Source organism: Brachyhypopomus gauderio, chromosome 5, assembly GCF_052324685.1.
Source record: "Brachyhypopomus gauderio isolate BG-103 chromosome 5, BGAUD_0.2, whole genome shotgun sequence".
In the NCBI taxonomy this organism is placed as follows: Eukaryota; Metazoa; Chordata; class Actinopteri; order Gymnotiformes; family Hypopomidae; genus Brachyhypopomus; species Brachyhypopomus gauderio.
This window is the reverse complement of record NC_135215.1, coordinates 29935539-30079008: the sequence shown is the minus strand read 5'-3', so window position 1 is coordinate 30079008 and position 143470 is coordinate 29935539. Positions and strand designations below refer to the sequence as shown.

The 143470-nt window shown below is 40.3% G+C and overlaps 6 protein-coding genes across 24 annotated transcripts; 5 read left to right on the top strand and 1 right to left on the bottom strand.

Annotated features, from left to right (window-relative positions):
* The first annotated feature begins 16588 nt into the window (after positions 1-16588).
* LOC143515078 (von Willebrand factor A domain-containing protein 5A-like) lies at positions 16589-31386 on the top strand. Of its 5 annotated transcripts, none has more exons than XM_077007005.1 (21): positions 16589-16724; positions 17878-17939; positions 18276-18478; positions 18956-19178; positions 19540-19706; positions 20115-20229; positions 20311-20486; positions 20672-20760; positions 20956-21100; positions 21337-21416; positions 23908-24022; positions 24232-24390; positions 24519-24628; positions 24974-25191; positions 25296-25409; positions 25880-25948; positions 27159-27218; positions 27359-27394; positions 27563-27681; positions 30373-30496; positions 30728-31386. In XM_077007005.1, the coding sequence occupies exons 2-21, from the start codon at positions 17900-17902 to the stop codon at positions 30805-30807; spliced, it is 2442 nt and encodes an 813-aa protein (XP_076863120.1). In that variant the 5' UTR covers positions 16589-16724; positions 17878-17899; the 3' UTR covers positions 30808-31386. The 5 variants fall into 5 exon arrangements, with proteins under 5 accessions (XP_076863120.1, XP_076863119.1, XP_076863118.1 ...); XM_077007004.1 differs by lacking the exon at positions 16589-16724 and adding an exon at positions 16952-17079; XM_077007003.1 differs by lacking the exon at positions 16589-16724 and adding an exon at positions 17549-17697.
* A 25159-nt stretch (positions 31387-56545) lies between these two features.
* LOC143515071 (von Willebrand factor A domain-containing protein 5A-like) lies at positions 56546-67610 on the top strand. 6 transcript variants are annotated; one of them, XM_077006988.1, is made up of 21 exons: positions 56546-56684; positions 57060-57218; positions 57385-57575; positions 58393-58467; positions 58810-59012; positions 59508-59730; positions 60092-60258; positions 60643-60757; positions 60840-61015; positions 61201-61289; positions 61483-61627; positions 61864-61943; positions 62249-62363; positions 62552-62710; positions 62839-62948; positions 63305-63522; positions 63627-63698; positions 64147-64206; positions 64544-64671; positions 65929-66052; positions 66335-67610. In XM_077006988.1, exons 4-21 carry the CDS (start codon positions 58428-58430, stop codon positions 66412-66414), a joined length of 2304 nt encoding a protein of 767 aa, XP_076863103.1. In that variant the 5' UTR covers positions 56546-56684; positions 57060-57218; positions 57385-57575; positions 58393-58427; the 3' UTR covers positions 66415-67610. The 6 variants fall into 6 exon arrangements, with proteins under 6 accessions (XP_076863103.1, XP_076863102.1, XP_076863101.1 ...); XM_077006987.1 differs by having other exon boundaries at positions 56647-56800; XM_077006986.1 differs by lacking the exon at positions 56546-56684 and having other exon boundaries at positions 56949-57218.
* Positions 67611-69086: 1476 nt separating this feature from the next.
* Positions 69087-83198, top strand: LOC143515072 (polyamine deacetylase HDAC10-like). Of its 2 annotated transcripts, XM_077006991.1 has the most exons (20): positions 69087-69595; positions 69671-69805; positions 70213-70309; positions 70420-70517; positions 70759-70863; positions 70954-71022; positions 71161-71287; positions 71911-71976; positions 72081-72140; positions 74492-74581; positions 74663-74769; positions 75039-75106; positions 75551-75803; positions 76270-76360; positions 78667-78752; positions 78882-78935; positions 79143-79224; positions 79832-80023; positions 80210-80372; positions 80573-83198. In XM_077006991.1, the coding sequence occupies exons 1-20, from the start codon at positions 69534-69536 to the stop codon at positions 80599-80601; spliced, it is 2034 nt and encodes a 677-aa protein (XP_076863106.1). In that variant the 5' UTR covers positions 69087-69533; the 3' UTR covers positions 80602-83198. The 2 variants fall into 2 exon arrangements, with proteins under 2 accessions (XP_076863106.1, XP_076863107.1); XM_077006992.1 differs by lacking the exons at positions 69671-69805; positions 70213-70309; positions 70420-70517 and having other exon boundaries at positions 69089-69595.
* A 551-nt stretch (positions 83199-83749) lies between these two features.
* parvb (parvin, beta) lies at positions 83750-94316 on the top strand. Of its 3 annotated transcripts, none has more exons than XM_077006972.1 (13): positions 83750-84064; positions 89038-89127; positions 90102-90172; positions 90618-90720; positions 90950-91090; positions 91185-91300; positions 91390-91448; positions 91530-91549; positions 91713-91774; positions 91874-91942; positions 92087-92188; positions 92280-92352; positions 93980-94316. In XM_077006972.1, exons 1-13 carry the CDS (start codon positions 83953-83955, stop codon positions 94054-94056), a joined length of 1095 nt encoding a protein of 364 aa, XP_076863087.1. In that variant the 5' UTR covers positions 83750-83952; the 3' UTR covers positions 94057-94316. The 3 variants fall into 3 exon arrangements, with proteins under 3 accessions (XP_076863087.1, XP_076863090.1, XP_076863088.1); XM_077006975.1 differs by lacking the exon at positions 83750-84064 and adding an exon at positions 85966-86110; XM_077006973.1 differs by lacking the exon at positions 83750-84064 and adding an exon at positions 87313-87706.
* A 1048-nt stretch (positions 94317-95364) lies between these two features.
* parvg (parvin, gamma) lies at positions 95365-103516 on the top strand. 4 transcript variants are annotated; one of them, XM_077006977.1, is made up of 13 exons: positions 95365-95623; positions 97086-97166; positions 97281-97345; positions 97456-97558; positions 97690-97839; positions 97946-98061; positions 98189-98244; positions 98362-98396; positions 98511-98566; positions 98664-98732; positions 98873-98974; positions 102367-102439; positions 103063-103516. In XM_077006977.1, exons 2-13 carry the CDS (start codon positions 97121-97123, stop codon positions 103134-103136), a joined length of 945 nt encoding a protein of 314 aa, XP_076863092.1. In that variant the 5' UTR covers positions 95365-95623; positions 97086-97120; the 3' UTR covers positions 103137-103516. The 4 variants fall into 4 exon arrangements, with proteins under 4 accessions (XP_076863092.1, XP_076863094.1, XP_076863091.1 ...); XM_077006979.1 differs by having other exon boundaries at positions 95366-95623; positions 98362-98387; XM_077006976.1 differs by having other exon boundaries at positions 95366-95623; positions 98508-98566.
* Positions 103517-106080: 2564 nt separating this feature from the next.
* Positions 106081-140354, bottom strand: LOC143515070 (protein shisa-like-1a). Of its 4 annotated transcripts, XM_077006980.1 has the most exons (7): positions 140039-140354; positions 124045-124223; positions 121904-122117; positions 118164-118493; positions 112264-112407; positions 110752-110785; positions 106081-108617 (listed from the first exon to the last, which is right to left on the bottom strand). In XM_077006980.1, the coding sequence occupies exons 2-5, from the start codon at positions 124109-124111 to the stop codon at positions 112278-112280; spliced, it is 741 nt and encodes a 246-aa protein (XP_076863095.1). In that variant the 5' UTR covers positions 124112-124223; positions 140039-140354; the 3' UTR covers positions 106081-108617; positions 110752-110785; positions 112264-112277. The 4 variants fall into 4 exon arrangements, with proteins under 4 accessions (XP_076863095.1, XP_076863096.1, XP_076863098.1 ...); XM_077006981.1 differs by lacking the exon at positions 110752-110785; XM_077006983.1 differs by lacking the exons at positions 110752-110785; positions 112264-112407.
* Between the last annotated feature and the right edge of the window lie 3116 nt (positions 140355-143470).

Sequence of the window (143470 nt, the reverse complement as noted above, 5' to 3'; positions counted from 1 at the left end):
CTAAAACTGTTGGCATGTATTTCACTAAAACACACAGAATATCAGCTGACCCTGACATCCATGTTAATGGAGAACGATTAAAAATTGTCAACCAATATAAGTATTTGGGGTTAATAATAGATTCAGAGCTCTCCTTTAAAGCCCATATCGGAAAATTGTGTAAAACAATAAAGTTTAATCTTGCAAATTTTCGTGCGATTCGCAATAATATGTCAACTGAAGCTGCAAAAATTTATTTGCATTCAATGATTTTTAGCCACTTCAATTATTGCATAACCAGCTGGTCCCAGGCTTGTCAGAGCTCAAAAAAACCTTTGGAAATCTTGTATAAGCAAGCAATTAAAGTAATGGATAAAAAACCCAGGTACTATCATCACTGTGCAATTTTAAAAAAATACAATATCTTAGATTGGGACAGACTTCACACATTTGCAGATCTAAAACTGACATACAAAGTACTGCATAACTTGGCTGCAGATCCTCTGGCGGAGTTCATCAGCCAAAGAAATAGCCTTGAGCGCGTCACTCGAGGCTCTGTCAGAGGTGACTGCAATATTCCCTTGCGCAGAAGCGCTTTTAGTAAATCGGCCTGGTCAGTAAGGAGTGCAAGTGTGTGGAACTCAGTACCTGAGGAGGTTAAGCTCCTCACAACATACAAGAACTTCACAAAAAAATTGAAAATGTGGCTTATTAATACCTATAGTTGCCAACATTAAAAGATAAGCCTGCTGTTTTAGTGATATGATAAACTGTTGTCTTTCTTTTAAATTGCATACTAAGTGTTCTTTCTGTATTATACTGTATTGTAGTCTGTCCTCCCCTTCTTACTCTCTTCTTTTTCAGTCAGGATTTCGTCCAGAAGTTGACTGAAAGCATGCCACGGAGAATTGCAGAGGTCCTGAAGAAAAGTCAATATTTGCAGTGTTGACCCGCTGCATTAACTCATTCTAACTCCAGAGGGCAGCAGATCATGTGAAAATAATATTTGTCATTCTCAAAACTTTTGGCCATGACTGTAAACTCGCCAACAAGCGAGAAAGGAGACAGAAAAACTCAACCGTAAAACACACGGGAGACAAACCTACAAAAGAAAAAGTGGAGAAAGTGTAAAAAGAAAGGGAAAAACCCAAAAACCAAACAAAACAAAGGACACCAGGGGAAGTCACTGGCTGCAGGCAAATGCTGCCAAAACAAAAAAACCCTTCCCAAAATAAAACCAGAAACATGGAAAAAATAAGTGGGAGAAAAACTTGAGAATGGCTAGGGAGCGGTGCAGAAGGTAAGTTGTTACAATTGGGAACTGGAGGCTGGATGCAGACGTGGACCTTTGGAGTCTTTTAATAAAAACTACAATTTCTACAGGACACGATTTGTGGGGATTAAGACCAGGCAAACAATGATGAACTAAACAGACAAAAGGCAAATCCAAAATACACAGAACAGAAAAACATCTAAGGCCATTTGCACGGGGAGCATAGAAACCTAACATGGATTTATTGGGTTAACACACCAAGAACAACCAACAAGGGAACAGGGCAAACATGGGGCTTTTAAACACTAACTACAGGGGAATAGAAAAGACAAGGCTGGGAACGAATAACGAGAGGGGCGTGACAGGGAACAACAGTAGACACGGACAGTGTTACGAATAACAAACTTAGTTGTTGGTTGGGATGCACGATAATATCGGTTGCAGATAATCATCGGGCCGATAAGGGACAATTATGATGTCATACACATAATTCTGATCATTAAAATTTAACAGAGAGGACCGATAATATAACATTTAAAACTGCTCGATTCTGGCGCATTTTCACCCTGTGGTTTTCCTCCTAACAATCCTCATCTCCACCCTCGCCCCTACAGCAAGTTTCTCGAGCTTGTAGTGATGTGACATTACTGCACACATGCGCACCTTGTGTTAGAACCACCGAAACAACATGGCGTCGCCGTCCCCCGTGTAGGCTTACTTCAGCATTTCGGAGACAAATGATTCACTCGCTATTTGCAACACATGTTCAGCAGAAGTGCCACAAGGGGGAAAGGGAAGACAAGCTACAACACAACAAACCTTATAAGTCACTTAAGAATCCATCATCGCGGCAGTGTTTGGAAAGAATATGAAGCTGCTAGCTGTGCTAAGGCTAACTCTGTAAACAAACAGAAAGCGTCTGGACTGACACCTATTGACGAGGCGTTTGATAAATGTAAAAAGTTGAACAGGAATGACCCACGAGCTAAAGGGATTAGCAACAAAATCACAGAACTAATGGCATTTGCTGACCAGCCGTTTTCCTTCGTAGAGGACCCAAGTTTTCGGCAGCTAATGCACTATTTGGAGCCACGTTATGAAGTACCCAGTCGGCGCTACTTTTGAGACACCTGTTTACCAGGTCTGTACCAGGTTATTGAAACACACATCCACTCTGATTGATAAAAAGAATGCAAAGTACATTAGTCTCATGACGGATATATAGATGTCTGGTATTAGTCAAGTGAGCATGCTAAGCTTGATTGCTCAAGGGTTAGATGAAGATTTTACAATGAACAAGTGACAATTTATTAAAGGGCAAGATTTAACTTTCATTTGAATATTTATTAGTTGATGTACATTTCAAAATACACAATTAAGAAATTTTAGGGAAAATGTCAAGTCTGGCATGGGCTTAATTGGTACCATAGTACCATTTAAGCCCATGTGTGTTCCAAATAAGCCCATAACATAATTTATTGATTAAATAAACTTTTAAAATAAAATTTGATTTGTTTTTAAAGGAAACAGCAATATATTTAATCAATAACAGTGAAAATGTTTTTTTTATCCCTTTTGAACAAGATCATCTGAACAAATGACATTGAACATGACAAACAGTGTAGTACACAACATGGAACAATGAATCGTTTAATTTAGAAAATAAAAATTTATTTAACTTGTACTAGAGGAAATTCCCTATTGAAATACATGAGGTGGGCTTATGGAGTATACTGGGCTTAAATGATTCCGCAGAGAACAATGCTGAAAAAAGACAATGATTTCCTTTCAAAATGTAAGATATGCTAACAAACTCATGCATGAAGCTTAAATGTTTGCATCAAACATTACAGCAGCTACTACTGTGCCCACATTCAGAAATATTATCCACCTCTTAATAAGCAGATTTAGGGAACTAAATCTATGCTAAGACAACGCGAATACGGTTAGCGAGATTTCACATTAACGACTGACAGCCTATTAATTGTAAATTCCTCTCTTAATGCCATTTCACCTAAATGCGATGTTTTTGCAGGGTAGCTAAGTATTGGTTAAATATAACATTTGAGTGTGATTGTAGAGTGTGTTGGGTCGAGGAGGTGAAATGAGGATATCCATTTTGGAGTACCAGCTAACGTTAAGCTAACGCACAATAAGGAGGAGAGCCATTCTTGTGATACATCACTGCTGATATTGATTAGAATGCATATTTAAGACTTCTAAATAGTACACAACAGTGTAATTTATAGATCAAGTGTTTGTAGGTTTTGTTATTCTGTTGACTATTATCTGTATTATGCTTAGCAGACTTTGGATTGATGGCAAAGGGAGAGGGAAGGTAATCAAGAGAGATTGAAAACACAAGGTAAGTTGAAACTAGGGTGGCAGTTTTGGTCAATGAATCTTACAAGACTAAAGAGGAATACAACATACTAAAATGTTATAGTACAGTATGATATATGTAATAATATGTAACCATACTAGACTTGTATTCTATTATTGTATTATTTATGTTGTATTTAATTTATCTTGTTAGTGTATATTAGTTGCCTGCTGTGGGATAATTGGGTGCTGACCATGATGAGATTGAAAACACAACAAGGTAAGTTTCAAATAGCAATAAGGAATCAATGTTTATTACACTGCCGTATGTTGGCTGTAGGGGTGTAGGAGTAGTGATGTTGGCTGGGGGCTGGAGCACTTGTAGGAGCAATGATTAGTCCAAATGTTGCTGTTGAAGTGACTAATGGGCTTGATGTCACATTTGGAGCTGTTTGGAGGTTGCTGGATTTTGAAGCTTGGCTACTGGAGTTGTTTTTCACCTTTCTGGATTGGCTCTTGCTTCCAAGATGACCATCTTTTAACTGTTTCTTCTTTCTGTCATTTCGTATTGTACAGGGGGCTCTCTCTTTCTGAGTGTGGGGTGATGCACAAAAATGGTGGGAACAGCATCTGCTCTCAGCCTAGTCTTGCCCTGTTTGGTTTTGATGAACTGGTCTGCCTCAAAATGTGCCTGCAGAGTGATGTGAGTTTACTCTTCACACATGACAACTCAGTTTTGTCTACCCATATACATATCCAGTGTTGGGAACGTTACTTTAAAAAAGTAATTAGTTATAGTTACTCACTACTTGTTCAAAAAAGTAACTGAGTTAGTAACTGAATTACTCTATAATAAAAGTAACTCGTTACCAGGGAAAGTAACTATTTGCGTTACAGTTAAAAAAGGTTATATGCCAATTAATTAAGTTTTGTTTTTTTTTAAAGCAGTTTTCACAGTCAGTTGAAATGAGTAGATCAGAAAATTGTTTAACTTTTGATATTTATTGCACATCCACAGACCAGTGCAGGATAAAATCCCAAATCTTTGAAAAAAAAAAGCAAAAGTAAAGTTACACTATATAAAGTGCATTTACATTATGAAATTAAATTAAATTCTCTCAACCTGAGACAACTGGTTTGTTTACAACAGAAGTAAACTTAACAATAAAACCTCTATTCTTAATTAGGGCGTACTCACACTAGGCTCTGTGATCCGGGCCCGGGCACGGTTGCCTGCCGAAGCACGGTTCGTTTGGCTAGTGTGAGCGCTCCAACCGTGCCCGGGCCCGGATCAGTTAACCGTGCTCGGGCCCGCTTGAAGAGGTGGGCCAGGGCACGATTCATGTGGACTCGGGCACGGTTCGCTTCTAGTGTGAGCGCTATCCGTGCCTGGATCCGCTTGGTGCCTCGTCCGATTGGTTCATTTTGCTGGAACTCAAACATGACGTCAGTGATGCGATGCTCACGTTAAACAGTCATAGCGGCAAAGCGATTAGCAGACAATCGTTGTGTTAAATTATCGATAAATCTGTGCTTGCACCGTGTTTCTGCACTCCCAAAACGACTCCAAAAATACAATAAAAAGAGAATCCTGAACTCCATAGTGTTGTGCGAGCGCGCTTTTTTTCCAAATAAAGCGGCGTTGTGATGACGTAAGCGTGCTCGGGCCGGGTTGCTGAAGCCAGTGTGAGTGCAGGCCAGAGGAGGAGTGGGGAGGGGGGATAACCGGGCCCCAGCACGGAACGAGCAAACCGTGCCTAGTGTGAGTACGCCCTTAAATAAATCAAATACCCAGTCTGGTAGACATTCAGGAACTTCAAGTATTTTCTTAAATAATGTTTATATCGCCTTGAAAGTTCTAGTTTTCTTCTGCTTGCACCTGACGCCATTTTGGCCTCTTCTTCGTTTGTGTCGTGTCACTCACGTGCTTCTCTGCTTCGGCGCGCGTGTAAAAACACTGGCTCTGATTGGCTATCATAACGCTGCCTTAGCCAATCGCTTACTGACTTGTTAAGTTAAATAGGTGTTACACCGAGAACTGTGACCTATTGAGATCTGTTACTCCTCACTAGCCTGGGCAGCGGTCCGCTCGCATTACTGTTAGTATATCAATATATAGTAACGCACCGCTTTTAATGACCAGTAACGTCAACGGCGTTGTAACGACAGGAAAAGTAATTATTTATATTATCCCGTTACTGACAAAATGACGACGTTACCGTTATTTTTAACGGCGTTATTCGCAACACTGTACATATCCCATAGTGGGTGAATACACAGTATTAGAGAACACTTACTGGATACGTATACACTGATTACACGTATAAAAAACAACCAAGGATGTGCAACAAGTTCAAATTCATATCACATTAATACTCATCATAATCATTTTCACCTGTTTTTTTCTCCTCTCTCTTTAAGCCAAAGAACCATAGGGGATTCAATGGAGCCTGCAACTAGATAGCACACTCACCCTGCACCCGAGTCTGTCTGGAGTCTTTGATTTTTTTTTTGTTCACTATTCTGTATTTTAATAAATCAGGCATTAAACTTTCCAATAGTGCGTTTATTGTGAAAAGTGCAAATGCAGTGTTTGATGATTACCTCACATATTTTTTTGCTGTTGTAATCTTTATTGAGGGTAAGATTGCTCCTGCTGAGTTGAGACAACCATTTTTTTCTCCTCTCAGTATCAGTGGGGAAACCATACATTTTTGCTCCTTTCTTTGATCGATTGGAGCATCCCCATGCAGCACAGCAAACCATGGTGGACACTACACAAACAACACGGAGGAAAGGACACAGAAAAACTGCATGACAGTAAATAATATATAACAATTAAGAGATTAAAAGCAGTCCGAAACAGGAGTGTTTTCAGTTCAGATTTGAAAGTCTTGAGTGATGTGCAGGAATGCAGGGAAATGGGTAGCGAGTTCCAAAGCTTTGGGCCAACAACGCTGAAGGCTCGTTCACCGAACCCTTGTAGCCGGACTGGAGGAACAAGCAAGAGGTGAGCATCAGCGGAACGGAGAGAACGTGCAGGACAGTAGTGTGAAACTAGCGAGGACAGGTAAGGGGGGGCCTGGTTCTGTAGTAAACGGAAGACCAAGAGTAATGTCTTGTATGAATGCGGTAGTCCGGCCAGCAGAGCATTGCAGTAGTCCAGTCGACTCGTAACAAAAGCATGAACTTTTCAGCTGCAGTTTCAGTGAGTGAAGGGTGGAGTTTAGCGATGTTTCTTAGATGGCAATTTTAGTAATGTTATTGATATGGGATTCCAATGTGAGAGCTGAGTCCAAGATAACACCCAGATTACGTACAGTAGGTGATGTGGATGTAACGAATCCAGGAATTGAGATGGATGGTTGAACAAGTTTCCGAAGAGTGGGTGAGGAGGCAATGAGAATGGCCTCAGACTTGCTATTATTTAGATTGAGAAAGTTCTTTGCCATCCAGGAATTGACATCATGGAGACAGCTGAGCAAGGATCCAGGAGGTTGTAGATCAGAGGGCTTGGAACAGACATAGATTTGGGTGTCGTCAGCATAGCAGTGGAACTGGAGGCCATGCTGTCGAATGATATTGCCAAGGGGGAGAAGGTAGATTATAAAAAAAAGTGGGCCAAAGACCGAGCCTTGAGGTACACCAGACGTTACAGCAGAGCAGGTGGATCTAAAGCCGTTGAGGGAAACAAACTGCTGGCGGTCAGAGAGGTACGACTCAAACCATGATAGCACCGTATCAGATAGTCCAGTCCAGAGTTTCAGCCGGGTCAACAGTGTAGAGTGGCAAACTGTGTCGAATGCTGCGGTGAGGTCAAGTAGAACCAAGATGTTAACTAGTCCAGAATCAGCTGCTAATAGAAGATCGTTCATCACTCGGACTAAAGCAGTTTCAGTGCTGTGGTTACTCCTGAACCCAGACTGGAACTGCCCAAATAGATTATTAGATAATAAATAGTCCTTTAATTGAGTGGCAGCCACACGCTCAAGCAGCTTACTGAGAAAAGGGAGGTTGGATATGGGACGGTAATTACTGAGGTCCTCGGGAGCCAAACCAGGTTTCTTAAGGATAGGGGTGATGGCAGCCAATTTCAGTGAGGGGGGAACAATGCCAGAGGCGAGGGAAGCTTTAATAGTCCTGGTGAAGATAGGACAGAGTGAGGGCAGACAATCTTTAACCAGGCATGTAGGCAGAGGATCCAAAACACAGGAGGTTGGTTTTGCGGACTTGATGTACATCGCTATTGTGGTGGTATCCACTGGAGTGAAAGTTGAAAAGCAACAGCTGACTGAAGGACTTTGTTGAACAGGGTCAGAAGAGGAGTTTGTGAGGGCTATGCCAGCATGAATGTTCCTAATTTTCTCTTCAAAAAATGTCATGAATTTGCTACACAGCATTGATGATGGAGTGAGGGCAAAGTTAAAAGCTTGTTAACTGTGGAAAATAGCGCTTTTTAGGATTGCCATGACAGTCTCTGATGTTGGTGGAGTTATAAGCTGATTTAGCGTTATTGAGGGCAGCTTTGTAAACAAGGAGATAGTCGTTGTAAGCATCTAGATTTACATTTACATTTACATTTATGGCATTTAGCAGACGCTCTTATCCAGAGCGACTTACAAAAGTGCTATGTAGTTGCTTGGAATCTCCAAGGTAGAATAGATAGTCCTGAACACAAGGTACTCTAAGCTGGAAAAACCACTAGACGAAAGTCAAATGATACCTAACAATTATACCTGAATATACACATCCCCTGAGGAAAAAGACAGTAAACAATTCCTATAACCCAATTATGCACAATACCTGAGGAAAGAGACGATAAAGTACAATAGACAAAGCATAATTATGCAAAGTGCACTTGAAAGAGGTGGGTCTTCAGTCGGCGTCTGAAGACAGCAAGTGACTCCGATGTTCGGACACACAAGGGAAGTTCATTCCACCACCTTGGAGCCAGGACAGAGAAAAGTCTGGATGCTTGTCTCCCATGTGTCCTGGATGATGGAGGGTCAAGACGAGACATACTTGAGGCGCGGAGGGCTCTAGGTATGCATCTGGGTTTTACCATGGCCATCAAGTAAGGAGGAGCTGGACCATTCTTTGCTTTGTAGGCCAGCACCAGGGTTTTATATTTGATGCGGGCAGCTACCGGAAGCCAGTGGAGGGAGGACAGTAAGGGAGTGACATGGCTGAACTTGGGAAGGTTGAAGACCAACCGAGCTGCAGCGTTCTGGATCAGTTGCAGGGGTTTGATGGCATGCATAGGAAGACCAGCCAGTAGGGAGTTGCAGTAGTCCAGTCTTGAGATAACAAGGGACTGGACAAGGACCTGAGTGGCCTCCCTAGAGAGAAATGGCCGAATCCTCCGAATGTTGTGAAGGGCGAATCTGCATGATCGTGTTGTGTTAGCAACGTGGGCCGTGAAGGAGAGTTGATTGTCGACAACTACACCAAGGCTACGCGCTTCCATGGATGGAGTGATCACGGTGTTCTCGAATGGGATAGAAAGATCACGATGAGGACTGGCTCTTGCAGGGATGTACAGCATCTCTGTCTTGCTTGGGTTAAGCTTTAGGTGGTGAGCTGCCATCCAAGAGGCAATGTCTTTCAGACATGCAGAGATTCGAGCTGAAACCTGTGTGTCAGAGGGTGGGAAGGAAAAGAAGAGCTGGGTGTCATCCGCATAACAGTGATAAGAGAAGCCATGTGCAGAGATTGACTCACCCAGAGAGCGGGTATAAAGGGAAAAAGGAAGTGGACCCAGCAGACCCAGTTCTGTGAGAGAAAAGAGGATAGCTGGTTGTGTACAGCCCGTTCAAGGATCTTAGAAAGGAATGAGAGGAGAGATACCGGTCTGTAGTTGCTGATGTTGGTGGCGTCAAGGTTGGGTTTCTTTAGGATTGGCACCACCCTAGCCGCCTTGAATGATGATGGCACAAGTCCTGAAGATAAGGAGTTGTTGATGATGGTCGAGATGAAAGGGAGGAGTTCGTGGGAGATTGTCTGGAGGAGTGTGGATGGGATGGGGTCCAGAGGGCATGTGGTGGGACTGCTGGATGTCAGCAGCTGAAGCACCATCTCAGCTGAGAGAGGAGAGAAGGAGGTTAGAGAAAAGGGAGGAGTAGGAGGGGACACAGTGGGCACAGGGACTAGGGAAAAGGTGCTGCGAATCGTATTGACCTTCTCTTCAAAGAAGGTGACAAAATCATCTGCAGTAAGAGAAGTGGGAGTTGGAGGGGGGGAGGGTTTGAGGAGAGAAGAGAAGATTTTGAAGATGAACTGTTAGTCCAGACTTTTTGCTGAGGCGTTCAAGTTGTTGTCTTTTAGCTTTCATTAACCTCAGCTCAGGGGTGTACCAGGGGGCTGAGTGGCGAAAGGTGACTTGACGAGAACGCAGCGGTGCATGAAGATCCAGGGGGGACATAGCCGTATTGGTATAGTGGTTAGTAAGGACTTCAACAGAGGCTGGTGCTGGCGGGACAGGGACAGAGTCAATGGTATTCATGAGGTGAGAGGGACGGACATTCCTAATACTCCTGAAGGATATTTTGCGTGACAAATTACCTCTATTGAGTTGAGCGAAGCAGCTAGTTCAAAGGAGATTAAACTGTGGTCGGAGATCTGAGGGTCAGTAGTAAGCAGGTTAACTAGAGACACCTGAGGGGTGGAACAAACCTGGTCTAAAATGTGACCATGCTTATGAGTAGCAGTGACAACATGCTGAGTAAGGTCAAAGCACTTTAACAAGTTTAGAAGATCAGTTCAGTGGGGATCACCATTCACATCAATATGTACATTAAAATCACCTAAGACACAGATTGAAATGTAAAAAGGGTAGAGAGCGGCGAGCATCTCTGAAAATTCAGCCAAGAATGTGGATACCAAGTTTGATTTGGGGGGTCGATACACCAGGAGCACTAATAAAGGTGTGGACCCAGAAACTTTCAGGGCAAGGCATTCAAACGATGAGACCGGGTTAACAGGCACTGAAGTGACCTTAAACACAGACCCATAAAGAGCAGCAAGTCCCCCACCACGACCAACTGCCCGTGGCTTGTCAATGTACTGGTACCCAGTAGGTATTGCTTCATTAAGCTGGAGGTATTTACCAGGCTGCTGCCAGGTTTCAGTTAGGAACAAGAAGTCAAAATTACATCAGCTGATGACATCAGCTATATGAGGCACCTTGTTGTTGAGTGAATGCACATTTAGAAGTGCAAGTTTAGTGTTAGAACATGAGATGGGAGAGTGTAGCACATGCCGATCAGTGGACAGAAAAACTTTTAGAAGCACAGAGTGGTCAATGGAGCGTAGAGTAACAGATGGACGATGTTCTGAGGGCTGGGCTCCGGAATTTACATTTACATTTATGGCATTTAGCAGACACTCTTATCCAGAGCGACTTACAAAAGTGCTATGTATTTGCTTGGAATCTCCAAGGTAGAATAGAAGGTGAACCTGCATGATCGTGTTGTGTTAGCAACGTGGGCCGTGAAGGAGAGTTGATTGTCGACAACTACACCAAGGCTACGCGCTTCCATGGATGGAGTGATCACGGTGTTCTCGAATGAGATAGAAAGATCACGATGAGGACTGGCTCTTGCAGGGATGTACAGCATCTCTGTCTTGCTTGGGTTAAGCTTTAGGTGGTGAGCTGCCATCCAAGAGGCAATGTCTTTTAGATATGCAGAGATTCGAGCTGAAACCTGTGTGTCAGAAGGTGGGAAGGAAAAGAAGAGCTGGGTATCATCCGCATAACAGTGATAAGAGAAGCCATGTGCAGAGATTGACTCACCCAGTGAGCGGGTATAAAGGGAAAAAAGAAGTGGACCCAGCACTAAACCTTGTGGAACACCGGTGGAGAGTTTGCATGGCGTGGATGTTGATCCTCCCCATGTTACTTGATAGGAACGACCCTCCAGGTAGGATGCAAACCACGTCCATGCATTGCCAGAGATACCAAGGCCTGAGAGGATGGACAGGAGGATCTTGTGATTGACTGTGTCAAAGGCCGCCGAAAGGTCAAGCAGAATCAGAACTGATGATAGTCCAGTTGTTCTAGCCGCATGGAGTTTCTCAGTTACTGCAATGAGTGCAGTTTCCGTAGAATGTGCTGGCTTGAAGCCATATTGGTTGGGGTCCTGAAGCTGGTTCTGTGAGAGAAAAGAGGATTGCTGGTTGTGTACAGCCCGTTCAAGGATCTTGGAAAGGAATGAGAGGAGAGATACCGGTCTGTAGTTGCTGATGTTGTTGTTGGAATTGGACTGAGTTAACTGGGAATGACGAGATGAGAGCCGATTAGAAGTCCAGATAGTGGGAATGCATCCAGGTCTAGGTACAGATGAATAATGGGCCTTAGGTTTGGAAAAAGAGGTGCCACGGTGAGTGTAACGTGGACGGCGAGCTATACCCAGGGCAGCACATGTAGTAGCAATGGAGGTAGGGAGGCGGACAATCCTACGATTGAGCTGCAGAAGTTCGTAAGGAGTGTATAACAGCATCGTATCCGTCGAGTGAAGCGTGATCAGTGACAACAGGATGAAAACAAAGAGTTTTCATCTGGTTAAAGAGTTAAGCAGCGAAACCGAGCACAAACAATAGCGCTTAGCATTAGCATAGCAACGACTGTAAACAATGGCTGTTATCATTAGCACAGCAAAGCGTAACAACCTCTGAAAGAAGCGACCGGTAAGATATAAAAACCACGGAGTCACAAAGGTATAAAACGATAATATAAAGGTAAATAAAACTAAAAACACGAGACAAAACTAAAATAAAATCGAGGTTTTTTGTGAAAATAGATAAGTTCCCGCAGTTCGGATGGCGAACGTAATTTGTTGCCCGGAGGGGGGGGGGAGGGGGGGGGTGGCGATGAACGTATGTAATTTGTAGACGGGGGGGGTGGCGACGAACGTAATTTGTAGACGGGGGGGGGGTGGCGAACGTAATTTGTAGATGGGGGGGTTGGGTGGCGAACGTTTTAAACATCCGGGGCTTATGAAAACCAAACAAGCATTAAAACGACAGGCTTAAGCCTGGTTTATACTTGACGCACCGCGAGCGAAAATGACGTAATCGCTGTGGATTTGCCTTATTCCCTGTCGATTCGCGAGGTCGTGCACCTCTCGAATTTTGTAACTTCACGCGCGAATAATACACCTTTAGAAGGTGGAATTAAAGCACTTGTACGTCATTTTCAAGGTCCATTTCAATATTTCCCAGCACGTTAAACTTAAATAAGTTAAATATTTATACATATACTCGAAATGATTCGAAATAATTCGCTTTTTATCACATTATTTAATGGTTGTTTATTTTCAAAACGCCCAATCTTAACGTCTTCACGTTCTCATGTTTTGTCCTGGAATTACAAGAGGCTCCTATTTGTTAACGTAATACAAGAGAACTGTTCAGTCAGACAGATATTTGTTGTGAAACGAAGTAGTTACAATTTCAAGCATTTTCAAGTACTTTAGCCTAAATTTCAGCACTTTCAAACCTGAAACACAAAGCAACATTAAAATTCATCAGGTAAATGTTCCTTCCCCTGTTTTTGAGGGGTGTTTCTTTATACTACCACAAACACAAAGTTACATTAAAATTCATCAGGTAAATGTTCCTTCCCCTGTTTTTGAGGGGTGTTTCTATATACTACCACATATCGTTTCGCAGAACACTGCACGCGGAAAGTATAAACGCTTCCACTGTTCGCGCGAGGTGGGCGGAGTCATGCGCTACGGTCACTCGGGAAATAAACCAGGCTTTAGAAAGGTTCATTTCTTCCAATTGCTTGCGCCCCACCTGCAATACCCATGCAGGTGGGGCGCCCCACACTTTGAGAAACGCTGGTGTACGGCAACTTGTAATTCAATTATTATAAGTAGTTACTTTCTTTTTGTTATTGCAATAGGTAATTCCATTATTATCTTGTTAGTATGAGGTGTGGTTCCAATGTGATTATGTTAATGTTAAATGTTATGGTGGCAGTTCATGCCCCACCATTGCATTGCTACTGTTGGGTCCTTGAGCAAGGCCCTTAAACCCCAGTTGCTCATATTGTTCTCAGTCAAAATTGTAAGTCACTTCGGATTTTAAAAATGACAAAAATGATTAAATGTTTACGTCAGCTATAATAATAAATTTTATTTATAATCGCCTTTCACAACACTCAAGGACACTTTACAAGAAATAAATAAAACAAATTATGGAGATAACACAATACGGAACAAAGGACACAAAACATACAATAGACAATAAAGTAAATCACAGGGAATAGGCTATTTTGAACAGGTGAGTTTTGAGTCTAGATTTAAAAAGAGGAAGACAATCAATGTTATGGATGTCACGTGGGAGGGAGTTCCAGAGTTTGGGAGCAGCTGAAAGCTCTGGTCACCATGGTCCTCATACGAGCAAGAGGCACAGATGAGTGGAAGAGATTTGACAGATATGGGGGGACAAGATTATGGATGGCCTTGAATGTATAGAGAAGGATTATGAAATTGATTCTATATTTAAAAGGAAGCCAATGGAGTTGTTGAAGGACATGTGTAATGTGTTGGAATGAAGGAGTTTTAGAAATAATACAAGCAGGTGTATTCTGAACCAGCTAAAGCTTATGGAGGGATTAATAAGGAAGGCCAAAGAGGAGAGAATTGCAGTAGTCAGTACAGAAGGTAACACGGCTATGAACAAGAATAGATGCAGTATGCGGGGTGAGGGTTGATGTTACGGAGATGAAAATATGCAGACTGGGTTATATTACTGATGTGCAAGTGAAAAGATAAAATGCTATCTAGGATGACACCCAGACTCTTAACCTGAGGTGAGGGGGAGACTAAGGAACTGTCAATTGGGATGGATAAACTGTGAACTTTAGATGGTGTGGATTTTGAATTGCAGAGCAACATTTCAGTTTTATCGCTATTAAGTTTTTGGAAATTAGATGCAAACCAGGTTTTTATTTCAGATAGACAGTTTGAAAGGGATGAGGGTGGAAACACCAGATAAGTAGAGCTGGGTATTATCTGCATAGCAATGGAAATCAATATTATATGAGCGAAATATATTGCCAAGGGGCAAGAGGTAAATGATGAAAAGGTGGGGCCCAGGACAGAACCATGGGGCACACCAGAAGAAACAGGGGAAGACTGAGACCTGGAAGATTTGAGTTGGATGAACTGAGTATGGCCTGAGAGTTATGAATGAAACCAGTCAAGTCAAGTGTGATATGGTTAATGCCTATGAAAAATTGTCTATTAAGAAGCATAGTATGAGAAAATAGAGTCAAAGGCTGTGCTCCGATCAAGAACAATGACAATGGAAAGTAAACCGGAGTCAGCTGCCATAAGAAGGTCATTAGTGATCTTAATAAGGGCAGTTTCTGTGCTGTGGAGGGGGCAAAACCAGAATGGAATTGTTTGCATAGGGAGTTTAGGGATAAGTAGCTATTGAGTTGAGTGGCAATAACTTTTTTGAGTATTTTGGAAATAAAAGGGAGGTTAGAAATTGGGCGGAGCTTATTAAAATGATTGGCATCTGAGCCAGGTTTTTTCAAAATAGGAATAATGGCTGCTGTTTTAAAGAGTGTATAGGAACAATTCCAGTAGTAAGTGATGAATGAATAATGGCAATTATGAGGGGGAGCAGAGAGGGAAGATAGGATTTAACTAAAACTGTAGGGAAAGGATCAAACTGACATGAAGAAGGCTTCGATTTGCTAATAAAATCGGAAATGACAGATGAATCTTGGAGTTGAAAACAGGAGAGAGTAACTGTGAGAGAGGTACAAAAGAAGAAGACAGAGGCAATAGATTAGGACTGATGCTCTGGGGGATTTAACAAATTTTTTCATTGAAAAACATCATCAGAGAATTACAGGTGTTTGTTGAATAGGGGTGAGAGGGTAGGGAGGCTGTGAATTGAAGAAATTTGTTCACTAAAGAGAACAGTGTTTTAGTGTTCCCTTTGTTAGAACTGATTAGTCCAGAGAAGTATGATGATTTTGCCAGAGCAATTGCTTCCTTATAATGTAGTGTGTGAGTTTTGTGCATTTACTTGTGGATAATGAGACCAGATTTTCTATAGTCGCTCGAGTTGACGAGCTTTAGCTTTAATTAGCCGGTGATCAGGGGTATACCAGGGAGCAGAATGAGAGAGGAAAAGTCTTTGTTGAGAGGAAGATAACTGCGGTCCATGTGTATATTGAAATCCCCCAGCAATATTACATGAGGTGACAGAGTAGATAGATGAGTGAGTAGAGAGGCAAAATCGGTTAGAAAGTCCTTGTGTATGAGGACGAGAGACTGTAGCTATGAAGGTAGGAGAGGGACCCAGGCAGGTCACACGACACTCCAGTGAACTGTCAGCAGCAGGCAAAGATACCGAGAGGACTTTCCAATTCTCGCGGTGGAGTATCGCGAGTCCCCCTCCGCGACCTATACGCTACGTGGTTGACGGACGTAAACAAACCCAGGTGGAGTAGAATCGTTGAGTTGTGAAAAGTCATTGGGCTGTTGCCATGTTTTTGTTAAGCAGAGAATGTCAGACTTACGGTCAGTCAGGAGATCTTGAACGAGATGTCCTTTGCTCGTATGTGAGGGGATGTTGAGAAGACCGAAGTTGACAGGTGATCTAGCTAAGCGAGCTAGCGCGCTGTAATTAGCACGCCGGCCCGTATTCCTGGGTGGACAGCGGGTGGTAGACCAAAAGGAGTGAATTGCTGTAGAGTTGTCGACATGAAAATTCCGGCGAGATCTACGATGGATGCATCTTGGATGAGGCAGATAAACGATGTCCGAGTGCAAATACAGCTAGTATAGTATAGATAAATTTCTCTCTAAGATCTGGAGAACGTAGAGTGGCAGACCTTTTATACGCGATTGCACAAAGTGTCTTTTTTGTTTTGTTTTTTTTTTACATTAATTGCACATTTCCATACTACTTTGTTGTTAACTGAACACTATCTTGAAATTGCCCTAAAGGAGAAATTAATCGATTTCATTTGATATAGCATTTAATTATATGAATAGTCTTTTGGTGTGAAGACCTTGGTTGGTGTGTGTGGTGTAAAACTGAAAATGTCTGGACAGAAGGAAGCACCGACTCTAGCGAGTGAGGGCAAAAGAGAGTGAGAGAATTGCTCTGAGCAAATCAGGTAAAGCCATGAGTGACTTTAACAACTCAATCTGTCTGTTTATTTTATTTACTTAATTATTTCTTGCTTCCTTTCCATAACACTTCCTTTGAACTTTCCTTTGTGTAGGCTAATGAAATTCTCATTTTCTTGGTTCACTACTCATGCATGCAGTTTATACATGTAGGTTTGAAAGCGTTAATACAGCCAAACCCCACGCTTGACGCTTGCTGAGTGCTGATTGGTTGGTGAGCTGACGCTGGCGTCCTACCTGCAAACTCCATTCGCTGAAGAAAAGGACAAACAAGAAACTTTTCTTTGCTTTGTTTTAGTGTAATACACGTACTGTGCAAAATTAAAGGGTCCTGTCCAAGTGGTGAGAACCTGTTTTACGATTTTTGTTTTCATCTATATTTAACTTTCTTGCCTCCAGCACAAACCCGGAGTGGAATCTACCTCTATAAATTATCTGGCTGTGCCTGCTCCCCAGGAAATACAGTTATGACGCAGAACGAATAAAGGGGGATACGCCAACCATCGTAAATGTCGGTTTTCTTTTCCTAAACACTAGTGTTTGTCTTCAGGTTTTCACATGTTTAAACTGGTGTGCAAACTAAATAATCTAAAAAATAAAATTAACTGCACAAAAATATTTCACACCGAATATTTTCTTCGAGATCATCAACGCCAATTTGTCACGTGAGAGGTTGTAATAATTGTTTTAAATAATTACTTTTCAGACATTAAACGTGTAAATCTGAAACATGACTGTACTACTTACTTTGCAAACAATTTCCACTTGCCTTTGGTTTGAAAATACTATAACTAAATTGCACCACCGAATGGACACGCCCAACGAATGCGTTTCCGCCTGACCAGTCACACAGTTACAGCGTCAGCACTGATAATCACCAAAAATAAACACACAAACTAAAGTACAGACCTGCGCCGTTTAATTCGACCTTACACTTCTGCCGTGGTGTATCTCTATAAGGTAATGCCTCTGTTCCTCTTTCACTTTCACTTAGGACTTGTAAATGGTCTATTTCGGTCTATTTTGATGTACAATCGAGCTGTTTTCCTTTTACCATCTCTGCAAATAATTATTTCATTAAGTAATTCATGGTAATTTTACTCTGAAATCAGTTTTTATTATGTCTTATATCACACACAGAGCCTAGATTGCAGTCAGCAAAATGGTGAACTGTGGCTTGGTGACCCACAAGAATGAGCCAGGTATGAACTCGAAAATTCTGTTGTCTTTGATGCTAAAATATTTTTAGTATTTGTTTTAAAGCCTCGAGAAAAAAAGTGTTCAGGACTTTCATGGATGTCTGATGGCAAGAAGTCTGCTTAGGTTATAGTCAGTGACTTTAGTTGGAAACTATTCAAAGCCTGTTCAAAAGTCTCCAAAATTTAATTCTATTGCATCATATGCGTCAATTTGCAAATTTCAGTTTGCTCATGTCATGTTTGTTTTTGCAAAGCTGGGCCACTCAGAGAGACTTATAGAATGGTTCAGGTTGGGTTTAATTCAGCTAACTAAACTATACCTGTGTGTTTCCTGATCAGTCCCTCTGAAGAGCATAGAGGTGAATCTACAGACTGAGGGGCATGTAGCTACAGTGAGCTCCACCCTGCAGTATGTGAATGAGGAGCAGGGCCCAGTGGAGGCTCTGTTTGTGTTCCCCATGCCTGCCGAGGCTGCTGTCTGCCACTTCAGTGCCAAGATTGCAGACCAGGAGGTTGTGGCTGAGGTACAGGAGAAAGAGAAGGTGAGTCAGAGAGGATGAGGAGCAGTCTTCAGAGAAGCATCGTTGATATTCATCAACTAAACCTGGATGCATTACAGAAATTGTGCATTTTAAAAGGTCATCAGGCCAACAGTGGATGAAAATCACACATAAAATCTGGGCACCCTGGGTTTGTACTTGCTTCTTGTGTTTGTCCGGTTTTACTGGTTCCTTGCAAGAAGTGATTGTGCAAGTCCTGAAATGGTACAGATAGCAGAGATAGTTCATGGATTCTTACAATGAATAGGAAATCAACGAGTTTGCTCTTGGACACACTTACATTTGGGCAATGTTAGGAGTTACCTTAAATATATGGGCTTAGACTAGAAAGTTATAAACCAACATTGACAATAGCTTTCTCAAACAAGAATTGTTGTAACATTCCTTTCACACCAAAAAGGTATGCAAAGCAATAACATTGAACTCCTTTTTTACGTGTGTGTTTTGTTTCCATGGCAGGCGCGACAGCTCTATGACGACGCTCTGAGCTCAGGCGAGCAGGCTTTCTTATTGGAGGAGAGTGAGGAGAGCACTGATGTATTCCGCCTGAGTGTGGGGAGCCTGCCCCCGGGACAGAGTGCTGCAGTCACCTTTGTGTACGTCACCGAGCTCTCTGTGCAGGCAGACCACTCACTTCGCTTCTGTCTGCCGGCAGTTCTCAACCCCCGCTACTCCCCACCAGGTAACACAAAACAGTTTTGGTGCAGGTTTAGTCTCTGTGCATATTGTGTAGAACTCTGCTTTTAAATAATAGCAGCAAAAGTGTTGAGAATCCATGGCTACCTGCTTCTTTTAGAGCCAGTCCTGATCAATACCACAACACATCACATTGTATGCATTCCTGAATGACATATCTGGTACAAAATCAATCTTCTAATCTTTGCTATACCACTAAATTATCTCAGTTGTGGTCAATAACACCCTATAGTTCCTGTACATATTAACTTGCCTTGATTAAAGTAACCTATTGTTAATGTGTTATGTATCTGTCATACATCTCAAATTTGCCTCTTTTGCACTGGTTTCCCTGGTTTTACCCTCAGGTACGAGTGGTGGTATAGTGTCTGAGATAACTCCAGGATCTGCACAGATTCCTTACTCTCTCTCTCTTACTATGAATCTGAGCTCTCCAAACCCCATCACTGCAGTCAAGTCCCAGTGTCCTCTTGAACCCCTGGAGTTCCTCAATACAGATCACACACGAGCAAAGGTGAGTGTGTGTGATTCTGATTAGAGGATGTACATATGTTTACCCAAGCTGACAGTAATGAAGGGGTAGCCTGAATGCTTATCTGGCCTGTTTATTTAAATGCAGTTGTAAGACAAAAGTTCCTCTCTGCACTGCTACATGTGTCACACATTCACAAACTCATTGTGACGTGTAAAACAGTGACTAGTGTGAAGGTAGTTTTATTACCCACCACTCTGTTGTCAATGTTTTTGTAATAACATGGTGATGTTATTGGAGGGAAGTACTGATGTTTTAATTCTGTGTTCTCTTTGTGTATTTGTGTGTGTGTGTGTGTGTGTGTGTGTGTGTGTGTGTGTGCGCGTGTGTGTGTGTGTGTGCGCGTGTGTGTGTGTGTGTGTGTGTGTGTGTGTGTGTGTGCGTGTTCAGGTAAATCTGTGTGCAGGTCACAAGTTTGACAGAGATGTCGAGCTGTTTTTGTATTATCAGAATCCCCATCAGCCCACTGCAGTAGTTGAGGCTGGAGTACCCACAGCTCAGCCAGGTACACTGGTAAATGGTTATAATCAGATATATATCAGATATATATTTTTCCACAACTCTGTTTTATCTTTTCTTTCTGTAGGCTCTCTCATGGGTGACCCCGTGGTCATGCTAAGTTTGTATCCAGAATTCCCTAAGGCAGTGATGTCAGATGTGTCATCCTGTGGCGAGTTTGTGTTTGTAGTGGACAGGTCTGGTAGTATGAGCTGCCCGATGCGTAATGGGCCAAACACAGAAGAGCGTATCACGAGTGCCAGAGTAAGATTCACTACTGAAATGACCTGCAAAAATAAATATTTATAATGTCAGTGATCTTCATAATTAAGTAATTATAGCTTTCACCTTTTGCTCATACACCACAAATCTGCACAATTAGGGTGTCACATACATTTACCAGCATTAATAACAGCTGGATGGATGAATATATTATCTGATCCCTTTAGAACACTCTGCTCCTGCTGCTAAAGAGTCTCCCCATGGGCTGTTACTTCAACATCTACGGCTTCGGTTCGCGTTACGAATCCTTCTTCCCGTGAGTAATCACATGGTGAAAACATATGCTGCCATATGTTAAAATGTTCCCAGAGCTGGTGATGGTACAGATAGCTCCACTTCCCAGTTCACTAATTAGGAGATTTCAGATGAAGCTATAAGCACTGGACGAGGTGAGAAGATATATGACTCATTCAGAATACTGTGAAGGATGATGTGGTGCATTTGGCTTCAGGAAAAGTGTGGAGTACAGTCAGGAGACAATGGACCAGGCTGTGCAGAGGGTGAAACAAATGCAGGCTGACATGGGTGGCACGGAGATTCTGCAGCCTCTCAAACACATCTACAGTCAGCCTTGCATCCCTAACCACCCCAGACAGGTACCATCATGCTTGACCTCCACATACACTACATAGTTGTGTTTAAACACACATCATTCATGATAACACGTACCTGTTTGACAATGGTCCATTTAGGTTGTAATCTATAATGTGTGGATCATATGGCTTGTATCTTTCACCTCTCACATGGTGGAGTATGTACCAGTATTTATTATTACCAGTGACCACTATAACTACAATATGCATCAACAAGTTCTCCATTTTAATGTTTGCAGGTGTTCATTTTCACTGATGGAGAAGTGGGGAACACCAAGGAGGTTCTCCAGCTTGTGGGGAGCAATGCTGAATCCCACAGGCACGTGTGTTTTAACGTGAAAGTTAATTCCAGTGTTAAGATTTTCTGGCTGGATCGTGTAGCGGATACATATGTTAGTTTATGGATTATGAACGGGGCACCATCCTGATTGCTCAGGAACCAGTATTGTGATAACGAAGATAGGTGGAATATGGTTTGATCAGTCTCATTACTAAAGGGTTAAGTTCTGGTTCCACGCAGTGACCTAATACCATCGACCAAAATATGCATTTACCACCATGACCAGATGAATAAATGTCCACATTTATTAAATGGTTAATATTACAATTGATACAAAGCATATGAATGATTTGGCTCAAATTGAAACTAAACCTATATGTGAATCTACTAATTTAAACCAGGGATATAATAGTGAACAACAAAGTATATAAAATTAACCAACAACAGCGAATGATAAACAACTGCCAGTGATCATGAGATTTATTTATTTGACTATCCTAAGGCTTGCCTAACTAGCGTAGGACCCAGGGATGGACACGAAGTCTTTAGAGAGAGAATAGAAAGGAGAAAGAGGAAGTTTGGGCAGGTTAATGGCAACAGTATTTACTATTTTGGACTCCGGGAGAAATAGAAGCTGGCAACCCCAAAACAGCACATGAACTGAGCGTCTTACTTCGAAGAAGAGGCGTGGTGACGCGGACCAACTGGTGCGCGTTCACGATTCGTTTCTTGAGGCAGCTGAGGTCTGTGGAGCATGTCACGTGACACGGCTCGAGTCGCGGAGACTTAGCGGTGACGTCACAGTCGCAGCTGGACTGCGCAGACCGACTTGTGCAGGTAGTTTGACTGAGAAAGAAGATGAGCTTGACTTGAACGACTAGACGAAATAAAAGTACCTTTGACGACGAAACGTAGAATAAAGAAAATAAAATAGAATCTTCTGTGGGACTCGGTGAGAGCTTTAGTTGCGGTCTATTGGCATTGCTCTACTGGACACTGCGGTGTTCGGCTTGAGTCCAGCGAACAGTCGCGATGGTTTGGCGTGTTCGAGTCTTTGAGTCTCGGCGAGTCTGGTGAAGTTCTCCAAGTCTTCCTAAATTACCAGGCTGCCAAGCTCCTTGTTTCGCTTCGAGCTAGGGCTTTTAAAACACGTTTTAGGGACGTAATTGTAAGGCGCTTTCATGTTCATCAGGCCATTGACCATTGGCCTTTATTAATGAATATTCATGACCTTTGCCCAGACAGGGGAGAGAAAGAGAGAGAGAGAGAGAGAGAGAGGGGAAGCGAGGAGTGCCCGTCTTTCCAGGTCTAGTTAATGACTTAACCAAAGAAGACAGATTAACACAATTCGAAGACAAAGTGAACTATTCCTAAATAAATTGTCTTACATACTCTGCCTAAACAAGAACTAATTTGGTTCTATTAGTCTACACATTGAGCCATTCTCAATTTCCACTTTTGGACAACAAATGACACATAATGCACAGACAGGCATGAATGTGAGGTCACATACGCACACATGAGAATGATTACATTCGATGAGTAACATACAAACTAATACATAGATATGCATCAATGTGGTGTGTTTATACAGTAACACGTATTCTAATAAGATCACTTAATACTGAATACATGAAAGATCATAAGTTGTGTCTTTATATCAACCACATGGCACAGTGTTCACATTTAGGTACATGGTCCTGTGGTCCTTTGTCCTTAAAGGCTGGAAAGCTGAATACTGGTTTCAAGAATAATTAATCTTTCCTTGTATGGAAGGTAGTCAAGTTTGGTGTCTCTAGACTGCATTCGCCGAGCTGGTTCCTGTAGGCGGAATCCCAATTCCATGTACAGTTCAGATTTGGAGTTACAGAGATCTCTGAAATATTTGTATCTTCAGCTTTGGATTTTAACACAGGACTTATAACAGGTTTAAACTGTGGGCAATCAGATAAGGTTGGAATTTAGAGTTTTATTGCTCTTCCTGACTGTGGTCCCAATGTCCTCCAAAGAAGGTTGATGTTGACCAGAACTCTTAGATGGCCTCTCTCCCAAGCTCAGGAGATCATAAAGTCAGAGTTTTACGCTAGGGGACATAAGCACCATTGTGAATGTTGATCCTTGGGAACTTGTTGCTGTGTAAAGAATCAGTCTTTAAATTTACATGCAACCAAAGAGATGTGAGTCAGTTTCTCAGTTCAGTGGGAAAGGATTCCATTTTGGGTGTCACAGTGAAATGGCGTTTAGCTGTCTCCACTACAATCGTTTATGCATAATCACCCAAGTCTGTTCATGCACTTGCAGTGTTACTGCAATGTTGAGAATATTTCTGTCACGTTCTATGGTCTTAAACACCAGGGTGGTGTATCTTTGGCAAATTGTTCAGGCCAACACAGGCCGTTTGTTGCTGTACACTTGATAATGGAGGAAAATTGTTGTGATTAAACTACTGTAATACACTAATGCAGATAATATGCATGGCAAACCAAGTGCTTGGCTGATCTTGAACTGGTGGTGTGTCATGTTTCCACAGGTGCTTCTCATTTGGAATTGGTGAAGGAGCAAGCACTGCCCTCATCACAGGAATGGCTCAGGAGGGATCTGGCCACGCCCAGTTCATCACAGGCACTGACCGCATGCAGTCCAAAGTAAAAATGTGGTGGGGGGGGGGGGGGGGGGGGTTGTGCTGCATTCTCTATAGTAATGAATGTAATGTTAAGAGATCACTTAAATGTCAAAAGACAAACCACTGTTTCACTAGAACAAATTTCATACTCCATTCTCCACATCTTTCCTTCATCTGTTATTTCACACTTCACACTTATTTTGCACATTATTTTTTCAATGCCCTTCCTAGGTCATGCAGTCTCTCCGCTTTGCTTTACAACCAGCGGTGATGGATATTTCAGAGGTGTGGTCTGTCCCAGAGGGCATGTCTGTCAGTCTTCTGAGTCCACCTGTGAAAGTACTCTTCAGTGGTCAAAGGGCACTCATTTATGCCCAGCTGAAAGGAGAGGTGAGAGCTTGTATGAAGACTTAACCATTCTAAGTGACGGTCTGTGACATTGTGTTATAAAGAAATTAGTGAGTTATCTGAATTAGTTATGTTACGCTTACATAACTCTACCTCTTTCTAATCTTTAGGCCTGTAAGAGCTCAGACTGTAAGGGGACTATAACACTGCAGTATCGCCTAGCAGATCAACACGTTACAAACACACTCAGCTTCTCTATCAAGCCTGCAGAGAATACTGGGTAACACACACATGCAATTAGACTCCATAGTACAAGACACATAGTCCATATTTCCATAGGATGAGTTGCCCATCTGATATTATGACCTCTTAATAAAGATAATTCCAACAATAAAACAGGCTGATTTGAATTTAACAGCTTTGTGGAATCATTATTAACAGGTTTTAGCAACACATACAGAAGAGAATACCAAAAGAAATGTTATAAAGGCCAGTGTTGTTTTATGGGCACTACCTTTGTTTAGTGGATTTGATCATTAGTAGCACACTAGTATGTAATAAAAGTAGCTAACAAACCCTCAGCTGGCCTGATTACACTCATGTGGTGTACTGCATGTTTGTGCAGACTGACCATCCACAGACTGGCTGCACGGTCACGGATCCGCTCTCTGGAGAAGGAGCAGCAGGCAGAGGGAGGCGGCAAAGAGGAGCTGAGGGCCAGAGTGGTGGAGTTGAGTGTGCAGTCTGGAGTGAGCAGCTCCCACACAGCCTTCGTCGCCATTCACAAGGGCAGTGGGGAGGCTGTGAAAGAGCCCCTGCTGAAGAGGAACGTGCCTGTGCCTAGTCAGTGTTCCTCCCACTCAGTGTCTTCCACAGAGACATTACTCTTACGTATTTTGTCTTGGGTACATTCACACAGGTTATTCTCTTTCTTTCTTCCTCTCCAGTGATGTGTATGGCTATGGCTTGTGGTCCACCACGGCCAATGCTTCAATCTGGATGTATGCTTAAATCTAGATGTAAACCTGGGGCACGTATGCGTATCCAGCAACGTGGTGGTGGTAAGTTATTGAAAATGGTAGTTTCTAAACACTTGACCCATTATTGAAAATGAGGCTGATTTAATTTGTGGACACCAAATGTATTAGCAACTGAAGGAATATTGAGGTAGTAATTTACTTACTTACTTCCTGAAAATGCAAATTATATGTATGTCAAGCATTTTCATACACACAAGGAGTAAAACCTAAGAAAACCATATCAGTACATGTGCTAATATATTAATTAATCCTAAATTTATAAATAGATACTTAGATGTTTAGAAAGCTACTGTATTTCTATTTTTCATTGTATTATTGCCAATGTGGGTAGAATAAGTGAGTATGTATAGGTTCTGGTTAGTTTGTTAGTCATTACAGTAATGAATAGTGAACATCAGCAACAATGCCCAAAAGTTTTACTGTTATAGATAATCAGTACCAAAAGTCTTCATCAAACATATCTGTTTTCTTTTGCCATTATGAAAGTTTAGGTCAACCCCCAGCTCCACAGATGATGATGGCAATGAATCCCATGCGAATGGACTGCAGAGCAAATGCAGGCAGGTTTATCTGTGTAGTGCAGTTCATACAGAGAGGTCATTCAGAGTGCTTGACATAAGAGTAAGAGCAAAGAGTCAACAGGTTAAATTAACTAAAGTTAACCATAGTTTAGAGTTGGAATGTAGATTGACCAGTAAATTCAGAGCTTTGCCTTTTGGATCAGCTCTCTCTTCACCACTATGATTTCAGATATGGGAAAGTATAGAAGGTGTTAAAGAAGTGTGTTAGAGCAGTGATTCTCAACTGGTGGGTCGCGACCCAAAAGTGGGTCGCGGACATGTTCTGGGTGGGTCGCGGACAGTTTGTAAAAAAAATTAATATGCTACTCTTCAAATTTTGTACTCACCTTTTATCCTGAAAAAAGACAGAAAGGCACCCGTCAGACATGCCAGGGCTCCAGATTGCGACTAAAATCGTCGCAATCGCGACCATAAATTTAAATTTGCGAGTAATATAATTATTTCACTCCCCATCAACAAATGCGGGAATCTGATCACCAGCGTGACTCGCAAAGCAGCGAGGCGCTAATCGCTAATCGTTGAAAATGGCCAAGCGAAAAATATCGCATTTTTTCACAGTCTACATCTCTGTCGGACCAGAGACCGTATCTCTGTGTCGGACCCAAAGAGGACACACTTCTTTATAACTGTACATAGTTTTAAGGTAATTTTAATGGGATCTAAAGTCACTCGTATGCATACTAGTAAAGTTTGTTTCACGTTCACATATTCTTAATTCTTTCTTCAATAACTTTGACAGTATTAGCAAAAGTGCCAGAATATGAAAATTCTTATTTCTGGCAACTCAGACAAACATCTACAACTTTGTTTACGTCAGGAATAGACGTATTTTAAATAGCAGACAACATGTTATTTTAAATGTGCAACTTTCACCACTGCAACGTCTAAGGCACCGTCTACAAATTACCTTAACACGGACGCAAGGGGCTGTCGTGAAGGCCCCAGAGCACTACATACTCTGTTTTTTTAAATAATTTCAATAGCTTTTAAAAGGTCCTTCATAAGACCACCAAACAAGTTGTATTACATAAAGTGCATGGTGTATGGCAACCTACAACTTTTTTTCTTTAATGGGTCGCGACTTAATGACAATGAGAAAAAGTGGGTCCTGGGCTGAGACCAGTTGAGAACCCCTGTGTTAGAGCATAAATGCAGAGCTCCTCCACTATTTTTTGTTTCCATTTCTTAGTGGGTCTCGTAGCTGATGGCATTGAGTTTTCCAGTGGCGACTCTGCTTATGACATTGATGGTAATGTTCACCGGTGACTTGAAAAAAATCTCTCTCTCTCTCTCTCTCTCTCTCTCTCTCTCTCTCTCTCTCTCTCTCTCTCTCTCTCTCTCACACACACACACATAGACCAATATTTCTTGTTTTCTTGAATGTTGCAGCTGAGTTTTCTAGTGATGAAGCTGATGACATTGATGGTAATGTTCACTACTGACTCAACAGAGAATCTCCCTTCTCTCTCGTCTTCTCTCTCACGTGCAAATGATCAAACTGTATTTACGTCTGTTATAGGATTTTGTGTGTGTAAAATTGTTTTTCCTTCCACAATAATCCACACTCATGTATGTGTCTGTATGTGTCTTCAGACCCCTTGCTACAGCTCATCTCCCTCCAAGAGGCTTCAGGCTGCTGGGAAATGGAGTCCACACTGGCACAGGTGTTTGGAAAGTCAATGGATGAGGTGGCCAAGCAGATGCCTACAGAGGTTAGTATATGGCCTGAGTAACAGACCGTTATGTATTCTAATACTGATGCCTACATTTGGTATTAGAACTGGTTCTATTGTGAAACGTTAAGCCACAGCATGAGGCCACATATATGTAGACCAACATCTTAATTATTGAGTTCAGGGAGTTCAGCCCCACCCATTGGCAACAAGTGTATAAAATCAAGCATGAAATAAACTCCAGAAATAAACATTAGTAGACTGAACTGTATTGGTAGATTGTTGTACTGAAGAGCTAAGTGATTATAAACATGACACTGAATGCCACCTTTGACAAGTCTGGTGGTGAAATTTTGACATTACTCGATCTCCCCCAGCCTACTGTTATTGCTGTTCTTATGAAATGCAAGCATCTAGGAACAGCCCCAAAGCTGTAGACCACACAAACTCACACAGCAAAGCTACTCAGAGTGGTGTAAAGTGCACTTCGACTGGGCTATGGAGTAGTGGAAATGTGTGCTCTGGAGTAAAGGATCACACTCCACCATCTGGCAGTAGCAGGCATGAAAATCTGTCACCTTTCGGCGAAATTCGCCGTTTTGAAGTTGAAAAGGGTGACCTACGTGAATCGTGTAGATCCGATGAGTTTTTTGTTTTGGGGGGGGGTCGGGAGATTATATTTTAATTATCATATTGACTTAATTAGCAAACAGAGCACTTCCGAAATTGGCTATTTCAATGACAGTGGCCAGCAGTTTCCGCCCAGAACCTTCATAGAGGCCAAATAGCGTTTCAATCATACGAACGTTCTTCATTCATGTTATTCATTTACTGCTAAGCGGGACGAGAAGCAGGACCTAGTGCTACACCGCGGACAAGTCAGAAGATCGTACATTTACCACTACATTTACCAGATCGTACATTTACCACTACATTTACCAGATCGTACATTTACCACTACATTTACCAGATCGTACATTTTTAATTGGGTGGATTTAATTGGGTTATTAATGGTTTCAATCGTTTTCATATTTTGCGGTAAAACAAAGTTACTGCCGTTCGCTACAGCGTTGAACACTGTCAGATCTAACCACAAGCTCTTGTGATAATAGGCCCATCTATCTACCTATTTAAGTTCGCGTCAACCCCGTGTAGTTAACGGTGACATAAAATAAGAAACAAGATTTTTTTCTAGTGTGTCTGTAGTTGTAACTGGTGAATCCAGGGACGTGTGAGGATCACATTCGCACCAGGGCTGAAAAGGTTGAAGATGAAGTTGTAAACTCTTGTCGTTTGAGTCTACTCTTGAGCTCATGTTAGAAAATAAAAACACGTAAACCTGGTATTTTTACAATAATTTTCGCCGCTGATATATGTATTGGTTCATTAAGACGTAATGGTTTTGACTGAGCCATCCGGAATGGCGAAAGCGGCTTCTTGCGTTTACGGATTGCGTTTACATTGAATCCATTGACATGACAGTCAAACATTTTTTTAATGGATTTTACTATATTTTACGGAGCCCGTAAGGTGACATCATGTAAAAAATAAATAAATAACGCGTGGCCACGACTTATTAACGCGTGGGAACGAGATACTAACGTCGCCTTTCACACGCGGCAACAAAGTTTATTTTTTCACAGCAAAGCAAGCAGATCCCAGGGATGTTCGCGAACTGACTGCCCAAGGAAGGTAAACCTGGCCTTATATAAAGTAATACTTAATTATCTTGTTCGCACGCGTTAGTAAGTAATACTTAATTATCTTGTTCGCACGCGTTAGTAAGTCGTGGCCACGCGTTATTATATTTTTTACATGACGTCACCTTACAAGCTCCGTAATATTTGGCATCACCTGTCGCTGTATCCCCGTACACCAGCAGCCACCCCCAAACCCCCCCCCCCCCACCCCCGTCGCAGTATACCCATGACGTCACATGTCAACGCCCCGTCGCCGTATCCCCATGACGTCACATGCCCCGCCCCCCGGTCTTCTCACCTTTTTAACCCCTGACCCATTTTCATGCCTGAGACAGTAAACAGTAAGGTGTTTAGTGGAAAGGGGTCGATGGTCTGGAGTTGTTTTTTAGGTTTGGATAGACCCTTAATTCCAATGAAACAGAGTGTTAATGCAGTAGTATAGAAATACAATTTAGACAATTATACAGTTCCAACATTGTGGATTGAGTTTGGGGAGGGCCCTTTCCTGTTGTAGCATTACTGTGCCCAAAGCAAGGTCCATATAGATGGTGGTTTAACATGCTTTGTGTGGTGGAACTCTGGTGTCTCCAGAGTGGGAAATGTTACAGCTGCTAAAAACGGACCTGTAAGGGTTGGCTCCAGGGTTGGACCACAGTCAGAGGGACCAACTCCATAAATGTTCATGATTTTGGAATAGAATGTCAAACATGCTCATACGTGGGTGACTATCAGGTGTCTATATACTTTTGACCATGTAGTATACAAAAGGACTGTTATGTTAAGGCTACAAGATGGATGGATGGAAGGTAACAAAAGTGTCATAGGTAACAAAAGTGGAGCCTACAGTTTCACAGAAAATAATATTCTAGAAATTGTATTTCAAATAAATTAATAGATAAATAGTAGGTGCTGAAAAGATTACATGTGCAATATTGGTAGCCTGTTATACATAAGCCAGAATGTCCCACATATCCCAGAAAATATTGCCTAAACAGGTGTGACACTGTATATTGCATGCTTTTGGGTTCAGGTGGAACCAGGCATCTGGGCTACAGTTCTGGCTCTGATCTGGTTACATGGCTTTAAGATGGATGCTCATGATGAGTGGCAGTTTATAGCCATGAAAGCAGCATCATGGATTCGGAGTAGGAAAGGTAAATTCTCCATTTAATCCAACACTCACTAATTTAATCACTAATCAGTATTAAATGGAACCTACACTGTATTGTAGAACACTGCATTTGCATTACAAACCATATTTTGTCAGTAAAGAATATCCCAATGTTAAGAAATATAGAACATTTACCTTCATTACTTCTAATGAGCCACAACATTGTCCCACTCTTATGAAAATGTTTGGAAACGTGTGTGTGTGTGTTTTGCAGTTGTCGACCTGTCTAAGTGTGTACTTGCTGCCAATACTGTGCTGCAGTGTCAAATTAAAGAAGAGGCTCTTGGTTTCTGAAGAATTTACCCTCTATACTTCTGTTTGATCTCAAAAAGTTTCTCTTCACTCAAATGCTTGCAGATTTAATATATCAATGTATGCAGATTTATTTAGATATTTGCCTTATAATCCAGGAGTGGGGGACTGTTGTGCAGGGTGGTATTAATGGTGGGTGGTGGGTACTGTTTGTGGAGGAGCTTGAAAGTCTAGAGGCTGAACCAAAAATGTCACTGTCAATAACCAATAACGTTCTGGAACATTGTAATGTGCAGAGGTGACAGAATAGCGAAGTTAAAGTGTCAATAAAATGCTGTCTAAAAACAATCATTTTATTTGTGATTTAAATTGACCCAGCAAACATTTCACTTGCTAAAAGTGAAAGGTAGACTGGAAACCATATTTAACAAAAAACAACCACTTTGATAGGTCATACAACTGATGGAGTTATTACTGTTTAGATTTTGGCCATGTTGCTGCAACTTAAATCGAAGTAAATGCATCAAATGTGCTTATTAATGATGGAGTAAAGTGTGAGTAGCCTATATAAAATTACATTATTCTAAAATGGTCAAATAAATCTATGTTAATACACCGTAAGATCGGGTGACATGTTTTTGTCCTATGTCCTATACCTCAAATTCGAAGTTTGAGGAAAGAAACCTACACTCCTGACGTCACTTTGCAAACTTGTAGACTACATTAATACCCCGAAATTCGGTGGGGTGACGTTCCTAGGCTCCCCCGAATTTTGGATGGACAACTAAGAGGCATAAGACCTATTTTCATATATTATACCCTAAATATGTCCCTCATAATTAACACTTATAAGTTAATTAAAAATTGATGTTATTAATTTACATTACCTTTAAAATTGTACAGGTAAATGTATACATTCTGTTCTATAAAGTACATACAACATTATATACATGTCCGCTTTCTTATGCTCGTCTTGCCACTTTCGTGAGTGCATTTTCTATGATGCATAATATTATGCTGTTATTTCCATTGCGTACGATAAGGTTAAAGTCCTCAGACACTGACTACCATTTTCTTTGCTTAGTATAAGGTATGTGGTAAAATACACGAATTCGTGAAGCCGTGGATTAACTTTCTGGGCATTACTGTAAGGGTTTTTACCTTGAGACTTTTTCAGTTTGATTATTGCAGTTGATAAGCGTGTATATGAACAGTGCTGCCACTAGGTTGAGACAATTCACCATCTTATTTGATTTACAAAGGTCGATCTCATAACCTTATTTGTTCCTCCTTGTTTCCTTTCCTCCAATCATCGAGTCTGATCTTTAGTTTATAAAGCAGCTCTTTCATTTTGTTATGATCAACAGGTTTACTGGGGAAAATTCAAGTGAAAGGGCTGTTTTGCCTTTGTTGAGATGACCAGTGAAGCCTTATTCATGGAGTGGATTTGTGAGAATTTTTGCTTTATGCAATTATGTTTACATTTTTATCTACGATACCAACCCCATTTACAGTAATCGTTTATCACATAATCGATATTCACATAATCTTAGTCAGTGTTTGAGGTGATTATCCCAAATGTCTTTCAAAAAGTCAAAGTAGGCTATACAACAAAATAATCATGTATTGAGTGAGTCAACAAAATATTATAATTAAACCACAAATGTGAGAACAGTGATCTTAAAAGATTTAAAAAGCAAAAGTTTGGTACAACGCTGTGAGCCCTTTCTCATTCATGCAATTGTCACGGTGAGGCGGGCCCCTACCGGTCGCCTCCGTCCACAGCGGCTGTTGTTGTTTTGTGACGTTGTGTGCGTCCCTCAGGTAGGCGGAGCCCGTGATCCGTCTCACCTGAGGGTCGTTTGTTTGCCTATATATGTCTTGTCTTTGTACCAGTTGACCGCTGGTCATTATATCCTTAATTTGGAGATATTGCATGGGTTTTTGGTTTGCACACTTTCTATTAAACCATCCTTTTTCCCTGAGACTTGGCGTGATCGCTTCCTTTTTAGTTGCTCACCCCGCCCATCACAGAATGACCAGCCACCTTTCGGAAGCCGCCAGTCTCTTTTTCTTTCTCCTTTGTTCGTGGTCATATCTCGTGGTAAGTGTTTGTCTGCGTGGTGTTTTGTGAAGAGTTCCGCCGTGCTTTTGTGTTGTGTTTGTGGCACGGCGAGGACCAGGGGGGTGTTCCAAGAAGTGGGTTAAGAGAGAAAACCGGGTAAGTTAACTCAGAGTTCACGGAAACTCGAGGTTTTCCGTTCCAGAAACCGAGCTTAGAGAGAACCTGAGTCAGTTACTATAGCAACTTATGCTCTGAAGCTAACCTGCTCACTGGCAGGTTAACTTGGACCTGACCCAGAGTTACAAACACGTCATCATGACGTGTCCTTTCCTCGAAGATCATGTGGATATTGAAGCTCAGTTTATTCGCTGAGCTCTTCGTCGGAAAGCTCAGTTTATTCGCCGAGCTCTTCGTCGGGAACGCCTTATAAAATCCCGAATAGACATGGGCCTACTATCATTTTCAGATTCTTTTTTAATGAACGTTATCGTTTTTCAGCTCAATCCATTACTTACATCAATAACATTATTAAGCGTCACATTTCAAATATTACACATCGCGGATCAGCCCTCAATTCTCTCCAGATTTTTATACATCGCTCTTCGTTTTTTTGCTAGTGGAAGTTTTTTTATAGTGTAGGAGATGCGGGACCTGTCAGCAAAGCTACTGTATGTCGGTCTGTCCGAAAAGTATGTCTGGCATTAAAATGACTAGTGCCCAGTTTTGTGGTGTTTCCTGGGCATAAGCCAGTTATGGACATCAAAGAGGAATTCCACAGCATCGTTGGTTTGTCTTTAATTCACACGGACAATAAAGAAATTAAGCAATGGGTTTTTGGTTTGCACACTTTCTATTAAACCATCCTTTTTCCCTGAGACTTGGCGTGATCGCTTCCTTTTTAGTTGCTCACCCCGCCCATCACAGAATGACCAGCCACCTTTCGGAAGCCGCCAGTCTCTTTTTCTTTCTCCTTTGTTCGTGGTCATATCTCGTGGTAAGTGTTTGTCTGCGTGGTGTTTTGTGAAGAGTTCCGCCGTGCTTTTGTGTTGTGTTTGTGGCACGGCGAGGACCAGGGGGGTGTTCCAAGAAGCGGGTTAAGAGAGAAAACCGGGTAAGTTAACTCAGAGTTCACGGAAACTCGAGGTTTTCCGTTCCAGAAACCGAGCTTAGAGAGAACCTGAGTCAGTTACTATAGCAACTTATGCTCTGAAGCTAACCTGCTCACTGGCAGGTTAACTTGGACCTGACCCAGAGTTACAAACACGTCATCATGACGTGTCCTTTCCTCGAAGATCATGTGGATATTGAAGCTCAGTTTATTCGCTGAGCTCTTCGTCGGAAAGCTCAGTTTATTCGCCGAGCTCTTCGTCGGGAACGCCTTATAAAATCCCGAATAGACATGGGCCTACTATCATTTTCAGATTCTTTTTTAATGAACGTTATCGTTTTTCAGCTCAATCCATTACTTACATCAATAACATTATTAAGCGTCACATTTCAAATATTACACATCGCGGATCAGCCCTCAATTCTCTCCAGATTTTTATACATCGCTCTTCGTTTTTTTGCTAGTGGAAGTTTTTTTATAGTGTAGGAGATGCGGGACCTGTCAGCAAAGCTACTGTATGTCGGTCTGTCCGAAAAGTATGTCTGGCATTAAAATGACTAGTGCCCAGTTTTGTGGTGTTTCCTGGGCATAAGCCAGTTATGGACATCAAAGAGGAATTCCACAGCATCGTTGGTTTGTCTTTAATTCACACGGACAATAAAGAAATTAAGCAAAGGAGAAGCAATATATAACAAACTTAATTCCATTTACATTTTAAGGATTTCCTAGAGTGATTGGCTGCATTGATGGAACCTACATACATGGGTGTGGTAGTGGGGGGAAAAGTGGACCTGGCTACCATCAAAAGAGCGACAGCCTACCATCTCTGACATGCCCACAGATGAGGAACCTTAAATGCATGTGGTTGACAACAGAGATGGTGGAGTTGTCAGAGACTCCATCATGCACCACCATCACCCACCCCACCATCCATCCTGTAACCTTTATACATTACAGTCAAATTCACTGTTATGTTTCATTATTTCATTTTTCCTGTAAATAAATATATTTTAGAATATATTTTAAGAATAAGATATAGTTATGTACAGCCATACCACTTTGTACTATATTCTTATACTTCATTTTTATCTGATGCCATGTGTGTTTCACACCACTCAGATTAGATCTGGAATTAGTAAGTGTTCGATAAAAAAAAATATTTAAAAACTCAATACAGTATTATAAATGTGGAGAATATAATAATATAATCGCACCCTTGTGCTAAATATAAAAATATCATTTTCACTCACGCATTAACTCTGTTGGCAATTTTTTGACATGCTGACTGCCTTTCTCTAGCAGCTACCGCAGTATTACATTTACGTTTAATAACATCTAAATATTCTGTATACGCAGTCATTAATACTTCAAGATACAGTGGTGTGAAATACGATCCTCGGCTGATTTTCGCGTTTAAGTCCATGATAAATCCTATTTATCTGCGTTCCATTAAGAATGCCTTTCATAGTTATGCGTGAACGCGCTTCTGTCTGGGTCAATCTACTCAGAGTTGAGCGACCCTGATTACTTTAACTCCGATTCGCCGTTTTGGAACCGAAAACTCTGAGTATGTCAGATCGGGGTAAGACAACTCAGAGTTCAGGGTTAAGTTTAGAGTTTGTTAACCCCACTTTGTGGAATACCCCCCAGGGCTGTCTGCCCTGGGAAAACTCTTCGTGTTTGTTTGTTGTATGTAGTTGAAGAGCTCCGCCGTGCTTAGATGTGTGTGTGTGTGTGTAGCACGGCGGTGACCAGGGTAGTCTCTTCGTGTTGTGTGGTTGTCGTGTTGGGTGTGTGTGAATGGACGTGTGGACCAGTGCGCTAGCTCGTTTGTTGTTGTTAAATGTTGTGTGTGCGTGATGCGGTCGCCGCTCGTTACGGTCGCCTCGCTCCCTGTGTGTCTTGTGTTTTATGTGGGGAGCGACTGCGAACCTGAGCGGCGTGTCACCATTGTCTGTGTCGAGTGTGCATGTGTGGGTCCCGTCCGTTTGCTGTTTGCACCGTTTGTTTGTCTAGTCTTTGCGTGTTCGTTTTGTCCTAGCGTGCTCTTGAAATTTTGTTGTTATATGTAATCCCACGCTTGCTCCTCCCCTTAAATGTGTGTTTGGGGGGGACCGGTTGTGGCGTCGGTGTGGCGCGTTTGTGTTGTATGTTGGTGTGTGGTTGGGTGTGTGTGTGTTCTGTTTCTGTGCAGGTGCTTCCCCCTGGCCATGTCGTGGTGTTCCTGGACCTTGTGAGGGTCTCCACCTTGGCAGGAGCCCCCTTGTGTTGTGGGGTGCCCGGAGCCCGGTCATGAAGAGCCCCTTCCTAGAGGGCTGGGGCCCCCGGATGTTTGGGGACCATGGGGCTCCGGTCTGAGAAGCTCCTGCTGAGGAAGGAGATCCTCCCTCCCGCCCGGGGTGACCTTGGGGCTGCTCCCTAGCCCGCATCGGGGGTGCTCTGGGCCTCGGTCCCTGGCGCTCCTGGGTTGGGTGAAGGAGTCCACCTTGCGATGAGAGGCCCCGGGAGGGGTTGGCTCCCCAGGAGGCTGGGGTGACCCCTAGCCAAGGGCCGGGGTCAGCTCTGGGAGAAGGTAGGTACAGGAGGTGAAGTAGCCACACCTCGGGGAGGTAACCTGCACACCCACACACTAAGGACAATAAAGGAGCCATAGCTCCTCGTCCGCACACCCTTGGGGCTCACGGGCTGAACGCCGGTTAGGGCGTGAGGGCCCTGTGACCGACCGGGGTGTGGTTTTGTGTTGTGAATGGCCCGGTCGGTCCAGGGTCCCGCCCGGGGAGGCGAGCTGAGTAATGTTATGTGTTTTATGTTCCAGCTCCCGGACTGCAGGAGGCTTGGTGGGGGGGTCTGTCACAGTGAGGCGGCCCCCTGCCGGTCGCCTCCGTCCACAGCGGCTGTTGTTGTTTTGTGACGTTGTGTGCGTCCCTCAGGTAGGCGGAGCCCGTGATCCGTCTCACCTGAGGGTCGTTTGTTTGCCTATATATGTCTTGTCTTTGTACCAGTTGACCGCTGGTCATTATTTCCTTAATTTGGAGATATTGCACGGGTTTTTGGTTTGCACACTTTCTATTAAACCATCCGTTTCCCCAGAGACTTGGCGTTATCGCTTCCTTTTTAGCTGCTCACCCCGCAAAGAATCAGCAAAGAATACATTGACGCAGTCAAACAAACGCCTCACTTGTGTAAAGCAGTGAACTTTAAAAAGAAATTCCACCGCGAGTTTCGCGATGAACAAAAAACCCAGGTGCCGATTAGGCAGGTAAAATACAATCATGGCCAAAAATTTTGAGAATGATACAAATATTAATTTTTACTTCAGTTTTTATAATGGCAATTTGCATATACTCCAGAATGTTAGTGTTCAGCTTAACAGCAATTAATTGAAAAATCAATATTTGCCTAGAAAATGAACTTTATCCCCCAAACACATTTCAACTTCATTGCAGCCCTGCCTTAAAAGGACCAGCTAACATCGTTTCAGTGATTGCTGGAGCAAGGCCTGGTCTCAAGGAGGGCAGCAAAGAAGCCACTTCTCTCCAGAAAAAACATCAGGGACAGACTGATATTCTGCAAAAGGTACAAGGAGTGGACTGCTGAGGACTGGGGTAATGTCACGGACGTAATTTTTTCAAAAGCCGGTTTTGGTCCCCTGCAGTTTTAACGGTTAAAGACAAATATTTAAATAGAGACTAATCAAGCACTGGGACCACGCAGAAAACAACCGCTCCGATTTCTCACGCTGAAAAAAAATCTAGTTTATTAGTAGTTCGCTCTGGCGCCAACCACTGGTTATCGATTGCTTTAGGTGCAGCATAGAGGAAACATATAATTCCCCCCCTCCCCCTCCCCCCGTAATCGTTTGACGCACACTGAATATTCTCAGAGAGCAACTTCTCCCAACCATCCAAGAGCAGGTTGGTCAACAACAATGCCTTTCCCATCATGATGGAGCAACTTGCCATGAAGCAAAGGTGATAACTAAATGGCTCAGGGAACAAAACATAGAGATTTTGGGTCCATGGCCTGGAAACTCCCCAGATCTTAATCCCATTGAGAACTTGTGGTCAATCATCAAGAGATGGGTGGACAAACAAAAACCCACACATTCTGACAAAATGCAAGAATTGATTGTGCAAGAATGGACTGCTATCAGTCAGGATTTCGTCCAGAAGTTGACTGAGAGCATGCCACGGAGAATTGCAGAGGTCCTGAAGAAAAGTCAATATTTGCAGTGTTGACCCGCTGCGTTAACTCATTCTAACTGTCAATAAAAGCTTTTGATGATTTCCTTTCAAAATTTCCTTTCAAAAAATATATGTTCACAAACTCATGCATGAAGCTTAAATGTTTGCATCAAACATTACAGCAGCTACTACTGTGCCCACATTCAGAAATATAAAGTTTTTATCATTGAATATTAACATTTAGCTCTTATTTTACATAATATTAATGTATTTACCAAAGATGTGGCTGAAAATAGCTGAAAATGTATTATTCCTGACAGGTCTCAAAACACCAAAGTTTTTAAGTGTCTTCTTGTCAGGGGTCCCTAGACTGTATACACTTGGGCCAGAGCCATATAGAGAGAGAGTGTCACGCGAGTCACGCGACTCCGTTCACTCCAATGGACCAGTTTGTTTACAGCAATGGCGGATCGTGGAGCCTGTCAATAGTTCCTGGAAGTTAGCAGCAAATAATAGCAGCGCAATCAAGCTGGAGCAGTAGACCATCTGTGATACACTTTTACAGGTTAGTACGCTTAAAAAATCTGATTGTGTAATATAAGGACATCAGAATCAAATTAACATGTGCATTAAAATGTGCATTAAAGCATTTTAATGAATTATCCACCTCTTAATAAGCAGATTTAGGGAACTAAATCTATGCTAAGACAACGCGAATACGGTTAGCGAGATTTCACATTAACGACTGACAGCCTATTGTAAATTCCTCTCTTAAAGGTGTCTCGCCACCTTATTCTTTCTCTCTCCCTCTCTCTTGTTCTCTCCTCTTCTCTCTCTTGTTCTTTTACTTATTCGAGTATTTATCTCCTGCGCCACTCTCTGGCCTATCTCAAGTTTTCCCCAAGCTTTTTACTTCCTATCAGTTTATCTTTTATTTTTGGGAAGTGTTTTGTTTTGTTGTGGCGTTTGCCTGCTGTCAGTCTTTCCCTGACGTCCTTAGTTTCGTTTACGCGTTGAGTCTTCCGCGTTGTATTGTTTCCCTTTTCTAGTAAGTAAGTAAGTTTATTTTTATAGAGCGTTTTTCACAGACACAGTCCCAAAGCGCTGTACATCACAGACAATATAGTATAAAAAAACAATAAAATATAATAATAAAACAAGTTCATAAGCAGGGCAGGCGAAGATAAGACCAGCTAATAACATTCAATGTTAAAAAACACTAAAAAAAACATATAAATTAGCCAAAGGCCTGTTTAAAAAGAAAAGTTTTGAGCTGTCATTTGAACACATCAACAGTGTCTGCCAACCGAAGGTGCAGTGGGAGGCTGTTCCAGAGCCTAGGAGCCGCAGATTGAAAGGCTCTGTCCCCCTTGGTCTTAAGTCGAGTCCGGGGAACAGCTAGTAAATTTTGATCTTGTGAGCGGAGACATAGGGATGGTGCATGTTTAGTGAGGAGTTGTGTTATATAACCAGGGGTCAGACCAGCTAATGCTCTATATGTAAATACAAGAATTTTGAATTGAATTCTGAAATTTACAGGAAGCCAATGCAAGGAAAAAAGGATCGGGGTTATATGAGCTCATTTGCTGGTGCGCGTTAGTAATCTGGCTGCTGCATTTTGTATTGTTTGGAGGCGGGAGATGGAAGATTAATCCAAGCCATATAGCAGAGCATTGCAATAGTCCAGGCGTGATGATATGAGGGCATGTATAATTTTTTCCAGGTCAACTCTGGAAACCATGTGGTGTATTTTGGAAATGTTCTTTAGGTGGAAAAAGCAGGAACGTGACATATATTTAATGTGTGTGTCAAAGCTCAGTGATGAATCAAATATTACGCCCAGATTTCGAATGTTAGGTTTGTTGACTGGACAGTAAGTGGCAAGCATCTGACTGATTTTTGGACGTAAATCAGGAGGTGCAATAATCATAGACTCAGTCTTGTCCACGTTTAGAACAAGACAGTTGCTAGATAGCCACTCACTGATCCGGGATAAGCACTGGAGGAGGGTGGACAACCTGCCCAGCTGATGGGGCTTAAAAGACATATACAACTGGATATCATCCGCATATAAGTGGTAGGAAACTATTTTAAAAGATTGGATAATGCCAGCTAGTGGAAACATGTAAAACGCAAATAAAAGAGGCCCCAGCACTGATCCCTGAGGTACCCCACACCTTAATGAAGCAGTGTTAGAGCGGAACCTACTAGAACAAATTGAGAAGGTTCTATCATTTAAATACGAGGTAAACCAGTCTAGCGCTGTGCCAGAGATACCAGCCACAACCTTAAGCCTATCCAGCAAGATGCGATGATCAATGGTATCAAAGGCTGCACTAAGATCAAGCAAAATGATGACTGTGCAGTTTCCTGCATCAGAAGCCATTAGGATATCATTATAAACTTTCAGGAGTGCGGATTCGGTGGAGTGGTGTTTACGGAAACCCGACTGAAATGGATCCAAGATGTGTAAGTCAGATAAAATGGATCTTAGTTGGGTTTCTACTATTTTTTCCATCAGTTTACTAATGAATGGCAATTTAGAGATCGGTCTGTAGTTATTAATGCAGGTGGCATCAAGGTTTGGTTTCTTCAGGAGGGGGGTTACAACAGCATGTTTTAAACACAATGGAACGTGTCCTTGATTCAGTGAGCTATTTATTATTGATAATAGCGAAGGTCCTATAGTTGAGAGGGTACCAGTCAGGACAGAGTGTGGTAAAAGTTCCTGAGGGTAAGAGGAGGGTTTCATCTTCCCAATTACATTAACTAACTCATTCAGTGTAACGGGGGGGAAAGAGTTAAAAGATTTAGAACATGGGGGACCCTGTGCTAGAGGAGGCACCGCCTCTCAGTATATTCACGCGGTGGTTACGTCACCATACCCGCCGCGTTACAAAAAGCAGTCCGAAACAGGAGTGTTTTCAGTTCAGATTTGAAAGTCTTGAGTGATGTGCAGGAACGCATGGAAATGGGGAGCGAGTTCCATAGCTTTGGGCCAACAACGCTGAAGGCTCATTCACCAAACCCGGACTGGAGGAACAACCAAGAGGTGAGCATCAGCGGAACGGAGAGAACGTGCAGGACAGTAGTGTGAAACTAGCGAGGACAGGTAAGGGAGTGCCAGGTTCTGTAGTGAACGGAAGACCAAAAGTAATGTCTTGTACTGAATGCGGTATTGGATGGGAAGCCAATGAAGAGATATCAGTTTTGGGGTGATGTGCTCAGATTCTTTAGACCGTGTCAGGACCCTGGCAGCAGAATTCTGCACATGCTGGAGCTTCTTGATTTTACTGGCCGGCAGTCCGGCCAGCAGAGCATTGCAGTAGTCCAGTCGACTCGTAACAAAAGCATGAACTTTTCAGCTGCAGTTTCAGTGAGTGAAGGGTGGAGTTTGGCGATGTTTCTTAGATGGCAATTTTAGTAATGTTATTGATATGGGCTTCCAATGTGAGAGCTGAGTCCAAGATAACACCCAGATTACGTACAGTAGGTGATGTGGATGTAACTAATCCAGGAATTGAGATGGATGGTTGAACAAGTTTCCGAAGAGTGGGTGAGGAGGCAATGAGAATGGCCTCAGACTTGCTATTATTTAGATTGAGAAAGTTCTTTGCCATCCAGGAATTGACATCATGGAGACAGCTGAGCAAGGATCCAGAGGGCTTGGAACAGACATAGATTTGGGTGTCGTCAGCATAGCAGTGGAACTGGAGGCCATGCTGTCGATTGATATTGCCAAGGGGGAGGAGGTAGATAATAAAAAGAAGTGGGCCAAAGACCGAGCCTTGAGGTACACCAGACGTTACAGCAGAGCAGGTGGATCTAAAGCCGCTGAGGGAAACAAACTGCTGGCGGTCAGAGAGGTATGACTCAAACCATGATAGCACCGTATCAGATAGTCCAGTCCAGAGTTTCAGCCGGGTCAACAGTGTAGAGTGGCAAACTTTGTCGAATGCTGCGGTGAGGTCAAGTAGAACCAAGATGTTAACTAGTCCAGAATCAGCTGCTAATAGAAGATCGTTCATCACTCTGACTAAAGCAGTTTCAGTGCTGTGGTTACTCCTGAACCCAGACTGGAACTGCCCAAATAGATTATTAGATAATAAATAGTCCTTTAATTGAGTGGCAACCACACGTTCAAGCAGCTTACAGAGAAAAGGGAGGTTGGATATGGGACGGTAATTACCGAGGTCCTCGGGAGCCAAACCAGGTTTCTTAAGGATAGGGGTGATGGCAGCTAATTTCAGTGAGGGGGGAACAATGCCAGAGGCGAGGGAAGCTTTAATAGTCCTGGTGAAGATAGGACAGAGTGAGGGCAGACAATCTTTAACCAGGCATGTAGGCAGAGGATCCAAAACACAGGAGGTTGGATTTGCGGACTTGATGTACATCGCTATTGTGGTGGTATCCACTGGAGTGAAAGTTGAAAAGCAACAGCTGACTGGAGGACTTTGTTGAACAGGGTCAGAAGAGGAGTTTGTGAGGGCTATGCCAGCATGAATGTCCCTAATTTTCTCTTCAAAAAATGTCATGAATTTGCTACACAGCATTGATGATGGAGTGAGGGCAAAGTTAAAAGCTTGTTAACTGTGGAAAATAGCGCTTTTTAGGATTGCCATGACAGTCTCTGATGTTGGTGGAGTTATAAGCTGATTTAGCGTTATTGAGGGCAGCTTTGTAAACAAGGAGATAGTCGTTGTAAGCATCTAGATGAACTGTTAGTCCAGACTTTTTGCTGAAGCGTTCAAGTTGTTGTCTTTTAGCTTTCATTAACCTCAGCTCAGGGGTGTACCAGGGGGCTGAGTGGCGAAAGGTGACTTGACGAGAACGCAGCGGTGCATGAAGATCCAGGGGGGACATAGCCGTATTGGTATAGTGGTTAGTAAGGACTTCAACAGAAGCTGGGGCTGGCGGGACAGGGACAGAGTCAATGGTATTCATGAGGTGAGAGGGACGGACATTCCTAATACTCCTGAAGGATATTTTGCGTGACAAATGACCTCTATTGAGTTAAGCCGAATCAGCTAGTTCAAAGGAGATTAAACTGTGGTCGGAGATCTGAGGGTCAGTAGTAAGCAGGTTAACTAGAGACACCTAAGGGGTGGAACAAACCTGGTCTACAATGTGACCATGCTTATGAGTAGCAGTGACAACATGCTGAGTAAGGTCAAAGCACTTTAACAAGTTTAGAAGATCAGTTGAGTGGGGATCACCATTCACATCAATATGTACATTAAAATTACCTAAGACACAGATTGAAATGTAAAAAGGGTAGAGAGTGGCGAGCATCTCTGAAAATTCAGGCAAGAATGTGGATACCAAGTTTGATTTGGGGGGTCGATACACCAGGAGCACTAATAAAGGTGTGGACCCAGAAACTTTCAGGGCAATGCATTCAAACGATGAGACCAGGTTAACAGGCACTGAAGTGACCTTAAACACAGACCCATAAAGAGCAGCAAGTCCCCAACCACGACCAACTGCCCATGGCTTGTCAATGTACTGGTACCCAGTAGGTATTGCTTCATTAAGCTGGAGGTATTCACCAGGCTGCTGCCAGGTTTCAGTTAGGAACAAGAAGTCAAAATTACATCAGCTGATGAAATCAGCTATATGAGGCACCTTGTTGTTGAGTGAATGCACATTTAGAAGTGCAAGTTTAGTGTTAGAACATGAGATGGGAGAGTGTAGCACATGCCGATCAGTGGACAGAAAAACTTTTAGAAGCACAGAGTGGTCAATGGAGCGTAGAGTAACAGATGGACGATGTTCTGAGGGCCGGGCTCCGGAATTTACATTTACATTTATGGCATTTAGCAGACGCTCATATCCAGAGCGACTTACAAAAGTGCTATGTATTTGCTTGGAATCTCCAAGGTAGAATAGAAGGTGAACCTGCATGATCGTGTTGTGTTAGCAACGTGGGCCGTGAAGGAGAGTTGATTGTCGACAACTACACCAAGGCTATGCGCTTCCATGGATGGAGTGATCACGGTGTTCTCGAATGAGATAGAAAGATCACGATGAGGACTGGCTCTTGCAGGGATGTACAGCATCTCTGTCTTGCTTGGGTTAAGCTTTAGGTGGTGAGCTGCCATCCAAGAGGCAATGTCTTTTAGATATGCAGAGATTTGAGCTGAAACCTGTGTGTCAGAAGGTGGGAAGGAAAAGAAGAGCTGGGTGTCATCCGCATAACAGTGATAAGAGAAGCCATGTGCAGAGATTGACTCACCCAGTGAGTGGGTATAAAGGGAAAAAAGAAGTGGACCCAGCACTGAACCTTGTGGAACATGTTGTGATTTTCATCTTAATCCCTTCATAGTTTGTTTACATTACAGTATTGAATCAACAGCTTATCATAATTTATATATTTTGACAAGTCATAAAGTATTAATCAAATCTCTAATATTAATTACTATATGTGTTGCTTACATTATATTAAGGATTAAGTTGCTTGTTAGTAAGAATGACTGTGTACGTGCTTGTGTGCCACTTCCAATACTCCATGCGTTTGCAGTAGGCTAAAAATGGGATGTGTGAGAGGAGGCTCACTGTGACCTTATGTGGTAAGGCCAGGTAGTAAGACCTCGCTTCCAGAATAGAGACAGCTGTAGGTTGAACTATGGAATGTGCAGTTCCTATGTTTAGGAAGGAAAGCATATATAATGGTGAAGAGAGCAGACAGCTTCAGAGCTGCACATGGGGTGACATGATTAGGTAATGTGAGCTCTCCAGAGATCTCTGTATTAATTAATAGGCCTATGTGTATTTTTTAATAAAAAGGATAAAGACAAGACTGGTAATGTTTTCTTTTGCAATCAACGAACACGCTGCGCTGAGGTAAGAAAAGGTTAGCGCAACATTTTGGTGACCCCGACGTGATTGCAAAATAATTTGGAACTTTTTTCTTTTCATCTAATGACTGACAGTTTGACCGTGCCGGCACAACAATAGTGGTAAAGCAGAACCTGTTAAAACAAATCTGCAAAATTTGAATTGTAACTAAATTGTGGTGAACTGACAGTACTTGGATGATTCTAAATTAAATCCAGTCTTGTCTAAAAAGGTAAAAGTATACTATGGAAAATGGGTTTGAGTCCCATAAAGGTGATTTTAGGGTTCGAGTCCCTACCGGCAAAATGAAAGCTAACAAGTTTTTGTGTAATAATGAAAACTAACAAGTTTTTATTTAAGGTTTATTCCGTGGTGTGGCGGCCGATCCGTTCCTTTGACGAGAGGAACGAGACCTACGCAAGTTCGAGTCTTGCTAGCTAGGTATTGATATTAACCTTTGGATCTTGAGGAGTCCATAAATTAATATTATTTCGATAAAGCAAAAAGCCGGATAATGCACCTGAATTGATTGAGGATGGTAAAACCTCACGGTGTCAGAACGGAACTCTCGTTCTATATTTAGAACTTCTGGGTGAGTATCTGTTTTTATCAACGTATGTAACTGGTGAGGAAAATGCAAGTTTTATAAATGGTTTTAAGTAGAATTAATGTTAGTTTTAAGGGTATGGAATACCTTAGTGGAACAGATGAGTGTGACTAGTAAAGTGATTTATACTATTGAAGAATATCATAAGCAGTGTGATATTTGAAGGGCTGGCTGTTATGTGACAGTATGGGTGACCAACACAGAATCGTGTGTCCTCAGATGTAATTAATTATAAAACATTAGAGTCTCGTATGTAATATGTGACTCCTCCCTCATTCGTATTTAATTTATTCAGGTTTCCCCTTTGGTTTGGTCCTGCATATATTTAGTATCAGCTGTACCTTGTGTCTTTGGCGATTACGTTGAGTATTCATTTGCATAGTAAGTAAGGCGTGCTGTGGGTCATTTTGTATAATTAAGTATATTGCATTTGTTTCTGTTCCATGCATTGCTTGCATATTGTATATAAGTTCTCCTTGTGTCTGGTCGGTAAAGCTTAGTGATCGTGCGTGGATGTTTTCTCGTCCTGAGATTACTTGTGTTTTACTTCCGAGTTAAATTTCTCAATTTTGCACCCTCCCCTAGTCTCAGACTATACTTTGTAGGTTCATATATTGTCATTGTTTGAGTGTTGAATATGTTTCAGGCCAACCCATAGTCTAAAACTATACTTTAGGGATCATAAAACAAGTCCGGTTGTTAATAAGTTCGTGTGTCGTTTATTGTGTTGAATAAGTTGGGTTCGCTATGCTGACGGTCTTTTTTATACTTTAAATGGTTGCTGGGTTTGTCCTGTTAATGACAGTTGTTTCTCTGTATCCCATATATATATTGGCTATAAGTCATCGGATAAATTTCTTCCTTCGTTGTTTAACAAATAGCATAGTATGTGCTTTGTCTGAGGTGTTATAGTTTTGATTGTAAGTGGGTGTATTTAATTTCCTCATAATTTCTTATATCTTAACGCTAGGTTATGTCATTTAGTATTGAAATCAGGATTGTTTGTACACAGTATGGGTTTTGTCCCTCCTCTGTATTTAGTAACTAAGTAATTAATCTTAGTTGAACGTCTAGAGAAATGCCTCAGCGCGCGCACCTGTTGCGTAGGGACAGTGTGCCTAGACAAGCAGACAAGCGAGCAAAAAGTAAAATTTAATTCGTGTATTTGCCTCCGCCTCTTAACCGAGAATTGTTACATCGCCGCAAAATAGACCAACTGGCTAAAGTGCACACGTTTAACTCGTAAAATTATCAAACGCTGAGAAGATTTAGCTCTGTGACACATGTACAAATACTGTTTGCTGGGGGTTGTTCATAATCAACTAGAAGGAGTGGGGTCTACACAGCAGATATTCAGGAAGATACACCACCACCGTATGAGTTAAACTCGGTAATGCCCACTAACTAAGTTATCCAGGAATTAATGTAAAAACAGGAATCGTACAAATAGATAAAAACCGACGACGTGGAGTTTAAAACGCGCGAGTTACCCTTGACATTGAATATTAGTATTTAAGGCTAAAAAAGGGAACGCATGCCGTGGGGTGAAGTGTAAACTGCATTTTAAAAGAGACTTGGATGGAGTAGTTATAAATAGCATACACACCGGGGTAAGTAAAGCGAGTGTGTGAGGTGGAAATGTCAGTGAAACGGTGAGGTATTTGGATAGCTAAAACTGGACAAGCTGACAGCAGCTAGAGAGCTTGGCTCTGGGACACTTAGAGGAGTGGTGGTAATTATAATAATAATAAAAATAAATACTTTAAATCGTTTACACTGTGGGCCTTGAAAATATAATCCAGGAAAGTAGCTTTTTGAATAATAATCAATGTTTCTATGTTTTTCTAATTTTGGAATAGGTCTGTATGTTGTCAGTTTAATATGAGAAACCTGATGCCAGTTAAAGTGACTAGGAAATGTTTAATAATAATAATAATAATAATACTCTGTATTGGTATAGCACCTTTCAAACATACATGCAACTCGGTGTTTTAAAGAATAGACAAAAAGTGAAATGTTAAAAGAAATTAAAGATAAAAGAAATCAAACATATTAAAAGAATGTAATAGAGTGACAAATTATAAAATAATATTGCAATAAAGAAAGTAAGATGGCAATTAGAATAAAGTTGGAGTTTCTTAATTAAAAGCAGATCTAAACAGGAAGGTGTTGAGACTCTTCTTGAAGCTGGGCAGAGATAAAATGTCTCTGATCAAGCTGTTGCAATCTAAAAGATCTCAGAGCACAGGGGATCCGCCCTAGAGACCTCAATATGTCCCCTAAGTGTATTATTTTATGCAGTAGTATTAACAGTATGGGTTTAACCTAAATTTTAGAGGAAGGGGTTTTGGGAAGGGGCAAGGAAGGTCACAGTGATCCTGGCAACTTCGTTGTGGCAGGTGGGGTGGATGCTTTCTCTTTGTGTTCAGGAGAGTCATTGGGCGAAAGAGAGTCCCCACAGAACCGTAGGATGAAGGAGGGCCAGAGGTCAGAGGTCCAGCACCAAACCCTTCTGCAGTACCAGGGCAATGGCGGGGCCCTGATGAGAACTCGGACAGCAAAGCTACGGCAAACCCTATGTTGTCCCTCACTGGCGGTACTCAAAGACTATCATTTCTGGCTGGAGAATATCAAAGTCTGCACAGAACTGTTCAAATGACTGTACAATGTGGCCAGCAGGCCACTAAACACAGGTTCCTGAGATCAAAGACTGTACCTGTTAACCTGTGGAAGAGACATTACAAATGCACTGTTTACAGACAGCAGACACCTGATGCACCTGAAGTCCACAGACTGGCCTCCACGGTTGCTATCTACAGGGGTTTCCTGAAGTCTCACTCATGAGCCGCGAGGGGCATCCACTCCCAGTTCATTTCCTGGAAGCCAGATCACTTTGATTGAACCTTTGTCCTGCCACCCGACCCAGTTTATGTTATTTTGTCTTATGACATAGGAGGGGATCCAATTCATGGGAGGAATTTGAAGAACAGCTACAGGATCAGGTAAACTAGGTTACTGGGGCCTGAGGGGCGGCAACCCTGCAAAGCTGAGACATGCGCAGCAGTGCTGGTAGATAATGGGAGATTCAGCCACTCCACACATCTCATTATCTTCACACCCTGGTCACATGGGTAAGGAGTAGGTAAGCATGATAAGGAAACCAGGACAACAGGGCATCGGGTAACAACTATCTGAGTGTGAGCTAATTTAAATCTTGTAATAACTAGTGCATTAAAATAACTTCATTTGACTAGTATTTTCCATCACAAAGAAAGACTTATTTTAAATTTAATTTATTAAAGTTTGATTTGATTTATTAAACTAAAACAGACATTGGCATAGGCTGTGGACTTAGCAAATTACTGATTAAAACTTATTACTCTTTTTAGAAGTTTCTGAAATACATTCCTGAATGATATTTCAGTAAAGGGGGAGATACACCTGTTAGACAACACCATGCACACAGCATAAATCAGAGGTTGTACGCACAGAGTGACAAGATAACAAAAGGGGGTAAGTTGAGAGACAGAGGCAAATAGGAGCACATTAGATGGTTTGCAAGGCAGACCACAGGACCTAGAGCTATGTAAAGTACAGGAAAATTGACCCCAGAGAAAAAAATTAAGAAATAGAGTACTTAAATAAAATTTTTATTATTAAAATAAAATAGCATTGCTGAGTAAATATGGTAAGAAATAAGGAACTCTGGAAAGGACCAAATGGGAAACTAATTATATAGAATCTATTGATCAAACCAGTGTTAACTGAGGCACACAGGGTAGCATGTGGGTAGAAATAAATTAAGAAAATTTTGGTTAACTGATGGCACCTATACTGACGTAATAGCAGTCTGGACAGAGTAATGTGATATTTGAAACATGCATAACAGCTGTCATGCTTTAAGGAAAGGTCTAAGCAGGCTCCCTGGACCAAAGGAGCTAAGATAGGATATGATAATTCTTTGTTAATCACTCAGTGGGGAAATTTGCATTGTTACAGCAGCAGAGAATTGTGTAAGGAAATACACATATGTGAGGTTCTGTACAAAATGCAATGAAAATAGGAGATGAAGTTCAGATTGACTACATGGGTATGGAAATACCAATACGGGGATTAAGCTATTTGTTAGTGGCTGAGGATAAATTCTCAGGTTGGGTAGAAGCATTTCCACCAGGGCAGATGACTCGAGGTCAGTCTGCAGAATGTTGATAAAAATTACTGGATACTGCACCATTGTATACTAAATTAAGTATGCTTAGATAATGAGATGCACTTTACTAGCTAGGAGCTAAAATTTGTGGAACAAAATTTGGGTTTGAGACACAAATGTGGGTTGGTTTATCATTCTCAATCTCAGGCTAAAATGGAGATTATAAATGGTAAGTATAATGGTAAAGGTAAAGGAAAAGGTATGTGCACAAAGGTATTTATATGGTTGGCCAGAAGATCTTCAGTGAATTTTGTTGCAGGATTCACTTCGTTTGAGCTCATGACAGTGAGAAGTTTTCGGGGGTCCCCCAATGCGCTTGCGAAACCTGACAGGTACACTCGGGGTCGTACAAGGAAGGTTACAGTGAACTAAAAAAGTAATTTGTGAAGCTTATTCTGTCCAGGTACCAGGAGAGGAGTTAGAACCAACGGACCTGCCGGTAACCAAATGGGTCCTGCTTAAGGTCATCAAAAGAAAGTGGTCAGAGCCCAGGTGGACCAGTCCATTCAAGGTCACTAAAGAGAACATCACACGCTGTCCGATTGAAGGGCAAAGGAGAAACGTGGTACCACCTCAGCCGGTGCTGAGCATCAGAACCAGCGCGCCGAGATACGGAGCTCTCAAACGACAGGTCAAAATAACACCTGAGAGCGGAGGTTCAACAATCAGGTAGTCCACCCTGACCTCCTTCGTGGGATAAGAAGATAATCTTGCCTCCAACAGGGCAGAAGAATAGATGATGCTGCAGTAAATGTTTTGTGATGTATTTGGATGTTCAGTAATATTGTCTAATGTTGTTTTACAGGCCTTGTGTAACATTGTTTTTTGTCTATATGTTTTTGTATTATCATTGAAAGTAGTAGCATTGTGATTGTTAGTATTTAACAACATGTTAAAGGACCTTACAGGGGACTGCCCCCTGTGCATATGGATCCATGGTGGGTCAAGGCCAATATTGTTGTAATAGTAGCTGCATAACTGAGATCCCTTGGAGAGTTTCACATAAAGCTTTAGGAGTTGATAATCATACTACTGGCCGGCTGGGACGGCCATTTAGCAATAATAAAGTTCAAAGGTAAGCATTATTGTTCAGAGAGACGCACATCGTACCAAGAACCTAGTTATTCTATCAATAGAATTGGGATGTTTTCATCTGGAGTACTGGCACATCTCTAGTACAGGTCATGTACCGTATATCTAGTAATAGGAGTGGGCCAATCGGGTTAAGACCCCTTAGGCCTAATTAGGATAAACATAGTATGGTTTAGACCTGCCCCAACACTGGGACCATCACTGGAAAATACGTCAGAAATTAAGATATAAGGCATTCATGGATCAGATTATACTAAATGGACACGACAGCAGATAATTGAATTGACTGTCTTATTATGTCTGTGTTAACTTCTGTGGGAATACTTTTGACTTATGATTACAGGTGAATGTTGTTGTCCAATGTAGAAGAAGCTTAGTTGGAAGCTTAATCAGCAGTAAGATTGAGAAGCAGGAACCACAAAGGTGTTTGGGTATGATGTCATAGTTGGAGTCAGAAGATGAAAAGGTAGTTTTGGATTAACTTAAAGTTTGATCTATTTAGAGATCAAAAAGGGGGAATTGTTGTGATTTTCATCTTAATCCCTTCATAGTTTGTTTACATTACAGTATTGAATCAACAGCTTATCATAATTTATATATTTTGACAAGTCATAAAGTATTAATCAAATCTCTAATATTAATTACTATATGTGTTGCTTACATTATATTAAGGATTAAGTTGCTTGTTAGTAAGAATGACTGTGTACGTGCTTGTGTGCCACTTCCAATACTCCATGCGTTTGCAGTAGGCTAAAAATGGGATGTGTGAGAGGAGGCTCACTGTGACCTTATGTGGTAAGGCCAGGTAGTAAGACCTCGCTTCCAGAATAGAGACAGCTGTAGGTTGAACAATGGAATGTGCAGTTCCTATGTTTAGGAAGGAAAGCATATATAATGGTGAAGAGAGCAGACAGCTTCAGAGCTGCACATGGGGTGACATGATTAGGTAATGTGAGCTCTCCAGAGATCTCTGTATTAATTAATAGGCCTATGTGTATTTTTTAATAAAAAGGATAAAGACAAGACTGGTAATGTTTTCTTTTGCAATCAACGAACACGCTGCGCTGAGGTAAGAAAAGGTTAGCGCAACAAACACCAGTGGAGAGTTTGCATGGCGTGGATGTTGATCGTCCCCATGTTACTTGGTAGGAACGACCCTCCAGGTAGGATGCAAACCACGTCCATGCATTGCCAGAGATACCAAGGCCTGAGAGGATGGACAGGAGGATCTTGTGATTGACTGTGTCAAAGGCCGCCGAAAGGTCAAGCAGAATCAGAACTGATGATAGTCCAGTTGCTCTAGCCGCATGGAGTTTCTCAGTTACTGCAATGAGTGCAGTTTCCGTAGAATGTGCTAGCCATATTGGTTGGGGTCCTGAAGCTGGTTCTGTGAGAGAAAAGAGGATAGCTGGTTGTGTACAGCCCGTTCAAGGATCTTGGAAAGGAATGAGAGGAGAGATACCGGTCTGTAGTTGCTGATGTTGTTGTTGGAATTGGACTGAGTTAACTGGGAATGACGAGATGAGAGCCGATTAGAAGTCCAGATAGTGGGAATGCATCCAGGTCTAGGTACAGATGAATAATGGGCCTTAGGTTTGGAGAAAGAGGTGCCACGGTGAGTGTAACATGGACGGCGAGCTATACCCAGGGCAGCACATGTAGTAGCAATGGAGGTGGGGAGGCGGACAATCCTACGATTGAGCTGCAGAAGTTCGTAAGGAGTGTATAACAGCATTGTATCCGTCGAGTGAAGCGTGATCAGTGACAACAGGATGAAAACAAAGAGTTTTCATCTGGTTAAAGAGTTAAGCAGCGAAACAGCGAGCATAAACAATAGCGCTTAGCATTAGCATAGCAACGACTGTAAACAATGGCTGTTATCATTAGCACAGCAAAGCGTAACAACCTCTGAAAGAAGCGACCGGTAAGATATAAAAACCACGGAGTCACAAAGGTATAAAACGATAATATAAAGGTAAATAAAACTAAAAACACGAGACAAAACTAAAATAAAATCGAGGTTTTTTGTGAAAATAGATAAGTTCCCGCAGTTCGGATGGCGAACGTAATTTGTTGCCCGGAGGGGGGGGGGGGTGGCGATGAACGTATGTAATTTGTAGACGGGGGGTGGCGACGAACGTAATTTGTAGTCGGGGGGGTGGGGGGTGGCAGCAAACGTAATTTGTAGATGGGGGGGTTGGGTGGCAAACGTTTTAAACATCCGGGGCTTATGAAAACCAAACAAGCATTAAAACGACAGGCTTAAGCCTGGTTTATACTTGACGCACCGCGAGCGAAAATGACGTAATCGCTGTGGCTTCGCCTTATTCGCTGTCGGTTCGCGAGGTCGTGCACCTCTCGAATTTTGTAACTTCACGCGCAAATAATACACCTTTAGAAGGTGGAATTAAAGCACTTGTACGTCATTTTCAAAGTCCATTTCAATATTTCCCAGCATGTTAAAATTAAATAAGTTAAATATTTATACATATACTTGAAATGATTCGAAATAATTCGCTTTTTATCACATTATTTAATGGTTGTTTATTTTCAAAACGCCCAATCTTAACGTCTTCACGTTCTCATGTTTTGTCCTGGAATTACAAGAGGCTCGTATTTGTTAATGTAATACAAGAGAACTGTTCAGTCAGACAGATATTTGTTGTGAAACGAAGTAGTTACAATTTCAAGCATTTTCATGTACTTTAGCCTAAATTTCAGCACTTTCAAACCTGAAACACAAAGCAACATTAAAATTCATCAGGTAAATGTTCCTTCCCCTGTTTTTGAGGGGTGTTTCTTTATACTACCACAAACACAAAGCAACATTAAAATTCATCAGGTAAATGTTCCTTCCCCTGTTTTTGAGGGGTGTTTCTTTATACTACCACATATCGTTTCGCAGAACACTGCACGCGGAAAGTATAAACGCTTCCACTGTTCGCACGAGGTGGGCGGAGTCATGCGCTACGGTCACTCGGGAAATAAACCAGGCTTTAGAAAGGTTCATTTCTTCCAATTGCTTGCGCCCCACCTGCAATACCCATGCAGGTGGGGCGCCCCACACTTTGAGAAACGCTGGTGTACGGCAACTTGTAATTCAATTATTATAAGTAGTTACTTTCTTTTTGATGTTTGCAATAGGTAATTCCATTATAATCTTGTTAGTATGAGGTGTGGTTACAATGTGATTATGTTAATGTTAAATGTTAATATATTACAGTATGATATTACAGATATTACAGTGTAATTACAGTAATTGTTATTATATTGTTATTGTGATGTGTTTGTTATTAAAATGTAATTAGTGTGTTACATTGTAAGCTGGTTAGCCAGGTTCATGCCAGTTCATGCCCCACCATTGCATTGCTACTGTTGGGTCCTTGAGCAAGGCCCTTAAACCCCAGTTGCTCATATTGTTCTCAGTCAAAATTGTAAGTCACTTTGGATTTAAAAAATGACAAAAATGATTAAATGTTTACATGTCAGCTATAATAATAAATTTTATTTATAATCGCCCTTCACAACACTCAAGGACACTTTACAAGAAATAAATAAAACAAATTATGGAGATAACACAATACGCAACAAAGAACACAAAACATACAATAGACAATAAAGTAAATCACAGGGAATAGGCTATTTTGAACAGGTGAGTTTTGAGTCTAGATTTAAAAAGAGGAAGAGAATCAATGTTATAGATGTCATGTGGGAGGGAGTTCCAGAGTTTGGGAGCAGCTGAAAGCTCTGGTCACCATGGTCCTCATACGAGCAAGAGGCACAGATGAATGGAAGAGATTTGACAGATATGGGGGGACAAGATTATAGATGGCCTTGAATGTATAGAGAAGGATTTTGAAATTGATTCTATATTTAAAAGGAAGCCAATGGAGTTGTTGGAGGACATGTGTAATGTGTTGGAATGAAGGAGTTTTAGAAATAATACAAGCAGGTGTATTCTGAACCAGCTAAAGCTTATGGAGGGATTAATAAGGAAGGCCAAAGAGGAGAGAATTGCAGTAGTCAATACAGAAGGTAACACGGCTATGAACAAGAATAGATGCAGTATGTGGGGTGAGGGTTGATGTTACGGAAATGAAAATATGCAGACTGGGTTATATTACTGATGTGCAAGTGAAAAGATAAAATGCTATCTAGGATGACACCCAGACTCTTAACCTGAGGTGAGGGGGAGACTAAGGAACTGTCAATTGGGATGGATAAACTGTGAACTTTAGATGGTGTGGATTTTGAATTGCAGAGCAACATTTCAGTTTTATCGCTATTAAGTTTTTGGAAATTAGATGCAAACCAGGTTTTTATTTCAGATAGACAGTTTGAAAGGGATGAGGGTGGAAACACCAGATAAGTAGAGCTGGGTATTATCTGCATAGCAATGGAAATCAATATTATATGAGCGAAATATATTGCCAAGGGGCAAGAGGTAAATGTTGAAAAGGTGGGGCCCAGGACAGAACCATGGGGCACACCAGAAGAAACAGGGGAAGACTGAGACCTGGAAGATTTGAGTTGGATGAACTGAGTATGGCCTGAGAGATATGAATGAAACCAGTCAAGTCAAGTGTGATATGGTTAATGCCAATGAAAAATTGTCTATTAAGAAGCATAGTATGAGAAAATAGTGTCAAAGGCTGTGCTCCGATCAAGAACAATGACAATGGAAAGTAAACCGGAGTCAGCTGCCATAAGAAGGTCATTAGTGATCTTAATAAGGGCAGTTTCTGTGCTGTGGAGGGGGCAAAACCAGAATGGAATTGTTTGCATAGGGAGTTTAGGGATAAGTAGCTACTGAGTTGAGTGGCAATAACTTTTTTGAGTATTTTGGAAATAAAAGGGAGGTTAGAAATTGGGCGGAGCTTATTAAAATGATTGGCATCTGAGCCAGGTTTTTTCAAAATAGGAATAATGGCTGCTGTTTTAAAGAGTGGATAGGAACAATTCCAGTAGTAAGTGATGAATGAATAATGGCAATTATGAGGGGGAGCAGAGAGGGAAGATAGGATTTAACTAAAACTGTAGGGAAAGGATCAAACTGACATGAAGAAGGCTTCGATTTGCTAATAAAATCGGAAATGACAGATGAATCTTGGAGTTGAAAACAGGAGAGAGTAACTGTGAGAGAGGTACAGAAGAAGACAGAGGCAATAGATGGGGGATTTAACAAATTTTTTCATTGAAAAACATCATCAGAGAATTACAGGTGTTTGTTGAATAGAGGTGAGAGGGTAGGGAGGCTGTGGGTTAAAGAAATTTGTTCACTAAAGAGAACAGTGTTTTAGTGTTCCCTTTGTTAGAACTGATTAGTCCAGAGAAGTATGATGATTTTGCCAGAGCAATTGCTTTCTTATAATGTAGTGTGTGAGTTTTGTGCATTTATTTGTGGATAATGAGACCAGATTTTCTATAGTCGCTCGAGTTGACGAGCTTTAGCTTTAATTAGCCGGTGTTCAGGGGTATACCAGGGAGCAGAATGAGAAAGGAAAAGTCTTTGGTGAGAGGAAGATAACTGCGGTCCATATGTATATTGAAATCCCCCAGCAATATTACATTAGGTGACAGAGTAGATAGATGAGTGAGTAGAGAGGCAAAATCGGTTATAAAGTCCTTGTGTAGGAGGACGGTAGACTGTAGCTATGAAGGTAGGAGAGGGACCCAGGCAGGTCACACGACACTCCAGTGAACTGTCAGCAGCAGGCAAAGATACCGAGAGGACTTTCCAATTCTCGCGGTGAAGTATCGCGAGTCCCCCTCCGCGACCTATACGCTACGTGGTTGACAGACGTAAACAAACCCAGGTGGAGTAGAATCGTTGAGTTGTGAAAAGTCATTGGGCTGTTGCTAGGTTTCTGTTAAGCAGAGAATGTCAGACTTACGGTCAGTCAGGAGATCTTAAACGAGATGTCCTTTGCTCGTACGTGAGGGGATGTTGAGAAGACCGAAGTTGACAGGCGATCTAGCTAAGCGAGCTAGCGCGCTGTAATTAGCACGCCGGCCCGTATTCCTGGGTGGACAGCGGGTGGTAGACCAGAAGGAGTGAATTTTTTTTTTTTTTTTTTACATTAATTGCACATTTCCATACTACTTTGTTGTTAACTGAACACTATCTTGAAATTGCCCTAAAGGAGAAATTAATCTATTTCATTTGATATAGCATTTATTTATATGAATAGTCTTTAGGTGTGAAGACCTTGGTTGGTGTGTGTGGTGTAAAACTGAAAATGTCTGGACAGAAGGAAGCACCGACTCCTCTCGAAATGTTTGTGCTATGGGTGCCAATTGAGAGCGAGTGAGGGCAAAAGCGAGTGAGAGAATTGCTCTGAGCAAATCAGGTAAAGCCATGAGTGACTTTAACAACTCAATCTGTCTGTTTATTTTATTTACTTAATTATTTCTTGCTTCCTTTCCATAACACTTCCTTTGAACTTTCCTTTGTGTAGGCTAATGAAATTCTCATTTTCTTGGTTCACTACTCATGCATGCAGTTTATACGTGTAGGTTTGAAAGCGTTAATACAGCCAAACCCCACGCTTGACGCTTGCTGAGTGCTGATTGGTTGGTGAGCTGACGCTGGCGTCCTACCTGCAAACTCCATTCGCTGAAGAAAAGGACATAAACAGGAAATCTTTCGTTGCTTTGTTTTAGTGTAATACACGTACTGTGCAAAATTAAAGGATCCTGTCCAAGTGGTGAGAACCTGTTTTACTATTTTTGTTTTCATCTATATTTAACTTTCTCGCCTCCAACACAAACCCGGAGTCCTCTATACATTCTCTGGCTGTGCCTGCTCCCCACGAAATAATTCCCACGAAATAACTCAGTGGGTTCTTCAGTTCGGACGCAGAACGAATAAAGGGGGATACGCCAACCATCGTAAATGTCGGTTTTCTTTTCCTAAACACTAGTGTTTGTCTTCAGGTTTTCACATGTGAGGCAAGTGTAGACTGGTGTGCAAACTAAATAATCTAAAATAAAAACTGCACAAACATTTCACACCGAATATTTTTCTCGATATCATCAACACTAATTTGTCACGTGAGTTCTAATAATTGTTTTGAATAATGACTTTTCGGACATTAAATGTGTAAATCTAATAGAAAAATATAACTGCACTACTGCAAACTATTTCCAGTTGGTTTGTAAACACTATGGCCAAATTGCACCACCGAATGGACACGCCCAACGAATGCGTTTCCGTCTGACCAAACACACAGTTACAGCGTCAGCACTGATAATCACCATAAATAAAGACACAAACTAACGTGCAGACCTGCGCCGTTTAATTCGACCTTACACTTCTGCCGTGGTGTAGCTACTCTATAAGGTAATGCCTCTGTTCCTGTCACTTAGGACTTAGTAATATGTCTATTTCGGGCCATCAAACCTTGTCTGTGCTTCGTTTGACGTACAATCGAGCTGTTTTCCCTTTACCATCTCTGCAAATAATTATTTCAGTAAATAATTCATGGTAATTTCTCTCTGAAATCAGTTTTTGTTATGTCTTAGATATCACACACAGAGCTTGGATTGCAGTGGGCAAAATGGTGAACTGTGGCTTGGTAACCAACAAGAATGAGCCAGGTATGAACTCGAGAATTATGTTGTCTTTGATGCTAAAAGATTTTTATTATTTGATTTAAAGCCTCGATAAAAAAGGTCCAGGACTTTCATGGATGTCTGATGGCAAGAAGTCTGCTTAGGTTATAATCAGTGACTTTAGTTCAAGCTTTGGAAACTATTCAAAGCCTGTTCAAAAGTCTCCAAAATTTAATTTGATTGCATCATATGTGTCAATTTGCAGATTTCAGTTTGCTCATGTCATGTTTGTTTTTGCAAAGCTGGGCCACTCAGAGAGACTTATAGAATGGTTCAGGTTGGGTTTAATTCAGCTAACTAAACTGTACCTGTGTGTTTCCTGATCAGTCCCTCTGAAGAGCATAGAGGTGAATCTACAGACTGAGGGGCATGTAGCTACAGTGAGCTCCACCTTGCAGTATGTGAATGAGGAGCAGGGCCCAGTGGAGGCTCTGTTTGTGTTCCCCATGCCTGCCGAGGCTGCTGTCTGCCACTTCAGTGCCAAGATTGCAGACCAGGAGGTTGTGGCTGAGGTACAGGAGAAAGAGAAGGTGAGTCAGAGAGGATGAGGAGCAGAGTCTTCAGAGAAGCATTGTTGCTATTCAACTAAACCTGGATGCATTTCAGAAATTATGCATTTTAAAAAGTCATCAGGCCAACAAAAATCATACATAAAACCTGAGCACCCATTATCCTGGGTTCATACTTGCTCCTTGTGTTTTGTTAATGTCCAGTTGTACTGTTTTTTTGCAAGAAGTGATTGTGCAAGTCCTGAAATGGTACAGATAGCAGAGATGGTTCATAGATTGTTACAATGAATAGGAAATCAATGAGTTTGCTATTGGACACACTTACATTTGAGCAATGTTAGGAGTTACCTAAAATATATGGGCTTAGACTATAGAAGGTTATAAACCAACATTGACTATAGATTTCTCAGAGAAGAATTTGTTGTAATAACATTATTTTCACGCTATAAATGTATGCAAATCTATAACATTGAACTCTTTTTTTTTTTTTGTGTGTGTGTTTTTTTTCCATGGCAGGCGCGACAGCTCTATGACGATGCTCTGAGCTCAGGCGAGCAGGCCTTCTTATTGGAGGAGAGTGAGGAGAGCACTGATGTATTCCGCCTGAGTGTGGGGAGCCTGCCCCCGGGACAGAGTGCTGCAGTCACCTTTGTGTACGTCACCGAGCTCTCTGTGCAGGCAGACCACTCACTTCGCTTCTGTCTGCCGGCAGTTCTCAACCCCCGCTACTCCCCACCAGGTAACACAAAACAGTTTTGGTGCAGGTTTAGTCTCTGTGCATATTGTGTAGAACTCTGCTTTTAAATAATAGCAGCAAAAGTGTTGAGAATCCATGGCTACCTGCTTCTTTTAGAGCCAGTCCTGATCAATACCACAACACATCACATTGTATGCATTCCTGAATGACATATCTGGTACAAAATCAATCTTCTAATCTTTGCTATACCACTAAATTATCTCAGTTGTGGTCAATAACACCCTATAGTTCCTGTACATATTAACTTGCCTTGATTAAAGTAACCTATTGTTAATGTGTTATGTATCTGTCATACATCTCAAATTTGCCTCTTTTGCACTGGTTTCCCTGGTTTTACCCTCAGGTACGAGTGGTGGTATAGTGTCTGAGATAACTCCAGGATCTGCACAGATTCCTTACTCTCTCTCTCTTACTATGAATCTGAGCTCTCCAAACCCCATCACTGCAGTCAAGTCCCAGTGTCCTCTTGAACCCCTGGAGTTCCTCAATACAGATCACACACGAGCAAAGGTGAGTGTGTGTGATTCTGATTAGAGGATGTACATATGTTGACCCAAGCTGACAGTAAAGAAGGGGTAGCCTGAATGCTTATCTGGCCTGTTTATTTAAATGCAGTTGTAAGACAAAAGTTCCTCTCTGCACTGCTACATGTGTCACACATTCACAAACTCATTGTGACGTGTAAAACAGTGACTAGTGTGAAGGTAGTTTTATTGCCCACCACTCTGTTGTGAATGTTTTTGTAATAACATGGTGATGTTATTGGAGGGAAGTACTGATGTTTTAATTCTGTGTTCTCTTTGTGTATTTGTGTGTGTGTGTGTGTGTGTGTGTGTGTGTGTGTGTGTGTGTGTGTGTGTGTGTGTGTGTGTGTGTGTGTGTGTGTGTGTTCAGGTAAATCTGTGTGCAGGTCACAAGTTTGACAGAGATGTCGAGCTGTTTTTGTATTATCAGAATCCCCATCAGCCCACTGCAGTAGTTGAGGCTGGAGTACCCACAGCTCAGCCAGGTACACTGGTAAATGGTTATAATCAGATATATATCAGATATATATTTTTTCCACAACTCTGTTTTATCTTTTCCTTGTGTAGGCTCTCTCATGGGTGACCCTGTGGTCATGCTAAGTTTGTATCCAGAATTCCCTGAGGCAGTGGTGTCAGAGGTGTCGTCCTGTGGCGAGTTTGTGTTTGTAGTGGACAGGTCTGGCAGTATGAGCTGCCCGATGCGTAATGGGCCGAACACAGAAGAGCGTATCACGAGTGCCAGAGTAAGATTCACTACTGAACTGACCTGCAAAATTAAAGACTTATAATATCCGTGATCTTCATAATTAAGTAATTATAGCTTTCACCTTTTGCCCATACACCAGAAATCCGCACAATTAGGGTGTTACATACATTTACCAGCATTAATAACAGCTGGATGGATGAATATATTATCTGATCCCTTTAGAACACTCTGCTCCTGCTGCTAAAGAGTCTCCCCATGGGCTGTTACTTCAACATCTATGGCTTCGGTTCGCGTTACGAATCCTTCTTCCCGTGAGTAATCACATGGTGAAAACATATGCTGCCATATGTTAAAATGTTCCCAGAGCTGGTGATGGTAGATAGCTCCACTTCCCAGTTCACTAATTAGGAGATTTCAGATGAAGCAATAAGCACTGGACGAGGTGAGAAGATATATGACTCATTCAGAATACTGTGAAGGATGATGTGGTGCATTTGGCTTCAGGAAAAGTGTGGAGTACAGTCAGGAGACAATGGACCAGGCTGTGCAGAGGGTGAAACAAATGCAGGCTGACATGGGTGGCACGGAGATTCTGCAGCCTCTCAAACACATCTACAGTCAGCCTTGCATCCCTAACCACCCCAGACAGGTACCATCATGCTTGACCTCCACATACACTACATAGTTGTGTTTAAACACACATCATTCATCATAACACATACCTGTTTGACAACGGTCCATTTAGGTTCTAATCTATAATGTTTGGATAATGTGGCTTGTAGCTTTCACCTCTCACATGGTGGAGTATGTACCAGTATTTATTATTACCAGTGACCACTATAACTACAGTATGCATCAACAAGTTCTCCATTTTAATGTTTGCAGGTGTTCATTTTCACTGATGGAGAGGTGGGGAACACAAAGGAGGTTCTCCAGCTCGTAGGAAGCAATGCTGAATCCCACAGGCACGTGTGTTGTAACGTGAAAGATAATTCCAGTGTTCAGATTTTCTGGCTGGATCGTTTATGCATAATCACCCAAGTCATGCACTTGCAGTGTTACTGCAATGTTGAGAATATTTCTGTCACGTTCTATGGTCTTAAACACCAGGGTGGTGTATCTTTGGCAAACAGGCCGTTTGTTGCTGTACACTTGATAATGGAGGAAAATTGTTGTAACTAAACTACTGTAATACACTAATGCAGATAATATGCATGGCAAACCAAGTGCTTGGCTGATCTTGAACTGGTGGTGTGTCATGTTTCCACAGGTGCTTCTCATTTGGAATTGGTGAAGGAGCAAGCACTGCCCTCATCACAGGAATGGCTCAGGAGGGATCTGGCCACGCCCAGTTCATCACAGGCACTGACCGCATGCAGTCCAAAGTAAAAAAAAATGGGGGGGGGGGGGGGGGGGGGTTGCTACTGCATTCTCTGTAGTAAAGAATGTAATGTTAAGTGATCACTTAAATGTCAAGAACAAATTTCACACTCCATTCTCCACATCTTTCCTTCATCTGTTATTTCACACTTCACACTTATTTTGCACATTATTTTTTCAATGCCCTCCCTAGGTCATGCAGTCTCTCCGCTTTGCTTTACAACCAGCGGTGATGGATATTTCAGAGGTGTGGTCTGTCCCAGAGGGCATGTCTGTCAGTCTTCTGAGTCCACCTGTGAAAGTACTCTTCAGTGGTCAAAGGGCACTCATTTATGCCCAGCTGAAAGGAGAGGTGAGAGCTTGTATGAAGACTTAACCATTCTAAGTGACGGTCTGTGACATTGTGTTATGAAGAAATTAGTGAGTTATCTGAATTAGTTATGTTACGCTTACATAACTCTACCTCTTTCTAATATTTAGGCCTGTAAGAGCTCAGACTGTAAGGGGACTATAACACTGCAGTATCGCCTAGCAGATCAACACGTTACAAACACACTCAGCTTCTCTATCAAGCCTGCAGAGAATACTGGGTAACACACACATGCAATTAGACTCCATAGTACAAGACACACATATTCCATATTTCCCCTGGGTTTGTCAGAGGATGAGTTTCCCATCTGATATTATGACCTCTTAATAAAGATAATTCCATCAATAAAACAGGCTGATTTGAATTTAACAGCTTTGTGGAATCATTAACAGGTTTTAGCAACACATACAGAAGAGAATACCAAAAGAAATGTCATAAAGGCCAGTGCTGTTTTATGGGCACTACCTTTGTTTAGTGGATTTGATCATTAGTAGCACACTAGTATGTAGTAAAAGTAGCTAACAAACCCTCAGCTGGCCTGATTACACTCATGAGGTGTAATGCGTGTTTGTGCAGACTGACCATCCACAGACTGGCTGCACGGTCACGGATCCGCTCTCTGGAGAAGGAGCAGCAGGCAGAGGGAGGCGGCAAAGAGGAGCTGAGGGCCAGAGTGGTGGAGCTGAGTGTGCAGGCTGGAGTGAGCAGCTCCCACACAGCCTTCGTCGCCATTCACAAGGGCAGTGGGGAGGCTGTGAAAGGGCCCCTGCTGAAGAGGAACGTGCCTGTGCCTAGTCAGTGTTCCTCCCACTCAGTCTCTTCCACAGAGACATTATTCTTATGTATTTTGTTTTGGGTACATACACACATCTGATTCTCTTTCTTTCTTCCTCTCCAGTGATGTGTATGGCTATGGCTTGTGGTGCACCACGGCTAATGTGTATGCCTGTGCTACGAGGTGGTGGTGATGGTAAGTTATTGAAAATGGTAGTTTCTAAACTTGACCTATTATTGAAAATGAGGCTGATTTAATATGTTTATCTGTGTAGTGCAGTTCATACAGAGGTGTCATTCAGAGTGCTTGACATAAGAATAAGAGCAAAGAGAAAACAGATTAAATTAACTAAACATGTATGATTTAAAATGTCAAAGTATAAACAATAAATTTAATTCGGTGATGAATGTAAAATGCAGTCATGGGTGCAGTACACCAACATTGCACTGCAACAACATCGTAACCATAGTTGATAGTCTGAATGTAGATTGACCAGAAAATTCAGAGCTTTGACTTTTGGATCAGCTCTCTCTTCACCACAACTACGATTTCAGATATGGGAAAGTATAGACAGTGTTGAAAAGAAGTGTGTTAGAGCATAAATGCTCAGCTCCTCCACTATTTTTTGTTTCCATTTTTTTAGTGGCTCTTGCAGCTGATTACATTGAGTTTTCCAGTGACGACTCTACTGATGACATTGATGGTAATGTTCACTGCTGACAAAAAAAAATATTTCTCTCCTCTCTCTCTCTCTCTATCTATCTATCTCTCTCTATCTCTCTCTCTTTCTCACATACACCACTATTTCTTGTTTTCCTGTTTTATTGAATGTTGCAGCTGAGTTTTCTAGTGATGACGCTGATGACATTGATCGTAATGTTCACTACTGACACAACAAAGAATCTCCCTTCTCTCTCATATGCAAATGATCAAACAACTGTAGTCTCGTCTGTTATAGGTTTTTAGTAATTGAAAAGGTTTGTGTGTGTGTGTGTTTTTACTTCCACAATAATCCACACTCATATGTGTGTCTGTAAAAGACCCTTCAGACCCCTTGCTACAGCTCATCTCTCTCCAAGAGGCTTCAGGCTGCTGGGAAATGGAGTCCACACTGGCACAGGTGTTTGGAAAGTCAATGGATGAGGTGGCCAAGCAGATGCCTGCAGAGGTTAGTATATCATAGGCCTGAGTAACAGACATTATTATGATAATCTAATACTGATGCCTATATTTGTTGGAAGTGCTTCTATTTTGAAACGTTAAGGCACACTGTAAGGCCACACACACATATGCCAACATCTTAATGATTGAGTTCAGGGAGTTCAGCCCCACCCATTGGCAAAAAAATTTATAAAATTAAGCATGAAATAAACTCCAGAAATAAACATTAGTAGACTGTCCTGTATTGGTAGATTGTTGTAATGAAAAACCCAGTGATTTTAAACATGACACTGTCATAGAATGCCACCTTTGACAGGTCTGGTGGTGAAGTTTTGACCAAACTAGAACTCCCCAGCCTATTGTAATTGCTGTTCTTATGAAATGCAAGCGTCTAGGAACAGCCCCAAAGCTGTAGACCACACAAACTTGCACAGCAAAGCTATTCAGAGTGGTGTAATATGCAATCCCACTGGACTATAGAGTAGTGGAAATGTGTGCTCTGGAGTAAAGGATCACACTCCGCCATCTGGCAATAGACACTAACAATAAGATGTTTAGTGGAAAGGGGTCGATGGTCTGGAGTTGTTTTTTAGGTTTCGATAGACCCTTAATTCCAATGAAACGTAGCGTTAATGCTGTAGTATAGAAAGACATTTTGGACAATTATACAGTTCCAACATTGTGGATTGAGTTTGGGGAAGGCCTGTTCCTGTTGCAGTGTTACTGTGCCCATGTGCACAAAAAGCAAGGTCCATACAGATGTGGTTTAACATGTTTTGTGTGATGGAACTATGGTGTCTCCAGAGTGGGAAATGTTACAGCTGCTAAAGACGGACCTGTAAGGGTTGGCTCCAGGGTTGGACCACAGTCAGAGGGACCAACTCCATAAATGTTCATGATTTTGGAATAGAATGTCAAACATGCTCATACGTGGGTGACTGTCAGGTGTCTATATACCTTTGGCCATGTAGTATACCAAAAACACTGTTATATTAAGGCTACAGGATGGATGGATTGAAGGTAACAAAAGTGTCATAGGTAACAAAAGTGGAGCCTACCGTTTCACAGAAAAGATTATTCTAGAAATTGCATTTCAAATAAATTAATTAATTAATAAATAGTAGGTGCTGGAAAGATTACATGTCCAACATTGGTAGCCTGTTATTCACAAGCCAGAATGACCCACATATCCAAACAAATATCGCCTAAACAGATTAATTACTATATACAAGTGACCCTGTATATTGCATGCTTTTGTGTTCAGGTGGAACCAGGCATCTGGGCTACAGTTCTAGCTTTAATCTGGTTACATGGATTTAAAATGGACGCTCATGATGAGTGGCAGTTTATAGCCATGAAAGCAGCATCATGGATTCGGAGTAGGAAAGGTAAATTCTACATTTAATCCAACACTCATTAATCAAGATTAAACGGAACCTACACTATATTGTATAACACTGACTTTGCATTTAAAACCATATTCTGTCAGTAAAGAATATCCCAATATTAAAAAATACAAAACCTGTTCATGAATTTCTTCTGAGCCACAACTTTGTCCCACTGTTAAGAAAGTGTGTGTGTGTGTGTGTGTGTGTGTGTGTGTGTGTGTGTGTGTGTGTGTGTGTGTGTGTGTGTGTGTGTGTGTGTGTGTGTGTGTGTGTATTTTGCAGTTGTCAAGTTGTCTGAGTGTGTACTTGCTGCCAATACTGTGCTGCAGTGTCAGGTTAAAGAAGAGGCTCTTGGTTTCTGAAGAAGTTACCCTCTATACTTCTGTTTGATCTCAAAACCCAAATGCTTGCAGATTTAATGTAGGTTTGATTAGATTGTGGAACTAATGCAAAAGGAGTTTGTGGAATTAATGCAAAAAACAGTGTGGCCTTGTAGCCTTATAATCCAACAGTGGGGGACTGTTGTGCAGGGTGGTATTAATGGTGGGTGGTGGGTACTGTTTGTGGAGGAGCTTGAAATTCCAGAGGCTGAACCACAAAATGTCACTCTGTCAGTAACAATCTGTCAATAATGTTCTGGAACATTGTAATGTGCAGAGATGACAGAATAGCAAATTGAATGTGTGTCAACAAAATGCTGCCTAAAAACAATTTTATTTGTGATTTTAAATTGAACCAGTAATAATTTCAATTACTAAACATGAATGGTAGACTAGAAACCATATTTAACAAAAAGCAACCACTTATAGGTCATACAACTGATAGAGTTATTATTACTGTTTATATTTTGGCCATGCTGCTGCAAATTAAATTGAAGTAAATGCATCAAATGTGCTTATTAATGATGGAGCAAAGTGTGAGTAGCCTATGTAAAATTACATTATTCTGAAATGGTGAAATGTATGAAATCATTAACACACAGTAAGATCAGGTGACATGCGTTTGTCCTATATCCTATACCTCAAATCATGTACGAAATTTTGATTTCATAGGTGGGGGGGACACAATTGGCTTGAGAACTGGGGCGCTGGGGGGACATGTCTCCCAGTGTCGTCGTCCCCCATTACGTCCGTGCCTCAAATTCTAAGTTTGAGGAAAGAACCTACAGACTCCCCGGGAATTTTGGACGGACAACTAAGACAGGCATATAAAGACATATCTTCATATATTAAGCCCTTATATATTAACCTTTAAAATTGTACATGTAAATATAAATTAGGGGTGGGCATAGATTAATTTTTTAAATCTAGATTAATCTCACTGAAATCTTGAAATTAATCTAGATTAATCTATATTAAAATGGTTCATATGCGTGCTACCCAAGTAATGACTAAAAGTCAGTTTTTGAGATAGGGTTTCTTAATACAGAGGGTGCATTAGACCAGGGTCTCATCTCCTGTTTCCAAAATGCATCAATGACTGCTTGAGGAAGCTGTTCTACTTTGATACTTGAAGAAAAAAAAACATGCTCAATAAAATGTAAGCTACTCGTGTTCAACGGTTTATTCAGTTGACATGAACATAAATTTGTAAGCCTACATACTGTCCATTAAATAACATGTTTATTCAGCTAAACATGATATTTGAAATGTAAGTCAACATTTAGTACATTTAACCTCACGGACGTAATTTTCAAAAGTCAGTTTTGGTCCTCTGTAGTTTTAACGGTTAAAAAGAAATATTTAAATAGCGACGAATCTAGCGCTAGGACCATGCAGAAAACGACCGCTCCGAGCCCCGCTCCGTTAACACTTTACGTTCCTAAAAATGAATTTTCCATGAAGCAAACCTGGCGACTTCGTGGCTGCATCCATGTAAAAACACGTACGATTTGTAATTCAAATTTTTGTGATTTTTGTGTAATTTTGTGATTTCAAAAGTGGGGGGGACATGGATTCGTCGCTATTTAAATATTTGGTTTTAACCGTAAAAACTGTGGGGGGGGGGGACCAAAACCGGCTTTTGAAAAAGTGGGGGGGACATGCCCCCCCCCCCCCCCCCCAATTACGTCCGTGCATCTACCTCTACTGTCCGCTTTCTTGCGCTCGTGTCGCCTCTCGTGAGCGCATTTTCTATGATACATAATACTATGCTGTCATTTCTATTGCGTACGATAGAATTAGGTTAAAGTCATCAGTCACTCAAACACTGAGTACCATTTTCTTTGCTCAATATTGCATGTGGTAAAAATACGCGAATCCGTATTTTCTGGGTATTACTGTAAGGATTTTTAGCTTGAGACTTTACTGCAGTTGATAAGCGTGTACGGTGCCGCCACTAGGTGGAGGCTATTCACCTTCTTATTTGATTTACAAAGGTCGACCTCATAACCTTTTGTTCCTCATTGTTTCCTTTTCTTGCCTCCACTCATCGAGTCGCTCCCTTTAGTTTATAAAGCAGCTTTGTACAATGATTGATTAAATAATAAATAAATAAATAATTTTATTTATATCATCCCCAGTAACAGAAAGCACATAGTTATAGAGACATTTTGTAACCTTATGATTACTTTTTAACAATGACCATCAGATATAGTCACATACCCTCTTAAAGTCAGTATTTGACATGATAATACCATATTTGTTTCAAATGACAGATTATGTAATAAAATAAAATAACGCAACTAGTTAATAAAAAGCTATTATTAAACCACAAATGTGGGAAGAGTGATATGCTCAATAGGTAATGTGTTCGTTCTTCCAAAAATGATGACAAATTAAAAAAAAATTTGTAAGTGAACACCTGGTTTATGGATAGTTTATTAAGGGCACACAAACAAAAAATCCAATATACCAACTTTACCGATTCCCTATACTCACATAATATTTGTGTGGAAATTTTAATCCGCATAAGCTAGAATTTTCACCTACCCTACGAACTACCTACGAACTGCTGTTAACACCGCACGCAGCTATTAGAATATACATTGGGTTACTATCGACATGTGTATTAATTGTATATTTTTGTGTGAATGTCGCGAGATCTGGCAACTCGCATGTGGTGCAGCAGGTAAATGTGTCCGGCTTGGCGGCTCTCTGCCCAGTTGCCCCCGGGACCGCAGAAATTGGGGTACTGCCGCTGACCGCAGTGCTGCTGATCTCAAGCTTGTTGATTCTTCCATCCTCGCATCTTAATCCGTGTTTCATTATGTGAGGAAAGGCGCGTGGACAGGACGTAAGGAAAGCGATGATTAACCTTGTGACGCCTCGTGAAAGTTACGAGATCCACCCAAACTTTGTTCTCAAAGAAGACCTCTCCAAAGGAAATTATAACTAGCTAAATGAATCATATTTAATGTTTGGGTTTTTTGTATATTTAAATAGAATTTTCTATATTTAAATCTTAATCAGTTCTGGATTTCTTGCTTCTTTAAGTAAAGTAAACTATAAACGAATAAGATTTTTTTTAAACGCTTATTATCATGTCTGGTACTGCATTAATCTACGACGACGAAATGACCCGGTACAAACTTCTCTGGACCGAGTAAGTTAAATTCCAAGTAAAGTGAATTTTGGTGTTTGCAAGCACGCGTATAAACTAGTTCTTTTATTTGCCTAGCCCGACCTGTGAGATTGAAAAACCTGAGCGGTTGATGGTTAGTTACGAAGCTTTAAAAAGCAAAGGTTTGGCGGAACGCTGCGAGTCCTTTACCGTTCGTGAAGCGACCGAGGAAGAAATTCTGCTAGCTCACAGGTGGGTTTGTTCAGGGGTAGCAGAAGATCCAAAGATTGGTTTAAATGATGTGTAAACATTATATTCTTTTAAATATATTAAATTTAATATATGTTATTACACCATTAGGATTAAGAAAATATTGCCACTGGAAATGACAGATACTTATGGACATTGTATCGACATGTTTACATAGCCAGCCAAAGCAAAGTAACTCCTCTACACTCTTGGAACTTTAGAACCCCATGGAATGAATTTGATGATTTAATGATTCAACAACATCTTTTTCATATATAAACTAGTTCCTCCTGTTTTTTTGTATATGTTTTTCAAACGTGTGAGTGTAATATATCTATGTATATATATGTGTGTGTGTGTGTGTGTGTATGTATATATATATTTTATATTGTGTGTGTGTATGCATGCAGCAAAGAATATCTTGAAGCAGTCAAACAGACCCCTCACTTAAGCTTGGAAGAGCTGATGTCTTTCACCCAGCAGTACAGCGATGTCTATTTTCATCCTGTAGGTGTCAGTTAAGCAGGCCAATGACTTCAACCAATTAGATTTTTTTTTAAATATAAAATATCGCAAACACCTCTGTATGTTCATCCTGGCATCTCTGTCATTTGTAGAACATTTACCACTGTGCTAAGCTGGCTGTTGGGGCCACGCTTCAGCTGGTGGATAATGTGATGACTGGGAAGGTGAGGAATGGAATGGCCCTTGTAAGGTGGGCGTCACGCCTCTAATTCTGCATTAGAGTAAATATGCAATGTGTTCTTTGTAACTGTGACTACGGCATGTTCCTTTTAGGTTCATTCATTATGGTTATGCATAACAGTATCACCAGGACTATCATCCCATAGATGGAGTACTAATGCTTAACTGAATGGTTCTGTTAAAATGTGTACAGTGCATTATATTTGTTCAGTCCTTTCTTCTCTCTCGCTTTTCCCCTATGCTTTCCTCAGGCCACCTGGTCATCACAGCCAGCGCAATGCAGCAAACGGTTTCTGTGTGTTCAACAATGTGGCCATTGCTGCTCTCTATGCCAAGAAGCACTACAACCTCAACAGGTAAAGAGTGCTGCGTGTCATAAGAGATGAGATGGACTCTGGCGGAAAGGAGCTAATTTGTACAGCGCGGGATGCTTTGTGTGTGTTCAGGATATTGATTGTGGACTGGGATATTCATCATGGACAGGGAGTGCAGTACTGCTTTGAAGAGGACCCCAGGTGAGGATGTTTTTCCCCTCAGAGAGGCATCAATACCAAAGGGAGCGTGTGTAAATGTGCCTGTTTGTCATTCACCCGTGTTTTTATTTTTGTTTTCTTGCCTACGTTTTCCTCTCACTCCATCGGTCTGGCTCTTAGTGTGCTCTATTTCTCCTGGCATCGCTATGAGCACCAGACCTTCTGGCCCTGCCTTGCTGAGTCTGATTATGATGGGATGGGAAAGGGAAAAGGAGCTGGCTTCAACATCAACTTGCCGTGGAACAAGGTACTTCTGGCTTTAAATGCAGACCAGAGTTCACCTTTGGGCTCTTTGGCAGGGCTAATTTCATTTTAGTCCAAGTGAATGTTTACTCCATGACTAGTAAAATAGCCCTTTGGGTCCAGTTTTAAGGGCTTATGAGACTGAAGGCAAAATACAAAGAACATGCATTAAAACAAGCAGGGACTTGGCAGAGCATCATGTGGAAAGATCCACAGGGTTAAAAAGACATTAAAATTGTTTCCCAAATGCGTTTTATTCAAGATTTCATTAATTTGTCGAGAATTAATTAAGCAGCCGATAAGTAAACTATGGTCCTCTAAAACGGGCAGAAGATAAATGAAAAGTATAGATGTTCTTGATTTGGAGTCGACCATAGTCATTGTTTCAGATCTGTCATGTGAAAATGTCTTGTTGCTATGTGCTCACATACTTGACCATACTGATCACAAGAAGTGAAGTGTGCATGGCCCAGCTTGGACTCTCCTTGCTGACGAGGAGAACAACAGAAAACATCACTGTACACTTTATTTCTAATACCAATTAATCACATCGTAATTTTTTTATATGAACACTAAGCAGTAAAATTAACTAGGTCACCAGACTTTTTCAATTCCTATTTTGTGCAGGTGGGGATGACCAACAGCGACTACCTCTATGCCTTTTTGCAAGTCCTTTTACCTGTTGCCTATGAGGTATGTATGACGGGAGGACGCTGGTTTACTGTATTATGGCCAGACATTGTGGTAGGTCTGTAAGGATGTGTCTGTGTGACTACTGTCATTCCCTTCCCTCCTAGTTTGACCCTGAGCTGGTGCTGATCTGTGCAGGCTTTGATTCTGCAATAGGAGACCCAGAGGTGGGAGACTGGGATTTCTTAATCCAGCTTTTCACATGTGTTTACAATCTAATAACGCATTTAATTAGTTTAAAGGCTTCTGTTTTATAGTGTAAGAAGGGTCAGAGGTGTAATTTGTAGTGAACATATATCACAAGGTGCATATGCCAAAAAAATCCCAAAGTCAGACTTCTTTCACACATGGGCAGAGGTGGAAAGAGTACTGAAAAATTGTAATTGAGTAAAAGTATCATTACTTTGCCTAAAATCTACTCAGAGTAAAAGTAAAATTACCCATCTCAAAATTTACTCGAGTAAAAGTACAAAATTACTTCATTTAAAATGTAATTTGAGTAAAAGTTACTTAGTTACTTTCAGTTATTTAATGCATGGATGAATCATGAACCAAATTCAGCACAAGTTGTTTTAATCGATTTCAACGCGTATTTAAGTGCACATCCACACTTGCAAAAAGATCAGCTGGGCTCAGGAACATACTTCCTCACAGCACAAGGACAATCACAACCTGTACCATAAAGTGCAAACAATTTTCAGTCCTATTGTCCAACGGACAACACTATGATAAGAATAAAGAAATTTAAATTACAAATTATTAAAAAAACAAAATGCACACAAAATTAAGTGCCTACAAGATGCCACGAATCAAACTAAAATGCAACAGGATTCCACTACTCACAATAAAATGCCCACAGGATCCCACATCAAAAATTTTAAAATGCTCATAGGATTCCACAGTTTAAAAGTAAGTGCTCACAGGATCCAACTATTCAAAATACAGTGCCCACCGGATCCCACTATTCACAATAAAATGCCCACAGGTTGCCACATCTCAAAATAAAACAAAATACGCACAGGATTCCACTATTTAAAACGCTCACAGGATCCAACTTTTCGATTCGAAAGCTAGATCAATTTCATACTTTCAGGGTTCGTACGGTCATGAAAAACCTGGAAAAGTTATGGAATTTGAAAATAGCAATTTCCAGGCCTGGATAAGTTTTGGAAAAACAAAAAATACTCAAATGTTTTGGAAAAGTCATGGAAATTTGCTTGACACAATAAATATATGTCGTTCCGATAACCGGAAGAAAAAATAAACATATATAATATAGCCATGTTTTTTCTTTGTGCGGACCACTAACGTAACTTCACAGGTTAGTTCGCTGCGTTAGCGTTGGACTCCAAGCGGAGCTGTAGATTGTACTTTGATGACGTGTAAATCAGCGTAATGCTGGTAAATGCCGATTCAACTATGGCTGCTTCAGTTGGACAAATACAAGCTATGGCTTGAGAAAGACAAGGACACGGGGCATGCAAAATGTGCACTGTGTGGTTAACCAACTGGTTAACGTTGGGGTTAGAGACTGAAAAGTCCGACGCAAAGCAGTTTTCGTTGTTAAGCGCGAATCTAGATTTAGACACGCCTTGATCGTAAACACAGAATAGAAAAAAACTAACAATGTTCTCGTGCGTACAGCGTGAGAAAGAGCGACCGCGTTGCCGAGATGGGCTGCGGTGGAGGCTGCGCTGCTTCAGCTTATCGTACACAATACAACACAACACTCCACTACACTCCACAGAGCTGCCACTGCACCTCCACGCACCGCGCGAAATTAAGAAAAGTCGGTCGTAACTCCGTCCGTCGTTAACCAGACCCGTCGGTAAAAGGGAACTCACCGGCTTTTAGCCCGGATACGGCTTATAGCTACAAAATTTTCCATTAAAAAAAACTTAGATGCGGCTTATATTGATATTGAAAATACGGTAAATGTTTATTTTTTCAATTAAACCATGTGTCTTTTCATTAATTGATGATATACTGTGGAATTTTAGCCTGGATTTTTTCTTATTTTTCGTGTCTACACATATGTTTAGAGAATGTACAGTCATTGAAATTTGTCTGAAAGTCATGGAAAAGTCATGGAAATTAGTTGTCAAAAAAGTGTATGAACCCTGTACTTTTCGAAATAAGTGCACCAGATTATTACCTGATTATGAGACAATGGAAAGGGCGCGTGCAAGGCAAGGCCATGCAATTGGCCTTCAGTTCTGGGACTCAGAAGTTTAAATTTCTGCCCGCATTTAATTTTTCACCAATATTTTTTTACTCAGTAATGTGAGGGCGTTCAAATGTAGTGAAGTAAAATTACTTGGGTCAAAATGTACTCAAGTAAAAGTAAAAATTACATATTTCAAAAACTACTCAGAAAATTACAAATTACTCATAAAAAGTACTCAATTACAGTAATGTGAGTAAATGTAATTAGTTACTTTCCACCCCTGCACATGGGATTGGGATTAAACGTCCATATTAGAATTACTTTTTAAAGTTTCATTTCCTCCCCTCCTAGGGTCACATGTGTGCCTCTCCAGAGATTTTTGGTCATCTAACACATCTGCTGATGTCTCTAGCAAATGGCAGGCTGTGTGTCGTCCTAGAGGTGTGTTCACACGTTTGTAAATATTGATGCGTACATGTGTTCACCATTCATTTAGCAGTGAATCTGTTTTCTTTCTCTTAGGGTGGGTACAACTTGACGTCTCTTGCTCAGTCAGTTTGCCAAACAGTGCAGACACTGCTTGGAGATCCTACACCCATATTGACTGGTATTGGATCACCTTGTCACAGGTGGGGTTGCAAATTAGACTGCCCAGATGACTGTGTCATAGCTTTATACTTCTGTATCGATAGCCATACATTGAAAATGATTGTGTGATGGAAAGCCTTCTGAAAATATTTTTAAAGCAGTGTCAAAGTTAAGATGTGATTTTAGAGAAAGCCAAAATTTGATTCCTTGTTTAAAACCAGTCAGCTTTGTAAAAGCAATAATTCATTTCAAAGATGTACATTTTCCACATTTGTCTTTTGCCTAATATATAGTATTATGACCCCTTTAGTGCTGTGGAGTCTGTTCAGAATGTTCAAGCTGTTCACCAGAGCCACTGGAGCTGTTTCAACCACATAAGTGAGTCAGAAGTGTTGCTTTATTTCAACCAGTTTCTTTACCTCTGAAACATTAATGATGTACATACACAGAACATATGGTCATGAGCCACAGTGAAGTCTGATGATTTTGTTTGTGCTAGTTACTACATGATCTAGTATTTGATAAGACATGCAAACCCTCCAAAAAACCTAAACGTATATTTGATATGAACTGGATAGTTTGGGTTAAAATATGTAAACGGCTTCTGTCACTTTTTTGTCCTCAGGAAACCCACTTTCTATCAGATGCTGGTCATGATCAGCATTCGCTCATTTAGTCTGATCGAGGTTTCTCCTACACAGTCAGATAGGCATGTAACACTTTAGGGTCTCATTTGCTACAGAAATGTATATAGAAAGTCCTTGGAAGGTGATCGCAGATCAGCAGTTCAAGCTAATGTTTGCCAATTAATTGTTTGTCTAGCTGTATCTCTAGTGTCGGAGCCCAGCACCAAGCGCAGCAGAAAGGAGGACGGAGATGGAGAGGACACCACTGAGACAAAGGACAAAACTGACAAAACTGAGGACATAGTGTGGGCTGAACCCTTACCCAGACCTGCTCCTCCTGTGCGCACAGTTGCAGTGGTTCCCACAGAACTGGAGGACTGTTTGCCAGAGGGTTGTCAGCACCTGGGTGAAATATCACAACTGTATATCGAGGAGGCAAAGAAAATAAGGTTAGGGGTGGGTGTGTGTGGGTGCGTGTGTGTGTTTTTAATTGGGCCTATACCCATTGCTGTCAACAATTACTTTCTGGCTTTGCCAGTTTGCGCAGGAAAATATATTAAAATAATTGGGTGTGCTTTCCCCAAACTTTATAAGAAATAGCATTTTGTGGTATGTGTCTATATATTGTTGAATGTCACCGTTATAGCTTGTCTTGACTCCACACTGGGTACTGATGGGAATTATCTTCACTGTTATGATCCTTCTTGTAAATGTGGTTTCATGCTACAAGATACTAGGAACGACATACAGTACACCAACATGCACTTTTGAATTTTCAAACTTGGAATATAATCACCAAAGTATTTATATTGTTATAGTAATGGAATTCCTTCTTTTCTCACTTAAGCCATTCTAGGTTAACATTTAATGTAATAATGGCAGCATGTTTGTAATGACTGCCATTTCTGGCTTCAGGAATGATCACGCACGAGACATGACCAATGAGAAGTCATTACAGTGTCTGCAGAATGTTCTTTCAGTTCTGGAGAAGATCAGGAATAAAGAGGTATGGCTGTGCGATTGGAAATAATTGGAGATAACCCACCATTCTGAAATTCCATACATGCAGATGAATCATTTTAATATTATCATTAAACTAAAATATTAATTAAATACATTTTTGGGTGTCTCAGTATACGCCCATGACTCCTCTCTTGGGTGTCTGTGTGTGTAACATCTGTTTCACCTATCTCATGTCATTGGCATCCCATGTTGCATGTGTATTGTTAGCATCTGTGTATACAAGTGTGTGTGTGTGTTCTCTGTGTCCTTTGTCTGTGTTTAAACCTTCCCAATATGTTCATGTTATACTTTTTGTCTTTGATCTTAAAATGAAAAAACTGCAAGTCAATGCCTCTGCATCTTGCCTGTCCTCATATTTGTGACATTGGGCTGTTTCTGCCTTTATTTATTCCTGTATTTCCACATTGATTTATTTGTGCGACTACGTTAATTGGGTAGGTGGTCCAAACCTCAGTCTGAAGTAAGATTAGTCAGCTGGGCAGAAAAGACAGACACAGTTGATTCTCGCTTATGACACAAGCTAGCTATGCTAACCTTCTGTAACATTAAAAGCCCAGAACCCTATAAGTGCTAGAATGGCCATAGATTGCATTTTAACTGTATCAAATTCAAATGGTTTAAAAAAAAAAGCATTTCATTTAGCAGTACTAGTTATAGTTACTGTATATAGATGTTAGGTATTTGGAAGGTATGTCTCCATTAGGAGGTCTGGATATGTCCACATTGTGACCCTCATGTGACTGGAGAGAACTTCTGAGACGGTATGCAGTTAGAAGTGCCTCAGTTTATTTTGTAATAGTCATCAAAGGCCAGAGTTTGTTTTTTTGTGTGTGTGTGGGGAGGGGGGGGGGGGGGATACAGGGGTTTGTGTATCAAGAACAGATTGCAACTGAAAAACATCATTGGATTAATTCTTAACATATTCTCAGAATCTGGCATATTCTTGGAATCCATTTCATACAGTTCTCCTTTCCAGCACTGTACCATAAAATGAAAAAAATAAAAAAACATTTTGAAGATCAACAAAACAACAATGTAGAAAAAACATCAGAATGTATTAGTATTGGTAGACCATATATGGGCACAAACAGCAGTGCGTAAAAGAGGAAGTGCTGTGCAGGCATGGGTCTGTTCTGTAAGAGGGGGATTGTAACAGCTATAAAAATGTTTAAAAAGCAAATATCCCGCTAGATATGTTTAAATGTGTCTTTGCAATTGTAGCCAAAAGGACAGTAACACTTAAGCAGTATAGGTTTCACCACTGGAGTTTTTTTTATCCATGTAACATTTAAGTACATATTGGTACTAAATGTCTACAACAGTATAACTGGTCCTAGCAGAAATTGGATTCATGCTTTAATTATTTCTATGGTGTTCATTAAAGATGTATAATATACCAAATATTACTTTATGGGTTAGTGTAACTTTATTAAGTGTAATCATTCATTTTCACGTTGTTTGCTGCATGCAGGGAAGCAGGTTTACTCGCAACTAGCACAACCACCTTTGACCTGCTGTGTCCTCCCATAGACTCCCACATACTGTTTTATGTCACAACTTGAGTCTCATTTTGCTTGCGGTGGGTGTTGACTTGCTGCTGCATGCTCTGCTGTTGTGGAGCTCTGTGGAGGTCTGGGATGGTGAAGTGCCCGTTGCACTTGCATGATGTTCATTTACTAATTTTAGAATTGTTTCACAAAATATTCTTATTGGTGCAGCCGGTCTTCAATGAGTTTTAAGCATTGATTCCAGCTGGATCAGTAGAACACATCTGCACCAGTCTTTGTGGTATTGTAGTACTTGGCTGTTTTGGGTGTAGGTTTGTGGCCAGTGCACTCATTCCAGATTTATCTCATTGGTTCCCCAATGGGTAAAGTGCTACCGTGCCTTGGTCTAGACAACCCCTGTTTGTCCACTGTAATATGTCATTCGGAGTTGGAATCAACTGCACTTGTCTCGTTCGCCCAGCTGACTTTTAGGCTGAGGTTTATGGCTGCTCGGTAAATTAACAGACACAGAAATACAGAAATTGTTGAAAAATGTTAAAAAATTTGTAGAAATGCAGAAATGGACCTAAGACATTCATTTTTTTTATGCCGTTTGCAGGACATTATATATATATATATATATATATATATATATATATATATATATATATATATATATATATATATATATAAAATGTCCTGCAAACGGCATAACAAAATGAATGTCTAATATAAATATAATATATTTAAGCATTTATTTAGTGCATTAAATGCATTATATTATTTGTACTGTCTGCTGCAGGTGTGTAATGGCATGGTGTTGGTTCCTGATGTGTTTGCGTTTGTGAGCTGTGCTGTGCAGCATGCCTTGGGCTCCCTTTGTGATCGGTATGAACTTTATTCCATATGTTTTACTGCATGGGAATCCTCTGTGTATTTGCAAGCTGTTGACGGAACAGGACATACTGAATGTCACTTTCATAGTGAAACATGCTTGTGTACTGTGATGTATTACAGGGTTCTGGTGGTGTTTGTAGGGGATGGCAATATTCCACTCGACACTCAAGATGGGTATGTATTTAGGCCATTTTGTGTGTCTGTCCTGGGAACATTTTTAGTATAAAGAAGTCTTGTTGTATTTAGGTGAACATAACCACTACACTACAGAAACCCGTCTGTGTTAGTTATAGCCAGTGTGTACACAGACAACTCATCAGACAGGCACACACTCATACATACCCTCCTTTCATTCACTATTGTTTTGGCATTTCTCTACAGGAGAGTGCTTTTGGTACAGATCTGTAGTAAGGAGCCTGAAGGGGTGAAGTCTCACTACCATGTGCCTGTGTGTCTGAGCAAGGTGTGTTCACTCTCCTATAAGCACATGGACTTTCTGTAATTCCTTGCAGCTGGTTCTAATATAGCAAGGGTAGTGATAAAGGTGAGTAACCTCACTGACTGAGCCAATGATACAGTCTCAGTTAAACAGTGGTAGTATATAATGGGGTACTAAGACAGTTCAACCCCTGCAAAGGTCTCGTTTTATTTAAAATGGGCTACAAAATGGTAATACATCGATGGATATCTGTTTCAATATGGTAATACATAGATGGTCATCTGATGCAATATGATTGAATCATTTGTAGTACACAAATGCTGAAGAGTAGATGAGTAGATTTGTTGTTCTGCGTTAGTGGGCATGGTTGTTTGTAGGCTGGCTTAGTGCTGGTTGTTTCTTTTTTCTTTGTGCTTATGTTTATGTAGGCCTGTTTCAGCCCACACATGAGCAGATTCTCATCCCAGATGGCAATTCCTGCTTTAAAAAAATAAAAATTCAATTTTTGTCCATCACAGCCTCATCATGCATGCATCATCTTCAATTAACAGCTGTGGATCCATTACATAAAGCTTTGGTTTGGCACGTATAACAGATGTGTTGTGTCTCTGTCTCATTACACTTCCCTCAGGGTTTGTGTGAAGCAGCGAGTGTGATTCAGGCCGTGCTGGGCCTGCTCCTGCCCCTGGCATACGAGTTTGGCCCAGGCCTTGTGGTGGAGGCGCTGGGAGACGGTAGCAGCAAGCAGGACGTGCCCGTCTGGTCACAGCTCACCAGTCTGTTGCAGGGGCTGGGACAGGGCAGGACTCTGGCCCTCCTCCAGGTCAGTACTGGTGGTATGGCAAGGGCAGGCCTGCGTTTCTAGCATGTTCTTAGGAGCAGTGGGGTCCTTATAATGGTAATGAGTTTTATATAGTCCTTCTTTATTTGCAGTTAACTGTGTACCACAGTATAGATAGGATGGACATGTTTTTGCTGGTAGTGTTGTAATCATGTTTTCTTCATAAAGCGAGACTGTGGTTCGGAGATGGTGAGTGCTACTGGAGTGTCTCTGTTGGGCTCCCCTGCCCCATCTCTTGGGCCCCTGGGGGCACCTCTGTCTGAAGATGTCGAGGCTTTAGAGGCACAACGACAGAGACTGAAGAGCCAGTGGGGTCTTCTGTTAAAGACTGGTGAGTTTCCTTCCATTTCCTTCACTTCATGAGAAATTGTGAGCGCAAATCCAAAAGTGTATAATTGTGTGTGTGTGTGTGTGTGTGTGTGTGTGTGTGTGTGTGTGTGTGTGTGTGTGTGTGTGTGTGTGTGTGTGTGTGTGTGTGTGTGTGTGTGTGTGTGTGTGCGCGTGCGTGCGCGCATGTGTGCATGCTTTCAGAAAGCAGAACAGAGAGTCAGGACAAATGAGCTCTCTGCCATACTCCAGAAGAAGATGGAAATTCCAGAAGACGTAAATATGCTCTTCTTTCCACTGCACAATAACTATTTTAGAGGGTGGTGCGTATATGACGTTGCTTTAAAGATGAACCAAGTTGTACGTACTATTATTACTACAATCCATCTGAAGACCGATTATGAACCTCACCCATTATTGCCACATGAAAATTATGAAATACTTCCTGATTTAGGCTTAAAAAGGAGCATTGACCTGGTGAACATTTTCATTGCATTTTATGGTGGTGGACATATGATTGATAAAAATATAATGCTTTCGTCCTTTCGATTAAATAGCTGTTTGTTTTTGTCAGGCATTTTAAATATGTTGAAATGTATTGTACTGGGACAAAATAAAGCTTTGTCATTTATAACCATGCTTTAACGATTCACGGTTAAGTAACCCGCTTTAAGCAAAGATTGTGGCCATTGGTTATCAAATTTTTAAATAATTTGTTTTAATAAATCTGTCAGTGTTTTGTATTTCAAATGATGTTTAATTGCATATTTTATTCAGAAAGTATAGTAACCAGGAATGGTAGTCTTTGTCTACCAGTAGTGCAAATTTAGAATGATTCTTCTGTACCTTTTTTGAAAAATCCAAATTAATGTCCTAATGGTAGTAGAGCTTGGAGATGATATGATTATATATCAGGAACCTTTCACTATCACCAGTGTATGTTTGGGCAGATTTCACTGTAGATTTCACTTTCCTCATGAATCCATTTTATGTTTGTACTACATTTAGGTGAATTAACAATCATGCCATATAGGCTGAATATCTATTTTCCAAGAAATTCCCATATTGCCAAAACAATTCCCTAACCACACATGAGTTTGAAGACCCTTAACTATCATCACTGAAAGTCTGGACAGATTTCACTGTACCATTCCCTTTTAAATCCATTTTAAGTTCATACCATATTTAGGCAAATTAAAGCACTAAATGTCATATTGGCTGAATATCTAGTTCTCAAGAATAATACCTAAACAATTCAACTACTATCATCAGTGTATGTTTGGGCAGATTTCACTAGCAAATTCCTCACAAATCATAACTGAAAATTTTATATTTCCAGCATCATTAATAGGGTCTAGAGGACCCCGCAGATTTCAAAACCATTCCACTGCTAATCAAGAGAGGTAGTAGCCCTTCTCTATCAATATTACAATCTTAGTAAGATTTCATCCATCCATCCATCCATCCATTTTCATCCGCTTTATCCGGGTTCGGGTCGCGGGGGCAGTAGCCTAAGCAAAGAGGCTTTCTCTCCCCAGCCACCTCTTCTAGCACTTCTGAGAGGATACCGAGGCATTCCCAGGACAGCCGAGAGATATAATCTCTCCAGCGTGTCCTGGGTTTTCCCCGGGGTCTCCTCCCAGTTCAACATGCCTGGAGTGCCTCCCTAGGGAGGTGCCCAGGCAGCATCCAGACCAGATGCCTGAACCACCTCAACTGGCTCCTCTCTACGTGGAGGTGCAGCGACTCTACTTCGAGCCTCTCCTGGATGACTGTGCTCCATACCTTATCTCTAAGGGAGAGCCGGGACAACCTGTGGAGAAAACTCATTTCGGCCGCTTGTATTTGCAATCTCATTCTTTCGGTCACTACCCAGAGCTCGTGACCATAGGTAAGAGTCGGAACGTAGATTGACCAGTAAATCGAGAGCTTTGCTTTTTGGCTCAGTTCTCTCTTCACCACAACGGTCCGGTACAGCGTCCGCAATACTGTAGCCGCAGCACCGATCTGCCTGTCAATCTCTGGTTCCATCCTTCCCTGACTCGTGAACAACAACCTGAGATACTTGAACTCCTCCACTTGAGGCAAGGACTCACTCTTGACCCAGAGAGGGCACTCCACCCTTGTCCGACTGAGTACCATGGTCTCAGTTTAAGAGGTGCTGTATTATTAGACCTGGTTATCAAAATAAGCAGTGTAATATGTTGACTTGCACATTTAAGCTGAGCTGAATTTTGCAGTTTTACATTCTTGCTTTTGTGTTTTTTTTCTATTTAAGCCTTTTTTCTAATATTACCATTTCATGAATTACTATTGTTCTGCAACCACAAAGTTAGGGTCAGGTGTACCAGGTTTTGCTCTACGTTTCCCAGTGATTGAAGTTTTGTACAACTATATGCCTTATTTCATGTCCATTTTCCTTTTTTACCTGGTAGGGCAAATAAGATATGGGTTGAATGTTTCGCAGAATGCAGGAGACTTGCATAATTGAAGAGTCCAGGTGGTTACAAAGGTGGTTCTATCTATTTTTTCTGAAAAGGGGAATTTGAAATCAGCCTATAAGATGTGAGTGTATGAGTTCACCTAAATGTATGTAAATTCAAAAATGGTACATAATGTAAACATGAACATAATGTGGATTATTGAAAAAAATGGTTCAGTGAAATGTGCCTTAACTTGAATCTAAATCTGAATGATTAAAAAATGGTTGACAGTGGCACTGTTCAGCCATGGAGTAACCCTTTACCTGTACAAGTGTCGCAGTGCACGACTGATATCCTCTGTGATCCCCTGCAGTTAGCCAAGTCCTACAATAAACGTCAAAAAACTATGTTGTGCTATTTTGTGTTCATTATTCAATTTACATATATTACTAATTGTTTAATGCAATGATGCAAGTAAAATAGTTAAAGTGAATTACTTTTTAGTGCAGTAAAAGTGCATATCTACACCAAAGCTCTTCAAAAAATATGAAAGTATTTATCTGTGCCTAGGCAGCGTTAGTTTGAGGTGAGCAGCGAAATTCCGTAAAATGAAGTATACGGGTGCGTTCAGATTTAAAGCGCGGATGTATTGACAGTGACTCGCTAAAGCGCCGATAGCTTCACCGCGGTTTTATACCGGTATTGCATGCAGCCTTCTCTTTCTAGTTTTTAGTAAATATCTCTGTTTTGTAACAGCATACATTTGAAACGAACGGAGACGTATCAATACATTTTTTAAACCCTAAAACGAGAAAGACCACAGTGACCATCACTTCAGAATTTCTCTTAGGCATACATGTAAAAAGGATGCTATTCAATAGGCGAGCTTATGTCCTCTTGACAGACTCCAAGCCATAGACAGGCGCTGTGGGAGGAGACATGCCCCGAACCGCTCCTATTAAATGAGTCACACGGTTCCATTCGCTGTAATTTGGGCTCACTCCAACTGTCCATTGTTTATTCCGCTGTCGTTTTAAGAGTTCCTTTTTTATTCCCAAGCCTTTTCCTGAAGGCCGAGTACCGGGCGCGCGTGCCAGTGAACTGAGCGCGTGCCTCTTCAGATTTACGCTCAGATCTGGATGCACAGAACGGCGATCAGAGATGTATGCAAATTCAACGAGATCAACGGGACCGCCGGGCAAGACGAAAAAAGACGAATCGCTTCTGGGAAAGCTTAGTGGTACACTAGTTCGCAAGAAGAAATCAAAAGAAGGTAAAAGAGTTGATAACGGAAACATTCCCTTACTTTGTAACTTCTGCTTGTGGCACTGTAATTAGAGCAAACCGATTCTATGTTAAATCAAAGCTGCGTGATGTGTCGCTCTTCTCATGGTTACAAGGTTACATGACATTTTTAAAAAATAATTAAACATTTCGCTGTCAATTTATCCTCTTTAAACATTAGCTCTGTTTACATAGGCCACTATTTTTGACCTCCTGCTAACGTTGTTCATTTAATCTAATATTCCTTAGATGACCTCTGATGACTATCATCTGAGACGCATGTTAAACCGCAAGTCACAAACGAAGTCAGGGAGGATTTCGGAGAATGTCATTGAGCATTATGTATATTTATATATGACTAGGCTATAAATAGATGTCATCTACGCGAGGAATGCAAGGTTAAGACATGACATAATCTGATTTACGTCGTCTTGTTAAATGCCACGAAGAGCTTAACCGTTTGGAAATTTGTGCGCTATTGGGTTTCTATACTTATTTAAAACTTATTTAGACTGACGCTCAATTTTTACACCCCTTGGTCACCCCACTGTGTTGTGTGAACAGCTGCAAAGTGTGCGTGTGTGCGCGCGCGGCATGCACGGTCTCTGTCTGAAACAGAAAATTGGACTGTTTTATGTCCTAAAGCTCTTTCCAGTTAAAACGCATTTAGATAGGACCTCTCTTTACACAGTGGTGGACTGTTTCAGAATTCATTTGGTGGATTAAGCCTTATCTAGGATTAAACAAATGTCATTAATTTACTACTGTAAAGCCTTTAGAATATTTCTGAGCTAATATGGAATTTGAATTATTTAACGTTTGCTGGAATCGCTAAGAATTTATAGGCAGAACACTAGAATACGAGCAAAGCCCCTACAATGATCACACCTTCCTGAGTCATGGACTGGGATCTGCCTTTCCATTACACAATATGACTCATGACTTATGACTTATTCTCAGATATGATTGAGAGGAAAGAAATCTATTATTATTATTATCTTTAGCATAAATGATGATACAAATATAGAAATACACTTTAACGTCACTGTGAGCGAGGAAGTGGAAGCTGAGAGAGTCATGCAAAATAGAACATTTATTGGTGGTGAGACAAACACATCGCGAAAATAATAAAGACCGACAACGGAGGGCAAAACACGAAAGTTTAATACACACACAAGGGCCAGTTGAAACAGAAGGCAAGCTAACAAGGGGGTGTGACAACAACGACAACTAACAACAATAAACATACATGCACACAGCGGACCATACCAAGGGCGCCTATACAGGGGGTGGGGAGGTGGGGTATCGTTACATTTAAGTTCTTACTCAGATGCTGCTATCCAGTTATATTCAGAATTACAGAATTAAGTTTTTTTTTTACATTATATTACATTTTTCTTTTACATTATATTACTTTTTTTTTTTAGTACGTTCACTTGTGTTCTACTGTATTTTGTTTACATTATCCATCTCTGGTGAAGACTGGAGAGCCTAGTTCAAGAGGTCACAAGGAATGTTGGAGTGATCGTGGTGGTTAAAGGCAGGTAGTAGTAATCTATGTCATACAGCTCTTTCACCTTTATCTGGTATGCAGTGGCGGACTTAGAAATTTGGGGGCTCAAGGCGAATTTTGCTAGGGGGCCCATCAACATTAATATGTGAGAAATAAGTCAGCTAATCAGGGGGCCCATACAGTGGGCTGCAGTGGGAGGGGCCCAAGGCAGTTGCCTAGCCACGCCTCTATGCAAAGACCGCCTCTGCTGGTATGAATACAGATGCCTCACTATGAATAAAAACCTTTAACTCAGTAGAATAAGTATGCTAACTGAGTTGATGTCATGTTCCCCTCAGATAAGCCAGCAGGAAGCATGTGTCTGCGATATGTCAGAATATTTGCTCAAATGTTACATACTGATGAACCTAAAAGCAAATGCATAAATGCAAGTCATTGCCTTGCATAGTTGCAGTTACAGTTTCTAAAGAGTTTGTGAACCATTTGTGTCTTCTAAACTGCCACTTAATAAGACCAAGGAAAGTAAGTAGTGCATATTTTGTAACTTGGTACTACTTAAGATGTCATATTTCAGGATTTCTTTTGTGGAATCTGCTGTGTGCAATATATGCTGGTATGTTTTAACTATCTTACCTTATATTTTGTTAATAGCCTGTTTATATTAAGTATAATGTAGACTTTTCAAAATGTTTATGTCTTTGCTGCATCTACATCACAAATCAGTGAGACAGTCAAAGTCGTCAGGAGATTTTAGACTCAAACAAGAGCAGGAGCTCATAGTAACAAGAGTGTGGAGACTGTGGAGACTCTGGCCAGTGTTAGACAGCACCGTTTATAAAGCTGATTTAAAAGATATCTGTCAAATTTCTAAAAAGGTATGAAATAAATAAATGCATGGCCTCTGCATTTAAACTGTGGGCTGGTGAAATGGGTCTAGGGTGTGATTATTTTGTCTGTTACTCTTTGTAAGTTGCTTCCAAACTCTAACCACCCAGTACACTCCAGAAATAACCAGCTAAATTTAAAGTGACCCCAATCTGAATTATGTAACTCAATCATGGACCTAATCCTAACCAAAGTGCTTACAATAATGAAGGATATGAGCAACAGTGTATCTACAAGAAATTGTATGTGTAATGCAGACCTAAGTCCCTCTGCATATCACTGCCTTTGGCTGAATGTCTTAGATCAGCTCCCTGTGTACATGAGGTAGTTAATTAGGATATGAAGAGAGAAACTGATCCTGGATCAGCACTTTGAGATAAATGTCTCCTTGCATGAATTGCTGGAGTTGTATTGATCCGTAGTGTCTGTAAGTGCTGCTCTGTGTATGTCTGCAGTAGTGTGGTCCTGCAGTTCTGTCTGCATTCATCTTCCAGCTGCACTTTCCTAATGGACATGAGCATGAAAGTGGCTTCAAAAGATTATGCCTGCAGTGCTCCGAGCAGATTTATAGCACCTTAGTAAATGGCTGCAGATTCATTTAAGTGTTAAATTAATTAGTGCAGTATGACACACAACACAGCTAAACAAATAATACATTTCCAGAAGCACTATGCCAAAACTCTAATATATTACTGGAGTCTAAGGAACCCTAAAGGAAACGTAGGCATTGCATGTGTGAGTTCACTGCCTTGGTGGAAATGCCAGAGACATTGCCATCCGTATAAGAAAATCTTGATTTGTTTCCCTTGTTGTGGGCTCCATCCTCATGCACGTGAGCCCCTAAATGAGTGATATTACTGAGAATGTGCACACACTACCTCTGTGGAGACACGTGCACTGCTCTGTCCTGGAGGCTTCGGGCATGCGTTGTTCTGCTGTGTCTCGCCAGCAGCTCCCCTCCCCTCCTCCTCTGCCCTCCACTTTGCCTCCCCCTTGTGAAACAGGAGCAGTGGAGGGTGGGGTACTCTGACATGGACAGAAATAACACCTACTGACACCAGCTGTGCCGCCATAACGCCGCCAACAGTAACCTGCCGCATCCACACACACGCTCTCACACACTCTCATGCGGCACCATTTCTTTGTGCACTTTGCTGAGGGGACCTGCTGGAACCGGGACTGGGTTCTGTAATATGGCTGGGCTGCTGTGTGGGACTAAGAAAAAGAAACAAGGTAGTGTTGTGTCCAAAGGAAGTGTGGTTTCTCTTCCATGCTTGTGTGATGTTGTTTACTGAATGTTATTCATGAGGAGCACTCCTGCATTATTAGTGAAAATATTTCTCTTTGGATATGTTTTGTATAGCAGGCTACACTTCAGCATGATAAGTAAACTGATCGTTTGGAACAGCACAGGATATTTGACATCTTAGCGTCTGTATAATTACAAACAATTAGCTTCCATTAGTTTTACTCTAGGAGTTAACTTTAAACATCCTCTGAGCAGAAGATTCAAGTTTATTGTACATTTGGATTGTTGTTTTATTTCTAACAAGCCTTAAATGCTCATGGTTGTCTGATACATCTAAAATTAGTTTACACCCAGTGTTCAAAGGTCCAGGGGTATTTAAGCAGTACTACAATCACATACAGAGGAAATTGGTGTAATTATGATAATTAGGACATAATTATAAAGGAAATGCTGATTTGGTGCAAGATACACGTTTTATGCATGCTACATACTGTAAGTCTCCGGAACGATGGGGAATGTGTGAGGGAAATTAAGGAAGAACGAAGAAGGAAGGAACATTTGTGGGCCTGTTCTGAGGCTCAAAAAGAAAAGAGCTGCTTACCTCCTCCACTTGAGGATCTTAGAACAGCATTTTTTGGAAATTTTTGTCTTTTAAATAGTATACTGAAGACAAATTTCAGGCATGATCTTGGATGAGTTCTTCATACAAGTTTGTCTATAGTGTTGGACATTGTCCTCAGCTAAATTCTGGGATTTGCATATATTGCATAAAGAGCATGATGTATGTAACGCCTGGCGTCTGATGTCATGGTCTCAGAGAGGCAGGTGTGTGTGTTTGGGTGGTAATGTGTGTGGCTACATTCTCTGATGTCTAACTGATACATGAATCTCTGTCTTCACCTCATCTGAAAGAGGAACTGGATAGTTCAATGTATTAAAACATAGGAGAGAACAAGCAGTTAGGTTACTCTCATGTTATTGTGATTAGATGTCAGTGAACCGGGGAGAAAGGGGAAGAGAGAGCTAAAACAGAGCATATTGTATCTGTAACATATATTTTTTGCTCTGGTGAATGAAACCAAATGAGTGCATTGGTCACTGATGATCAATCAAAAATAAATCAATCAAAATGTATTTGTATAGTCCTATTTACAACAGTTGTTGATGACCAGTACACTAGTTTTCGTGAAATCGATCTGACAAAAGGGTCCCCTGTTGCACTAGTGTCTTCATCTGTAGCTGCAGATGGCCTTAAAAATAACCTGTGGCAAGCTTGTATTGCTCAAATTTGTTTCCCGTATCTCTGTCTCTTTAGTGAGTGACCTCCAGGAAGAAGGGAAAAATGCCATCAACGCACCGTTACTGCCTTCCTCCGCTGACCTGCTCCCAGAGGACCTGCTGCTGGGTAACAAGCCCCTCCTTCCCTGTGAATCCCACTCCATTTACTGTCCCTGCCCCTTTCCTCCATAAATTCATCATTGGTGTTTTCGAAGTTTAGCTTCCTCAAATTGAATAAGCCATCATTCAGTAGCTTTACATCATTCAGTAGTAATAATTTTTTTTCCATGGCTAGTTCTTTGAAAGGGACTCAAGTCACTGAGCTTTGTTAGCAGCTTCACTGGTAGATTGGATAGCAAAACAGCAACAAGCAATCAAACAAAAAATAAAACCCTTTGATTTTTGTGTAGAAGAATAAAGTGCATCTATGCAAAACCTGTGACATAATCCAAATTAAGGATACAATAACCAGCAGTCAACTGATACAAAGACAAGACATATATATTAACAGACAAATGACCCTCAGGTGTCAGGTTCCCTAATGGGCCACACCCACCCGAGGGACGAACCCAACATAAACACAGGACAACATGAAATACTGCCGCTGTTGATGGGGAGGCCAGCATGGGACTTCCGTAGCATAAAAATTTTCTTTCTTTTCTTTCTTTAAGTTCTTTGTGAGTGAATTTTATCTCCATACTTACTCCATACTTCCCTTTACAGCGACCTCTCAGCGACCTCCCTATAAAGTTCCCTTTATTCTTCGAGGGTGCTGAGAGGTCATGTGGCTGTATTAAAAATTCCTGATAAGAACTGTATCTGCTAAACAAACAATAAAACAAAACAGCAACATCTTTTACAGGTTACTTATATTGGAGGAATAAACCCAGCATAAATGAATTACTGCACCCAGTCTGCACCCAAATTTAGAATAATCTCAGTACAGTGGAAAGTCTATTTAGAGAAATTAGCTCCAGCATTGTCTTAGTTTTGATTATTTCAGGAGGGAAGTGGGCAGAAGTGAGAGAATATATTATCATCATATGTGTATGGATATGTGAACTGGTTGCAATTGTGGATGCTGTCTTAATTCTCTTGTAGATGAGAATGCTGAGAAGACTATGTTAGATCCCACCTCTAGAGAGAATCCAAAATTTAAAGACTTACAGAAGGTAAGAAATAATAATGCCCTTCATAGTTTCCTTTTTAAACTAATTGAAGCAACTCAAAGCATCCAAGTGAGGTGTCTGGATGTCTACAGTTGAAGTGTCTGTGGTGGATTAAATACTTCAGCACGAATGAGCTCCTGACACCTGTCGAATACATGGTTGCTTTATCAGCAGAGTGCTAAGACCAGAAGAAGCACATTTTTCAAGAAAAAAAGTGATCACTTTTAGTGATCACTAGGGGGTTGTGGTGTACACATGCCCAGAGCTGTGGAGCAGTTGGGGTTAAATGTCTTGCTCAACAGCACTTCACTCATGAAGTGGGGATTGAAACTACAATCCTCCGATCACAAGATCGGCTCCCCCTTTTAAAAAAGCAAAACAGAAAAAAAAAACGTTTTTTTTGCTTCATTGCATAGAAATAATTTAATCTTTAATGCTCTGTGACCAGGTACTAATTGACTGGATTAATAATGAACTGGAGGAGGAGAGGATCATTGTTAAAGATCTAGAGGAGGATCTCTATGATGGACAGGTGCTGCAGAAATTGTTTGGTAAGAGATGCGGCAAATAAAGATTTGAGAGGTATTTCATTTTCTGAATCACACTGTAATAAGCTAAAATGAAATAGAGAACTTTACCCATCTAGTCAGCTGAGTTTCAAGTGCACCTTTACAGCAGCATTAGACATATATACTATACTATACTATACTATATATATATACACCATATATACAGTATACTCTTCTATGTTTGTGTATGTGTGTGTGTTTCCTTTGACAGAGAAGCTGTCAGGCCGTAAGCTGAATGTAGCCGAGGTGACCCAGTCTGAGATTGGTCAGAAACAGAAGCTTCAGACTGTACTGGAGTCAGTGAATGACCTGCTCCGTCCTCAGGGCTGGACGATAGAGTGGGGTGTGGATTGTGAGTACATGTGGGTGTGCAATTACATGGCAAAAAAACATGTGGGTGTTTCAGGGTGACACTAATCGGCCCATCCTTGTTCCCCTCCATTCAGCAATCCATTCAAAGAACCTGGTGGCCATCATGTACCTGCTGGTGGCTCTGGCCATGCACTTCCTGGCACCCATCCGGCTACCTGAGCATGTGTCTGTGCAGGTAGTGCTGGTCAAGGTGTGTAAGCCTCTCTACAAGGAAGTACACTGCTATATTCACCTCATGATGATGGTGATGGTGATGGGGTCTCTGATGTCTTTGCACAGAAAAGGGAGGGCATCTTACAAGCATCCCATGTGACCAAAGAACTCACAACCACAACAGAGTAAGTGGTATTGGACTAGTGCTTTGGCTCCTTCTAATGGTCAGTTGTGATAGTCACGTTACACTTCCTATTCTTCTACAGGATGATGATGGGAAGATTTGGTGAGTAGAATACATGGTCTTAAACAAACAGCTGTTAGTGACCTGCCTACTCTAAATATGTAACAGGTCTCTGGCTTTTTACGTAATTAGTCAATATGCCTAAATGTGATCATTGTAATATAAATATACAGTACAGTATATTTATAAGATGTTGTGACTGCAGAGAGGGATGCCTTTGACACCCTACTGGACCACGCTCCTGACAAGCTTAACGTGGTCAAGACGGTAAAATGCTATATCTCCAAGTGATTTTTACAGGACATCTCTGATAAATGATTTCCTGTAGTTGAAGCATTGACAAGAATCATTAATTATGTTTTTTAGTCGCTGATCACTTTTGTAAATAAACATCTGAACAAGCTTAACCTGGAAGTAACTGAGCTGGAATCACAGGTGAGCCAGACTGCAAAAGTTCCACATATTTTCAAAGCAATCACTGAATGTTCAATGGGAATTGTCCTAGTCTGATAGTCTCAGGGTCTTAGCCTGTCTTGGTGTAGCTCTGACAGTTGTACACATATGTCTGCATGTTTGTAGTTTGCAGACGGTGTGTATCTGGTGCTACTCATGGGTCTGCTGGAGGACTATTTTGTGCCTCTGCATAACTTTTACCTCACACCAGAGAGCTTTGAACAGAAGGTCAGTGAAAGTCAAAAAAGGTTCTGCTAGCTTGTCATGTTAAAGGCCTATTTGAATTCTGATGAATGAAATGTGTTTGTGTGTCACTTAGGTGCATAATGTAGCATTTGCCTTTGAGTTGATGCAAGATGGAGGCCTGAAGAAACCCAAAGCACGACCAGAAGGTACAGAATGCTAGCTAATTCAGGGGAGAGAAGAATGATCATAATTTAAATCATTCAGATTGATCTTTGTAGTGTTTGCAGAATGTACAAACAGTATGCTACAATGGAGAAAATGCTTACAGTAGAGGACATGAAATAGAGCCCACTCTCTAAAATGCCTGGTCTGTAGTGTTTATGTTGTTCACTAGATGGCGACATTTGCTTTGTCGCCATGTAAGCTATACACAATGGGGTTGCATTTTTCAGAACCTGTAGGATATTTGAAATCTGTCTAAATCTGTAGCTATACTTTTTATTAATCATAGACTAAACCATATAGAGTCAAACATATGAGTTATCAACATAGCTTATAGTGTGATGCTGGTTGTGAGGATTCTTAAAGTAAACCATAGTGTAAAATCAGTTAAGTTTGTCAACAAAAGGATAAGGTTAAGGAACTCAGTTTCCTTGAAACCATCTGTGCATCAGTAATTCCCTAAACCAAGCATAAACAGCATAAAAAGTTGTTGGGTAAACTTAAATAAATCAGTTTTATTTATTCCATTAATTTATCTAAAAGTTATATCCATTGCTTATAATTACTGGATAGTAGGCATATGTATAGTAAGTCATTAGAATAGAATAGAATAGAATAGAATAGTTCAGTTATTACCACGCAGCCACCTCTGTGTCATTCAAACATGCTTGCTTCCAACATAGCTGAACAATACACTCATAAATAATACATAAATAAATAAATAAACACACACATACACATGAAAGGTGAACACAGGCTCAGACAGACTTGATTGGTTGGAGGAGACACCTCTGCACCAATATGCAAATAACCGATGTTGTCTTTCAGTAAAGCAGCTGTTTGGCTATACTGTGAAGGAGACCCACCATAAAATAAAAAAGATCTTGTTTCTCAGAGCAGAGCTTTATACTATCAATGATATTAGGTGTCACATTTTAGACTTACTTTTATTACACAAAGCAAATCTATTTTAAATGAGCTTTTAAAATATTGCTTATAAATGGATAAACACTTAAAGATCATAGTTTAGCATTATTGTACTGCACCCCTGTCACCATGACAGTGTCAATGATTAACCTCAATTGCCTACCTGGGTGTACAGATAGATATTTGTAATATTGGTAGTTTCTCATAAAATTATGGCACAATAGCTATAGGCTTAAGTTTTGTGGGCTATGTGGTCTAATGATGCGGGAAAACAATCTGAACTAATTAACAATAGATCTTGAGATTTAACAATCTTGACATTAGCCCATGCATTTAGGATTTTATTTTTGCAATAGAGCAAAAATAAACAATAGATCAAATAGATTAATATATTACCTATGGATATTATTTTTTCTCAAATATTTAAAGATTCTTTCATTAAAATGTACTGTTTTTTAGGTTATGATTTTCAGTTTCTAATAACAGCAAGTAAATGAAACAAAGAACCAAGTTAATTCAAATATCAGTATTGTAGGACCAACAAATTCAATTACAGTTCTAGAAAATACCTCTAACCTCATCAGAGTTAGAAAATTGAGCTGCACAGATGCTCCTGTTTTTATTACAGAGTTCTAGAATTTTCTAGCATGTAATTTTGTCCTTTTTTGGCTGTGTTCATTCTAGATGTTGTGAATTTGAATCTGAAGTCTACCCTGAGGGTCCTCTATAATCTCTTCACCAACTACAAAAGCACAGAATGATATGGGAAAGGCCTTGCACCTCACTAGTGTCACATGCATACTGCTCGTGATGAAGAATGCAGCCCGTCGTGTCTTGTCTGTTTTGAGATTCACTGCAGAAACCAGTAATAGTGGCTCCAACACTGTACTGTGCATAGTTTATGCAAACTCCGCCCACTGCTGCTTACAATGCTGTATTAGATTAATAATATTTTTTAACCTTTGTACACTATGTACTATTTAAGAATGATGTCTTTGTTATTAAAATTATTCCTATGAAACACTTTCATATAAATTGCTTTTCAATTTAATTTAATTACTTGTTCAACATTTATTTTCCTCATCTACTTGCAGTTCAGTCTTATAAGCTGTGTAAAGGAATTTAGATTAAAAAATGGGGAAGAAGAACAAGCTACATGTGTGCATTGTGAACTTTGTCACAATGTATTTGTGCAGAACTGTAAACCAAACCATGCCTTTGTCTGTTTTGACGAGCACAAAATAGGCTGTTGTCATTTTTCTTTACTTGAGCTCAAAAAGAGTCCAATTATACCTTATAAGCTATTCATAAGTATGTTTCATAGTCTGTATATATGGACAATAATAATTGCTAAGTCATCTAAAAATGTTGGGTTTGCTAGGTTGTCACTGTCAGTCCAAAAACAAAAAACAGATAATTGGTTCAATCTTTCTTAAGAAATAAACGTTTAATCTGTATTTGTAAGATCCTATCACTATATTCCTGAAGTGAATGCTGTATGTTTTTATTGGTTTCTTTGTAAATACTGCTTTCTTTCCAGTTCTAAAGTCATGTTTATTTGAGAGCTTAATCGTATCTTGTCTATTTGCCAAGTTACCATGGTAACCTCCCTGCCCAAATTACTGCTGGTTCCTTGTGACAGAGACTCTAACTCTGCTCTCATGACATAAAGAAAGAGACAAAGAGAAAGAGAATATGTACTGTGTTCTGTTATCTTTCCAAGAAGGGTTGGGTGGAGAGAACAGTCTCAGTGAGCACATTCTCTAAATACTGAGGAATCCCTCACAAAATCCAGAGGCAACATTAAACATGAAACTGTATCAAAATAAAAAAACTTGGTTGCTAGGGAAGCAGAGACCATACAAACACTGCCATATTTAAGGAAATCAGCCTCTTGGGCTGCAAATAATAACCCTGAAAGTACTTTGCTTTCAGATGTCAATGTGTATATTTCTGTTTGGTGCTGAAGAAGATGCACAGTGGAACTTGCTCATTTCCTGGACTAGATCTCTGTTGACTATTTTACCAATAATGTTAAGTGACGAATTCTTTCAGTGTTTCCGCCTATGCTGCAACTAAAAACAGGAAGCATTTCTTCACTGACATTTCCTCTGCTTGGTCAGGCACACTTTCGGTTGTTAAAACTTGTCTTCGAAAAGGCTGAAAACCTTTGGTACTCCCAAGTGTGCGGCCTGTGAATGCGTATGGATCTGTTTGTGCTACAGGAGTTTGATCACAGCGCTGCTGACTCGCAAAGGCTCGCATAAGGGGACGGCTCAGGGCGCAGGGCAAGGCTTGCGCGTTCATGCTACGGCAGCTCTCCTGAAGGTAGGCCCGTTCGCTCAGACATGTGGCGAGACGTGGAGCGAAGAACCATGTCAGCTCGCAGTGCATCAGCCTGACAACCATCAGCATGCACAAATAAACATTTCTCTCTTGCTGTCTCTTTTCTCTCCTTGTCTCAGCGTCGGGGCACACACAGTTTTCCTTGTTTCAGAGAGGGTGGTGTTTTCTTTGTCGGTGTGTATCATGACATGTTGGTTGGTATGTGTTGTCTGATCTGGTGACACTGGGTCAGTTGAAGACAAGTCATGTTTCATTTGCATTAAGATCTGGATGTGGAGTCATTCCCATGGTTTGTCATTAAACAAACTAACAGATAAAAAAAAATACTTCAAACTGAGTATCATATACCATTTATGTCTGTCACCAACTGAAGAATTTAACTAAATGAAAATGAACATGGATATGCATAAAAACCACAACTCAAGAAAGCCAACGTAATGTTAACCATTAATTGGCCATACAAACAGGACTTACAAAGGAACAACATAACGACACACAGGTGGCATGGCAAATGAGACTCAGGATACACCACCTGTCTAGGGCGTGGCACAAAGCCAAAACATTCAACGTGCAGAAGGAATGAAATGTAAACATAAGAAAATGCTGTGGGTGGCATTGCAAGCAGGTGGAGAGTGCTGGTGGGCAGGCAGTGATAGCTCAGTGGTTAAAGTGCTTCAGTAGTACTTGGATATTGACAGTTCAACCCCCACCACTGCTAAGTTACAACTGTTGTGCTTTTCAATTGCTCAGACTATATTCAGTCATAACTGAAAGTCACTTTATATACAGAATAAGTGCTTTAAATGTCACAGTAAAATTGTTGCACAACACACACACACACACACACACACACACACACACACAAATGTTTATAACTCAGGTTATGGTGACTTTAGTTATTATAAATAATAAGTGAACAATTTTAATTATTTGACTTACGTTATGATCAGCCCCACCCCCACCTGTCAATTGTACCTTTGTTTATTTTGCCAGGTGCTATTTGTCAGTCTCAGTTCCTCCTAGCTTTCTGCACCCCCACCCCTCATTTGTATTCCCAGGTGTTTCTTGTTGGTTTTCTTTGGTATGTCTGATATTTAAACCCTGGTCTCTGTGCAGTCAGTATTGGTTATTGTGAAGGTTGTTCCAGGTTATGTTTTGTGAGTTTCTGGAGGTGAATTCTGTCTCAACAAAGTTTTGTGTTGGTGTATATTGTTGGTGTGTATTGTTAATATTAGGTTATCTTTAAGTCTGTCATCATCATCATCGATATACGTGCTGACTTTTTGAAACTGGACTGTGACCCTCACTCTGATTTTGGTTTTGCCTATAATAAACCTCACTCTGCTCAGCGTATGCTTCCACCCCATTGCCCCATGATGCCCCATGATGCCCCAGGCTTATAACAACTTATAATTGTATTTATCCATATATGTGTTCACAACAGCATCGACGTGCAGCATACATAAAAAGTACGAAAAAATGGAAGAATTTGTGCAAGACTCTGATGCACCTGCGTATTTTGTAGGTGAGTATTATGAGAAGTGTGCATGTGTCACATGTGACTCCACTGAGTGTGTATCATCAAAGAGCCTGGGTTAAATTAGGCCCCTGTGTGATGGAACTAATCAGTGTTCTGCAGGAGAAAGAAGGAAGACCATCCAGCCAGTGTCTCTAACCGATTCCAGACTGGTCAAACTTAAAGAGGTGGGTTCCTCAATCTGTTTTTGACTTTTCATTTTAAAGCCATGATGTGTTCCAGTATGTCTTTATCTGACCCGTATCTTCACCCCTGACCTGCCGTGGGTGTGTGTCAGGTGCTGGTACAGTGGATCAATAGCACTCTGAAGTCAGAGCACATTGTGGTCCAGGCACTGGAGGAAGACCTGTACGACGGCCTGGTTCTCCATCACCTGCTGAGTAAGGAATCGGTGTTCTGCCGTAGTGTCTATGTGCATATCTGCACATCTCATTAGGCAAATCGTCCTGATTGCTAGTCGCCTTGTGCAAAACACTTCAGACCATTCCCTGCCCGTGTGTGCCACCTATAGGCAAGTTAGGAGGAGTGTGCCTACAGGTGGAGGAGATCGCAGTGAGCAGTGCAGCTCAAATGCGCAAGCTGGAGGTGATCCTGCAGGCTCTAAACGAGGACCTCGGGATCGGGCCTGAGACAGACACTGCAGCAAAATGGAGTGTCAAACGTGAGTGATGGCTTGCTCATTGAATGCATGATCCCACTGTGGTACCACCATTTACTAACCGTCATTATGATATCTAGTGTGTATAAGTGCCTTCTCTCCTGGTAAGTCATTCACAGCCGAGACTTGCTGTCAACTCTTCATCTTCTGGTTGCCATGGTGAAGCGTTACAATCCCAACTTAGTCCTACCCCCAAATGTCAGTGTGGAAGTCATTTTACTTGAGGTGGGCAAAATGTATGCATGTTTAAAATAAATGCACATACAGAAACAATTCAGTGATTTTTGTTTTTCCTAAATCTACTTTAAGGAAGTCATTAACCTTTGATACATCAATGCATTTTTAAACGAAGGTTAACAAAAGCGGCATCAAATCTGAAAAACAGATAGAGCACATCACAGCTCAAAGGTATGAACATCAGAGCAGATCGGGATTGATATCTGAATATAAGCACATTAAAGTGAGAATATTGTGAAAGCTACAGTCCTTGTTTTATATGGTCTTATATTTCTTCCATGATTCCAGTGAGAATACAGATGGACCATCTAACAGTAAGTCAAGTGAGTTTTAATTGTGATTATAATTGTTGTTTATGCCTGAAAACATGTCAAAATAACCTGGAAGCTGCTTTGCCACATCCCCTCTCTTGCTTGACTCTCTCTTCTTATCAGAAGACCCCATAGATGAGGTACTCAGACTTGATGAATATAAAATTGCCACAGTAAAGAAGGTAGTCCCCTACAGACTGCAGTTAACATTCAAACATCAGGTCAGGTAAAGCTTAGCTATACGGTAATCTAACTGCTGATCTGCCTCTATGCCTGCAGGCTATCTTTCATTTTGTCAATAAGAACATGTCTGCATTGAGGCTGCAGGTGACTGACCTCGAAAAACAAGTAAATACAAGTACCTGTTCACCTCACCAAATAAAGCAAAGCTTTCTGACATGATGTCAAAATGATATAAATAGAACATGTACACATCACTGCTTCCTATATGAGTGTTATGTGCGTGTGCTACATACTTGTGTCATCAGTTTGCAGATGGCGTGATCCTCCTTCTGTTGATTGGTGAACTGGAGGGCTTCTTCATCCCACTCTATGCGTTTTACCTCTCTCCTTCCACTCATTCAGAGATGGTGAATACCTTTTGTTCATCGTAAAGGAGCATTGCACTTATAATGGATAATTTTTGTATTTTCTTACAATGATAATGATATAAATCATAGATTTACATTTACATTTACATTTACATTTACGGCATTTAGCAGACGCTCTTATCCAGAGCGACTTACAAAGTGTTTTGCTTCTGATCACAGAATACATCCTAGGAAATAGTACAGATAGGCCAGAATTCAAGACACCATTGAGTCAGACTACTACTAAACTACAGGAGTCAATATCATTACCTAGTGTTTTGCAAGTTAGGCATTTGCCAGGAAGCACAAATAACCATAGACAGACATACAATTTAAGAACACGGCAAGTGGTATCAGCTGAGTTAGTGCTCTGGTAAGAACTCAACAAACAGGTGAGTCTTCAGTCTACGCTTGAAGATAGCAATAGACTCTGCAGTCCTAGCAGCTAATGGAAGATCGTTCCACCATCTTGGAGCCAGGATGGAGAATAGTCTGGAGCTTTGTCTTCCATGAGACTTTAAGCATGGAGTTTCAAGTCGAGCCAGGCTTGAGGTTCTAAGTGTTCGCTCTACAGATCGGCTTTTGACCATGGACATCATGTAGGGAGGGGCCAGTCCATTTTTGGCTTTGTAAGCAAGCATCAAGGTTTTATATCTGTTGCGTGCCGCTACTGGAAGCCAGTGAAGAGAGCGTAGCAGAGGAGTCACATGTGAGAACTTGGGTAGATTGAAGACCAGTCGTGCTGCAGCATTCTGAATTAGTTGTAGAGGTCTGATGACCCGTAGAGGAAGACCTGCAAGTAGGGAATTGCAGTAGTCCAGATTAGAGATTACTAGAGACTGCACAAGTACTTGAGTAGCTTCCTGTGAAAGGAAGGGTCGTATTCTCCGTATGTTGCAGAGGAGAAATCTGCAGGATCTGGTCAGCTTTGAAACATGTGTTGAGGACAACTCGTTGTCCAACGTTACACCCAGGCTTCGAGCAGTTTCTGATGGTGTTAACAAGATGTTCTCAAAGGAAACTGTGAGGTCGTTGTGTGGGTTTGGGGTTCCTGGAATGTATAGAAGCTCAGTTTTGCTAGGGTTGAGCTTCAAGTGGTGAGCAGTCATCCATGAAGCAATATCTGCCAAGCATGCAGAGATACGCCTAGAGACCTGGGTGTCAGAATGAGGGAAGGAAAGAATTAGCTGGGTGTCATCAGTTTACATGGATTGGATGTAGATCCTCTCCATGTTACCTGATAGGAACGGTCTTCAAGATATGACTGGAACCATTTCCAAGCAGAACCAGTCACACCTAGGCTAGAAAGAACAGAGAGGAGGATGTTGTGGTTGACAGTGTCAAAGGCTGCAGAAAGATCTAGAAGAATTTAAAAAGAATTAATGATAGCTTGTTAGCCTTGGCAGCATGGAGCTTCTCGGTCACTGCTTTGAGGGCAGTTTCTGTTGAGTGTGCCCGTTTGAAGCCAGACTGATTAGGATCATGGAGTTGGTTCTGGGTGAGGAAGAGAGATAATTGGTCATAGACTGCTCGCTCCAAAGTTTTTGATAGAAAAGAAAGAAGTGATACCGGTCTGTAGTTGTTCATGTCAGAGGTGTCAAGTGTTGCTTTTTTCAGGATTGGTACCACCCTTGCCATCTTGAACACGGTAGGCACATGACCCAAAACTAAGGAGTTGTTGATGATTGCCGAGATGAACGGAAGGAGTTCTCTTGACATATTCTGGAAAAGAGTGGAAGGAATTGGATCCAGTGGGCATGTAGTAGGATTGCTAGAAGTCAGAAGTTGATGTATCTTGTCTGAGGAGAGAGGGGAGAAAGAAGCCAAGGAGTTGAGTGTTGGATTAGGGGTACTAGTAGGAAGGTTGGGAGCTGGGGAGAAGGACTGATGGACTGCTGCAATCTTCTCTTCAAAGAAGATGACAAAATTCTCAGGAGTGAGAGAGGATGGAGGAGGGGGTGAGGGAGGGTTAAGGAGTGAAGAAAAAATACTGAATAGCTTGCGTGGGTTGATGCCTGATTCATAGATTAATCGGAAAGGGAGGTACCCACTACACTCTACAATTCTTTATTAATATATTGATTTAAATTGTATAGCATTCAATACAATTTATAATTTGTTTGGTTTGTTCAGAGTAAACTTTAATTTTAGACCTGTGATTTCATAATTTATGTTATGTACAAGGAATGCATATGAAGGCATTTTCCTATAATTTCACTTTATTTTTATAAATTTTAGCTATTATTGTAATTGCAGACATCGTCCATTATCTTTACCATTTAATCCTGCTAGTCAGGGTTCCAGGCCAATCCCAGCATCGTTGGGCAAAGGCAGGGTACACCATGGGCAGCCAACACACATGCACATCTATGGGCAATTTAGAACAACCCATCAACCCAACACACATGTCTTTGGAATGTGGGAGTAAACCAGAGAAAACCCACACAGGCACAGGGAGAACATGCAAACTCCACACAGAGCAGACCAAACCAAGCTCTTTAACTGCCACACCACCATGCAGCTCCACAAACATTTATGGATTTGTTTAGTGTTTCCCATTTCATATGACTATGTATTAATCATAATTCCAGTTTTCCTGAATATGATTTATATGGTAATATAGATTTTTTGGACATATCAAATGATCAAAACAGAACAGGCCGATGCTGTCTCCCCTTCAGACAGTGGAACAGCTCATGCAACTCCACTTGTCATTTTATTGTTTGTGTAATGAGTCGAGGAAAGAGAACCTTGCTGTTGTGGTGACCCTTGGTAGGAGCACAGGCAGAGATGTAGAGCCACCCTGGAAACAACAGCCTAAAAGGAAGATATGTACGATGAAGTAAAAACCTTCCTGAAATTTTTAATGACTGGAACATAGCCATGCTATATTGGTGTAAATCGGGCCTGTAGTTCTATCATCTCTATCAAAAAACCTGTTAATCATTATTTGTTAGTAACAGTTAAAACAATAAGAGATGATGAGGTGAATTATCTTATTGGCAATATTTTAAACATGATTCATAAAAAATAAACATGTGACATGGGATTGTAGTCATTTTCTGAACTCTATCCAATACATGCTTGCCCAGTTACTCAGAACGGCCATAGCAGGCATTCTGTTTTGTTCATTTAGAATGATAAATCTTCACCCACTTGCTGAACACAGGGTGTGGGTTGAGATGACAGATGTCTGACCTAGCTGTGACTGCAAATATTAATTTAATTTAAATGGACTGGCATCTGCATAGAACAGCCAAGCTAGCAATTGTTCATTCCAGAAAAGAAGACTACACACCATTGCTTGCCATTCAAAGTCTAATTACTTTAACAGAATGATGCATAGCTTATGAAGGACAATATAAGCATTTCTGATCTGCTTGTACTTCCAGCTTCACAATGTCACTTTGGCGTTGGACATCCTCAGCGACAGAGGAATGACTTTAGTAAATGTGGATCCAGAAGGTGAGCTACAGTATATAAACCACATAAAGATATCAAGAAAATGTAAACATTAACATGCACTGTGGAAATAGCAAGGTTGAGCAGAAATCCTACAATCAATCAACCTGGCAGACTATGCATGGCCAAGACCAAGGCCATGCTCAAATTGTTCTGTATCTTCATCAATAGTTTATGGTCACAGGCCTTCTGTTTCAGGGTTACAAACCAGTAGTGACAGTGCTGCGTTTTATACACTCGTACCAACACAATACTACATTCTAGTAAACTGCTACCATGTTATTATCATAGGTCTGTTAAAACAGAGATACCACCAGAAAGAGAACCAGTCAGCAGTAGTCCTGTGGTCAGAAATTGACCTATAATGAATAGGGTAGAAGAGTCAGACAACATGACAACAGACTGTACACTCCTTAATTAATGTTTGAGTTGCTTAGAAATTGCATTAATAGTTTCTTAATTCATTCATCATATTTTACAAAGCAGTCTACTGTTTAATAATAATAAGAATAATAATTTAATACTAGTACTACAATTTTCAGTTTTAATGTTACATGTACCCACATAAGTATTTTGGATAATTGAAAGGACATTCAAATTCAATGATGTAATTTCTGCTCTGACAGATATCGTGTCCCAAGATGTGGCTGCTACACTCAAAGTGTTGTATGCCTTGTTCCAAAGGCACAAGTACAAATAATCCCAGCCAAAATCTACACCTTCTACAAATGCCTGGCATAAGCTAAGATTCCTGTCAGCTTAGAGTGTCACATTAACTGTGACGTTCTTTTGTCATTGGGGCTGGCGAGGCAGTTGTCCAGACAGCTTCACTCCTGCGAGCCTTAATGAAAGTGAGAGCACGTTGGAACGCTCCGCTCCTCATGCAGATTGAATTGCCATGCTGACAGCATTGTTTCTCCACGTCTCCACTCTAACCCTGCTTCTCCTAACACACACTCGTCCAGTGGGCTCCAGCCCTGGGGCTTCTTACTGGTCCTGGTGGAGTAAATGTGTTAGCTCTGCACTTGCCCTCAAGTGTTTCCCTTTCTCCTGCCCCCAAATAAACATATCTGATCTGCAGGGTATGGAGTGGAGTGTTCTTCCTTCCCTCTGCTGTTTGGTCAGCATAGGACTGTTGATCAGTAGATCAGAGTAGATGGAAAAAAAATACAGTGCAGTGAGTATTTCCAGAAAGGTGTGTTGCCCTGTTTTAACAAACCCTTGGAGGATGCTGATTTAACAGAGACATCTGAAGCTTCATCATGTTAAGTGGTAACTCTGCTCACTGAGTTGTGATGTCTTAGACCCAAGTTAAATTTATCTTGACAAAACCTTCTGTAAAAATAATTAGTGTGGCTAACACAACAACACTATCAAAATGAAAAAGGAAAAACTAGCCTCTCATATCGTGATAATCCTTTCATCAGATATGACAAAAATGTCAAAACACTAATTATAGTGGAAGAAAGATCCATCAGCAAACCAGTTCTGCAATACTGTTTAGGATGTTTTGATGCGTTTGGCAAAAGCACAGATCTAAAAATACAGATCACTTTGTTGTTTAGTGTAAACGTAGTGTAAAATATCACAGACAAAACTTGAAAAGAAATGTGTCTTAAAAGTTGGATGGTTTAGGTGGGGTTTATTTTGAGAATGTCTACAAATAAGTTAAGATTTTAACTGTTTTCAGTTTAGAATATCCACACATTTTAAGTGAGTTTGTATAAGCCAATAAGTATCTCACTGCTTGAGGGGTTTAAAAATTGCTTTAAAAGACTGTCCACTGTAGATTTTTTATTTTAGCAATTCATGCAGAAAGAACAAACAAAATTTCTTTAATGCATTTAGCCCTGAAATGTAAAGAATAATGGTACTACCATGTTCAGTGTTAATGCCACGTGTACCCACAGAGGTATTTTAGATAACTGACTGGTCTGTTTTAAACAAATAGAGCCAATGACAAAGATAAATGAAAATCTTTGCAGAGAAGATATGGTGATACTTTAATGCTTTATTTAAGGATAACACCTGTGCCATTTTTATTCTTATTATTGCAGATAAAATGCTCATCATTAGCTAACACTTTAGATTTTGTAGGGAATCTCATTTGTGTGTATCTGCTCTGATCATGTGTCACTTTATCACCCTGTATTTCCATGGAAGAATGATAGAATATGAGAGATCAAGAGTATAAGTTGTACCTCGAATGTGATTATTTTAGGAATGTGAAGCACAGTTGTCATGACGGGAGTCTCCAGAGAGTGGTCCTTAAAGCACTGAAAAATGTCAAAAGAATGCCCAAACAAACCTGAGTAGACAGACAAACCCGCATGTGTGTTTCTAATTCTACAGCCCCTTCAGACAGCCTGGAGTATGCCTTAATGATGTCTCACAACTCCAAGAGGGCATGTGAAGGTAGTGGCCAGACTAAAGTCTGGACTGATTGATCAGCTGCTACTGTCAAACTGATTCAAAACATTAGAGAGAGACAGACCAGAGAGCCTTTGAAGTTTTGACCTCTCAACAGTGCAGAACATTAAATAACACACTGACCAAACAATGAATATTGTAATTCATCTTAACACAAGTCACACAAATTAAAATGAACATGAACTGCATTTCAACACAGCTGGAAAGATATATCTTTATTTCTCTCAACTGCAACAGTACAAAGTTAACAATTTCAAGTACAATTGAAATAATGACTTTACCTTCTACCTAATAGCAAAACACTATCTCACAGAGTGTGTGTATGTGTGTGTGTGTGTGTGTGTGTGTGTGTGTGTGTGTGTGTGTGTGTGTGCGTGCGTGCATTTGTGTGTGTGTGCATGTTCGTATGTGAGTGTGTAAACACTTACATACATGTATGAATGGTATACAAGTGGGCATGTGTGAACAAACCACCTGCTTTAAGGTACCAGAAGCTACAAAGCTGCTGTCTACAGGTGTAGAGTTACTAAGGCAACTGTTACCAAGACAACCCAAATAATAAAAAAGGGTGACTGGTCATTACTTCATTGTGGAGCATCAATGACTATTTTATTATTCTATTTGAATTACTGTTTTTTTTTTGCTTGATCAAGCATCCAAGATTTCACCCAATGATTTTTTGACATTTTGATCATTCATATCTAAATATCAGCTGCTGTTTGTAGATTAAATAAGAATCGTTGTGCTGGATCACATCTAATTTGAAGATTCCATCTTGAGTTAAATTACTATTCTGCAGCAGATGGGCTTGGAATTGCCATCTTCCTTTCTTCATCCCCCACTGTCTGTTCCTTAGGAGACGTGAGGCTAATTCCCCACCTCTCACATATGTTCCTGCCTAACCAGTTAGTGCAGAGCAAGGAATGTCCAGCTCAACCAAGAAATGTGATATTACTTTTTCACTGTATAAATCACCTAATTGAACATTAGGCACATTTTGAATGGTTACTTCACTTGCAATGAATGCATTGGCCATGCTTGAAGCTTATTGATAATAACCAGGGCTTACAGCTTTACAGTCTTTGTTCTTGTCGAATGTGAAGCGATATGTGACAAAAACTCACAGTAAGCATACATGGAGCGTGCTTCTATGTGCCGTTTAGGAACAGTGTGATTGTTATGTTCAGAGGGAGATGGTGGGCTAAGCAGGTGGGGGGGGGGGGGGGGGGGGGGGGGATTAGTCGTGAGGTCTTGAGAGTGTTCCTCAGCCTTGAATCAGGAGAATGCAGTGAGTATTTCAGAATATGCATATTCCACTGAGGAGAGAGTTGGGAGTTTCTGAAATAATGCTCCAGGCATTTGAGAGTACTGCTTAATAATAAAGAAAAAATCACTGCAATTATCTAGTCATTTATTTTACAATATTATATTCCAATTATAGTTACGAACTATACTGGATTGCTTATAGATTGCAAAAGTATATCTATTTAATTTATGCTGAAAGACCTCAAAATGCTTTGTGGTGTCATGGTAGTTTTCATCTAGTTATATATATGTAATTTATTTCAGTCATGATCATTTGACTGATTCACTAATACAACCAGATTAAAAATAAATAATGAAGAGTAAACAGTGCAACTGAATCAAAGACTAAATCAGTTTTCAGGAGACTTCCACTACATTAAATACAACACATCACAATTAAAACCAACAAAAACTAACATAATGTCACTTACAGTGACACCTATGATAAACTATGATCTCCAGTTTTATTTTATTGTATAATATTAAAAAATGTTACTTCATTTTGGGGAAAAACAATAATAAATGGTTCAACATTTGAAATTTGAATTGAATTTGAGCATTTCAAAATGTAAGAATTTTCATTATGTGTGCTGTGAGTCTCAGAACCTCCGAAATGTTCTGTGAATATGCAGCCATGTAACAGTGGTTCACTCAGAATAATCTACAAACAGTTCCCCCATGGACTCATAATAATCGAGCTGCATTCAGAAACACTGCATTTCTTTCCATCCTAAAACCTCAGGAGGCTAAGACTTTCTTTGAAAAAAAAACAGGATTCACTGTAACACGTTGACAGAGAGTGTTTTTCAAAATAGTGAATACCAATACCCTTAATTCATTAAACTTGTGAGACCTTGCATCCCTATACATGCATACCACATGAGAATTTTTCAATGTTATATGGAATTGCCCCACCAGGCACTGCTACAGCGTACCACTGAGCCACACTCATTGACTATAGCGTTACTTTAATTTTGATGGTTGCTTTATAGGTGTAATTTATATGTGTACAAATGTAGAATGATCACCAGCCATCTTCTACTCCAGGTAGGTAGATACTTTATTGATCCCGAAGGAAATTTAGCATGGCCAAACTCTAGTCCTACAGGTCCTGAGTCCACACAGTTAGTAAATGACTTGCTCAAGCACAAGCGCTTGCTCTTCAGGACTGAAATCTGGCAACCCTGTTTATCAGTCGTCAGCTTCTGCCCACATGACCACTGCTGACCAGGTGTTATATGGGTGGTGGACCATTCTCAGCAGAGCATTAATACTTATGCATGAAAGTGGCATGGGGGTAGATATTTCACTTTATCAGGCACAACAATGTTGCATGATTATTTCTTTATTCATTGTTCCACGTGTTCGTGTCAGCTGTATGTTGATAGCAGTCTGCCAGTATACGCATTCATAATATTAAGCCAAAGGTCTTGTGGGCAGCAAGTGGTCAAAGGCTGAAGGTTTGCCAGCCCAAATTGTGCATGGGAACATTGAAACTATAAACTTCACACACCTATGAGGCATTTCTTATAAAGTTCTATCAATGTTCATGTGGCTGGTGAGTGTAAACCTGCTGTCATGTTGTGAGGACTTAATTTCAAAACAAAACAAACAAAAAAAAACCTGGCTTCCTGTTTGAAAACATTGCTTAGTTTCCATAGTTTCTCAGGTGCTACTAGTTACAAATAGCAACAAGAACTTAAAAATATACACAACCACATAGCCTGGGTCCCACAAGGCTAAAGCCCAAATCGGCAATCACTACAACTTCCAGACCAATTTTAGTGTGGCACTGAAACAGTCCTTTGGATGACAACAGCACACCCAGTGTAAAGTACATGTACATTTAACATGCTCATTGTTTGGTAAACTTGAAGCTAGTCCTTGTGTAGCAATGGCGTTGTCTCAGTGGTTTCTGATTGGGGCTTTAAGTATTCTGATTTGGGGGTATTAAGTATCAGTACTCGGTTTCTCAATATTCCCTGACTAATGTACATAAACAACATACAAACAAATACTCCTATCACCGCACAATTATAGTAATTTGTCCATATTAGGTCACAAAGCAGTGCAAACACTATAAATAAAATCTCAAATGTGTTCATGAATTCAAGAAAGCTACTCTTGTTCCTTTGCTTGGATAGATGCTTAACCTGGAGCTTGGTTCCAGCCCAGTTCACTTCTTTCTTGTTTATCTTGTCCCAGTTCATAAAAAGCTCCAAGCTGTAGTTCCGTTAAATACTCGATTCTGCTAGGTCTGTAAATGCCTCAAGTATATAAGTGATTCTTTAAGGTTTTTCTGACTTCACTGTGAAGCGGGATTGTTACATAGGAACTGAAGGGATGTGCAGACCTCCCTGAAAAGGTTTTGGTCTCTGAAGACTGGGTCATGAACCACATCTTCCTCCAATTTCTCTTCTTATGTGTTCTCTTGAAGTCCTGATCTCTTGAAAACAGAAACAGACAATTAGTAAAATGCAAATGCTAAACTCATTTCTTGGCAGGCTTAGAACTTTTAGTAACTCAGTTTGTTGGTATCTACAGATAATTTGATAGTTTCAAAGGAACTAACGGCATAAGCTAAACACAGTGAGCTCTGTACTTAAGTATACTGATTAGGAAAGCATTCTAATTCCTTTACTTCTTACCATATTTACAGTTTATTAACATTCATATACAGTTTGTTTTGACAGTTTGAACTGGTCTTTTCCATTCACTACAAAGACAAATATTTTTAAAATAGGCTGTAAAACTACCTTAACTACTTTCAACAGGGAATAGGACAAGATTTCACAATAGTTGTGACATGTTATTCTCCAGTAGGTGTTTTTTTTATTGTGAGGTCTGATAAAGAACACAAAGCATGTAAACAGAATGCAGTTTACTGCTCTGCTCTTATCTGAAAACCAGAATATTAGGTGTCAAGTTTAATAATTTATGCCAAATAAATTCAGTAACATTAATTCATAATATACAAATAAAATCTTATTGAACACAGCTGCATACATGACCATTTTGAAGTAAAAACTGGGTGTAGTACAAAAATAAATATGATCATGTGGTGTTTTGATAATGGCAGTACTCTTCAAAATGCCTTCTAGGTCTTTAAGCTTACAAGTGACTGCACAGTGTCTTCAAGAAAAGCAACAATCTTAATTTAACCTAGTCTGTCTCTGTTCCATTAATCACAGTATGCCAAGCACAGTTTAAAAATAGTAGGCATTCATGATTAGTTCAGTTTACCTCACAGCATGACCCAAATTACTCAAAGCAATTTAACTTAGCAACCTAGAGACGAGCACAGATGTGAACTGCCATCATCAGAATTTCAGTCATTTGTGATTTCTTGTAAAAGCTGTAATTCATTTAGTTACAGGAAAGATAGTGTGAAAGGGTAAGGCTGTGATAAGAAAATGGATGGAGGAAAGTTATCAGTGAGGAAGCAAGATCAAATTTGTCTGTTATCACCTATGTAGTTCTGCATCATCTCAGACCTTCAAACATCACACACTCCAAACACCCTCCCATCCAAACATCACACACTCTTCTTCAGATGTCATATATCTGCTTTTAGCCCTTTGTCCTTTCCCTCATACTCACCTCTCATCTTTTCACTCTACAAGGTCCCTTGTGTACAAAACTAAAGAAACGATGTGCATCTAAATCTACCTTAATGTTCTCCTTTTCTAAAATCCACTGATAAATTCTTTCAAAATCCTTGATACTGCTGCTCGGATTGTGTGCTCTTTCGGCTCTGTCTCTAAAGCAGCTTAACATTCATTGTCCACTGTTTGGTGGTTTGATCATCTGAACTGTGACAGGGCATGCTGGTTTATAAGCATTTATAACCCTCACTAATCATTCTCCTTTTTTCTTCTCTATTTAATCCTTTGAAGTTTTGAGGAGTTTGGAAGTTCTTAGATGTCAAGGGATGTTGGCTATGGGTGAATGAATCTTTAGACCTATCTGGAATCTTGACAGCTCATTTTGGTTGAGATTTTTTTGCTAAACATTGGGAGCTTATTTGAAAGTACATTGCAGTAAAAGCCTTTAGAGTTTACAGTGATGTGCCTAATAGACTTTGTACTTATAGACGTTGGTGGAGGCTTGTGCACAGGAGCCAGTTTGGGAAATTGAGGAGAGCAAGGTGATAGTCATGTATGTGAGAGTGAATTAGATTGAGCAAGAAGATGGAGAGTGAATGAGAGTGAGTGCCAAGATGGAGAGTGTGTGTGAGTGAGTAACAGGATGGAGAGTGTGTGAGTGTGAGTAACGAGATGGAGAGTGTGCGTGAGTGAGTAACAAGATGGAGAGTGTGCGTGAGTGAGTAACAAGATGGAGAGTGTGGGAGTGTGAGTAACAAGATGAAGAGTACTGACACAAGCTTTCTCTCTTCTATAGAAAATACTAGTCACTCAATCTAGCCTTTTTCAGAGTAATTAATATATATAATAGACTGAGGGAATGGTCTTGAATGGTCTTGAATGGTCTTGGGCGGTCTTGGGCAAATGCCATTGATCTTCCTGTTGTCAAACATTAACATTTATTTGAAAGTAAATGAAAGATATGCTTTATATTACCTCTAGTAAAATCTGACTCAAAATGGAACCAATCCTGAAAACAAAAATAAAAAGGGTTATGTTTTAAACTAGAGGAAACCTTGACAGTTAGCTCTTCAGATCAGGTGAAATGAAACATATCAGAACTAATGAGTGCTGCCCTAGTAAAGATGAGTGAGTGAAAATCTTTTTAAATGTAATTTTTTTAACCAGTTGGTATTTTTTAACCAATTGGTACCAGTCAATAGTCAATTCCCCATTACGAGGCATCAGAACAACTCAAATGGAAGAACACACAATTAGTCTGTCTCTATCCATAGGATGCATGTGCATGTTGTTTGCACACAAAGTGGCTATACAGAAGCATGGGTCCCAATTAGGGTAATTACACTGCTCTAATTAGACCATGGGTCCAATTAGACTGTTTTGGCATGTGTTGCATATATATGGTCATAACTGATGGATATAAGGAAAAGAGACCACAATTGTGTTCTTTCCCTTGTTTTTCACTTGTGTAATGAGAAATGTTCTAATAAATGAGATAAAGCAGGAATAGTGACCCTCAGTTTTGCTGATGTGGTTATCACAGTGGCTAACAGTAACTTCCAGTTTCAACATTATTAGCAAGGTTTTAATACAAACTATGGTGTTAAGATCAATGACAGCATCATATTATTGTTTTTTAGCAAGTGATTTAGCAAAGTAGATAGTCAGCTGATGCTCGTTGACATGGTTTGTGTTTTCAGTCATTTGAGGGCTTTGTAATGTTTAGCCACAGCAAACACACCACAAATGAGAGTAAGATTTTTATTTTCACATTTATTAAATAAAACAGATGTTATTGAATCTAGAAATGTCCCGATAAGTGTTCTGATTTATATTTATTTAATTAATTAGTTGGGAATTGATGAACAATCATGATCATGATGTAAAGGGAAGATTCAAATTGATCACCCACCCGTTAGACTGCAGTGACATATTAATCTGCTACCCACATAATTCATCAAGGCAACTTCATAATTTATCAAGGCAACTTCAAGAACTTGGTGCAACTAGCTCCCTTTTCCTTTTGGCACAGTACGGTAGAAAGAAGCGGTTTCAAAGTACTGTATTTGTCAAATGTAAGTATTCATGTGTTCCACTTACACAATTGAAGTTTAAGAACATATGAAAAGTGTTTTTGATAGAGCGACTATAACTGTCCTAAAGACAGTTAACGGATATTAGACATTTTGGTGCATTTATATTAAAAACGAATAACCAGAGCCGGAGTGGATAATTGGAAGATTCGGGAGGATTCCCGATGGGCCGGCTCATGTCAATCTCTAGTTTGGGCCGATTGGGAGGGAAATATAATTTTGGGCCGGATTTGGCCATGAAACTCCCGGGCTGAAAAAGTGTCCCACTCCGGCCCTGCTTATAACCATACCCTTTTATGGTTTTATTCATATATTGAAATATACAGCAAATATGAGTTCTTGTGAAAGCTTTGGACCATACTGATAGAAGATGATTTTGCTAGTCTCTACTCACTCATTGTTGTTGTTTTATTTCAGGAATGAATGCCTGGTTAACTCAGAGAGGAGATAACAGAGAGGAAATGACAGTGGACCATGAACAGCATGCTGGTGATGGCTGTGGTCTCCCATGCACAGTAGGGCTGTTTGTGTGTTGCCCCTTCAAATGAACACAGTTATAGTCACTTGAACACATAAATCACTATCGCTGTCTCTAAATGTCTCCAAAGATTACATGCATATATTCTGTAATTAAGACAAATAATCAGGCTTTTGCAAACATTATCTTCTTACACATTTTACAAGGTTACTGTGATGCTCCACTGTTTTTGACAGAATACAAAATGCTAGTATCTATTTTGTACATGTATGCATGGATCAATACCACCTATGCAATATTGATGAGAACAGAAACTCAGAATGTTAGGAGCATGCAATAAAATGCTCATGGCAGCTTACAATATTTCTTCAATGAAGATAGCAGTTTGTGAGACTAGAACTTGACATCATTGGACTGATATCAGAAAGAAGAAGTGGTGAGGAACTAGTCAACAGCACTCTGGATGACTGGTGTGTGCTGTATAAGGTTCCTGATGGGCTGGAAGGTGCTCAGAGTTGTTTGGGTGTACAGCGCTGTCAGCAAAAACTGAGCAATTGAGGATTAAGACACAAAAAGCACAACACATGATGGGTGCCCTGAATGCACTATGTTGCAGGAATTGCAAATGATGAACACCTTTTGTAAATTTGTAAAAATTTGCATAAACCAATGTGTTTATTTTTCTCCAGATTAGGAACCAACCTATCTACATATTAGCAAATCTATATATACAGTAGACAGTAAAAAAAAATCTAGCTCCTTATTTCAGCATCACTGACTTGCCTGAACATATGGTCCAGTCTCTAATGATGCGTGGAAAGGAGTGGAGTGCATATCTGAAACAGCACCAACTGTCCTAAAGCTCCAAGTGATTTTCACTCCTTTCAGCAACAAGGCAACTAAAAAGACTTGTTTTCATTTTTCATCTGTCTCTCAGAATTTAAAGGTTTTGACTCAACTTCCACCGTTCATTACAGCTTAAACCTTAATTATTTATTCTTACCATTCTGTGATAGAATTTCTGGCCTGGACCTGTACTGTATGGGTCACATCATCAAAACTTTACATCATCATCATCATCATAACTGAAATAATATCCTATTATTTCCTCTGCATTCCACTTCTTGAACTGTAATTGTTGAGTAATTGTGTCCAGAAGCAGCACACCTAATTCCTTATTTTTTTATGTTTTTTTTTTTTTTTTTACATTTTCAGTTGTGGCATATTTTTAGCTGTGGAGGCAGCATGTCTAGATTTCTGACTGCATCCTCTTCTTCAGCTCCCTTATATACACTTCCCTTCACTTGCCTTCTCTTTGTGTGTGTCTCGCTGGGCTCTTGGATTTTTGTAAGTCAAGCCAACCTATTTGGCTCTGTCACCTCAGCTGGGCTGCAGGACCTGCCCTGGAGGGACGGCTGACTGCATGGACACTGCCAAAGCCCAGGACTATTTCCAGCACAGGTTTCTTTGCCTTTCACATTTACAAAGCACCACATGCAACACATGCAAAGGGCCTATTTTTGTCACCACCAAATCAGGTGTTCAGCTCCTTCAGTTTGTTCCATTTACTTCTGTGAACAGAAATTATTACTGATTGCCCTCCCAGTGTCAGTGAATTCATTTTTGAATCATTACTTCCAACAACAGCAAAAAAAAGTGATTTCACAGCCCTCTCTTTCTTGTGAGTGAAAAAGAGAAATGTAGAGTGAAATAGACTGAGAGAATTAAAGCGTTCTCCTCAGGCATCCAGGCTTATGTAGACTCTCTGTTAAGACTTCTCCAGTGCCATTGCTTTTACTTTCCTAATGTTGAATCCAGGTCATCTCTCTGGTATATACCGTACATGCATATCCTCAGCCCAGACCATCTGCAACTAGACATGGCCAGTCAATTTTCTCCAAGAACGATTTCTGACTTAGCACTTCCCCATTACAATTATATTTATTAGCATATGAAAGAAGTGATTGTAGACCCAAATTCAAGGATGGTAGTCATGGCCCAGAGTGACAGCCAGCCAGTGAGGCACTAAATTTAGGCACCACAATTTCCATGTGATGTGGCAGGTTGTTGAATAAAGCAGTATGGAAGACTTTAGGGCAGTGTGTTTAAAGAACCCAGTGACAGCACAGGTTGTTCTGCAGTGGGAAGTGAGTTACAGTGAGTGTGTATGATAATGTCAGCAACGTTTTGCTTAACTGCCCAGGTTGTCAGAGTGTATATGCATCTGAGAAAATGTACTGCTCACAAAGACACATACATCATTGAGCTTCAAAAAAACATGCCACATATACATCGGAACAAAAGATGACCGCTGAACAAAAGAGTTACCACTGTTTTATTGTACAGCAGATAGGAGAGAGACAAAACAAGCACTGGAATCAGACCATACTCTTGGTTTGTGCTCTCACTTCTCATGCATTTTATTTCTGACTGGGCCACATACTGAGGGGGCACACAGCAACTAACCAAGAGCAGAATACTGCTGCTTCCTGTCAGCCTTCCCAGGGACTGCCTCCTCTCTTGTACTCCCAATTACACAATACAACAGCAGCTTGCCATGTAAAGCTATTCTCAGGACATACCCATAACAGGAAAAGAAAATGGCACAAAGCACTCCAATGTTATGATGGCACGCCATAGTCGGGTCCACTGAAACTGCATGCTTCAATTCCCAAGTAGACAATAAGAAATAATATAGGGCATTAGGTTGTGTTTCAATCAATGACCTCTGTCACAAGTCAAGACCCCCTCCAGCAGATGTTTTCTTTAGAATGGGGGCTGGTTCTGTTTATTCCCATAATGCTCCCTAAGGAAAGAGCTTGGTTTTCTCTGATGACCTCAGCAAGACAGTTTGATACAAAGCTCTGCAATGTACCACAATGTACCGAAGATGTATGATGTCTGTGTGCCGTGTGTATTTGTAAACATAAAATCATAACTGTTGTGAAATTCTCAGTTTAGATTCACCAAGAAGATGATACTCTATCAGGGTCTTCTATCCACAAGCCTTATCTATATGATGTATTAAACTATGAATGGGCTGTTTACAAATACACATTTTCCATGACATTGGATGCTAATTCAATGTGGTCTTGAAGATAAAAACAAGAAAAAAAGGAATTTACGTAAAAAAGCAGTTGACTAATGTAGGAGTTACCCTGATGCAACCATGAATTCTCTAAACCTTTCGGTGGATTAGATGCCAGCAATTCTCCAACTGTGGTGCAATAACCCAATTGGTCTATGAGTCAATGCAATAGCTTCAAAGCAAAACAATTTTTACTGATGTTCTATAAAAATTTAAAATAGATGTTTTTAAAATGTTAGTAATATTATTATTATATACTAAATAATTATTTTGAAAACCAATACTTTAAAAAATGCACCACAATCCCAATAATCAGAATTAACAGTTAATCCATGAATCTATGACATCCACAACATCCAGTGAATGTGAAGATGGCTATATAGAAAACCGAGGGGACAACAGCAAAACATATAGTATTATAGTAAAAACTAAAGTAAAGCCACTGAAGACGAAGGCAAATCCATGATCCATTAATAGGCATGACAACTGAAATAATAACAAAAACACAAAGAACACAATAACAAGGATATGACTTGGGCCGGGGCCAGACGTGACAGTTATATATTATAATGTAAGGTCATGTAATGGTTATGGTGGAATGCAGCAAGCAATGGGTGGAGCTAGGTGCGGAAAGAGAAAACACTTCTGAGTCCATGTATCTGCTGCTGTTATTAGCCCATGTGCCATTATGCTCACAGCGATGACAAGACAATGCCGAAATATGCACAAGAAATCTGGACTAAAGCTCTGGAGACTGCCACTGATAATGCAATATTCTCACTGATTTCTCCACTGGAACTGATTGAAAGGATGACTATCTGCTTTGAAGCATTTTCTGGGCAAGATGTTTTGCTGTCCCAAATGGGTTTGGCAGAGCTTGAAATACAGATAGCTTCAAACAGTTTTACACCGTGCTCTTGTAATGCTCTTATACACAAACAGTTCATTATTCAGATAATTCTGGTTTAAATCCCTCAAACAAAAACAAAACAGTGTGAAAAAGTCTGAAATGTAGTATACTGTGGTATTGTGGGAAATTTGGTCCATCTACTCTTATTTTACAGTTCAAAATAAAGCAAGCATGGCCAAGATTAAGTCATAAACAATATTCTAATGATTTAGTGTATATGGCCTGGGTGTAAGATAATTTAACTAATGTTCACATTCACATGCAAAAAATTCTTATGTGGCATGTGTTATTCACCCAGTAGGTGAAAAAAAAGATTATTTTGACCAATGGTAATTAGAACACTTTTCTGTATTAAAGGTATTTTAGCTAAACTCTTTAAATGCTAAGCAGACAATAGAAAAGTGCTGGATTGGATAGTCACCTGACTAAAGGACCTAAAATGCGTACATACAGTGGTTTTCCAGCTAAAGATTTTATATCTAAAAATTACCAACACTTAAAAAGCAGGCAAATATTGTTCCTGTTCTCTAGTCCTTAATCTGAATGGCTACTGGGAGAATAAGGAACAGGAAAGTACAGGAACTGTGATCCATGACTTGACAACACCATTATCTAAGGTTATAGTGGTGTGTTTAATGAGGGGCTTCTGCAGAGCAGACAAGTTTAATTAGATTAGTAGTATGATAGTATTCACTGCTACAGAACTCTTGGAACATCTGTCAAGGCTACCTTCTCAAGTGTGTAAGTGCGGCCATGCATGAGAATGTTTTCAGACTTTAGCTTTCAGTATGAATGTGTGCAGCTCATAGGACTGTTTGTCAAAGACTTCCTCATATTCATTTATTACAGACTGGAGCAGGAAGACAGGCAAGCAAAGGCCTGAAGTGCTCAAAGTTGGCCTGGCCAAAGGTCAGAGACAGAGATGCTATCTCTATAATAAGACTTTAATTAATAATGTGTTTGTGCTGAACAGCCCAAAGTCATTCTGCACCTTTAATATATTTTCAGTGAAATTTAGAGAAAACCTTTGTGTTGCATAAAATAAATCACGTCCAGGCACTGGAAAAACTGGCTTTAAGCTACTGAACTTCAGTTGATTGACAGTGCAAGATTTCTTTCTTTTTAGTACATTTTGAGAAACAGAATAAAACATCAGTTGATATATGTAGGTGCCATGGTGGTGTGGTGGTTAGCACTGTCGCCTCACAGCAAGGCAGTTTGGGTTCGATTCTTGGTCTGGGCTGCTCTGTGTGGAGTTTGCATGTTCTCCCTGTGCTTGTGTGGGTTTTCTCTGGGTACTCTGGTTTCCTCCCACAGTCCAAAGACATGCATAGTAGGGTGATTGATCGCTCTAAATTGCCCGTAGGTGTGAGCGTGTGTGTTGGCCATATGTTGGACTGGCAACCTGCCCATTGCCCCCCGTGACCTCGACTAGTGGGCTTAAGTGGTTTGGATAATGAATGAATGAATCCATATATGTCATATTTAAGGAAACCTTAGCATGAAGAACCAATCTTAAATAATCCTTCAGTACACCCTAGTTCTATCATCTTAGTAACCTATGCATATAGTACTTAGTAATGAAAATAGAACATTTATAATGAGGGGTCAGATCCTTACTGTGAAAAATCATCATAATGCTGTATTTTTTATACATATATGTATGTGTGTAAGAGTAAGTAAGTGTAAGAAATTAAAAATGGGTAGAGAAATCATAAAAAAGATTTATAATAATTAAAGAATATACTGTATCTGATGTAAACAAGCATTTCAAATAAATGTTAGTGCTCAACAAAAGTATTGTGTGCTTCAACTCACCAGGCAACTGACGTGTTGTATGCGGTATGTGTTGGACTCTGGGTCTCTGCCTTTAGGCTGTGTCTGGGCTGGCTGTGACAGTGCTGCTGTGGGCAGTGTGACAGTGCTGTTGGACCTCCAGGCTGATGAAGCTGCCCCTGGCTCTCCTCTAGCTCTGCCCGGTGCCACTGACTCCGAGCTTGTTTCAGCCAGCGGCCCCCGAGCCCCCACTTCTCCAGGTACACTCGGCACACCTCGTAGTTCATGGCTGAGTAGTAGAGGAAGTCCAGTGCCAGTAGCACCATGACGAAAAATCCGTAGATCCACACCCCAACAAGAGCCGTGTAGTTACTGTGAGAAAACACAGGAAAAGGATACAGCATAAATTTGACCATTTTCGTTTTATGGCGCCAAAGCTGTTAGATGGTCAAAGTTCACAATGACAATGATGCTTGCTTAAATTTTTAAGGTTTTTAAAGGTTCACTTATTTAAACCTCATTCAACAAAAGTTTTTATAGTGTTATAGTCAGTGCAAAGGTACAATCTAAAGATAGGGTTACCGTTAAGAAAAAATAGATGTAAATGTGAAAGAATCCAGCTCAGGGTAATTTTGTCTTGGTTACTCAACAGAGGCACAAAGTGAAATTGTGTTACATTGTAAAGTGTCTGCTGTTTAGGCTCATGGTATTAGATCTTTTATATACTTATTTTGTTAAATTAGCTGGGAATAATTGCTGTTTTTATTTAGACTGGGTGGACATTTAAAAACTGGCTATTTTAAAAATCCCCTAGAAACATGAAGGCTTTGCAGTGCTTAAAATGGTCTGTGCAGGATTCCCCAAAAGCATCATAAATCAAAGATGTTCCTTGAAAAACATTACACAAAAACTCTCATGTATGATGAGCTGAACCCTAAGATGAATTTGGGAGATGGAGCCTTGTTCTTTTAAGCTTTATCTTTGTTACAATGATCTTTTTGCCAATTTCTGCTAAGGTGAACAGCAGACATCTGAATTTAACAGTTTATTATAATATTTTATTAATCTACATGCCTTTATTTAAACCAAAGGTTACTTTGCAACTGATCAAAGATAAAAGCCTATGCTTCAGAGAGATGGAGAAGAGTAGTGCTGAATAAAGAATAAGGAGAAAGATCTTCAGCTGTGTTCTGCAGAAATGTAACAGCAGCGGTTGGGGCAGTGAACGGCAGTTTTTGGGGGCTTGAGCACTGAACAACCTGAAAAGAGTGTGGTGTGTGTGTGTGTGGTGTGTGTGTGTGGTCCTGCAAACAGCCTGTCTGCTGCCAGAGGACCTGAGGGTATGATGGGTGCTGGAATAATGCTGGAGCTCGGTGAGATAAGTGGGGGTGAGATAAGTGTGGGCTTTAGATGCAGTAAGCAGTAAGTCTGAACCTCATGCAAGAATAGACTGAAAACCAGTGTAGCTGATAAGGAACAGGGTGATATGCAGTTTTCTTACTGTGTGTGAGCACCCAAGCTGCAGCGTGTTGCATGAACTAATTAAGGACTGTTCAGCATTATGTCAGGAATGAAGATGGAATGACAGATCAATTTGGGAGCTAATAAGGGTATACATGTTTTTTAGTATCAATAATGATACCAATGATGCCAAAAATATATAGATAATTTGGTGAGAGACCTGGAATAAAGTTCAGGTGTAAACAAATGATTAAGTATGACACAATTCTAACAATGTAGTAAGCTTAGCAACCCTTCCTTATATTGTACAGTAGATACCAGAGATTTAGGATCTCTCTGCAAGGTTTTAGCTTGTCTTTGTTCAAACTGAGAAAGTTACTATTCCTTCTTGGTTTGGTTTGGATTAGAAACGAATACTATCAAAACCTGCATGGAGGAGCAATTAGTGCTTATGAATCTCTAAGTCATACAGCTGTGAAAGCTGAAAAGTTGGATACTGATGACTTCCAATTTAGGGTGACCAGACGTCCTCTTTTCCCCGGACATGTCCTACTTTTGAGACCTAAATAAATGTCTGGGGGGAATTTCAAAATCGTCCGGGATTTTGCGAATGAAGTGTGGGTAGATCGCATGACATTAAAAAGTAGTGGAGGAATGACAGGCTATCGTCCATCTGCATTGACGGTTGTATTTTGATTGACATACATGGTAGCCAATCCGACGTCTAGGGTTTGATACACGCTGAAGCCCTCCCCCATCCACCCCCCCCCACCCCCCCTTCCCCCCGTCAACGATGCTAAACCCCCCCAACAATCGAAAACACACGCTGCTAGAAAAATAAGTTTGTAAAAGGTGTCCTCTTTTTCAGAAACACAAATCTAGTCACCCTATTCCAATTACTGTACCAGCAAAGTAGAAAATAGCAAGAAAGTGAGCAATATTTAGATTCCACATGCATTAGGCGTAGAAGGGAATTGGCCAGCTGAGATATAAGGCAAAGACAACAGGCCACTACCTTTATCAGCACTCAGAGTTAAACAGAAGCTCGTCAGTTCTAATATGGACTCTACTAGGCTAGTAAAAGATTCAAGGAGAAACAGCTCTTTTTAACTCAAAGTTTGGTTTGTCCATTATTATGTGGTAACTTTGAGTCCCATTTCTCCACTGCAGAGTTGTTGTGAACAGCTCTGCAGGCATTTTAACCTGAAGGCAGTGACAAATATCACTGGTCATGTCCTGCTGACCACAAATGTGAATGAAATGGCTTCTCACCAGGTTGTCCTTCTTCACACAAAACACTTGAGCAGTGTAAGTGAGTACAGCCTGGTGTGACCATTAGTGATGGACCCGTACTGAGCAAGAGGCCACCAAAGCATTTCTATTATGAGACAAAGCAGCAACGTGATTCTGTCCTGGTGGAATCTGGTCTGGTCAATTTATGTTTTTGTTTTTTGTGTCTGTGTGTGTATGTACTGAAAGTAGACCACTGTTTTCAAATCTTTTTCAAATGCAAGTACAAGGGGGACTTGACACGGGGTAATCTGTGTAAAGGACATTTCTGTTTATTGACTTGGCTGACATTTTTATTCAGTGATTTACAGAGGAAAGGTACAGTCCAAATATGATGTTTAAACAGTAGTTTAATTACAAGTGCAATTAGAAAATGTTTTCCATGTAATTATTTTCATGGATGCATTTTTATGAAAACACTGTGTAATGCACTTGCTGTCAAGCTCAGCCTCATTTAAATCCAAAATGTTATATAGAGATGCTACTCTAGGATTAGTATAAAATGTCCTATTCACATGAGGTCCAGATTTAGCTTTTTATCACATTTTGCTATCTGCACTGTGTAGGATGCATTTGATTGGAGTCATGCTAATAATCCCACAATCTACAACATATGCATTCCAATTTGTTGGAGCAGGTTAAAATAGTCAAACCAGGACCTCCATCCATCTGTGGCTTACATATGTCTGGGTGGCTATTTGCTCTTTCTTAATAGGAAGGAAGGTGTTAACATAACACTGTGGGTCCAGCCATCAGCTGGAAAATATGTAATGGACTAGTAGATGTGTTAGCTTGTGTCCTGTCAAAATTAAGGCTGAATATAGAATAATTGGCTGTGATCCAGTTATAAGTAAAATCAAAAACATATAAAAATAACATTATAATACATTGACCTGTAATAATATAGATTTTTTTAGAAATAAATTTATAAATACACACAACAGAACCACACACATAATCTATCACCATAATAAATACATTTACCAAGATCTTTAACACGAGTGATCTACTTCTCAGATGAAATTACTTACTTGTGTCCGTAACCATCCAGAGTGGTTGTAAGGTTGACCTGCATGATTGTTTGAAACTCTGTATCATTGCAGCAGTATTTGAAGGCAGTGTTGTTGTGGTGACAGCAGAACATGTAGGTCTTGTTGTCAGAGAGACGAGGGCAATGGAATCCAAAGTGGTAGCGCCCTTTGTGGTCAGTGTAGGGCTCACACACCCGAAAATGGGCAGAAAGAGCTGCAGGAGGTGGAACACAATTGCAACAAATAAAAAATAAGTACGACTTATTATTAGATCATTTTAACATTTTCTAAGCATTTTCTAAATTTACTGAAGAGAATTATGGTCAAATCTAAAAAGACTTGATAAACTGGAAAAGTGAATACTCTCACTATAAAGTCACTAGATACAAATATGGATTAAATGACCACTATATACTGTCACGGTACAGCCCCTGACCCCTCCCCTTTGGGTGTGTGTTTATGTTGTCTACGTTTAGTCGTCTGCATCTGTGGATCTTCATGGGTGTGGTTGTGTCTGAGCCTGTTCATTGGTCTCACCTGTGGCTCGTCTCGTGATCACCTGGGGCTTATGTGGGTTGTCTATTTAATGTGCATTCGCGCAATGTTCCACTCGTCTTTGTCAGAGTCTTTTATGTGACTGACTGTGAATGGTATTCCTGCGCTGTCTGCGCTTTTGTATAAATAATGTGTGTCGTGTGTGCAAGGAAGACTGGACTCAGTGCCTCGTCCTTCTCCCTGCACCCATCATCACATATACAAATATACTAATTTGTCACTTCTGGAGTAATTTAACTCTAGCTACTCTAGGACAGTTCTGGGCAAAATCATCCAAACTCTATCCAAAATCATTCATTGTTAATCCAATATTAAGGTGGAATGCTCAGAAAGTTCCTTTAGGGCCTAGGGTTCCCCTGAAGAAATGTGTACTGGGAGGGTCCAATCACATTTAAATTGTGCTTTGAGAATTGCCTGACAGTGTAATTAGCATGCTGCTCTAGGTTCTAGGTTTACTATTTAGCCCTTTTATGTCTGACCAAAGTGTAACCTCCAACACACGACTGAGGTTGAACCCTTTTTGAATAGTCCAAACATAGATAAATGTGTCAACTCTATTTCTTTGGTTCAATTAGCTGAGAGGCGCCAGTTCAGAAAGGAGGAAAATCTCAAGTCATTACCACTCAGATGAAAGTGAAGCAACAGATGCTGTCTTTGATGTGCTCTATTTGAGATGCCTCAAAAGAAAATCGGCAGAGAATAACAGAGGGGTCATGATGGGAGGTTCAGTAGCTCCACAGTGGTTTGTTTCGACTTTTGGCAAACAAGAAGCCGAAAAATGAGAGCTGCTATTTCTGCCTCTTCAAATAAACAAGGAACACCTTCTTTAATGAGATAAATTATGTGGATTTGTCATTTTGTTTACATATTTTGATACAAATGTGGTTCATTTAAAATATTTTTTGCGGCACATTATTAATAAATCGAGGCTTAACATTCTTCAAAATAGGAGGACCTGATCACTGCATAATCTACAGCATAGTCAGTTTTCTCTACACTGGTCGTATCATATATTCAGTGTATTTCTCTGACTTCAAGTCCAGCCAAGTGTTTTTAAACCAAGTTATTTCTTCTAAAAATCAAACAGGAATTGTGGTTTGATTAGGCTTTATCCATGCTCTCTGATTTTGTGAATCAGTCTAGTCGGATTAAATTTTTATCATCTCATGTCCTACAAATGAAGCAAAACACAGGGGACATGTTTATGAAATAATAATTATACTAAAATTGAACTTAAAAATTGAAATTGAATTCTAATCGGTAGTTATTAAACTTATCAGTAAGACATTGCAGTGAGTTGCTGACTAAAAAATGTTTGCAGCCAAAACCATGATATCATGTGGCATAGAATTTAGGCTAGGATTTGGGTTCGCTACAAGAAGCCACATCCCAATCCAACATAAACTTTATTTATAGAGCACTTTAAGAACAGCAGCCGAAACAAAATACTGTACATAAGAATAGAACATTAGACATAAAACAAATAATAACAAAAATGGATAAAACATGTAAAAGTAAACATGTATCCATACTATAAGGATTTCCCAGTTCTTGTATAGTCAACCCTTCAGCTATAGGGCTCTTACCTGATGTCGAAAGCAGGAGCAATATGATGGCCAGGATGTTGAAGGACTGATGGTTAGTGACACACATCTTCTTGTCCTCCCTCAGGGGTGGGGGAGGGTGGGCAGCTTCAGATGAGCTCAGACATCATGTTTCATGTCTGGCTCACTCTGGTCATGGCTACAGCAACCTGACAGGCCACCTGTTAGGAAAATACAGCTGATCATCATGGATTTACAGACCAACCGTTATGGAGTTTGAAGTTATGGGGTTTTTTTGTCTATAGACTATGGGCTTGCTTATTTGTGATCAGTTGTCTGATAGATGTGAACAACATGAAATAAAATACTGGTACTATTGCCCAAATTATAAAGCAGTTAAAAAACACAGCAGTTAAATTCCTATTTACTATTAAGTATAATTAATCATCTGCTTTAACAATATTATACAACTCTTTTATGGTGATTTTTACTCAAAGGTGCATTTCTCCTGTGTATGATCTAGTAACAGTACACTCATTTACACAAACACATTAACAGAGAAAAGCTATAATTCAAAGTGTCTACCTCCCTCTGTTATTATGCCTGGTAATTTCCCAAGGGTATTAAGGGTCACCAAAGCTAATAAATTCAGCAGAGTTCACAAAGACTCAGATAGCTGTATATGCTCTCTACAGTAATTGTATGTTACAATACAGAAGCAAGATGCAAAAATACAGAGTAACAGCAAATTACATGGAGGGGATTGTTGAACTAAATACACTTAAAGCAGCCACATTTCTGTTTTGACATTCTTACAACTAAATCTCTAAATATCACTGCTTTTTCCATCTCTTCACAGTGGAGGCCCAAGGAGGTGTCCACATTAGAAGCACTACATTTTTCCAGTTCATCTTCTATTTTGGTGTTGATACATCAGCTTGAACCACAGAGGCCTCTCAGATAACGGGGGCCATAACAGCATCTAGCATCTGTGAGTGTGTAGTGAATATAAACAGTCCGCTCTCTTTGCAGTGGCTTGTCCAATGCAAGCACTTTCTGAGAAAATAGCTTTTATTTTACTGTCACTTCAAGGTCATCCCTCGCTCTCTGGCAATTTGTCATGACTGTCTCTACTTTGATTTGATATGTAGTAGTTCTGGTGGACTTCTGTTTTTAAGACAGATTTTTCACAATGGACCTGATGCAAATTTATTGGGAGTGTGTTTTGTGATGTATACAGGAGCCATTTAATTGAATTTGATATTAGGTTGATATTAGGTTGCCTCCTGCAGTGAAGTCTCCCCTTTTAGGCTGTTCCTGTTCTCTGAAAAGCCCGTATTGTTTGTAAAGGTCCAGGTCCATCCATACCCAGTCTAAGTCCTTGAACTTTCGTTGGGACTGATATTGAGGTCATGAGACTGACCTGGTTAATGCTGAGGTTCATCTGCAACGTGACAGGCAGCACAGCCTCTCTACCCATCTGTGTAAAAATGCATACTGCTGGGAGCATTTGAGGCATTCCACTTCAGTGGAACTGTGCCTGCATGTAGCAGAACTCATGTAATGAGGTGGCAAGCCACAGTGAACAGGAACAAATGAGAGCTGCACCTGTTCTTCATTCAGTGTTAACAGTCACTGCTACTGCTGTTCTGTGGATGACAGCACATTTACAAAACCTCTGTAAGTGCAGAAGACATGTTTCTGGGTTGTGCTCCCCTGATCTTTGTTTACATCTGCTAGTTTTGTCCTTAGGGACAGGGGCATAGTGTTATCCTCCCTTGTCTCTGGGGCCTTTACAGGTTTCCATCAGATTTGGCATGAAGTTTTCTCTCATCACTGGAGCACATGGCCTTCATTTGTCCATTTCAGCTCTAGTAATATCCCAGGAGTCTTGACAATGGGACAATAGATCTAAGAGGGAAAGTGGTTCTGTCACTACTCGTAGAACACAAAGGTAACCTTCATCATGCTCTACTATAAGCATAGTTAACTGTAAAAAAAGACTACAATTAAGAGCATTGGACCCACTCAAGCAGAAACTCACAATCATGCACACACACACACGCACACACACACACACACACACACACACACAAACACACAGATCAACAACGTGTGTGAGAGAAAAATCCTTCACAGTCGAGGCATTCTGTGTTGTAATCAAGTGACAGATGTGACAGGACGACATGTCTAAGGAACGTATACCCGTGTGTAAAGAGGAAAAACAAGAGTGAGTAGGAAGTGCTGTGGGCTTTTTTCCATTCAAACTGATGGTAGGATTCTCATCATCGCTTTAAGAGTACTGATGCATCTGCTGGCCAACATTTAATAAGACATATTTCCGCCCACAGAATGTAATTAAAGTAAAAAAAAAATGCTTTTTCAAGCCTGTCACTGCAGTGGTTTTTCGTCTCGTTAGACAGACCTGGCAACTGATAAAGTGATGAGTGCATGAGCACATGCTGAATGGTAAAAGTCCTATTTTACTTACATATAAGGTGACTACCTTTATCAAATTCCACTGTGGCAATCAACTTGTTCACTTCTGAATACAGCTCACACCTTCAGTGAGGTTTGAGGTGAAGATCGACCATGGACATAAAGGGGCAGCGGAACTCTGAGATTTTACACTGGAGAACAGTGCCGCATCCGCTCAAGCAGAAAGGCTGGGTGTCCCAGAACAGACCAGAACAGGTGTAAGCACAGAGGAGAGACAGAGAGGAGACAGCTGGAAGTTGGCCTAGAAGGAAGAAAGAAAGTTTGAAGGTGTAAATAGTTCACCATGGGCAATCCAGATATTTGATGGTTCATGCTTCCTTTGACGGGAAACAAAGGGTAATGTGTTAGAATGGGAGAGTGGGTATTTTAAAAGAGAGAACGTCTTTTCTGTTATAGTGTAAGAAAAGTGATTATATCTTGAAACCACCCACTGGGCCCAAGTGGATGGCATATAGTGAGAAACTAAACCTGAGAAAACTGGTGACATGCCCTTCAGTGACCAAACATAATGGCCAATGAAGGAAACAACCTGCCTTTAATTATCTCAGTCTCCAACCTCTGAGCATTGTCTAAGTGACAAACATTTCTGATTCTAATTTTATGTTGAATGTGACCTATATATGGCACATACCTTCTTATTTGTCATGACAGGGTTATACCTTGACCTGTCAGTGAATGAGTTATAATTCTTATTCTGTGTGTCACAGAACTGGGTGTCTGTGACAGAACGCACCAAGGTCAGAGGTGATAAAGACCACTGGTTCAGTCTGCCGTACATCTCATTAATCTAATCTACTTTTTTTTTCTTAACCCCCGCCCCATCTCACCCCCCCTTTCACTCTTTCTCTACTCTGCTGTCTGTGCTTCTCCCTTTGCAGCTATATGCACCAGCTGACTGAAGCTCTGAATATTAAGCAGAGTTTTAATATTTGTGCTTGACTTTACATATGACTAGTTTGTAGCCAGCTAAGTATGCTTTATGCTCTTCAACTGGATGTTAACATGTGAAAATGTGGTCCGGTACTTCACCTAGCAGAGCAAGGTGCTAACACCAAGGTTCAATGTCTAGGGAGCACAAACACAAAGCCACTCTGGATAAGAGTAAATGCCAAATGCAGAACATACAAACTAAAATGATTCATGTAGGGTTTGTTAGCAGAGGGCAGATGTGTCAAAATTACAGTCACTACCTACAGTTCTGTTACTTGATAATGAGTTCCCTATAGGACTATATGACATTCTGAGGGGGTAAGGCAATTGTGCAATTCTAGACTTCATGTGTTTGATTTGCAGATAATAACAGAAAAATGTTTTGGCAAGTTGAGTTCCTTTCCAGATGTATTTCTCTTGTAATGTGGAACAATAGAGAGGCAGACACAAACACTGAAGGAGCAAGATCTATTAAGGGCAAATCCGATATCATATGAGAGTCTGTTTGACGGTCCAAAGTCGTAGACCAGGGGCAACCCAACAGTGACATACAACCAACATGAAGAGACATGACGAAGGTAGAGGTACAAAACACGGAGGATAACAAATACGAAGAGGCTTGGATAAAAAGACAATGATAACTACATACAATAAAGATAACAGACTTTTACTCTAACAAACATGAGGCACTATTAACGAAATAACCAGCGGAAATGAACTGCAGACTTGGTATATATACACACATAGGCTAACAATGGAATAAACTAGACACATGTGTAAACCATCAGGGACGAAGAATGAAACAAGGGGACATGAACAAAACAAAGAAATACATGTTAAAAGAAAACAAGCAAGTGCATTGACATAGAGTTAGGGAGGGACTAACCCTGACACTTATAACATGAGAGCATGTTAGGTTTCCCCCCGAAATTACACATTTAACTTCACAATGATGCCTTGACCTTCAGGCAATGTGTTTGTCCCAAACTTCAACTAAGTTTGACCAATCTAATAACGACTTGTTCATAAAATAATGGTCTTTCAATTTCTGTGAAACACTGTATAACAAGTAAAAAAGGAAAGATTGAATTTGACCCTTGATACAATATAAGATTTTCTTTTGTTTTAGTAGCAACTGGATCCTTATTACTTACCTTTATTAATTATTATATAATAAGGAAGGTGGAATTCTATATAAGGATATATGGAACCTAATTTCTCTTAACACTGATCTGAATTCAATCACAAAGGAAGACCACTTCAACCCAGGTTTATTCTTTTCCTTAAACTGATTATGCTACTCTTTGATGTTGTTTGTTCACTCAAAAGGACATTGATGGTAAAAGGGACACTGTAACAATGACATTCTTGATAAAGGCTCAGGATGGCATCAAAGAAAGAACAAAACAAACTGGATTAAAAATGGCAATTTTTATTTTTTCCAGCACCTATGCACTGAGAGGTTGACAATTTAATTACATTTTACAATTTGTTTGATTGTTCTGTTGAATATGATTTTAACTGGATGCTACTCTTCCAACTTATTCTTTGTAATAATAAAATGTCACTGTTACTGGCTTTGTGTTTCTTTAATTATCACCTTGGCAACAGGGCTCATTCAGATAAATTTTTACATGTTTCTTCGGTTTTACTCTCTATTTCTCTCATTATTTCTGTGGCAGATGCACAATATACATCATCACTGGTGCACCACTTAAATTATTTTAAATATTTTTATCAAATTATCTGTTGATATATAATCTAGTCATGTTTAAGAAGTTACAGCCTGGAATTTTGTTTTGTTTCTGGTTTCTTCTGGTTCTTGAATAAACTTGATATTTGTGATGCACCAAATGTAACAACCCTATCCTCCATATGCATCAAGTTTAATAAGCTTCATTGTTGATAATTAGATGTTAGTTCGTTTTTGTTTCAAAGCACTGCAATAAAAATTGCTTTTTGTAGTGTTTTAGTATTTTATAGCAAGTAATGCAATATTTACTTATTGTGTAAACAAAAGAAAGTTTTCAGCCAGTAAGTGTGTGTGATTATTAATAATTCACTACTATTTCTAGGTGTTCAAATTAGAAATCCATATTAACTTTTAATGATAACTCACTTTTTATAGTGTGCTGATTGTCACAGTGGGCCTGTCCTAGAGACACCCACACCCAGACATACCCAGACACATACACACCAGACTACTCCTTGGCTCACAGTCCCCCACCTACTGACACTCCCTCTCACATCTAATTCTCATTTTCTTCAGAGAATGGAGGACCATTTGTTTGTTTACGAAAGTACTGAGTTTGTGGACTGTTTAGTGTTATGCGCTATGAGATGTGATTTAAAGCGCTACAAAGCCTTTTCTCATTTCGTTTTTGTCTTGGTTATGGTAGTATAGACATTAAAGACATGTCGCGCCCAATCTCGCCTCCTGCTGCATCTGTCCTGTTACACTGATGTGATCCTCCCAATACTGCATAAAAGATGTAACGTAGTATATCTGCAAAAGACTAATACTTTTATCTGTGTCTCTCCTTCTCTGCTCTACTAAGAGGATTTATGAATGTTTAGCCATAGATGCTCCCTGTTTAGAATCCATGCTGTACCATTGAATCATGCTCGCATTAGTCTATGCTAGATAGATCTGCACAAAAGTAAACACACCCTGAACATTATGTATCTAATGTCTCAAATCATTATTCACCAGACTCTTGAAAGGAAAACTGTTAAAACACCAGAGATTTTCTTAACTTTTTGACAAATAATAAATTGTTGATACAGCCAACCAGTCTGTATCTCTGTGGTAAATATTTCAAAGGTGATGAGGAGCTTTTGAAAAACTGGAGATCTGTAGTGGTGATTGAGATAAGATCATGAATTTATTCTGCCATTTTTTAATTGCAAACAACATAAAGGGGAACAGTTAACTTAGCATCTTCACAATTTTAATATATAGTCAGTTGTCAAAATATGACAAATTTTCTCTGTTTCTGAAGATATCTCATTATCTACTGGTGTCTGTGGCTCCTCTCTGTTTTCAAATCACCCCGTGGCACAAGCAGTGAATGTTGTTTCTGCTCCAAAAACTGCAAGCATGTAATCTTGCATTTACACCTGTTTATTTCAAGTTGGTGTTCTATGTTTATGCTCCAAACTACTTCCATATACATTCTGTAATGTGAGGATGAAGCAGAATGCCTAACAGCACGGGTCTTCAAACATTTATTTTTACAAAAAACACCACAACTACGACACAAAGTAAAACAAAGACTGACAAACACACATACTTAAATACACTGATTACAACAAGACACACGTGCAGCACATAACGATAATGAGATACAAGGTGCAATGAATGACAGACAAACACGCACATCAATCCCAGACACACGGAAGGACCATATACATGAACATGTGGATCACCTTGAATAACGGGATTAAAGAAAACAGCATTTCTGCTTTCGGAACGTCAGTTTGTACTAAGGGAAAGTAGAAGTACACACAGCTTCACTTTTTGCCCTAACTCAACCTAGTAGTAAATTACGTGCCAATAACAGCAATGGAATCTCAGGTTTCCACATATGAAGATGTATTATTGTTAGCTACATTCAAATAGTTTGATTTCTGTTTTAGCACTAAATATATATATATATATATATATATATATATATATATATATATATATATATATATATACTAAATATAAAAAGATTCACTCCCACAGTCTAATTCACCTGCATATTCAATAATCACTTGCACCTCTCCATCATCAGCCTCACACCCTGATTTAAGTCCGCAGGTCCCGCAAGTCTGTGCTGTGCATTCCTTGCGTCTACAGGAGTGAGCCTGCTCATGACGTCTTACACTGCAACTCATCCATACACCAAGTTTAGTGATTTTGCTCCTTAGGCACTTTAGACTGCCTCATGCCATTTGCTTTCTTCCTTTTCTGTATTGAGCTGTGCTATGAATATTAAAGAAACCACAGTACCATATACCATATTGTATACCATATATTACTGTCACAATAAGTTGATATTGTTGAAAGATACTACCAGTTAATGTTAAATTAAACAAAGACAATCAAGAGGTTTGTATTTTCAATTACATTAAATATTCAAGATGTTAAACACATTAGTTTAGATGGGTTACATAACATAAGTTATGGTAGAATGCTGATAATTTTGTCAATTAACTTAATTATTTTGTCAATTTAAGCTAGCTATCTAGATTACCTTACTCGCTGGGATAATTATGCTGTCTGATTAATGTCTGGCTATATCTGTGAGTCTGCAGAAATGAATAACTGAAAAACTCAAATGAGTATTTATCTGAGGTCAGGCCGGCGCCAGGACATATACAGTGGGGGGCGTCAGAAAATTTCGGGATGGCGAAAGCAAGTTATTGATCTATCGCCAGCGGTTGGCCCCACAGCTAACTAGTAACTCATTGAATCATGAATATAGATCAGAGGTAAATAAACCTTGAACCCTGAATAATTGGATGTTATTATTAAGGGGGCAGGACACTTCGCCTGAGGGGGTGACGCTCCCTTTCACCCCCCCCCACCCCTCCCCCCCTTTTCCCCGTGGTGCCGGGCCTGTCTGAGGTTTAAGGTTTTTTAATTGTAAAAAAATATTTTAACAGTTCTATCTATAAAAAAAACTGTTCATTTTGAAGGCCACTGACTTGTCCAGCAGGAATATGTGGATGAGCATCAGAAATACATTACGACGATTGTTTCAGTGTAGCGTTGTCTCACTTTAGCAGTGTCTCATTGTAACATTGTCTCTTCCTTTTAAAAAAAACAATTTTGTACTTTTCATTATTTTTCATTTATTTCTTACCTTCTTATCTACTTACATATTTTAGAGCAATAGTTTGATTTGTGGTCAAAGCTGTCATTTATGTAGACTGAATAATGTGTTGTCCTCTAAATTTTGCTTTCTTCAATAAAACACACTTCATTACACCTTCAAACTAAGTGATTAATGTGTTGCAGTTGGTTAGCTGGAAATGATGGAACACACTATCACTATCTGTGACCGTCCCTTACTTTCCTCAGAATCAACCTCTTTTCCTAGTACTATCATTCTTCTGCTCAATTATTCCCTCCCTCCCCCTTACGCTCCTGTCAAGCAACCTAAAACAACCTTAGTATACAAACTGCAAGTGGTAAATTACAGGAATATTACAATGGAGTATATAAGTAAGTAGCATCTGCCATTATTTGCACACAGTTTATACAGTAGCATTCATTTACACATAGTGTACATAGTTTGATATTACTATGCACACTTGATGTAAAAAGCAACAGCTTTTCATTTACATTTTGTTGTAATTGAATCTGCAGTCCCTAAGCACGTTTAGTGTAGACAAAGCAATGCTATAATTTACACTTTTGTGTAAATACCATCTGCCTTAATTTACCTTCTATGTACAACTTAAAATAAATGGGTGTTTTTGTTGCCTTTGCTGACATTAGGGGTAATATTCTTTGATATTCACCATGACTCGATTTTGCATTTCTGTCCTTTTTGTCTGCTGCTCTGAATGTCAAGTCTGGACAGCAGTCTCTGTGTTTGCACACAGTATCTGACTCTGATGCTTGTATCCTCATTATCCTGTACAGCCCAAAAACAAAACACGACATGTCAATCAGAAAGCAGCCCTGTTCTAGCCAAGTCCACTCAAGGGAATGGGGGTGGGGTGGGGGGGTTGTTCAGGGCTGAAAGACACACACAAGAGCTCTTTCTCACTGTCTCTCTGTTTTCTCACTGTCTCTCTACTTCCCCACCACAGCCAATCATTTCATGACCTTCCTTATAATCTGATTTGATTTTAGCTGATTTATAATGGAGATTTTATTATTTCACTAAACCAGGCAGTCATCAGTACATTAGTAGGAACTGCAGACAGGTTTTGATTGGCATGATACACAGACACTAATGACCCTCATTGACAAGCAGGCTTCTGGGAGATAGTGTGTGGTTCAGTAAAGAGTGGGAGCCAAATGAGGTTAGTTACATGGAGAGTGGATGGTAGGAAATGATTTGGTTACGCACTTCCGTTGAGCTTTTATGCTCCGTTGTCTGTTAAATCATATCGCACTGGTGGAGGAGACAGGCAGAGGGATAAAGTCCTACAGGACTTTCTTTCATTTGTCAGCATTGTAGTCACCATGTAATGTATGTCTTTAGTAGATACAAAATTCTAACATCATTTAACTATAATGGTGGGTTGTTGACAAAAGCAAATAATGAAAGCAGTATCACAAACAGTACAATTGAGAAGTAGGTTTATTACTATGAGGTAAAAAATCTGTGTCTTAGCCAGATTGCACATGAATTTCAATACACAAGAGTCTAGTAAGAAAGAGTGCTTGCCTAGATAGAAGGCAGAAATCTCCCTTGGTGATAAAGTACCCCATCCATCCACCCATCCATCCATCCATTCTGAAATAGGCTTTGAAATTGTTAATCCAAGTGTAGTCCACTTTATGGAGATTCTGCATTATGAGGCTTATTTATTTGGATCCAGGACCTATATGACATTTTAATAAAATACAATAAAATAAAAATAAGTAGCATTACAAAATAAATTGTTATTAAATTATATTTGTATGTAACCTCCTTTCCAAAACCCCATCTGGCTCATTTTCTTTGGTAGCAATCCTTGCGTAATCAGGTTATCTGTCACATCTCATGCATCAGGAGGGCTAGCCAAAGGCAAGCATTGGCAATGAAAAAATAAGTATCTCTGTCGTTATTTTCATGTTATGTGACTTAAATGCCTTTGTGTAGCTTTTTAGGACATCATGCTCTGAAAAATAATGTCTGATATGTAGTTGAACACATAGCTGTTACATAATGTAACTCCCTCTGAGCCATTGAGATTTTATGGTTGCCACTCCTTATTGTACTACATCATCATACTAACTAGCTCTGTGTAGTGCTGAAGGTGGAGCACTTGGAGCATTACTATGTCTTTATGGTCCAGGAACCATTGCCTCCCTGCCCGCTTGCTGGATCACCTCAACCTTGGTGATCCATAACCCTATGTTTTACAAATTAGGCAGAGCTTTCAGAGCTTTCAATCCTAATGTTCTGTTTTGGTCAGTTAAAAATTAATTTTACTGCCTTTTACTGCCTTACTTTCAGTAATTAGAGCATGAATCAGCTTTTAAGAGTACAGCAGAAGTACAGAAGTACAGTGGACTTCAGTGGGCTGTGCCAATGGCAGTATAAGAAAACCACTGGCATTATGTAAATGCCACTACAAGAAAACCACATGCTTGTACAGCTGAACAGCCAGTTGAATAATGACCGATCCTCTACCCCACAAACACATATGTACTTTACCCTTTCAACTGAACCTTGTCAAGCTTTCTTCAGTTTTACCAAAGTGATGTTTGGAAAAGAGTCTGGTGAAACAGCAGCAGAAACAACAGTGCTACTGCTACTGAAACCTGAACTCATACTGAAACCTGAACTCATATAGAATTTGGATTATGTAACACAAATGAGTAAAACATGCAGAAAAACCTTAGGGATTCTCTTAAAGTAGACCATAGCCACAAACACGTAAGATTCACATATTAGTATGTATTTCCAGTTGTGAGAAGAAAATTGATGGTTCTCAAATGAAAAATAACATCTGCTCATCAAGATACTTACATTAACTTGATTAAATCTGTAGAAACATGCCTAGACTCTCAGGGGCTATCATCTCTATACCTGACACCACCCTCAAGACTCTCTTGGTGTTTAACCAGCTGAATTCATTATACAATCAGGAGGAGAGAGAGAGAATGTGAACTTATTGTCTCAGAGTATTAGAAGGTAAATTCAAGGGCTAAATTCAAACGCTCTCTTAAATCATCTCACACTACAAAAATTAGAGAAACGACATTATAAGCTTGAGTACCAGGAGATTCCTTACACTGAGATACCAGAGGGCAAGGGTTATGCAAACTGAATATTTTACATTCACAAAGTATTTAAGGGTGCTGATCAGGTTTGTACCTCTTGCTCCACTGTCACTGACTGTACTTATGAACTATAAATATTTAACAAAGATGGTCGGCAGAGACACTGTCATTGCAAAACGTTCAACAGAGATCTCAGATGTTTACACAAGGAATTTCATCTCCTAAAACTACCAATACAACAAGCTCTGTCTTCCCAATTGAATAGTCTTGTGTGTATTTAAGCTTTTTTTGGCCATGCCTCTAAATAATTCAGATTGATGGTAATGACATAAACAGATTGCATATCATCTTGGGAATGCTATTGTTGTTTCTTATTATAAAATGTAACAAAGCTCAAAAACTTGCCTGAAATGAAACATGGCTGTGGTAAACAGAAAGCACTCCAGCACTTTACAAGCCATCACTTTAAAACAATAATAGAGATGTGTGTTACTGTGATATTAGCACTTATTACAACTCAAAACCACCACAGCCATTATATTCTTTGACGCTTTATATATTATACATTTATTACATATTAGTACAAATTCTTAAACTAATAGATATTTAAATTAATGCTTAAACTTAAATGAATAGTATACATACTTAAACATAACTGAATATATGTATGGTCATCTGATATACACATTTACATACTGTTACAATACATACTTCTATAGCTTCATTCTATTTCCATAGAAACAAAGGTACCTAATTACATGTTTATGCATTTAATTTGATACGGGCAAAACGTGAACCTCCTCAGAATTTTTCTCCATCTTTGTGACACCACTCCAAAATAATATCATAAATAAGATCTGCGACAAGTCACATCTGATTTGCCAGAAGCATTAAAAATGCTGTGCATCTGTTCCATTGAATTAAATGCTATCTACCCCAAAGGAGCAGTGTAAACATTTATAATAGACATGCTGCCATTCTGTTAGATACACTTCTACGGATAGAAGGATTTGAAATTCTGTGTGGCAGTCATGATGTCATGGTTCTTTTCTTTCCTGTGAAACTGATGAAAGATCAGTGCTGAAGTCTTAATCTTATGCTTAAGATCAGGCTGCCTGCCTGATTCACCCAGAATCTTCCACCGTTAAACTGATCATAGATCAATGTAGTGATCACATTACTGCCCATTAGACAGGAAACAATTAGATACCAGAAAGCACAAAATGTCTTCAGTGAGTGGTTGGGGGATTACAGTAATGTAGTCCCATTGCATCAATACTGCTTTTAGGGGGAAATGCAGAGGTAAGTGAGTGTAAGTATAGCATTAACAACCATTATAATAATATCATTCTGTATTACCATCTAAGAGATAAACCAGACTCCACCTTTCAAAACAGCAATTGGTCATTTAAAACCACATTTTTTTGCAACTTTTATTTTTCAATTATAAGTACTCAAACTGTCTGAAATAAAAAAAAATGTTTACACAGAGCTGGCAAGATCGTGTTCTGCATTGATTTATGATTGATTTAAGCACTAGACAAGTGCCATCAAGTACCATCCTATCATTAACTCATGTGTTCACTGAGATGTGCTCAAGATGAGCTGGAGAATCATGGCCCAGCATGTGCTCAGCCTTCACTGAAAAGCACCATGTAATATGCATAATGTAAGAAAATTAAAATGTGCTATTGTAGAGCATATACATTGTGTGGTGATCAGAGGTTATTGTGTGTCATTAGTAATGTATGGATCATCCTAAACTAATGGACACACAGGAGGTACAGACCTGTGGCTCCCCCGGGTTGTGGGTGTTGCGCAGGAAAAAGTGAAAGTCCTAACCCCCTTACTTAACTGCCCCAGCCTTAGCACACTTTTGCCAAAAGAGTTGCAATTCTCCTGTGTCAATTCAAGTGTCAAAGCAGGAAGTGGACTGATCCAGCTGATGAGTGCCTTCCTCCCACTCGTTTGGTGCTTTATAATGGTGCTTATCAGCGCTGGCTGTGGATGAACCGGAGGTGAGAGACAGACCCCCGGACCGCTGTCACACTCAGACGAGCATCGCTGCATCTGGTGTGCAGGGCTTCAAGAGCAGGGCAATTAAAGGAGAATTTATTAAACCCTCAGCAGCACTTTATTAGAAACACATAGCTTGCACATACACCCACTAGAAACTTTATTAGGCATATCAGGTGCTACAGGTCCACATTTGCAGACTGAAGACCATCTGTTGGAATACACAGTCCTCAGTCAGCCCCATTTATAACCACTTCTTTTTTTTCCCATTGCCATACTAGTGCTGACCAGATTTTATTTGGGTGGCGAACCATTGTGCTGGTGTAAGTTTATCAGGCGCATTAGTGCTGCTGGCAGAGTTGTTTTACATATGCCAGTGTGTCTGCCAGGTCATGACTTGTTAGGCACTCAGAAAACATCCAGCCAGCAGCAGTCCTGTGTGCAGAACCTGACATTGCTGGAGGGCTAGAGGAAAAGCCCTAGTTTATGAAATGTGTTTCTAATTATAATTGTTTATAGTAAACTGTAAGGTTTAAGGTGGTCACAGATGGATCTGGAATCATAACAACAGAGGAATATTCCAGAATATTGTTATACTGACCTTAAATTGTGTTTTTTTTTCTCTCAGAGTGGTTCGTGCAGACTAAGAGTGCTTTAGGGAAGAGGAGCAGAGAAAATGCTGTACTTAGTGTACCTTGCGTGTATATACTCAAAATTCTAGTGAAGTACAAAAAGTCTCCAGAGAAACAGGACACTTTGGACAGAGGTCCTTCGTCTGCTGTGTCTGGAGCAAAGTGCTTCTGAATTTATTGAAGGAAGAACCAGTTTATATACATAATTGGGCCCTGTCTGTGGTTGGACACTAGTGGATTCAGATGCACACACTGTACACACCTTCATTAGAGGTCAGTGACTCACAAAATAGCCCCCCCCAACACCCCTTCGAATATCTTACTTTTGCCCCATAATCATCACAATACATTACACAAAATATGCATTAAGCACCTAATTTAAAATGATGAAGTACTGTATTTGGATGAAAAAAAACAGCATATAAATATAAAATAGATACATTTTGTTAAAATATAAATATATGTTTTTTAAACATTTATTTTAAAACATTTTGCTGAAGTGGCCTGTGTAATTGGATAATTGTAATGCATTGATGTCTGTTTTGCTTTGTTTTATTTTGTTTGTGCTTCACAGCTGAACTGAACAGCAACACTTCTGTGTCTAACAATATTCTATTCTACAAGCATTCACTGGTTTCATAATATACAAAGACACTTCTACTGACCGAAAATGGGAATGTTGTTTTTTTTTTTTACGTTTTTAAAGTTACTATTTTGTAACTATTTTGTTACTTTGTTACTTTTGTTATTTTGTTATTTTGAGATAAGGATGTTATTTTGAGATAAGGATGTTATAATGTTATTTTGAGATAAGGAACAATGCTGAGTCATTTATTAGGTAGAGCCAATATTGGAGCTAAATGAAACTTTATCACATTCATTTCAGAAAAAAATGACATATGCAGAAGAATGTATGGAGGAAAACTAACACATTTGTCTGAATATATATTTAAGCCTTAATTCTCTGTCAAGATTTATTTAAGCCTTCACTAATTTTATTTCTTTATTAAACATAAAACAGGAAATGTGTTAAAACTGTGCTGCTTTTGTTGACAGTATATATAGTGGGCAATAACATAAGTAATTTATGGTGTGTTAATTTCAAAAAGTGTCACTTTGAACATATTAGGCTTCTGAGTTCAGTGTGGTATATTACTATGTATTATCACATATTAATGATTTTAAAACAGATTCCTTTCTCTGCATACATTTGGCATCCTTGTTAACTCTTTGTTATCGAACTGACAGTTTTTGTGTATTTTTTCCTTCCCAGACACGCACACAACTCACAAGAGGATTTCTGACAGAAAAAAACAAATACGAGTGCTTGTGTTCTACCATAGCAGCCTGCAAGTGCATTAACCAGGGGTTTATACATACAGACCTGGTGTGTTTGTGTGTGTATGTTGCTGTCTGTGTACATATATGTCATCCAATCAGCTCTCCAACATGCCTGTTTCTAAGTTACCACCACAGCTCTGTGTGCCAATCCAGCCCAATTAGTGCAGCCGAAGGAAAGCGGCACACAAGCGCCAGAGACGGGAGAGCAAGAACAAAAGCGCGCTCACACACAGCACACCTATTGGAGCACAGAGAGAACTGTGCTTTCATATGGTGAAACAAATAAAGAAAATGCTATGAGGAGCAAGAGAGAGAGAGAAAGAGAGAGAGAGAAAAAAGAGAGATACAGTGAGAGAGAGGAGAGAGAGAGAGAGAGAGAAAGAGAGAGAGAGAGAGTGAGAGAGAGAGAGAGTTTATCTGTGACCAAGAAAGAATGTGAGTAGAGTAGGAAACACTTGGGTAAAAAAAGAGTAAGAATAAACTAAATGGACATGTTGTAGTTCACTGTCTAAGATGTACAAATTTCACTCATCTCCATGTGCTCAACACAATGTGCTCAACACAAGCTATGCTCTCTGCTGTAATGCTCATAATATGTGCACCTCAAACTGGGTTAAACCCACTTGTACACTTTGCCTTCAGATTTCCCTTTGTTTTATTAAAAGCAGTAGACTGTGCTTACCGCCGTCTCTTCGGTTGACTCCAGACACAGGGGAATCCCTCTTCCTGTTTCTCCAGCTCTCCTTCCTCTCTTCGTCTTTGTCAGTTATTCCTCTGTTGATCCTCAGTCTCAGGTCCAGCGTTGTGGTGTGCCATTTAGAGTGGAGACAGAGGATCCTCCTGGAGAACAGGTTAATGTGAGACCTTCTTTAGGGAGACAGGGAGAGAGAGAGAGTAGCCTGCCAAGTCCTCAGAGTGGTGTCCAAGTGCTCTGAGTAGAGTGTGTGAGTGAGTGGGGGTGAGAGAGGAACACGTAAAGCTAATACTGAGCGCACCAGAGACAGTAGAGAGAGAGAGAGAGAGAGAGAGAGAGAGAGAGAGAGAGAGAGAGAGAGAGCGAGAGAGAGAGAGAGAAAGGAAGGGTGACAGGGTGGGAGGGGGAGGTGTACTGAATGGTGGAAGAGCTTGACTCCACTGTCTGTATGTGTGTCTTCCAGCTCCTTAAAAATCTATATATATCTTAAGGTTTTATTTTATTCCAAATCAGTTTACTCCACCAACATCACCATATTTGTCCACTCTTGCATGTTTTACTGTTACAATAAACAGGTGAACAACACGTTCATGTGTGATTCAGAGTATAATGTACTCGACTATAATTCACAAATGGAAACTAGCTACTGAAAATAGCTACCTGGTGATAGCTCTGACATGTTTGGCCAGCCACCGCATGTTTTTGAGCTGCCACTCAAGCAACATCATAGGACAGCTGAACATGGCTGGAGGAGAGAGCCAGCTGCCCAGTCCTGAAACTTACATGTGACCTAAAGCCAGCTTACTAGTGCTGTTCTAAACTGACAGGGTGTATGGGATGAAGCCATCCTTCATTCCCAATGAGAGCATTTCTGAATGTTCTCCTATATATGTTGGATTATGGCTCACTGGAGAGCTCAGGACACCAGAGTTCAATAATGTTACGTGGATGTTAAATTTTTTACGTCAGCAATTCAATTTCTTTGTCAGGTTGACTGATCAATGGGACAGTAGTCATGGTCTCCAGTAGCCCTGAATTTGACAACTGGCCCAAGACAGCATTAATTAACTGTAGAAATCAAGTGTGTGTGGTATAAATCAAGGCATGATTTCCACAACAAATAGCTGGTGTCGCCTTGACAGCCAGTAGGCACAAGCCAAAAAATGCCTTTAAGCCCAAGTCACTATGCTGGATTGTTCCTGTGTAATGGTCATGTTCCCTGGTAATGAAAACTTCTGACACCAGCTGTACTACTTACTGTAGCTGACAGTTTGTTCATACCTATTTCTGTACACTCCTTGTTGATTGCGCTTAATGAAATGCAGATTAAATGCTTTTGCAGTATAGTTCATGAACCATCTTTTACATATGACCCATGCTCTATTAAACTTGATTTAATTTTTTAGTGCACACTAAAGGGTGACAGGGATATTAATTCATACATTAAATTTTTGTGCAATTAATTAATTTGCAATTAATGTTTTAAAGCCAACAATAATTACTGGGCTATACTAGATTTTCCTGGAGCAGAGAGGGCACTGCTGCTAGACAATATCTAACCCACTCTTCCTTCGCTCCATGAGTGGGACATGAAACGTATGGGCAGGGCCGGCGCCACGGGGGGGCGAATGGGGGCGTCGCCCCCTCAGGCGAGGTGTCCCGCCCCCTCAATGTAAAAAATAAGACCCATTTATTTTACAACAATCGCTACATGGTACAATCGCTCAACAACTTACGTTCGCCCCCCCGAAATATTCTGACGCCCCCTCACTGTATATGTTCTGGCGCCGGCACTGCGTATGGGACTGCTCCTGGGGATAGTGAAGAGCATGGTAAAGTAATAGGCCTTCTGGTTCTGCAGATGGAACTGGGGATGATTCTGCAGTTAGTTAATGAAGATCCTTTTACTGCCCCAGTTTGTATTTTCACAGCACCCTCTTAGTAATTAAAGTTTAAATACACTAACTGTAGCTAATATATTTGAAATAATATATAAACATTTAACTGTGAGATGATGCATTGTGGTGGCCAAAAATATTTACAAACTTGGCTTTTGAAAATATATGCTTAGCACTTATCTCTTGGAAAGAGATTACTGAAGCAACACTGAGCAGCTCTTTCAAGAAACTCATTCCCAGGCAGAGAGAAAGCTATCTGCTCCTGTTCTTACTCGCACATATCAAAACAAATTTAGGTCATATTGTTCACAGTCTCTTATAGCTCATGAAATATTGAAGTTTGAACCTCATTTAGCCTAATGGCTTTGCCAATGAAGAAAGAGAAAAATGCATGGAGGGATTCCAGTTCATAATAAGGAGGAATGAACACAAAGACAGAGATCCTGTGCCTACAACAGCACCGATATGTTACAAGACACACAGATTTGAGATGCTGCTTTAGACGTACCCAAAGTTCTAATGTGACTATTAAGTATGGAGTTTTCATATCCTAGAATTGGGTGTAAGGGTTCTGTTATCAGATTTAAAAACTGTATATTTGCACAGACTCTCAGTGTGTTAGTCTGCACATCTTTAATCAAGATCTGAGCAATTCCAACAGGCAATAAAGGTACAAAAGAAAGCCAAAATCTGGGAAGCGTCTTTAATGCTAAGTATCTTTTAATGTGTTCTGCATATTATAGTGAGTTGGTGGACTGTTTTCTGACTATGGCAGATCATAAATATATCACATTACACTCAGAATTATTAACCCAGAGAACCAATTCAATACAGGTGTTCTGATCTTTTCTGTTTCTAGAAATGTGTGTCAGAGAGAAAGAGAGAGAGAGAGAGTTCATCTATAATTCTATGTAATGTCCAGTAAGCAGAACTCTCTAGCTCTGTATAATGGAAGAAAGTGTGAAACCACACATCCATTTCCAAATCTTAATGCTGGTATGAAATTTAGATCCCTAATAATTTTTAATCTAAAATCCAAAAGTAGGTTTAAGAATTATTGTGACCCTTTATCTATGGTAACGTACCATGATAAAACATCATGGTTACTTACTGATGACCAGGCACAACATAGTGGAGGAAAAGCAGAGAAAAAAAGACCAAAAGTCCCCACAGTGTGTGTGTGTGTGTGTACATTGTGCTTGTCTGTATGCTTCTAAGTTTGCCTTAACAACATGTGCAACGCATGAAACACTTGCTCTCTTTCTAATGTATGTCTAACATAGGTCATAGTTGACAAACACTGATCCCTCTTCTAAGGTTAAAGTAAAACCATAACATCAACATATGTAGCTAAATAACTAAACTAGAAATAAAATCTTGCTTGAAAAGACACAATGTAATTGTCGAGATAGCAAATAGTAAAAGTTGGGACAAATCCATGTAAATACTATGAAGCTCCTATATAATGTGGAGCCATGAACATGAAAGGGTTATTTCTACTGCTGACCTGAAGCAGCTGTGA

Excerpts from the sequence above, each read along its gene's own strand:
- LOC143515078 (XM_077007005.1), top strand. The coding sequence starts at position 17,900 with ATGGTGAACTGTGGCTTGGTGACCCACAAGAATGAGCCAG. Across the intron at positions 19,707-20,114 it reads CAGATCACACACGAGCAAAG|GTAAATCTGTGTGCAGGTCA; the intron begins GTGAGTGTGTGT and ends GTGCGTGTTCAG. Across the intron at positions 24,023-24,231 it reads CTGACCGCATGCAGTCCAAA|GTCATGCAGTCTCTCCGCTT; the intron begins GTAAAAATGTGG and ends TGCCCTTCCTAG.
- LOC143515071 (XM_077006988.1), top strand. The coding sequence starts at position 58,428 with ATGGTGAACTGTGGCTTGGTAACCAACAAGAATGAGCCAG. Across the intron at positions 61,290-61,482 it reads CGTTACGAATCCTTCTTCCC|GAAAAGTGTGGAGTACAGTC; the intron begins GTGAGTAATCAC and ends ATTTGGCTTCAG. Across the intron at positions 61,944-62,248 it reads AGCAATGCTGAATCCCACAG|GTGCTTCTCATTTGGAATTG; the intron begins GCACGTGTGTTG and ends ATGTTTCCACAG.
- LOC143515072 (XM_077006991.1), top strand. The coding sequence starts at position 69,534 with ATGTCTGGTACTGCATTAATCTACGACGACGAAATGACCCGGTACAAA. Across the intron at positions 70,310-70,419 it reads GCGATGTCTATTTTCATCCT|AACATTTACCACTGTGCTAA; the intron begins GTAGGTGTCAGT and ends TGTCATTTGTAG. Across the intron at positions 76,361-78,666 it reads AGAAGATCAGGAATAAAGAG|GTGTGTAATGGCATGGTGTT; the intron begins GTATGGCTGTGC and ends TGTCTGCTGCAG.
- parvb (XM_077006972.1), top strand. The coding sequence starts at position 83,953 with ATGTATGCAAATTCAACGAGATCAACGGGACCGCCGGGCAAGACGAAA. Across the intron at positions 90,173-90,617 it reads AATTTAAAGACTTACAGAAG|GTACTAATTGACTGGATTAA; the intron begins GTAAGAAATAAT and ends CTCTGTGACCAG. Across the intron at positions 91,775-91,873 it reads AGCTTAACGTGGTCAAGACG|TCGCTGATCACTTTTGTAAA; the intron begins GTAAAATGCTAT and ends TATGTTTTTTAG.
- parvg (XM_077006976.1), top strand. The coding sequence starts at position 97,121 with ATGGAAGAATTTGTGCAAGACTCTGATGCACCTGCGTATTTTGTAG. Across the intron at positions 97,167-97,280 it reads TGCACCTGCGTATTTTGTAG|GAGAAAGAAGGAAGACCATC; the intron begins GTGAGTATTATG and ends AGTGTTCTGCAG. Across the intron at positions 102,440-103,062 it reads AGTAAATGTGGATCCAGAAG|ATATCGTGTCCCAAGATGTG; the intron begins GTGAGCTACAGT and ends CTGCTCTGACAG.
- LOC143515070 (XM_077006980.1), bottom strand. The coding sequence starts at position 124,111 with ATGTGTGTCACTAACCATCAGTCCTTCAACATCCTGGCCATCATATTG. Across the intron at positions 122,118-124,044 it reads GCTCCTGCTTTCGACATCAG|CTCTTTCTGCCCATTTTCGG; the intron begins GTAAGAGCCCTA and ends CACCTCCTGCAG. Across the intron at positions 112,408-118,163 it reads TACAACACGTCAGTTGCCTG|GGGCAACACACAAACAGCCC; the intron begins GTGAGTTGAAGC and ends GTTCATTTGAAG.